Here is a 119831-nt window from a genome sequence, read left to right on the forward strand (position 1 = left end):
TTTGTGTGTGTATAATTGTACTGAACATTTTAACGTTGTGCTTAAGCTACCAAATATATGCGTGTGTTGTGCTGTAATTGCGGTATATTACGAGATCCAAGCTTTGCCTAGCTAGTAACATATATTATTCCCTATCTCTACTAGCTGAATATAGTATAATTGTTATTGAGTGATAACTTAGACATTCCATAAAATATGAAATATGTGGCATGTTCAGTAATCATTTCATTCGGATACGTGAAGATGCATTAGGGCTGGCAAGTTAAGCCACTGTGCAAAGATCTTTTTAATTTGTCTATATACTAGAAATGGACCTTTTTGGATGAAACTTAACCTAAGCAGAATACTAGCTTCTGGTGTTATGAAGAAAACGACCCTGCAGATACATGGTAGCATATGTTTAACTTAATTTAAACTAATTTGAAGCTAGTGGCCTTTTGACGGGTGAGGAAATCGAGTAGGTGGTCAACAGATTTTTACTTGGGGGAACAAACAAAACCCTTCAAATTATATTTCTTAATTGCTGCTCAATTGAATCACGTTAATTAAATAATATTAATATGCAATACAGCTTGGTCTCATTTTGAACAAAAAGTAATTCTTACTCTTTCATTCAGTACTTTTAATTTTTAATATGTCGGATTTTCACCATATAATATTGCATGACCGTACTCATGCATCTTTAACACATGCACGACTCGGGAATCCATAGATTGGTTTTTCTTTCTTAATTTATATACCAAATTCGAGAGTTTCTCTACAATGGACTTGATCTTCTACCTGATGTTTAAATATCCGATTTCAGATCTTTATTTTAGTTTCCTTCATTGTATATGCATTTATGTGGCTTGTATACAGAAGGAGAGAGAGAGGTCGGTAGTCTAACTTTACGTAGAGTCGTTGATTTTGAGACCGAGAGATGATTTGTAGTGTGTGGGAATGCTGGGCTTTTGGGAGTCATTGTTTTCACAGAACGAGGACGAGAGTTCCAATAAACCAAGTGGGTGGAGAGAGGGAGAGAGAGGAGTATTTTTGCAGTTAGAATGGTGGTATTGTCCCTGGTCAAAGACTGAAGGATTTGAAGGATAATAGTTTAATAACACACTCGTGTCCCTGATAATATCTTATTGCATAGATATTAATTATTTAATAATCATTGTAGCCAGATTTTAACTTTGTTTGCTAGTGTTGGAAACTGGTGGAAAAGAGTCAGAGTCTACAAAATCGACCTTAGCTAAGGGTGATTTTAACTATTAGTTTTAAACTAGTTTAGTAATACCTGGTAGGACAGAGAACGGGGAAGAAGGGAAGAGCTTTAAATATTGTTAAAATGTTCCTTTCTTAGCCCTTTCTCCTCTTCCATTGTCTTAAGCTTGGAAGTTGAAGGGCTGGGAGAGATACAAAGCGTTCATTGATTTAAACCCCTTGCTAGAACCCTTGGTAAACCTATATATGTTTCTTTGCTCTCTCTTATTTTTCCCACATCTATCTTTGGTTTCCCTTTTCCAAATATATCTTTCTCCTTATTTAATGTGTTAGATACAGGTGTTTTTGATTTGTTGAAAGGTAAAGCAAGCAAATAAGGGCTCAATGAACAACAACTGGCTTTCCTTCCCTCTTTCTCCTACTCATTCTTCCTTACCATCCCATGATCTTCAAGCAACTCAATACCATCAATTTTCCCTTGGGCTGGTGAACGAGAGCATGGAAAACCCTTTCCAAAATCATGGTAACCTTCTCTCTCTTCTCCTTTCTCTCATTCTATATTATTTGGCTTGCTAATCTTTCTTTTCCGCTATTTAATTAATTCGACAGATTGGAATATGATTAACACTCATAGCAGCAACGAAGTTCCAAAAGTGGCTGATTTTCTTGGAGTGAGCAAGTCTGAAAATCAGTCAGAGCTTGCTGCTTTAAACGAAATTCAGTCCAATGATTCAGATTATCTCTTCACAAACAACAGTCTCGTGCCTTTGCAAAACCCTGTGGTTGACACACCTAGCAATGAGTATCAAGAAAATGCTAATAGTAATTTGCAATCGTTGACATTATCCATGGGAAGTGGTAAGGATTCTACATGTGAGACCAGTGGTGAAAACAGTACAAACACTGTTGAAGCTGCACCTAGAAGAACTTTGGATACTTTCGGGCAGAGAACATCCATATATCGTGGAGTAACGCGGTTGGATAGTCATTCTGTTCTTCACTAAATCAATTTATTTTTTTGTTTACAGTTTTTATTTTATTGTGCTAATTAAATGAATATATTAACAGACATAGATGGACTGGAAGGTATGAAGCTCACCTTTGGGATAATAGCTGTAGAAGGGAAGGACAATCAAGAAAAGGACGCCAAGGTGATTAAAGTTCAAATCAATTTAGTTTTATTTTTGAAGTTTTTTAGGTGATATTAGTAATTGAGAGTTCTATTAACTCATTTCTCTTGATGTTTTGCTTTTGTTCATACTTCTCATCAACTTTCCTTCAGTTTATTTGGGTAAGTGATTCCATTTCAGTCTATTTTCCAACCCCTTTTCATTTATTTAAGTTCCTGGATGTAGAAAATCAAACTACTAAATGTATTGTTTTGCTTTTGCTATATTTAATGGCAGGTGGATATGATAAAGAAGAGAAAGCAGCTAGGGCTTATGATTTAGCTGCACTGAAGTACTGGGGAACATCCACCACTACCAACTTTCCAGTAAGTTAATGGTACTTTCTCAATGATTCTCAGACTCTGGTTCAAAGGAAATCTTGTTGATTTTACTTAATTTCTTACAGATTAGCAACTACGAGAAGGAATTGGATGAAATGAAACACATGACCAGACAAGAATTTGTTGCCGCTATTAGAAGGTGACTAATTCAAAGACAACATGCATAAAACATGTGCAAAACAAGTCTACAGTAGTGCAATAACGGCGACAAGTGAAATCAATTTTTAAATCTAGACCATTTTGTTACAGTGTGTGCAATTATTTAGATTCCATTTGCATAAACACACTAGTATAGTTTAATTAGAGTCACTTTCTTTTTGATAAATTGAGAACGCAATTAAATTATGAACTTGATTATGACAGTAATAGAAATATACAATGGCTTGGTTTGATGACTTTCTACCTGATAGTGATCGAAATAGGTTGAAAACTTTATAACACACTTTCATAATATCCTTATAACTCTTTCAAGTGCTTATTATTTGACATGTTGTGGTGGTGATTTGCAGGAAAAGTAGTGGTTTCTCCAGGGGTGCATCAATGTATCGCGGAGTTACAAGGTGTCAAATGGAGGAACAATGCTTTCTTCTTCTTCTTCTCATCCCATGCATTCGATCCTTTTCTTTCTACTCTTTTCTTAGCAGAATATTATTATTCTTTGATTAGGCATCACCAACACGGAAGATGGCAAGCAAGGATTGGGAGAGTTGCAGGAAACAAAGATCTTTACTTGGGAACTTTCAGTAAGTCACCCATATAAATCCATACAAAGAAAGTTACACTAAGCAGAAATTCAAATTAACCTACGTGAAATTTATTAGGAAAAAAACTTTACCCCATATGCTCGAACTATTATAGTGTTTGATTCTTGAACTGGGATATCTTATTAGATTCATGAAAGAAAAATAATTGTATATGCGAATATATACATAACTTGTCGTTGCAGGTACTGAGGAAGAGGCTGCAGAAGCTTACGACATAGCAGCGATAAAGTTCAGAGGTCTGAATGCTGTGACAAACTTTGACATGAGCCGTTACGATGTGAAAGCCATTCTGGAAAGCAACACTCTCCCCATAGGAGGAGGCGCTGCAAAACGTCTGAAAGAAGCTCAAGCTCTAGAATCCTCTAGAAAACGTGAAGAGATGATTGCACTAGGCTCCTCCACCTTCCAATATGGAACCTCAAGCTCTTCTAGGCTACACGCTTACCCTCTAATGCAGCACCACCAGTTCGAGCAACCTCAACCTCTGCTAACCTTGCAAAACCATGACATAAGTTCTCACTTCTCTCACCAAGACCCTTTACACCCGGGTTACATCCAAACGCAGCTTCAGTTGCACCAGCAGAGTGGTGTTTCTTCTTACCTGCAGAATAATCCTCAGTTCTACGGCGGTTACCTTCAGAACCCTCCAATGCTTCAGGGAATGGTGAACATGGGGTCCTCTTCTTCATCTTCATCTGTGTTGGAGAATAATAACAACAATAATAGTAATGTTGGTGGGTTTTTAGGGAGTGGGTTTGGTATGGCTTCGAATGCATCGTCGGGTAATGCGGTGGGCACGGCGGAGGAACTTGGATTGGTGAAAGTTGACTATGACATGCCGGCCGGAGGTTACGGTGGTTGGTCGGCGGCGGCGGCGGAATCCATGCAGACGTCAAATGGTGGGGTGTTCACAATGTGGAATGAGTGAGGGAAGGGAAGCTAGTTCTAAGTGTTGTATGGGACAAGACAACGTACGAGTCGCCATACAATTTTGTTATGCTTTTTTAATTTTTTTTTAATTTGGGTTTTTATTATTCTCGCAATTGGAAAACAAAAATAGGTGCTGATTTTCTGAGACATTTGACCACTAAGGAAGTGAGCAAAGACCATATATATCTATTATTTATGTCTCTTATTATGTTTAATATTTATGAAACTTTTGCTTGATTAAGGTAAATTACTCAAGCACTGACTAATCTTCTATTTGCTTAGCATTGGTGCTACCCTTTCTACTGCCTTTTCACACCAAAATGTTTCTCAATTTGCTTAATTAATCCTTGTCTGCCATGATTATTAGAGTTAGTTAATCGTTTTATTATAAAAATATTGATATTTAAGCATAATAAATACTCAGTTAATATTATACTACTTTGACTAATATATGTAGACTTTATATCTATTGGTAGAGTAGAACATTAATTATTTAATAACTGTTGAGACAAAACGTCAACAGTTTTCTTATAATTATAATAACATTATATTTACTAAATTACAAACTAATTTTAGAAACTAAAATAATTAGTTATTATTTTGACTAAATTAAATCTTATTTTATAGATTAAAAATAATTATTAATTTCTAAATTAATTTTTATTATTTTATTTTTTTTAGCAAAAAATAAAATTAAAAAAATGGGAATACTTTATGGTTAACCCTTTTACAAACTAACCATTGATAGTTTCTAAATGCAATATTAATTAGATATATCAATTAGTTTTTATTATTGATAAATAGTTTTTAAATTGATATCTAATTAGCTACTAAGGTTTAACTATCAATTATTTAGATTATAAATTTGATAACTAATTAAATATAAATTTAGAAATTATTTATCAATAATAAAAATTAATTTAAAAATTAATAAATTTTTAGTCTTTAAAATTAAATAGTATCTAATTTAGTATATATAACAAGTAATTTTTTTGTTTTTTAAATTATTTTCTATTTAATAATTTTATTGTATGATGATTATTTTTCATTATCGGGTATAGAAAAGGATCAGAAAAAATTAAGATGAAAAACAAGTTATGTTTATTTTTTTTAATTAGATAAATATGACTGTTATCATGTTAAAAAATAGTAGTTTGAAATGTTGGAATAATAGCGTATCTAAGTTTCAGTTTACTATTATCTTTTATGCATAATAATAAGAAAAAATGGATGTTTTATTTTACTCGTAGAAAATGGGACATATAATATACCACGAGATTTAAGTTTTAGGTGAGTTTTGGGTTTTAGTTGTTATAGTAACTGTCAATTATTTAGTTTTTAAATTTGGCAGTAAAAACTTTGGTTGTTAATTAAATATTAATTTAGAAATCATTTAATAATAATAGAAATTAAGTTAAATTTAATAAAATTTTTAGTTTTTAAAATAATTTTTAATTTAGTCATTATAGTAACTGATTATTTTTTATCTATAAAATTAGTTTTTATTTTATGATTGTCTTGTAGTGATAGGTTATTAAAAAATGATGTAGGAGAAGAATACATATCTTTATGCGAACAAATTTTAGAGTATTAATGTTTTACCTCCGACTTTCAAAGTACTAAAAGATAGATTAGCGAGGAGACTCAATCTGAAAAGCAGCGAGGAATTTATTTGGAAAGTAAGTTGTGTGTTATTATATAAAATAGTTAAGCAATGCAGCAAGTTATGATCTTACTGCAGTACAAGGCTGTAAAGGTTTTGGTTTTGCAGATTTAAAGTTAATAAAGGTACTACAATACTTTTCCTAAATAACTAAACATAGTATATACTTTATTTTTTATATGTACCGCCCGTTTTAATAAAGTTATTATACAACACTACTTTCAGTAAATTATAGTTAATCTATTTAATTATTATTAGTTTATTAAGTTGATAAAGATGAAAAAAAATCTTAAAACATTTACTTGGTCGACTTTTGAAATCATTTAAAGTGTCGAGAGAATTTTATATAAAGAACGATGATGGTATGTATCAAATGCATTATATATAAATATATGTATGTGTTAGAAAAAGAATTAAACAACTTATTTTGATGAAAAAAATGTAAAGTAAACATATTTTAAAGCAGAAACATTATTTAAAGTCCTAATGGTAATTGATGAATCTTATATCTAAATATTATATTATATGTTATACTTGCTGATAAAAATAAATAAATTATATGTTATACCAAATAGTGGCGGCAAAGGACATATATCTCTTATACCTTTAAATAGTATATTGCTATGTTTAACAATAAAGTTATAAATAAAACTAAATATTCTTATGATCACAAATATATATATATATATTATAAATTATTTAAGGAACAAGATAATAAAAAATTGTTAATTTTTTTATTAAATATTTTAACGATCACCACATATAAAATATAATTAAAATAAATAATATATAATAATTTAAAAAATATTAATCAATGCGATTTTTGTAATTGACGATTGGTTGAGATTTTCTTTCAATGAAAATTGATTTTGTTTAGAAAATATTAATAAGAGTTTTTCTTAATTGATTTAGTTAATGTTATTACAAGTATTTCTATTTACATAAAGTTCTTTTCTTTTACATTGGTGGGAGTTATTTTTTAGTTGAATTTTTTTATCAGCGTCATCTAAAAAATCCTTAAAACTACCATTACTTAAAAAATAAGATTGGTTGAAAATTTTACAAACCAATATTAGAAAATCTTACATGAATTTGAACGGAAGATAATACTAATGGTATAGATTGAAATTTTGGTCTGTATTAATGTAAAAATAATTTAAAAAATAATGATTGAAAAAATAAATCTTATCGATATCAATTGAAAAATCTTTACTCGCATGAATAAAAAATACATTATTAATATCAATAAAAAAAATTATGGCTTGTATAATAGCTCTAAAATGTTATATGAAAAAACCGATATTAAACTCCATTGATAAATAATCTTTATCTATGTTAACAAAATCAATCATAAAATAATTCCAATCAACATTAATTAAAAATATCGTAAACAAAAGAGATGTTTGATATTAACTTTAAAATATTATTAATAATGAAAAAAATACTTAATAATACTGGTTGATAAATACCAATAAACATTTTAAATTATTTTTTGAAATGAAATAAAAAATATTACAACTTTAAGTAATTAAATTATTTTTATAATTTCAACTTTTGAAAAAATTCATATTCAAATAATATTTCATTATAAAATCATTTTAGATTACTTATAAAAATAAATTATTCCTTAAGAACTTCTATTAAGCATATGATAAGATTTTGAGTGCTATCATTTTTTTTTGAAAAAATTCTCAAATTATTTTCATCTTAAGTCTTCTAAAATCTTTTTCTTGGTTTTGTTACTTCAAACAACTTAGTGCCCCGGACCAAGACACAAAATTCCCTGAATTATTGGTTAGGTTGTGGCCTTGGGAAATGTATAGTATATGAGTGTGGTGCGCTCTGTGAAAGCAAAGTTTACCCACATTGCACAGATACATTTAACTAGCCATGTTTTGATACATTGACTGTGAAACTGAACCGAGTTTCATGAAGGCAAAAATTTGTTGATGTCGTTCAATGAGCTGTAAAATGTCCATTTTGTCTTGATGCAACTTGGAAAAGACTCCTCCTATTCATCTATATAATTTGGAAAATGATAGTTTGACAAAGAATTGATAATAGGGATATATTGATAATTTCAAATTTTTATATAACAATATTATAATTTCTAATATTATTATTTTTAATATTTTTTATATCATTTATTTATTATATATATTTATTTCTAAACTTATTTATAAGGATTATATATAATTTCAAGAATTATTAAACTATAATAATATTTGGATAAATTGTACCTGCAACTCCGTACCTTTTATTCCGTCACTTCCTTATTTTTTTAAGTTCTAACAAATCCATTTTAAGTATGGAGAGTGTAATGTAGTGTATTTTTCTTTATTTTTAAATTGTGATGATTGTTTGTGTTGGCTGATCTTGAATGTTGGTGTTTGAAATTTTGTGGTAGTATTTTTATGGATGATGGTTGTATTTTTATTAATTTATTTTTTTATTCTTTTAGAAAAAAAAATAGCAAAAGTTGAAAAATAAAAGATAAAATTCAAAAAAAATATTATCTTTGTATATGAGAATGTCGAAATAATGAAATTATTACGAAGTGGACTTTAAGCCTAACTCAACTCCATAAAACCGGGCTCATAAGAGGTCTGCACCCATTTAAAAAAAGATTAAAATTTACTTTTTATAATTAATATAGAGAAAGTATGGAGGTTGATAGAGAATTTCTCCCTTATCAGCGTGAACTTTGGTAACGGGATTTTGATATAGGCGAAGTTACTGGTCCCAATCTTGCCAATATTTCTCTCCCGAATTTGGGCAAAGTTCCCCTTTTGTTTTTAACAATATATTTTTTTAGAAAGATGGATATGATACGATTTAGCTGCACCATCAGTTGGTCTGGATGGAAACATAGAGGACAAATTTACAAGCTCAGAGACAGCTAATGGAACCACTGCATGTTAGAATACCCTTTGAGTGGGATTGAACAATTTTATTTTTCTCTTAATCTAGATAAATTTGTTAAACATTTTGACAAAATATTCAAAACTCAAAGTTAGTTCAAGGTTTCCTTCACTCCCAATGTTAATCTTTCCGAGTTCGGATTCAGTCGGTGCCAAATTCGCATATATTAACCCAACTTGATCATTTATTTTTTCTTTTATTTGGTACTTACTTACTATAAGTGATCAAGTAGAACAAATTATGAAAATTCTTACACATGAAAAGGGGCCCAAAGTTTTATCGAAAATAAATTCATAGAAAGCCCACCACAATTACAATCTATCACATGTGTACGAATGCTCTTCATACCATCTTCAAATTGCACATACCATTCTGATACAGGATAGAAGCATTACAAAGCTAACAACACCAACTTTCATCAAACCAGCAAATTTTAAAAACTTAAACACTGCGGCCGACATATATATTTTCGCCAATCACATGAAAGAGTCCTTCAAATTGCAGAGATGTCCTATAACTCCAAGTCACATACCACATATAACAATATAATAAGAACACCAATAAAATGTGAAGGAAACTCGGGGTCATCTCATGATGAAATTGTGCATAACTTCATCTCAGGTATGAAACTTAGACTTCAAATCTTAGATCTTATCAAGCTTCTCAGCCTTGACAACTGGGTTTGCTTTAGCTATGGCATCCCGAGCAGCAGTGCGGTAATCAAACGGGCAATTATGCTTGTCTGAATAGCGATGTACAGCACAAAAAAGATTGCCACATCGACAATTAAACCCTGTCAGACCAACTCGCTTATTGCAGCTGAGGCAACGTTTTGGACCATCCTTCGGCTTTGCCTCCTCACTCCCCTCTGAAACTGAACCAAATAAAGGTTGCACAGAGAAAGTTTTTGGCTCTACTGAAATAACTGGGATTTCAACATTAGCAGCAGCAGCAACAACAGGTTCATTTTCAGTGCTGCTAGATGACCCATTCATAATATTCCCAATGGACGATGCTGCAAGCTTTGCCTGCTCCTGTTTAAGTAACATGTCTTTGTGGCATTTAGAACACATATTCATGGTAGCTGCACTTCCAAAAAAACCACAGTTGTTGATGCACAGTATAGGACCTTCGGGAGGAGCTTGGCACCCAGTCTTGTCATGGTCCATCTTTTCCAACTTTCCTGCACCATAGATATTCAAAACACAGAACACCTAAGATTAAGTCATCATAAATTTCGTTATAAACAAAAAAACCACATCAGAGAAAACACATAACGCAACTATGATCCAACTTATGTAATGCTAAATAGCACCCTTTTCCCAATGCAAAATATTGACGAAACAAGCTTTTGAGCATATCCATGTACTTAAACAAGAAATAACAGAGAGATGTTGCATTGTTCCTCTTTAAGCATGAATATGCCAGGTTGCATAAATAGACAAATCCCATAGTTTCAATATAAAAAATGGCAAAAAATCATGTGAAGACCCATGACCTTGTCAACTTCTCAAGCACAAACTGAAAATAAATCACAAACCCGCCAGCAATGTTATCAAACATTATTTGACAATGAACTTTCAAAATCTTGCACAAAATGCCTTCCTAAACATATAAAAAGAGCAATTTATAATAACCCAACCACCCTATCCCTAGCCCTCAAAGAAAAAGTTACAGCACTGATTCAATTTTAACCAATTAGAGATTACACATTGACATAACATGCATATCCATTTCAATTAAAATAAACCATATAAAATGTAAAAGATATCAAGCCGTACTATCAGATATATTCACAACATAAATTCATTTCACACGTTAAAAGATTAAGATAGTTGACGATGCCCATGTTATAATGCCATAGCAGTGAGAAGTAGAGAGATCCGTTTTAGCAGCTAGCCCTGTTTTCAGCATTATTAGATAGATTTTTTTAAACATGCATAGATGATTCATCAGTTCAACTAGTGTCCTATACATGCTTAGTCGATGCATCACACCACAATCTTCCCAGAAATTAATACACAATTAAAGTGATCACATTTATATATGTATATACACACACAGATACCAAAATAAAAAACGAATTCTATTGACCAACATGAAAACATTTTACCTCATAACTAACCATCACAACAAGAAATCGAAACACCAAATAAGAATTAAGAAAATATTGAAAACATTGAACCTCACATCATCTAAACCAGAACTTCATAAACATAAAACAGAGAAATACAAAAAAAAAAAAAAAAACATAAGCATTCAAACCTCTATAATTAGGAACAAAAGCCAAAGCCGGAACAGTTTAACACACGAATCATATGATACAGGCAGAATTCAAACATCATACTATTGACACTCATCACTGAAATTTCTAAAAATTGAATGAAAATTCAACAAAAACATCGCCATGGGATGTGAGGAAAAAGAACATTCGCTGTACATATCTGCAAAATACAACTAACTATTTCCACCACCGAACTATAACTCAAATTCTTTCACACGATGAAAAAAAAAAAAAACAATTAAAAAGAAACGAAATCGTCAAGAACTAATGGACACGACACCTCGAAGAAGTGAAATTTGCAAGAGAAATATATAAACGTTAATCTAACCTGATGGCCAGAGGAATAATTTTTTACAAAAGAATCTGGGAAACGAAACCTTGTCGTGGATCTAACAAGCTCAGAATCGCATCGGAAATGAATCCTGGATTCACCGAATGAAAAAAAAAAACAACGAAAAAGAATGGTTAATAATCGAATAGAACAGCGGTTTAAAGAAGAAAACTAGTCTTGAGAAGGAGATAAGGGTAATGGAACCCTAACCCTAGTGGAATTGGGATCGTGAATGAGGAGAGAGAAATCAAAGCCGAAGGAGGAAGAGAGAGAGAGGGAGAGAAAGAGAGAGAGAGAGAGAGGAAGAGAGAGAGAGAGAGAGGAAGAGAAAGGGAGAGAGAGTGAGAGGAAGAGAAAGGGAGAGAGAGAGAGGGAGAGAGAGAGAGAGAGAGAAAGAGATAGAGAGAGAGATATGCGTCGTTTGTGTGTGTCAGTGTTTGGTTTTTAAAAGGGGCTTTTGTTGCTTCTCTCTCTGTGTGTACCAACGAACTCCGTTTACTGAGAATTGAGGCGACGTGGGAAGTTACTATTGGCTGCGCGTGTTACTCTGACATTCCCTATTTTGTCCCTTTCTCATTTACTATTAACATTTTTGCCAGCTTCCCAATTTTTATTTCATTTTTTTTTATTTTATGTTTTATTTTAACCTCTCCTTGTGTTTCAGGGAGCACGCTCACAGCCACGCCACGCTCCAATAGGGGGAGACATACACTACTATTACCTTAATTAATCAACTCTGCAACTATGAAAATAATAATATTTTCAATGAATATTTATTTTTATAATACCAAAACAAAAAGATATTAAATATATTTAATATTTTCTTTATTATTGAACTCATAAATAGACTGGGATGAATGTCTTCTGATTTTTTTTCCAGTAATATCTCTTTAACAGATCAAGTACTTTGTACAATACCTTTCTAATTGAAATTTTTAAGGAAAGTATTTTATAGAAATATCTTAAGTTGATTTTCTTTAACGAAAATATCCTTAAATATTTTTTTTAATATCTTCTTTTTTTCTGCCTATTATTTTTAATGTTTTAGTTTTAACTTAGGTTTTAATGTTTTTGAAAAAGAAATTATAATAACTAAAAATATATTGTATTGTAGTATAAATTAGTTATCATAAATATAAACTAAAATTATATATTGAAGATTATTTCTTGCAAATTAAAACCATGATATCATTTAATATTGAAATTATTTTCACTAAAAATTGAATTATATAAATATATTTTTTTCAATGCAAAGTGTTATTCTCTAGAAGATATATACAGAGTCTAAAATATAAATTTGAATACTCGATATGAAACTATTTAGTCCCCACTAAAATAATTTATTATTTTTAGTAAAATAATAGTAGGATTTAAAATTGTAAAAAATATAGCATTACTTTTTTTTTATTAAAACTAACAGAAACACATCACTAGTGTACTATGTATCTTCTTTTGAACTATACACAAATTGAGTTTGAATGTTTGTTAATATAATATGGTGCATTGAGTTTTAAGATAACTCACCATCATACATAAATAAAATAGAGTATGTAATTAGTTTCTAAAAAATGAGAGAGAGAAAAAAACTAAAAGTATGGTAATTTTGTGGATCTTATTTGAGAGCTGAAAATTAGCATTTATAATATTAATATTCACTGAAAATGTAAATAAATATACTAAATTAATATATTTTATTATATAATATCATTACTAAAAAATTATTAAATAAAAATTAATTTAGAGACAAAAATAATTAGTTGTTATATTGAGAAAATTATATACTATTTTAGAGAAAAAAATATTATTGTTATTTAAATTAGTTTCTATTATTGATAATAATTTTTAAAATGATATCTAATTTGCTATTAAGATTTTAACTACCAAATTTTGTCTCTAAAATTTGTGTTTATTTAATAATTTTCTAGTAATGTATTATAGATTAAAGATAAAATTTATTTGTATTCCACCACAAGAAAATATCAAATTAGTTTCCAAATATTAATGTTAGTCTAATTGAGATGGTATTAAAGTAGCCTAAATTGACTCGAACGCGATGCAAAAGGAGTAATTTAAAAAAAAAAATTAAAAATCATGAAAATATTTTTAATTTTTTTACTAAATAAATATTTGTTAAATTTAGATTAATATCGATTTAGTTGAAATTAATAGAGTCCCTTGGACATTAATAGAGTTAGTTAAGTTGACTATAATGCGACGCAAAATATTATTTTTTTAAATATATATATATATATAATAGTAATAAATATTTGTGTTAGTGTCAGATTAAACGTTGGTTAGAATATGTTAAATTTTTGACACTACAAAAGTTGAGTCAACTCTCTGGCGACCCTACCTATTTTTAACTTGTTTTTTAATAAGTAACTATTATTTATGTTAGTATCGAACTATACTAGTGTTAATTTAAGTTGGCACTAACTAAAATAAATAAGGGTGTTGATCTAATGATACTAATTTTATTTGTTTTTAGTTTATTTTAATTTATATTATGAATCTATGTGCCTTCATGACAATGAATTGGAATCGTAGATTATTTTTAATCTAAAGATCTAGATTTAAAGATGATAAATATTTTCACTCAATCTTTTTCTCTCACTTTCTATATAAATATATTTACACTTATTTCATTCATTTACACTCATAAATCTCTCCACATTATTTTTTTAATTCACGTTCATCTCCTTTATCCACATTTATCTCATTCATCCATATTCATCTCCTTCACTCACATTCATCTCATTCATCCACATTCATCTTCTTCATAAACACTCATCTTCTTCGTTTGTTTGTTTATAATTTATTTTGTTGAAGATGGAAGTGTTTACCAATAAACGTTATTCTTAAAATTATTGTCATTAATGTTGGTCAAACCAATGTAACTTAAATTAATATGAAAATATATTTTATTTAATTGGATCAATCAACACTAAATTAAGTAAATTTTAAAATAAATAAAAAATCAATAAATTACTTTAAAAAAAATCAATTTAAAAATTAATAATAAATTAGGGTTGACTTAATCAATATTACTTATAATCAATCGCTAATGAATTAACATTAACGATTATGAAATCGTACACATGTTCAATACAAATCCAATATTACTAGTTAATTAGCATCAATTTTTACTAGTATCATCTTTTAGTCGATTCTAAATATTTATTTTTCGATAATGTCCCGATTATTTATGTGTTTTAAATTTTATCAATATATTTTGAAGAAAGATTTTCTCATCAATTTTAAAAAATAAAATTCCTAACCTTTAATTTATATTGCACATTTTTTATGTCTGTTGAATATTAATATTTTTTTCATTATAAAGGTCCACATCTTTTTTAGTCCACAATCAACGTTTATACAAGTTGTTTTTGTCTTATCTTTTTCACGCAGTTGTGTTTTTTTTAAATCATTCATTTGGGCAATTGGTTTTAAAACTTATTATGAATATTTAACTTGATGTTTACTTATTCGTTTGATTTTTGAACGTATCAATTTCATTAGGTTTGGATTTACTTTATTAGATTATGATTATGTTTATCTTGATAATTACATTAATTTATTTATCTTCTGAAGACCAGATTAAAAACAAAATGTGAAATAAAATCATATGCTAAATTAAACTAAATTTGAACAACTTATCCAGAAATCCTTTTTTTTTCTCGTGTTTGTTAATAAGATAATGATGATGATGTATTTTTTTTGTATGTATGGTGGAAATGTGGCACATTATGCATAGCGTAAGTGTGCACATTCACATTATTTCATAAAAGAAATTCATGAAGAAAGAGTTTTTATTCATGGATCTCTCTGATTGGACAGATTTGATATCATAGGAATAAAGTTATCTTCAAAGACGATATGATGTATCATTATGAAATTTTCACTTTGATCCAGTTGAAAGTTTTGTTTTGGATAACTTCTAAAATTCTCACTGCTTTGGAGGGGTGGTGTGTTGGTTGTTGATGAAGTTGGGTAAGGTTTTTTGTTTTGGTTATCCTTGTTTTGTTTGTGTGAAGTGTGAACCTGCTGGTCTTGATTTAGTGCGTTGATTTCTTTTAGTGCTTTGGCCTCTTTTGTTAGGTGTTGGATTTCCTCCCTTTGATGGAGTGGAGTGATAAAGGAGATGTGCTTTAATTTCATGATTTGTATCAGGATTGGACTACTCCCGAAGTGGTTCTATTTATTAATTTTTGATTGCTGATAAAAAAAATTAAAATTGTAAATTGTAATCCCTCCTAAGCCTTCACATTGAAAAACTTAAGCACTAATAAATGGGTATAAATGCTATTTTGAATGTTAAGAAAGCACATAAGTTTGTAGGAAGTTTTTTGATTGGCCACAAACGGAAATATCAATGAGGTAGGAGGACGTCATTTTCAAGAACAAAAAGTTACATGTATCGTTTTATTTTATTTTATTCTTCAAAATAGGCTTTGAAAACAAAGGAAGCCACTTGCTCATTGGTTTTTTCTTATCATACATACATCGAATAGGAGGAAACACTTTATTCGGATCTCTTATGTTATTCATTTTTTTGTTGACCAATAATATAATGGAAACATATTTGTTTGTCCCCATTCAACTTATTATGTAAACTTTACAATCACATTATATTTACAACCGACTTAAATTCCCCATCTATAAAACTTAGCCAACTTCATTTCATACAACAGGTTAATGTTGAATTCATTTAACTTTATATAATTTTAGATTAATTTTTATATTGCAACATAATATTAATAGTGGAAACTAATGTCATGTCATATTAAATTATATAGTATCAATATCAGAATATAAATAATTAGAAGAAAAAAAATCCTAATTTATTTGATTTTTCTACATCATTTATAATATCATTTGCTCTCATGTCAAGTGTGATCATAACAATCTCACAATATACATAAAGATGAGTTAACAATTTTAAAATAACATAAATAATATGATATTTGATATCATCAAATATATTTATATCATTCACATCATACTTCACTCATAAATTCATCTCAACAACTTCAAAGAAATTTGTCAAACTTAACACCTTTTAAGAAAACTCTTATTAAGCATCTCTGATGATTTTTGTTTAGCAGGTAAATTAAAATGATTTCAGTGAAAATTGTTTAACATAGTGTTAAACCGTCTAACATCAAAGAGATGATAATATAGATAAGGTTATATGACCTCAAGTTATCTCCCAACGAATTCAATAGTAAATTCATTTAACTAGTGTTCAAAAGTTATTTGCAAGAAAGAAGAGTTAGAAATAACAGTACATACAATAGGGGGATAGAGATTGTTATGCAAAAAATTAACTTAGACGATTACATAACAGAAAAGAAAATAGGTTCACTCTCAAGTTCATTCAACAGTAAATTCATCATTGATTATCTAAATATTTTCACCCTTTCAATTCTCACACAGATGTTGAACTTAATCAAACAAGTGTTAATAAAAATCAATAAAATCTTATCAACAGAACAAGCAAGTGGTTATTGACATATTATTATCTCACCCGTCTTCAAGCATCTACTCATGATATGTTTATCCTCTAAAGATAAGAGATATCTTAAATATTAGATTTTTTTTTCGTTTTTTTTTTTTGCTTTACTAAATAAATAAAAACTAATAGGAAGAAAACACATGTTAAATATGCAAAAAATAAAATTAGGAAAATAAAAAAAAATTATGCAGATAAAAAGAAAAACCTGATAACCAAAATCAAATTGGATTCCCCGGCAACTGCGCCAAATTTGATAGCTGTCGTTCTGCTGTCAAATTAATATGATTCTAGTGTAGACTTGTATAACACTAGAGAGATGATAGTGTAATTGTGGTCAGATGACCCCAAGTCGTCTCCCAACGAATCCAATAGTGATTCAGTTAACCGAATTCAAGGATCTCGAAATATATATTTTGTCTCAAATTTTGTTCACAGTTTCTTAATTCCCAACTTTCCAAAAAATTTAGATTTTGTTTCCAGTTTTATCGTCATTTTGTTTCTTCATATTTTTATAGACGGTTTGTTTTTCCATTATGTTGCTGAGGTATTGTAGATTTTATTCTTTAGTTCTTTAACTTGGATTTTGTTTCCCGTTTCAATTCAGAGAAACAACTTGGACTTTCACTTTATCATACCCACGCAATGGTAGATGTTTCCTTCGAATCGTGTATCAGACGCTTCCTTTAGACTGTCTATTAGACGCTTTTATCAGATTGTCTAGTCTACATTATTCGCATAAGAGTCTTTCTATACCTTCGTCTACATTACACTTTATGTTTCTAAGGTGTTTTCTTCAATGGAGTCTTGGCATATGGTCGTTGGACCGTCTACTCCATGTAACCACTAAATTGTATAGTCAAATCGTCTACTACGATTAAAAATATAATATTAGCATATAATAGTTAAGACAAAAATAAACCCAATTAGATGAATCCTCATTAAAACAATAGATTTATTCATGATTACAATCTAAAAAATCTATGATTAAAGTTATTAAGTGTGAGTAAAACTATGCTCATCAATTTCCTAGTAGATATTGGCCTTTAACGCATTAGAAACATATTGAAAGATGTATCCTCAACTTTGTATGTCATGGTGGTTCATTGTACGTGCTTTGTAATAACTTGATGCACTTGTTCACCATATGATTTCATATGTGAACTAGGCCATAATTAAAACTAAGATATATCCTTTTTGTAATGAGTTTCATGTTTAATACCACACAATATAATACTAAGTATCCCTCTTCATACATTCATAAAAGGGTCAAATATCAAACTAAGTATTAACATACACAATCATACTAGGTCATAATATCATATAGATATCCCATAGAATATACATCAACAAGTTTATCATATAAGTGCATATCATACACATATCAAATCACACATGCAACTCTTTCATTAAACACAATATCATTAAATTCATATCACTTAAGCAAACTCATTTCTTCTAAAAAAACCTTGTTTCCTCAAATAAAGAAATACATTCTTGCTTGAATAATTTTTCATGGCTTGAGCAACACCAACTCTATAAGAGATAATTGATGAGGCATTTTTCTTGCTTGAGTGCCCCTACGTCACTTAAGTGAGTGTCCACCTTTTAAATTGCTCAAGTGTAATATTACTACTTCAGCGAGAAGAGTTGTAATAAATTTAACAAGTTTCAAAAAAATATCTTCCACATCTTCACCTATACCCTTGAGTCGCCATATTGTCACTTGAGCGATGATGCTTGTTGTATAATCCAACAAGTTCTTGAAACACTATGCACCACACCATGCACATCTTCACCTTAATGCTTAAGTAAATACTTCTCCGCTAGAGCATTCAATGTCTCAAAGGTGAGAAGATTATCTCAACATTTATTTTACTTAAGTCATAAGTCATAACTTGAGTGTCCATGATGGTGTTTGAACGAAATTAAGCAGTGTATGTAATGACTACTAATTGTTTTAGTGATAATTCACCACTTGAGTAATATTAGTCCAACTTATTAGATTTTGAATGATTTATCAATTCTTTGAAGTTTTTTAACCATACAATTCAAGAATGTTCATGGAAAAGTTTCGTGATGGTTTCAACCAAACTCTCTAATAAGTGTCATATGTGTGTGTCTTTATCTTAAATTTGAAAATTATTTTAGGTATTTTATTATTTTTTTAGGATACTTTTATTAGTTTTTGGTCTAATTTTGTTTTAATTCATTTTATTACGATTTGACTCTTTTTCCTTTAGTTTTATTTTATTTTAGCTTTAAGGAGAAGAATTTTGAGTCAAGCAAGAAAAGGAGTTACTTGAGCAAAACAAGTCAGAAAGCTCATGTCATACAATACACTCACTCCTGCGAAACTTCAACTAGCTTGAGCAAGGACTACTTGTCCAAGCTAGCCTGAGAGAAGGAAGCTTGCTTGATCAAACCTTGGAGTGCTTGAGCGAGAGACACGTTACATGAGACAATAAGTCAGGATCATTAGGATGCATATGCAATTTTAATGTTATATTTGACCTAGAAACACTTTTAAAGTGGGTTGCAAAGAAGAAAAAAAAAATCAACTTAAAATGTTATAAACTTAGGTTAGATATCACATAAAACACACCTAGGAGTTACAACACATAATTAAATCATCACTCTTAATTAGTATTTTAGTGTTTGGTGTAAGTGTTAATTCATAAGTGATTAAACATCTTATTGTTAGATATTGATGTAGATGTCTGACTCGTGTAATTCTTCCTCTCATTTCCAATAAGATTGATTAATTGAATTTATTATTTTTACCTTGCTCTTAATCTTTGTTTGATATGATCCATCGAATCATGATTAAAATTAATAACTTTAATTGTGGGTGGAAAACCTTATTCTAATTAAAATATTGGTGAAAATATCATTAATACTTATCCTTATGAAAGAGGGTAAGTCCTATATTTTTAAGTCATTAATCTTAATGTTGATTGTTTAACAGATTTCACGAATGAATTGAAATCTTCCTTAAGAAATTTAGAATTTATTCACTAAGGGATTAGGGTTAAATTAAATTCATGAATTGTTGAATTTACTGAGTAATTAAAATTGTTAGATGAGCACTGTGATGAATTAAATGGGAAAGGTTAGTGGAATCAACTTCCAATGTCTTTTATATCTTAATTACTCTTATCTTTATTAATAAATTTATTCACGTTTTTTAAATTATTTTCTTAATTTATATTTCCAAATCCTAAAATTTATAATTTATTTCCTTATAATTAAATAATTTTATTGCAAATCTCTATTGATTTAGTAGTTGGAATTTTGTCCATTTACTATTTGACAATTTGGTACACTTATCAAAGCATATTGTCACTCTCAAACAAGGAACAAGAGGTGAAAAGAAAAGTAAAATGGACAAGGAAAGAAGTGAGAAAGAACATCTCACCTTTGAAGACCCAAAGAATAAATATATTGTTTTTCACTACTTAAAAAAAATATTTCAAGATAAGAACTTAAGCTTGCATTATCAAACTCTCAACACTTAATTTTACTCAAAATCAACCATTTTCATATATCTCAATAGTGTCTTATACAAGGTGATATACATATATTTATAGAATTATAGAAATGTGTTTTCGAAAAATTAATGACATAAAGGAGTTAAAGAAGTTACAACTTCATGACAAAGTAGTAATAGTGAAGAGTAATCAACAAGTTATTTGTGTGACATTTAACTTATTTAAATTCCAAATTAGATAGAATTAGTAGGTGACATTGAATTATATTGCTCTTGAACATGCTAAAAACTTATAGAATGAATATTTTTTTTAATAAAATTATTTAAAATATTTAAGGAATATTTTGAGAGTAACCTTTTAGAATATTCTAGAAAAAATTTAATCAAGAATATTTAAGTTCTTCATATATTATTTTCCGTTTAACTCTTCTACTACGTTGTAGTTCTTTTGAAACTTCTATGGAGGTCATTTTCTATTTTACTCCAATATATTTTCTTTGATTTTCATTCTATTTTTGTTTGTCTTTTTCCTCTAAATTTTATTGGTTTTTTATCCTTTTTTTCTAGTTGTTTATTTGACAATATTCTTCTCTCTTAAGAAAATTGTGTAAGTAATATTGTAAATGATATTGTAAATAGCATGTTATTTTCATGTTCCGTGGTAATCAATGTATGAATGGTTAACTCATGCAACAAATGTTTGTATCATTTAGTATATCTCATCATTTAGAGGATATCAAGGGGTTGAAATTTGACTTCCAAGTGCCTCACTATTATTAATCTAGATATTTTACATTGTTTATTTTGGACATTCAAGAGCACTTAAATCAATGTAAAATGTAATGTTTTCAAATATGATAAGTGAAAATCGATATCCAAATATGTAAGAATGATAAAAATAATCAAACTTTCTATATTTGCAAGAAAGGTAAGGGTGATAAAGTTGGTCTTGACTCATTAGTTGCATTGGTGTTTTCATTTCAACTTGTTTTGCCCTATCTCGCCTAACCCACCATATTGACGAACCAAATAAGGGGTGGGGGTGGACAAGATAAATAACCCGTATTTTTTAAATTAAAATAAATAAAAAAAATTAGTTTAAAAGATTAACTTTTTTATATTATTATGACGATTTGATTTTTAAAAGATAGAAGAAAAGAGTTATCAATCAATAGAAAAGAGAAAAAAATTTACACAAAAGAGAGGAGTCATAGAACATTGATATTATAACTAAATAGTAAAAGTACAACATTCAAATTTTTGTTAGCATATGCATGTTTATAGTTGTTTATAGTGCAAGAATCATTTCTGATAATTATACAACATAATAAGGAAGCAATGTGCCTTTGTATAATATTAAACAAGTGAACTAGCGACAAAGATTTCATAAGATTAATTTTTTTTTTCTACTCTTTAAATAATCTAAATATATTTAGTTATAATCTATTAACATGTTTAGATGATTACTATTATGTTTTCAATTTCTTATACAATCAATACATAACTTCTTTTCTATATTGATTACAATGTTAACCAATAAAAAATATAGATTTAACATTTAAAATTATTACCATCTTTATTTTTTTTATATTTGTTTGTTCATAAACATATTAACCACTATAATCACGAGCTGATTTACTCTTTTTGTGCAATTTTGTATGTAATTTATTGTAATGGATAAATTTTCAAATTTTTATAAGAATTATCTGAAAGCACTATTTTGAAATGTAGAAAACGTGCTTTCAAGCATGATTTTCATTGTCAAATTTTCCAAGTTTTAATTATATTTTATAATTTGTTTTTATTTAACGTAATTTTTGAAGTTAAATATTTTTCTGAAAATTTTAAAATAAATATTTTAACTTTAATTTCAAATTAAAAGTTGAACTTAACATATTCCGTGAAAATAAAAATAATAAATTATATAAAATAAATAAAAATAATTAACACGTCAAAGAAAATTGATTAACGTAATAATTAATTTTAAATAATTTATTTATGTTTATAAAAAAATTATAAAAAAAATCCCAAAGTGAAGCCGGACCATACTAATGACTTCACAAAAAAAATCATAAAAATTAAAATAAAACAAATCTTGCTTCATTAAATAAAATATAATAAATTTAAACTCAAAAAATATTCCGTATCATAATTTTACCAAAAAAAAAAAAATCAATAAGTTGAAGTCGTATATCAAATAATAATTAGAAAAAAAAATTATTTTTATATGAAATGAGGTTTAAGAATTTTTATTAAAATAAAAATAATATAATTAAAAGTTTAGAATTTGACAAAATTAAATTAGTTTTTGGAAGTACGATATCCGTAAATTAGCCTAGAATCACGTTTTCACCTTGCGTTTGTTTATCATCACTTACATATTCTAATTATTACACTATATAAGAAATTAATTTTAGGGAATTTTATCATTTCTTTTTTTAAAATGTGCTATATTTAAATTGAATGTTATAATTCTAAGAAACTTGTTTAATTTACTCTCAGTTTTAATTAGGATGCATGAAATATTAACATAAATATTAAAAAAAACTTTGTCTACGAAATGGTTTTTCTCATCCATAAATTTAAATGGAATAACAGTAAGTTTATTATATAGGTGGCCATAGATTGAGAAAAGGTGATGGCTAGTAAAAATATCTTCCCCACAAATAGAATCGTGGCAATGGATATGTAACAAAATACTTTCATGATAAAAAAATAATAATAGTTATTTAAATTCATATCAGTAAGATATTTTCAATAAGCTTATTTTATCTCTTAGACTCTTCAAAATTAGAGAGGTTAATGTGATTTTTCTGAAAAAAATGTGAACTGTTTTTTTTAACTTTTTCATACAATGTATTTATATGTTGTTTGCTTTCCTATTTATATTTAAAACAAACAGTTTGATATTTCAGATAATATCAATTTATAATATACAAGTGAATAATGTAAATTTTATATATTTTTAAGAATAATTTAAAATTAAACTTATTTATATATTAATATAGTATAATTTATTATATTAGACTAGAGGACTTTTTTGACCAAATAAATATATGTCGTTGTTGTTATTAGACCATCTACAAATCTACTTATAAAATATTCATACATTGAGGAAGTTGTGTTGGAAAGTTCACATCAATTAAAAAAAATTATAGCATATAAATAAAGAAAAAAATCACTTTACAAATATTTTTTCTGAGAATGAGTTGAGTAAAAACTCACTTCTCAATAGAGACAAAATTTGTTTAAATTTATATTATTTGAATTAAATTAAATAGTTTATATTTAAATTATGTTTCCATAGGATATATTCTTGAAATTATTATAAGAGATATTATTTTAATTTCTTTTAACATTTTTTTATCAAAAAATATATTTTACATAAAACATTTCAAATATTCTATAAAAATAAATTTTCTAATTGAAATTTCCTATTCAAACACACTATTTAGTCATAAAACCATAACATTTATTTCTGTGGAATTTGATCCTTCAACCTACCCAACAATTAAGTGGTAGCAAACACTATAAGACCTTAATTTATTGATAAGCATTATGCTCAGGAAGATCTTTTGCTACGTTGTTGTCTTTAATGGCTTCTTAAACTACTAAATAGAACACTTAGATTCAACTAACGTTGGAGAGAATATGTATGAATGGAATTAATTGTTGAAGGTGTAAAAGCATGTCAATAAAACAACGTAATCGTAAAGAAAGTTGATAAATTAGAAGAGTAAAAGAAAAGAAAAATAGGCTTTTTTCTTCATCTGATTTTTCGGGGTACTTTTTTATTACATTAGTTTTTACAAAGACGAATATTGCATACATTAAAAAAAATATCGACTTAACCATCTAATAAATAAATATTTTAATTATATTTAATTTAAAATATTATTATAATAAGTTTTCAAATAAATGGGTTTTATTTTTTTTTGGGTATAAAAGTAATTTTTTTCACGAATGTAATACCATCAACCAGCTTCAACAGAAAGTGACTGTTTATTTTAATTGCGAGTTTTAACAATTTTTATACGCAAGATAAAGGTTAAAGGAACATAATATATATATATATATATATATATATATATATAATATGATTTTTTTCCTTTCACTTAATTATATTCATAAAAACAGGATTTATGTTTTCTCTAATACAACTCATTTGAAAAATCAGTATCTTAAATTTGAAAATAAATATTTATTAGATGATATAATTAATTAACAAACATAATTAATATAGAATTTGATACCTTTTAAAATTAAAATTTAACTTAACTTAAAAAATTATAAAATAAGATTTATCTTCATTTATATTTTAAATTTAAGAGAGATTTATTAATTGGTATAATTTTTCTTCAATTTTACTAAAATGAACATTTTATACAAAAATTATCAATATCGACACGTCGTACGTATATAAAATGACTTATTTTTAAAGAAGTCGTGTTATCTATGACTTCCACTAAATATCACTTTAGAGTGAAATTATGTTTCTGACAAAATTATATTTGTGTCATATGACTTTGTCATAAACATATAAGTCATTTAACCCATATAAGTCATTTTAGCCCTATGTCTAGTTGATAAGAGATTTCAACATGTATATGAACAAAATACATGTCGCAGAAAGAACAAAATGTAACTTGCCTTCTGAATGTTTGCGTAATTAGCTGGAGCCACAGTGAAAGGAACATATGCAATAATGTTCAATGGGAATATCTGGCTTAATTGATTTAGCAATTTGCTGCAACTCTGCATATAATAGGCGAAGAAAGACAAGAATGAAGTTTCAACAATTTGATCGTTGTGCTTGAGGTATTCATCATTTCCATAAATACTCAGAAAGTAGTTGATATAGACACCAGAACTTGACTTTGGTAGAGGATGAAATTTGTGGCCTCAATATAAGGGAAACGATGTTCCATGGATTATATAGAAAGAGTTTAGAGGATTAAACCAAACATGACTTAATGGAATGACTGGCTTGAGAGGTGCACATTCATTTCCAGCATTTTTCCAGCTGTTTTAGAATATTCACTGGGCCAATCAGAGCCTAATCATTTGATTTTATGTTGAATAGAATATGTTTTAAATTTTTAATGAAATCAATTTTAAATAATTGAATATGGTTGCGATTTATTTCATTAATTAACTTGAACCATGTTTTTTTCGTTATTATATTTTTTTTATTGAAAAGTATGGATATCAACTTTTTATAACTATAAAACAAACAACATCAAGTTATACTTATCAGTAACAAAAATATTGTTTTAAATGAACTATAAATAAAATAACATTTACATCATCAATTAAACTAAAAGTAATTATTTCTTTGATATGTCGAGATCTTATTTAAAAATGAAAAATCTCATCCAAGGAAAGATAAATTTTTTTCCCAGCTTCTTCCAATGATCATCATTTCGTTTACAGGAGAGTACAAATATATCTTTACATGGAATAAATTTACACCAATTAGATAAAACTATTATGAAAATTAAAATTTCCATGCATTTGAGGTATTTATGAACATTATTTTTTCTTACATATTTTACGCATTTTCTGAAATTTTGTTAGAAAAATATTCTCTAATATATCTTTTGGACACACTCCTTTTTAGTACTAAAAAATTTATTAAAAATGAAAAATAAGGATTAAAAAAAATCAATAATATGCCTAAAATAATATATTAAAAAAATGTAATTCTATGTTCCACTTAAATTTTCACCGAAACATATCAGAATTTGCAAAATGTCTGTTCATTTGTCTTTAGTCTTTATTCTTTCTCCTTTGTTTGAAAGTAAAGAGTCAAATTAAAAGGAAAACCTAAGTTTTATATTGTGCAATTATTCGTATACAATGAAACAGTGATAAGATCTGTCAGCTTGCTAACTTTAAAGCCTTGCCCTACCTGGACATGCAGAACCTTTTAAGAGTAATAATATTTACACACTAATATTCTATTAATTGTATTGATTTTATTGTAATTGTTTATCGTATTATATCTGTCTTTTTGCTTATATTTTATTTAATTTTTCTTTCGCAGATTCCAACAATCATTTTTGTTCAGCCTTAATCATAATTTGAAATTGGGAAAGAGAACAAAAGGGGGCAGTGGCACACCGCTGGATGTTGGCGACACTTGTCCTGATAGCCGTTTGATTTTTCACCAAACATAAAAGCATGGCATAGCCGTTTGAAGGCTGCAGCATGAAGGGACCACAACATGATCTGTCTAGTGTGTGCGCGGGACCTACACCAACCACAAATGATTCAAAGCACATAGACGTTGCCATAAACTCAAATTAACCTAATCATTCACTGACTTTAAATATTAATTCTTTTATCAAATGGAGCCTATAAATTTGTGATCTTGTTTCTCTCTAACACCACAAGATACCAAAGCAATTTTACCTACCCCTACCGCCACCCCTCTAGCTCAAGCTATCTACAAAGTTAGTATTATTTTTTTGTGTCTGAGAAAAATGGCATGCATTAGCAAGAGCAGAACAATGTTCTTCTTCATGTCTTTCTTGGTGGGGCTTGTGTTTGCTGCTGGGGTGAGGGCACAAACCAGTGAGTTTCCTCAAGCACCAGCGCCAGCACCAACCATGGACGCTGGAGCTGGATTTTTGGTGACTTACTCTGGAGCATTTGTTTGCTACTCACTGCTTCTATCTCTCATTGCCCTTCTATGCCACTAATTCTTCATACTGCAAGGACTGAAGCATATCCGCTGTATTCAATTTATTTTTTTTCCCCAGATTCTGTTCACATTTATCCTCATTCTGCATGTGAGTGTTTTTGTTGATGGCATTGCTATTGTTGTATTATCTTATTCTTCTTCCCTAATGACCGGTTAGGGTGTGATTTATTACTCGAGCTTATCTACTAAGAAATTGAGACAACTATAGAGCATTTGAGTTTTGATTTTCTATCGTCATGTATTCCTTATCTTCCGGACTTAGATGGTGTTCTTTCAAAGTGATAATGTGTAACGAACCAAATAAATCTTTAGAAGAGAAAAAGAAAAGGGTCAAAGTTATGTTAACTAAGATAGGAAATACACATCAGAGCATTGAGAATGACTTCAATGGCCAGAAACGATTTCTTGTCTCTGTAAAGAGACATGAAATTTTAAACAAATGGACAATTTGCTAACTTAGTTTAACTGCATAATGCTCACTGACTATTTAAACAACAACTTGTTGGGCTAGTCCCAAAAAAATTACATCTGACCCATATTTTCAGATGTTACATTAACTAGCATTTATCAGCGGATAATTATGATGGTAAAACATGTCATAGTGATAATTAGTAGATCTAAACAACACAAGTATTGTCCTGCGATCTCTAATCCAAAAGACCAAAAAAAACATTTCAGAAATTTAGTGCTGCAAACAGAAAAGGAATGGGGAAGCTTACCGATAATGGGACTGTTATAGCTACTATTGCTGCATTTGTTCCCACGTCTGGTTAACCAGAACTTGCATACTAATATTCAGAGCCTAAACTAAGTTAAGATTATAAAATTAGAAATTCTATACTCAAACTCAAGCTTCTGGTTGCAAATTGTTATAAGTTTTTAAAGGAAATCACTCCAGCTGAACATGTGTGCTTTCAGAACACAAATCTGGCCAATGAACATTAATCTTGCAATCGAAATAACGGATGAAATAAGAAATAAGGATATCTCCTACCTTCCAATCATGTTCCGAAAGAACTTACCATCCTTTTTTTTATTTGTTTAGAGGTTCTCATCTCTCTAATCTTCAATAAACAAATCTAAAAAGGTTTAACACATTTTAAATTTTCAGAGTACAATTATAAAAAAAGAATTCAAATTCTGCAATTTACAAAATTACGAGTAAATAAAAGATAAATTATGTTAACTAACAAATTTATAGATAAACAGAAATAGAAAAGATATGTACCTTCAAATATTTTCTAACTGTTTCAATTTCTCTTGATTTAGTTCATTTGCTTCATGATACAAAAACAATACTCAAGAAGCTAAATAAATTGGATATTCTTCAAAGTAACAAAATTATTAGAAAAAACAATACAAATTGCTAGTTACAGAATTATGAGTAAATAAGTTATAAATTATTTCAAGTAACAAACTTATTAAAAAATATTGCACCTTCAAAAATTTCCTAGTTATTGTCAATTTCCTTAATTTAATTCATTTGTTTGAGCCCATGATACAAAAAAAAATATCACAAAAAGTTAGAAAAATCCTAAAAGGAATAAAAATATGATCAAAACAACAACAAAATTCTAAGTTACAAAACTAAGAGTAAATAAATTATAAATTATTACAAATAACAAATTTATAGATAAAAGGATGTCAGAGATCCCATAACAACTGGATATAAGAATATTTCATAAGACATAAGTGCACTTTATGAGCCAAATTTGTAATATTGAGTTAGACTTAAAATCCACTTATTACTCTTAATTTGTTTATTGAAGGTAACTTATCATTCATAGCTATAGTTTGTTGGGCTTAACTTGGACCATCACTTATAAATATGTAGCCTCCAGCTCGAATTGGAAGGGAACATTATATAGACTGATGGTAAAAAAGTTAAATAAATTGAAAACTTTTTAATGTAACACATGCACACTTATGGTTGTCTAGATACCTATGTTGTCCCATTGCATAGAATGAAAGGCCACGCAAATGATACGCTCTGGCAAACCTAACATCAAAACACAAGTAATCTACCACAGATAAAGAGCAAACAGGCATAAAGTACTTCAAGCTTTATAAACCAGTTACCAGCTAAAATAATTGTAATGACAAGTGATACCATTTGAATATTTCATTAACAAAATTACCTTCCATCAATTTGAAGCATCTGATTTAGACATTCTTGAGCTTTTGTTGGCATACCGTAGATCTTTACAGAACTTCCAAAAGCCTCATGTTCAGAATAAATCTAGCAGTCAAAATTATTTAAAATAGAAGCTTGGCTTATAACAGAAAACAAAAGGCCAAAATCTGTGTTCCATACTTAATAGACAATTAACTATAAACCAAAGACTGATAAATCCTAATTAACTACCAACATCACACATTCAGAACAGGGCTAGCAACCAAAGTCATAAAAAGAACAGCTATAAACCTATAGTTTGAAATAAAAAGGCATCAAAGATGTAAGCTACTTCGCAGAGTTAGATCAGAGTTACTAAAACCAAGTTACTTAACTGATATGAAATCGAAACTTAAATGAAAGTTGAACGACTTAGTATACAGACAGACAGAAATGGTACGGATGAAAGTAGTTATGAAAACAGTATTCAAACCATAAAGTAATATGCACACAGCTGATAAGGATTTTCATAATAAAGCTTCCAGCTAAGTTAACAACCACATGTTTCAAATCTATCAGTAAGTATAATAAAGTTGATAGATACCCGAGTCGTGTGCCCATGCTTCAAGGAAATTTCTATCAATTTGAAGTGATTCCACAGGTGCTTCCTCAGCTTTCTTATACTCACAAGTTGAAGCTAATGTAAACCCTTTAAAAGACAATTTTGATCAGCTAAAGAGTAAAGATATATTTTCATATGAAAAATGAGAAAACCAACACAACGGGTTCATAAAAATCAATAAGGATTAAAATGTTAAGATTCGAGACCCACCAAATATTTGTAGGCAGACTTATTATCCCTGTCCATTTGCAACACAGCCGGAAAGGTCTTTAACTGCAGCATCAAACTCTTTAAATTTGATATTTACAATTACTACATCGATTTTCTTGAAAAACATAGATTAGATAAGGCATATATATAAGTAGCATTATTCTTCGAAAAGAAAATAATGAGATCAACACTATCACAGCAATAATTTATAATCAAACTTTTGAAATTAAACAGTGAGATTATAACTTGTAAACAAAAATACAGGACACAGGACGAAATTATTAAAAAAGACTATAAATTCATTTCACATAAAACTAATAAAGTCTCTCAAACTAGAGTCGTAATCGCAAAGCGGCGTCGTCAAAACCTTAAGCGAACGGCTTCTCTGTTGTACAACCACAGAAAGCTGCAAAATCAAGAAGCGCGTTAGAACAAGTCAATTGAATTGAATTGAAAGAGAGAAAAACTTGGTGCACAATAAACGGAATGATCATAATGAAATGAGGATGGAAAAAGAAGAAAGCGGAACGAGAAACGAAACGAAACCTTTCTTTTATTCGTGTCAGGGAAGAAAGGGGAAAGAGCCGAAGGAGGAAGAAAATTCTGCCCACATCAAAAGTTTTTTTTATATTTTCTTTTAAATATACAATTTTTAATTCAAAAATACATAATTATGTTAATTAAGATAATAATAAACATTGCAGTTTCCATAATTTAACCATTTAAAAGTCTTAATATTTTAATCATTAGAGTTCATAGAAATTTTATGTTTTGATTCCAATTAATATCTCTGTTAATGAAAAAAAAAGTTACTTTAAAGAAATGTATTATATTATTTATTATCAATTTCTCCTAAATTTTTTATCTCTCTCCTCATCTTTCTTATATCTCTCTCTATTCTCATTTTATTTTTCATTTATCTGTTCTAATAATTTCTACAATTTATTATATTAAATTAACATAATTCAAATTATATATCACTAGCGGACACAGCGCTCTCGAGTGTATCCACATTTTTTATGTTTTTATTTTTATATAATTAAATATAAAATTTAATCAAATTAAATAATATATTATTATTTGTATTGATTTTTTATTACTTATATTTATATTTATTTTTAATTAAATATATTTAAAATAAGATAAATAAAAGAGATTAAATATGAAGAAAATTAGCCATACACAATTTCAGAATCTCAACACTCCACTCTCCTACCAGTTAGGTGATAAAAAAAATAATTAACGTACCAATCTCTCTATTAAGTGAGAACAAATAAAATATTTTTTTTATTTATGACATCAAAATATATTAATTTTTCAAAATAATATTAATTATTTATTTTAAAATATTAATAATCAACACCCTTTTTAACACTACCTTAATAATCAACATCCTTTTTCTATAAAATCCCAAACTAACACCGAATAAAAAAAAATTAAAAAACAAATAATAAACTTGTATCTAAATATTTTATTTTATTTTGTTAAATTCTTTTTGTTTTAAAAAAAATAAAATCTATTGACCGTTATTACACAACAATTAAATATACACATTTTTATATTATAGAAATATTGAACAAAAACAATTTAAAAAATGAATGATTCATTAGAACTCAAATCAACTCAAAGATAATGGTATTTTTTAAAAAGAATGAACAAAAAAAGATAAAAAGGGAAGAGGAGAGAGAGACTAAATAATAAATTATTATAGAAGAACCAACAAAAAGAAAAAAAAAGATAGAAAAGGAAAAGAAGAGAGAGACGTAAATAATAAATTATTATAGAAGAACATTGTTATATAAGAACGAACCGGAAAAAAAAGATAAAAAGGGAAGAGGAGACAAAGATGTAAATAAATAGAAAGGGAAGTTGTTATGACATTAGTAAGCGACACTAGCGTGCACCGATTGGAGAGGAGTAGCGTGCACCAATGATCGAGTCACGGAGTTGCGCCCGTCTCCCTTTCAATTAGGTGTTTGACTCAGTGATGGTACATCTGAATTGCATATGTTAAGCCTTCTTTCCAATAAGGTCATCAGAACCATTCTTCGTCTTCGTCACTCTCCGTTAGGAGGAAACATACTAACAAAAAGAAGGAACATATAGAAGAACACTTCTCTTTCTTTCGTCTTCTTATTATCCAAAAGTACAAGTAATAATTTATTTTGAGAAGGTTGGGTGTTAGTGACTTAAAATAAGGAGTTAAAGGGGAGCACTATTAAAGGATTTAAAATAAGGAGTTCACAGTTAAAAGGGAATTGTGGAGGTTAACTCAAAAGTGAGGAGTTAAAATATTTATGAAATAAGTTAAAAAGAAGATGTTACATTTTAAAATTATTATCACTACTTTGGCTACTACTCACGTTTCCTAATATTTGTTTCTCTCTCATAATTTTAAAATAAATCATATCTTTCCATTCAAAATTGATAATCTATTTCAAATATTTTTTAAAAGTAGAAAATGACGCAATAACCAAAATAATGAAATAAAACCAAATATTAATTTAAGGATAAAATAAGAAAAAATTTGAGAGCAGTTAAGGAAGGAATCCCCTTTATTTATTTGTATATGATGATATAGATTCTATTAATTATATTAATTTATGTACGGTGAAATCAAATAGATTATTTCTTCTTTATTCATTTTTCTTGTCCAATATCAAAATATAAAAATTAATTAATGTGTACTTATCATAATATATCAAAAAAAAAATGATGTTAGGTAATTCAGAATGTTTAAATTATATACTTCATAATATAATATAATTTCTTAATTTAAAATATAGTTCTAAGTTATATGATTTGGAACAATATTTTAAAATACATAATTTAAAATAATATTTAAAATAAAATTATACAATCTAAATTAAATAATATAGAACAATACTATAAATTATGTGATTCAAAATAAAATTACCTAATATAAAATAAAGTAATTTTGATTATATAATTTAAAATATATTAAAAAAAAAATTAAATTATATAATCTAAAAATATCTAATATTATATATTTTACAACATAGTTTCATATTAGTTATAAGGTGTTATGATGGAGGAAAAAACTTAATCAAATTAGGAAAATTGTTTATGGGCACCTGATATTTTTTAATTTCTACCGATGTCTAATGTGAAATGATAAAGCTAGGATCAAAATACATTTTCGATTTGTTTTTTTCAAAAGTATTTCTAGATTTTAATTTTTTGAAATACTTTTCTGAATTTCAGAATCTTTTTCTGTGATTTTTCGAATTTTTTTTCATAATTCTTGTTTAAAAATGAATATTTTGTATTTAGCTTTTTTGAAATGGGATTTTGGTTTTCCAAATATATTCTATAACTTTATTTCTAGAACACAAAAATCTATTTCGATTAATTTTTTCAAAATATATTTTTAGTTTCAATTTTTCAATTACTGAATGAAAGACAATTTTAAAAATTCAAAAGTTGGTTGGATCCAGCTAAAAAATAATCAGGTGTAGGAAGTTTAGGCCTCAAATTAGTCTCGTACAACATAATTTTGGCCCATCTATAATTTTACCATGAGTGGTTGCATTTGCATCTCATCTTTTAAACCTACTTCAATGTAAATAAAATTTCAATTGTACCCTTTTTTGAAATTTGTATTTTAGAATGTACAACAAATTGGATTATATATTCTAAATATAATTTTTATTTCGCATCATAAAAAAATACATTTCTTGAAATTTTCAATTTTTATTTTATTGTTTTAAGGCGCTTAATACAAATTTTTTATTTTTTCATACAAAAATTAGTATTATTTAATAGTAACAATATTCACATCAAAGTTATCGTATAATATATTTTTTTTAATTTAAAATGTAAAACCTAATTATCCAAAAATAATTATTTAAGAATTAGGTTTATGTCACCTTCAGCATACAACACATGAATGCGGTGTAAACCACTCCTTCTTATATGACCTGCAAGCTAACTAAATGCATTTTGGATTTTGTTCTATGATGAAGTACCTTTTTACACATGTCCACAATCAATCATGCGTTGCATGATGCAGTGATCCTCCTTAATATACCCTGCATTTATTGAGATGACATTAGACATCTAAAATATGAAAATAAATAATCATGGTAAAATAAAATAAAATACAAAACAAGATCAATTACTCAATGAACAAGCATGGTCATGTCGTGACATCGGTCCTGTTTCGTCATCATCTGAACTATGCAACTGATAATGTGGCAATACAAACAGTTGATTTTTGTCTATCCTATAAAGCATGTGCAGGTGTGACACTGATCTAAAATAGTGCATGTATCTAACTACACATGTTGAGGGATGTGAAGTCAATGTCACATCGATAATAAGGTGGTCGACAAAGTAGAACCATTAGTCATGAATAATAGTCACTACACCTTCAAATTGTGGGGTAGGTAGACAAATCGTCTGCTTGTACACGAACTATCATATAACACACTTTGGAAAATGGTAACGTGAGCACATCTTGAGCTAAATGTATCTTGAGAACATGAATATTATCTCAAATAACCTATTAGGATAATGGTCATCATAAGGAGTCCAAATCACCCTAACATGGGTAAAACCATTTGATTGACACACATATTTCCAACTGTGCATATATATGGTGTATGGTCACATAATGTGACACTTGAGGGAGAACCTCCTGATATGTGGAATTCATATCCCTCATTCCCATGGAAAATAAGCCTGAGATGTAGACTCTAGTTTATGATGGATGATGCACTCCTGGTACACCTTACGTAACTAACTCAGTTTGACGTGTGCTGAGACACTACCTCAACTCTGTCGTGACATTATCAAACTCACCCCAAGTAGCTAAACCAACATGTTAATGTTGATGTCAAATCCAACATCATATTTGAATAAAATTGTTCCACTATAGGGATAAGCAACAACATATACATGCCATCCGACATGATGATCATCTCACCAACAGAGAGGTGAAAAGTGTTGGTGTCATGATGCAACTTTTCCATAAAGGTTGAAATGCAACCCTTATTAATAGTCTTATAGCTAAACCCTAAACCCTAAACCCTAAACCCTAAACCCTAAACCCTTACACAATGACAACAACTCAATATTAAGCACCACAATCTCAATTGGAGGTGAGGAATCCAAAATTTACTTAACTTACATTTGTGGGAGACCAATTTCAATTTCCCTCGATCCTGAACCTCCCACAGTCCTAAAGCCATATGGTCAGCTTAACTCACAAGTAAGGACATATTAGAAGGTTCTCTAAAAAATCCTTATTGCTCATGACGTACTCGTGTAGATGATGACAACATATTTGCATCAATTTTAGTGGCAGTTTGTTCCTGATCTTTTTTATGGATCATTAATCTTTGTCTAGCTTCGATTTGAGATGTTTCACCTCTAGTCCTAGTTATATTTCTACCAAATGTCAAATGATTCCATTAGGAGTACTTTTTAAAAAAAAATATATATATATATATATATACATTTTTCAATACACAATCTAGAATGTCTAAAAACCTTCAAATACATTTTGAATTATACAATCTGAAAACGTCTCAAATCAACCATTCCAAAGTACACTACCAACATTGATAACAAAGCAAAATATAAAAAAAAAATGAACCTCTTTAAGTGATACGATAGGATAATAGAGGGACAACAAAGTCATAAACGATTCATAATAGGTTAATAATATTATTATAAGATCTTTCACACAAACACAAAGCAACACACAATAAATGGGGTGTGGAGGAGAACAATAAATGGGGTGTGGAGGAGAAGAAGCAGATGAAGTGGAGGAAAAAAGAAAAGTAATATTATTTTATAAATTGAAGCAAAATATTTTTGCTATTTTACCATCCCATGAGGGGCAGGTTTAAAAGATGGAGAGGTACATAATACAAAAAACCTTGAACATGTCAAGCATATAACAAGTAACTTAAGAACCACGTAATGTCCAAATCTTTTTTATTTATATAATAGCGAGAACACATGTGCTTTCGCGCCTGTGTATCCGCAATTGTTATTTTTATCATATATATATATATATATGTTTAATATTAAAATTTGAATAAATAATGTTATTATTTGCATACTTATATTAAAAATATAATTTTTTTAGTACATTTTAATAAATATGAATATACATAAAAAAAAATACATAAATTATCTAAGTGCACCTGATTGTGAAGGAAACATAACCAACATAGTAGTTATATATGATAAATTTACAAATATATTTAATTTTAAAAATAGAGAAGAAAATAAGTTTAAAACAAAAACATACTTTATAAAACAAACGAGTCAAAAATCAAAATCAATCTGTTTCGTGACTAATTTGAAAATTAAAAAGTAGTAAGAATTGTATAATAAAAATTGAAAAAAAAAAATGAGTCTAAAAGAATATTATACCAATTTCTCCACTCTCTCATCCACATCTAGCAACCGTTAAGTGACAATAAATAAATAAAATTTAAAAACAAAAAAACTACTTGTTAACTATTGAAATTACCAATTCCTTCACTCTCTAAATAAAGTGGTCTACATCTAGCAACCGTTAAATGATAATAAATAAAATAAATTTCTTAAACTAAAAACTATAAAATTGTTTTGTTAACTGTTTAACTTACAATATATCAAATAATCAAAATAAAATATTAATAAAAAAAATTATATTAAAAAAAATAGTTATAATGAAACATACCACTGTTTATTTGAAGAAGAAAATGTGAAAACGTTTCAGAATTTTCCTTCTGAAACGTGAGAGTTTATCTTTGTGGAAATTGTGAACCCTTTTTTCTGAAGAATTTGAAAATTCATTGGTCTAATTATCAAAAGTTGCCTTCATACACGGTAGTTAAGCCGAGAAGACAAATTCGCAGGACATTTGCTAATTGACAAATATACATTGCATAAAAGATAAAAATATTCTCTAATAATTACAAGCTGTTTGCCACAAGAGGTTATTGGGGGAAACCACCTACTCTTGTAAAGTTATTAAGATGTTGAATTTTTGTAAGTTCATAGCATGTTTTGAACTATTCTCTCATTTTTCTTAAAGTTATCTTCATTAACGTGGCATTATGAGATAAACACGCTTTGAACTATTCTTGCTTCAGTTAGGAGTGTTAAAATATTCTCCATTGCCAACCTTGATGATGAAATTCCATGGCTAATTCAGAGCTTTGAATGTTGATTAAAGTGAGAGAAAAGTTTGAAATTATACAAGTTCATAACCTTTCGTTTAAATTAAGAAAATGAAGTGGCAAATACAGAGACATCCCTTCCAATTTAGTAGTAATATATCTCTATCTGTCGATAAACAAACGTTTTGATATTGACACGTTGTGTCCTTTCACTTTTGCTGAATGTTCCAGGGAATGCTGTTTCACTTTTGAATTTTTTTGTTTATTTACGTAGTAATTCAGATTGTTATACACCTAATCTAATATCTAATATTATATATATAGTAAAATAAAAAAAAATACATGCGTGTCGTGATTTAGTTCTTGAACTGTGTATGTAAACAACTTCTATGTTCCACGCAATTGTTTTTTTGTTCATGGAATGTTCCACGCAATTTTAATGCATTTTATTCATCAACCACAATCCTTATCCATCAGGTTTTTCTTAACGAGTGCATTTGATGTTTGACGTTGATATTTTCAAATCATTGACTGTTAATTAATGGTATTTACTATCTCAAAATAAAGTGTATTTATATTGTTTTATAAAATAATTAGTAATGTATGTATGAATATTATGGACTGCGCAACGTCTATACACAATGATTACTCTGTTCTTAGCTGTCCTATTCTTCAAGTTTTTCTTCTTCTTTGTGTGTTTCGGCCGGTTCGTGGAGTACTTGCGATTACACTTCGACGCTTAAGTTAGCGATGGTGCTCAATGAGAATTCTCTGATATTATGAAAAACGTACATTTTCCCCCTTTCAGAAATTCCTTTAGTAGGTTGACTTGGACCTTGGCTGTGCGGGCCAAGTAACCGATTGCGAGAGACATGCTTAATGGTCTCTGGGTTGTACCTAGTGGTTTCCTAATATCAAGAGAGTGCTATACAAAATGTATTTAACTTATTCAACGAAAGTTATATCTATTTGTTTTACGTGTAATCATGTTTACTATTTGTTTAAGTTATTTAATGTGCACGACTCACTCGTGCGTACAACTAGTAAAACAATAATTGTATAAGCTTCGTTCACTTTTCATTTTTTTAATTCTATCCTGTTAATTTTCACCTAACCAAATAAATTTGTTTATTTTAAATAAAGTAAAATTAATCTATATATTAATTCCTTTTATTTTAAGTTAGATCTTGTTTATAGATTATGGAATTTGTGGCCAGTTTAACACGTGAAATTATTTTTAAAAAGGAAAATTTAGTAGGATTTTGGTAATATTTAAAGAACTTAACACGATGTAACATTATAGTATAAAAATTAAAATCTAATATATTTTTATTTTAAATTAAATTTGATATTTTCAGATCAAAGTTTAAAATAATTAAATTGATTAACTGTTGAATATTGTAAGTGAAGGATATAATTTAACGTTTTTAAGTAAAAGAGAGTTTACAAGGGATGTCGTTTTATTAACTTTATAAAATTGAGAGACTATAATCATTTAAAAAGTGAAAAAAAATAATTCAACATTTATTTGAAGTAATGATACATAATTAAAAATTACCTTATATTTTAATTTAAAAATATTATGAATATAAAACAATTTGTTATATAGAGTTATCTTGTGTATATTATATAAATATATTATTTATTATAAATTTTAATTATAATACATTTTTATAAAATATTGGAAATATCGTATTAACTAGAAATAATATAAAATTACGTGACTGCAAACTTCACTTAACAAATTAATTTTGTAAGATTAATGTATATTTAGATACACTTGGATACTATCATTTAAAATTTAAAGTCTATCCCACAACAACTTTAATCTTTTTACATTAGATTTAACTTCTTCCTACTAATATAAAATATTTAATATCTCAGGCAAATGTATCATTAAAATTGAAGTTATTGATTTTTTTTACGGTTGCGGTATAAATTTTACATAATTGGTCAAGTAAATTTTATTTTTAAGTATGATTTGTTCAACAATTATTATAAAATTAAATAAACGTACCATACATAAATGCACAATAATTTATAACTTGAAGATAAAACAATAAATTTTTGTCAATGTATTTTAATTATATTATATTCTCTAATTCAAATACCATGCGACTGAAATAAAAATAATTTTTTAATCACGTCAAAATAGAAGATGTCACCAATATTGTTAATAATCTTTCTTTTTTTATTGAGTATGTAACAAGTCAGCAATTGTATAATAGAAGGGAGAGAGGTTGAAGCAGTTTTATTGTAAATATTTTATATTTGAACTTTAATATTATAAATTAAAAATGTTTGAACCAGCTATCTTATAAAGTTTTACTCATTCAATTATTTATCTCTCACTCATTGATTATTATTAACTACTACAGATTGGGTCAGAGAAGGCAACGTCAAAATAAATTATAATTGTTTGATGAATAAAATTGAAAGAAAAAAAAAACTAAAAATTAACAGATTTTGTTAATATATTTTATTTTATTTTTTACTTGTTTTTTTTACCTAATTTTAGAAAAGAAAATTCTTTTATCAGTGTTTAAAACAGAAGAAAAAGCAGTAAAATAAAAAAAAAAATGATAATAGAATAGTGAAATAGAGTGTAGTATACCTAATCAGTTCTTTAGTTTTCCGCCCTCACCTTCTCTACCCAATTCTCTGTCCTTTAATTGATGTAAGAACTTTCCTCTTCTCTGCAAAAAGAAGTTTCTCTGCTGAAAAACTTTTTCAAACGCCAAGACCAGAATGAAGGTAACAAAAAGTTCTATGCCTAGTTCGCTGTGTTACATTTATAATCACATTAAATATTCACATTATTGCTACATTTTTTTTTTCTGAATCCTTTCAATTTCCCACATTAATCCTTCCCTGGGTGTATCGAAAAACCATATGACGGTTCATTTTCTGCAGAGGCTACACAACAGCATTCGCATCCGTGATTTACGACCGCAGCTTGTGCTAATCGCTTTCTGTCTGTTCACCTGTTCGTCCGGCTCCAAGGTCGTTTTCTAATAAATGCTGAATTCCTAAAACAATTATACTAGATTTATTTTTTATGTTGTTGTGACTGAGTCCGAGGTAGCAGATCGGAGAAACTTGCGGGTCGGACAACAAATGCGAGACGGGACTCAGCTGTCAGACATGTCCCGCGAACGGAAATACCCGACCGAGATGTTCGCGGATACAACCTTTGAGCCCCAGTTCTAAGGTTAGATCCTTCTCCCAGTTATTCTCTTTCAGAGTTCGAATCATGTTTTTATGGTTTTGGATTTTGGATTTTGGATTCTGTTCAGGTGAATGGATTACCGTTTAACCGGTATTCATGGCTCACAACTCATAATTCTTATGCCCTGGCCGGAGCTAGATCGGCCACCGGGTCCATCATTTTAGCTCCGATGAACCAAGATGACACTGTTGTTGAACAACTCAAAGTAAGATTCTCTTTCCATTTATTTTAGTCATAATAATCTGGAAATGGAATAGGGAATAGTAATGTCAGCCATGGATTAAACAAAGCAGAGAATAGCGATTGAGTGAAACTTAGATTCTACTTAACAGGTATTAATTTATTGTTTAATTAGTAAATTTGGAATATGGCGTAGGACAACCAAGAAAAGGATTATGCTCGCAATTTTCAATGAGTATCTTTTTTGTGTTTCGCAATTCTCAAAGGGTAATTGCTTATACATAAGTTTAGGCCCGCGACCCGAGAAAAAAATGCGGGTGGGTTGTGTATTCGAACCCATTGATCTGGTTCTGGTTATGTTTATCCCGCATAATCTATTATCCACTTGGGTTAAGAATAGGATGAAATGAGCTGAGTTGTATAACTTGTATAATTAAAAAATCTTAATTTGTTTTTGCACCTTCATATTTTTTTTTCCTTTTTTTTTTCTACAGTTATTTTATATTCTAAAATTTTCACTCACATCTTATTTTTTATTATGGTGAGAATAATACCGTAAAATCATTTATCTAATATATTTAAATAAAAAAAATATTCAAAAATTTATTTAAAATTTTAATTTTTATTAATTTAACCAATCTGCATTGCCATTTCTCAGTTACTATAAATATTTATTGAAAAATTATGAATAATTATCTCAATTTTACATTTTATCAATAGACTATCATCACTTTTGGGATTTTATTATTTATGTTTTCTTATTCATATTTTACCCATACATTAACAAATTTGTTTTGTAAAAATTGATGCCAAAATTACGTTGTTTTAGTTTTTTTTTTTAATTCTTTTGGGATACATCATTAATATGCTGGAAATTTAACGGGTTTATAAAAGTTTAAAAAATTAAAAATGAAGATACATAAAAAAAAATCTAAGTGGTAAAGCTCAGAAAATAATAATAACAATACTATTATGGAGAAGTAAAATGTATAATTAATTTTAAATATTTTAAAGATTTTATTTAAAGATATTTTGGAGGATCGTAATGAAGAAATATATTTAATTTCTCTATTAAAAACACACCAAAAAGTTGACACAAATTATATTGTTAACACTTTTCTTGGAAAAAGCAATTCATAAAAAATGTTTTAAATTATTTTAAGAGGCTTATTTCTAAAAGTTATATTAACATTTTTTTTTCTAAACGAACAAAATTTGGTTTGAAAGGAATTGATGCCTTTTGCAAGAACTATTCAATTAGTAGATATATCGACATGCATTGGGCGGGTTCCATCACTTTTTTGCTTTTGTCTTTGTTTGCGTTTGTTTCACATGTGAATAAGCATTTTTTTTTAATTGGTATAGCAGAGAATCTAAACGCGCTAGTAGTTCTTGGATGAAGTTATCAGCTTGTATTCTACAAATTATGAAGTTGTGTTGTATAAATTATAATTTAAACATCGAACATCTTGATCATTGTTTTATTAAATCGTGTAGAAATAATTTTGTAACTTGCCACATGCATAATAACTCAATCATACAATAGCTGTCTTGTCTTTTTGACTTTTTCTTAAAAGAAAAAGAGAGAAAAAAAAGTCTTGGAGGGGTAGGCAATTTTTTATCAAACAAGTAGTACCTTTTAAGTTTAGTTGCTGATGTGATGAATGAATTAATCACATTAACAACGTAATATAATCCATTTTGAATTATTCGACCATTTAAATTATAAAGATCTTGATGAATTAAAGAAAACAACATGTGAATCTGAAATTCGTAAAATCCAACTCTAATTTTGTTCCTTTAACATTATAAAAATGTGGTAGAACATATACATGTGTATAAATTATTAGAATAGTTTAATGTTGATGTTTTACCATATGATTATTAATACTTTATAATTTGATTAACAATATCTTTGCTTCTTGATTTTTTTTATCGGATCCACGACAGAACGGCGTTAGAGGATTTATGTTAGATATGTATGATTTCCTAAACGACGTTTGGTTATGTCACTCCGCCCAAGGCACATGTTACAACCTCACCGCATTTGTAAGTGCGTGGAAAGTGACCCTGCTTTGTTTAATTTATAATATTTATGATGTGGGACATAGAAGTTTGGCCGAAAACATTGAAATGTTTATATGAATGTGCAGCAACCTGCCGTAAACGTGCTTAAAGACATGCGGTCATTTCTAGATTCAAATCCATCTGAAATCATCACCATCTTCATTGAGGACTACGTCAAATCCTCACAGGGCCTAACCAATGTGTTCAAATCTTCGGGGCTGAACAAGTACATGTTCCCAGTGTCTCGCATGCCCAAGAGTGGTGAAGATTGGCCAACTGTGGATGACATGGTTCAGAAGAATCAGCGCCTAGTGGTCTTCACCTCCAAATCAGCCAAGGAAGCTTCGGAGGGCATTGCTTATCAGTGGAAATACGTTGTAGAAAATCAATGTTAGTTCCCTACATGCCTCTGCATTTTCGTTGGAAACATGTTTTACTTCTCTACTTTAACTCAGAAGTATTAATTAATCATGGTTATGCGTGGGAATTACAGATGGAGATGATGGGATGAAAGCAGGTTCTTGTCCAAGCCGTGCAGAATCACCTGCAATGAACACAAAATCTAGATCGTTAGTGTTGGTAAACTATTTTCATTCTGCTCCTAATCGATCTCAAGCCTGTGCTGACAATTCGGCTCCACTACTTGGCATGATGAAGACTTGTCATGATGCATCCGGCAATCGTTGGCCAAATTTCATTGCTGTTGATTACTACCAGGTACTTCCTTGTCTAACATTTTATCAAATAACTCATAAGTCTAATCATTAATTACTCTCCACTTAGCCTAAAAAACCCTTCGTAATCTATTGATTATAATAATAATGTTTTAAAGAGGAGTGATGGTGGAGGAGCACCAGAAGCAGTTGATGAAGCAAACGGCCATCTCACTTGTGGGTGTGACAACATTGCCTATTGCAAGGTTTGGTTTCGACTTTCTTTCAACTCGTGTAGTTATACTACTTAGTACTGCGTTTGTAGAGAGATTAAAGTATTAAAGTCTAGTAATGTTTATTGGAAACCTTAACCCTAAACCCTAAAGGTAGAGATCTCAACTAACCTAGTATTTAACTGTGTATCAATGACATGCAGGCAAACGCTACGTTTGGCACTTGTGATGTTCCTCCCATTTCTCCACCTCCACCTGCGAGAGAAACACCCTCCGACAACCAGCACTCTGAAAATAATAATCATGCAAACAGTGCTTATATTGGTAGAACAACCAAGTTGATGCAAACGGTTGTGGTGATTTTGGCTACCATAACTTTCTTGGCATGGTTATAGAATGTTATTAGTTTTGAGTAGTTTCTTATCATTGAAGATATGCATGCTTGTATGTTGTAAACGTAGAGTTGAAATGGTTCGGCCAATTTGATTCCTATCTGAGTCATTTTTCATCACACGACACATTTATATGGTTGTCTTGTGACTCGGTTGTTTAACGATTAACATCCTAAATTTAGTACAGTTGAAGTCTTAATATGAATGTACGACTGAAAGTGTCATACTCATACAGGACTTTAACTATATTGAATTGTTCTGTTTTCTTTTTCTATATAAAATAATTAATTGAATTGTTAAAATTTGATAAATTTTATAAAATTAAGAAAATATTTAGTTAAAACCCTAGAATGGTGGTAAAATCTTAAACCATATACAGTAAAATATAATCTCTGACTGAAAACGTCAAAACTAAACACTATCTCTAAACTTAAGTAAAAGCTCTACCTAAACCTTAAACTATAAAACACAAAATGTAAACCTAAACCCTTAACTTAAAACGCAAGCTTGAATTATACAAAATTGTCTCAAAAATACCAAAACCATAAAAAAATCATTTGTCAAGCTTATGATAATTTGAAACTTTTTCCCACAAAAATTTATAAAATATAATTTTTTAATATTTTATTCTATTTTTCTAAAACAAAAAACAAACTTTTAGTTTAAATCGTGCTCAATTGTAAATTTCATACATATCTTAAAATAAATTCCACAAAAATCATATTATGTATACACGACTTCTTTATATATATATATATATATATATATATATATATATATATATTTATTTTTATTTATTTTTTTATTTTTTTAAATTGTGTCTCTACCACACAACTTGTACATTTTCATAATAAAAAGAATTTCTGGTCATTTTGGTAATGTTAGGAAAAAATTGCACCATTTTGGTGCTTTTGCCAATTTCAGAAGAACATTTTTTGGGGGTTTAATTATTTGTGCAAGGAAGTGACTTTTATTGTTCCCTAAATTGTCCATACTATAACTTAAACTCCATTATACCTTTTTCAACAAAAAAAATCTTATATTCCATCCAACTTGCATTTTACAGCGACTGCTACATCTAAAAACAAGCTAAAAAAGTTATGCAGGCTTGCAGAGTAGCGAGCTGCATGTGGTATAAACTAGACCGTCTCAACTGATCCACAATGCCTAATATATATATAAAGGAATTGAAGTCAAATTCAAAGAAATGCAAATTGCCATCCAAAGGATCCATCTTCATCTTTTGTTGGAGTGTCTGGCAGGCACTTACCACGAGAGCTGGAAACTTTAATTCTACAGGTATCACAAGCTAATGATCCTCTAAATTGGAGAAAAAAATGAAGACTGGACACAGATAACCTTCGTTTTTGTTTCTTTTTACTTTACCTCCATCCGACTTTTTGTTAGCAGAGGAAGGGGAGAAAAGAAAGACTGCTCGTCACATTTTGCGAAGCAGAGTGAAATGAACTGATCACTGATGTAGGCCTAAGTAGTGGAGAATATAAGGGTGTAACAGGGACTGTAGTACGATGGTGGCTCCATTAGACTATAACACATCGAGGAAGCAAAGATACTGGACACGACTAGACACCATAACAAGTCACCTCTACATTACATGAAAATTGATATACTACTAACAAAAAAAACTCATGCTAAATTAAAATACAGATGTCAGTGTTTGCAAGTTAGCATTACTCAGTATAGATACAGTTAGTGCCATTATTTATCTAATCGTTGAGGCATCCCATTTTGTATTTGTATGGAAGTTTAGAAATGATTGAAAGATAAACGATAGAAGCATCCAAAGCTATAGGAAAAATATCAGTGAAATATCAATGCTTCTTAGATACATACACTGCATATGGTCCATTGCAGAAATATTCAAAGCCAAATGCGTTGCTATGAGGTTTCCCAGTTGCCAACGTTCATTCATGACCTATTCTTTTGGGGCCCTGATTCTCTTTTTATCATTGTAGACATTCAGAGGACAAGATGGAAAAATTAAAATAACAAGGCAGTACATATCAATGGATGTTTTGAAAATTGAATACTTAACCACGGTTACATCTTTTAACATTGCACACCCTCCCTCTTATCTCTTTTCCAGCTTAAGGTTATTTACCCAACTAGGATGCCTTGTACTACTCTACACTATATATACTCCAGAAACAACCTGGATCCTACAAAGTAAAAGCTCTTACATGCTAAGACCTGCAAAACTGAAGTCAGGCCTCTGTCCATAAACAAACTATGTCAGAACACATATTTACTAAGGTTAAGCACTTGAGCCCCAAAAGGAATTCAAATTTCTAAATTGCAAAAGGTTAAAATCACCACATTAAGTTCAAGATCCCCACAATCTTGGCTTATGTAAGTAGATGCTCTGAAATTTTGCATTTTAAACACCATTGCCAACCATTCACATCATGATCTAAAACACTGCACAAACTTAAGTTTAGCAGAATCAGATGCACTTCTGAGACAACTCTCTAACAGGAGGGGCTAGAAAGCACAAATCCATTACCAGTGTTAAACCATATCAATCCAAGGGCACAACTTTAAACCCCATTCCGGACCAAACATGTTACCCAAATTATACAACCATCAGTAACTTAGACCATTTTCAGATCAAAGTTTAAAAAGAGCTACATTATCATTGGGTTATACATTTATTAAGAAACAAATCGCACAATAATGCATTACAACAACAGGAAACAATTGCCTCATGTAATAAACAATCAAAATTCCTCTGCTTTATCCGTATTCCATCCTAATTATTACTCTATAAAAATTCTCATCCTGTAGTTAAATAATCCATCCACATCCCTAAAAAATGACAACACTATCTGTAATTTTAAAAAAAATTGATCAATACCGTGAATATCCAACTAAGTTGTCTTGGGTGCCTCCGCCGCTACGCTGGCAGCGGCAGCTTCTTCAATAATCTTCTTATTCTTCTCAATAGCAGCGGCAACTTCTTTCGGCATGTACTTCTCATCGTGCTTAGCCAGAACCTCCGCAGCACAAAAATAACACTCTAATCTCCTCGCTTTCTCTGACACTTTATTCGTCGACACCTCCTTCTTGATCTCCTCCGTGAACGGTTTCACGATCCCTTCCACCACCACGGAATGCCCTTCCCTGAACAAATCCGGCAAGGACCCCTCGTACCGGACCACGATGTCAGTGATGAGATCGGTGATGATGAACTCCACCTCCGGCTTCGACGCTGGGTAAACCACGCTGCCTTCGAGGACCAAACCTCCCAACCGGAACCGCGCCTTGGTGGGATTGGTCGCGTACTTTTCAAGCGCGTCGGTGGGAGTGATGTAGAACACCAATTGGTCTTGGAAGTTGTTGAGCACGATCACCACAAACCCTGCGAGGCCGCTGAAAGTCAGAGCGTAGGTCCAGAGGCGCCGCGTTTGGAGTTGCCGGGCGCGCGCGCCGATGTCGACGGACTTCCGCGGGCGTGGCGCCACGCGGCGCGCCGTGGAGAGGAGGCGGTGGGCGGATAGGAGGGGCGGCGAGGGTTGGAATGGAGGGCGGCGGAGGGAAGAGGGGAGGAGTGAGGCAGTGCGAAGGAAATGGGATCTGAATCGGAGGGCGAGTGACGAAGCCATTTGCATTGATAAAGTGAAAGAGAGTAGAAAAATGTTTGTTGGGTTTAGGATTTTGAATTAGACCAAGCCGCCATGGCTGAACCTGAAACTGAACCTGAACAATGCGATGTAGCCGAGAAGTTTCTCGTGCTATTGAACATGAAAAGAAAAGAAAAGAAAGAGGAAAATAAACACCAAATAGAATAATACCAGCGGAAATAGTCCCTCACTCACCCAACTTAATTTAATTATTATTTGGTTTAATTATCTTTTTCGTCTCTATATTTATAACCAATAGTCGATTTGGTACAGTGGTTTTTAAAAAATTCAATTTGGTTTCTAAGTTTTTTAAAATGTATTCAAAATGGTTTTTCTGTTAAATATTACCGGCGTTAAGTGGTACTTATGTGGCAAACACGTGTAAGTTACGTGGATTGTGCTTACATTACTTTGGTGAATACTGGATTAGGGTTTAGGTTATTCAAATTGGGAATTTCGAATTTCTGATTTAGAGTTTCTAAACCTATGTATTTTGAAAAACAATTATTATAAGACCAAACTGTGGTAGCTCTTATGGATTCATTAGTGAAGAAAATCTGCTTGTGCTCTATGTTCTAATGTATTACATATAAGATTGACCTCTGCTTGCTCTGAATTTTCTTGTGTGTTGTCCAAATCAAAGTTCTTAATTGTTCATAATACTGTTTGCACCATCCACCGTGTCTACCACATAAGCACCACTTGATATTTAACCGAAATGACCATTTTGAATACATCTTAAAAAACTTAGGAACCAAATTGAATTTTTTAAAAACCATTGTACCAAATTGACTATTGGCTATAAATATAGGGACGAAAAAGGTAATTAAACCTTATTATTTTAATAAATCACTTTCGTAATTTTATAGATACTTTTAAAATTTTGATTTTTTTTATTATAAATTTATAATACTTACAATTTTTTTAATTAATATATGAAATAATTTTATAAAATATTATTACAATTTATAACAAATATTTTTTTATATATCTTAAAAAGAGTACTAATTTACATTTTGATGATTTTGTAACAATAAATATCTCTTTAGGTGAAAGACCAATTATTTGAGCTTTTATGTAGTACATAGTTTATAATAAAAAAAATTAAATAAATAATAAGAATCTTATAAATATAGATATTTTTGTTACATAAAATTTGTTATTATAATGATTATAGTTTGATATGGAATATAATATATGTATTATATAAAATTAAATAATTAACAAATTTAGAAAGTACATATATGGATATATATTGTCAACTGGTTTAACCACTGCGTGATTTATTATCATTTAACTGTTTTACAAATTCAGTTTCTTATATAAAAAGAAGGTTAATTATTAAAAATTATAAAATAACAAAAAAAAAATTAATATGATTTCAATTTTTTTTAAACAATTCAATATAATTTCATCGGTTAGATTTCCCTTATTAAAACATATTACCTCAACATGTAAATGCACATTAAATTAAATTATATGTGTTGCTATCATATTAAAATATTTTAAAAATTGGGACAAGGACATAGAGTAGTTTTAGTAAAATTGGGACCATATTGATCTTTTAAAAAAGTTGGATCAAATTTAACTTTTTATAAGAATTTTGTAAGGACATTAAACTTTTTAAAATTTGAGAAAAATAATTTATTTATAAAGACTAAAAAATAATTAAACAAATAAACAAAAATATGCATATATTGACAATTACAAAACAAATGTTTAGATGTTTTCTTTCTATATATTATATTCATTAAACTGCATTTTACTTTCCTTTTAATATAATAAATAAACTTTACTTTTAATATAATAAATAAGTATGGTGAAATTTACTAATTGTTTTGTAATATAATGTATAATGTTTATATCTCACAAGTAAATAAAAAGTATGATACCAAAATACCTCATTTTGAGATAACAATTTTTTTTTATAAACAATATTTTTGACAAAAAATATTTATTAACAACATTAACTTTGGGAATTTATTTATTGTAATTGCAAGACTTAGTTTCATGAGAGGTTGTTTCCAAAGAAGCACACAAGGGAGATCGATACTTTCTAATACTGTTTTATGTTTATTGCAAGTAAGAATTTTTTTTTTTTTCAATATGATGACCTGTCAAGATTTCAACATCCAACATGTTTATGTAGAACCCACAATGTCTCCTTCAAACTCATCAAATTACAACAAATTATGTTGTTTATATAAAAAAAATATCGATAATCATGTTATTAAATTTTTGAACATCTTCATATTTTGGAGTCAATATGACTCACTATGTGAACTACATAAGATGCATCACATTTATGAAATTCTAATTGGGGTGATGTTTGTTATATAAATTTTAGTACTGAACAATTTTTTTCCCATGATATTGGTCATGGGATATTTTTACATCAAGATTTGTAGGTTCAATCTCATATCCAAGACCCATGACATATTATGCAAAACTGTGATATTATAATGACGACATGTTTTGTTTTGAATACAATACTTTTGTGTTACTCCATAAAAGAGACTTAACAATACATACAAAGATCATTTATGTCTTTATACCTTTTTTGAACAACATGATAAAAAATTTCTCTTAGTATCATCACTTTTTCCCTCAAATGAAGCACATTATAATCTAGAATCTTCTTTAATTGTCTATCTAATGCCTCCAAAACATATTTGTTAATATTGGGTACTTCATCCCAAATAACTACTCTAAAACCTAAATTTATGTCAACCATACATTTTTATCATTAAAATTTAGTTTATGGTATTTTAATAATTAATTTGTGCTTCTCCTTCAATTTTTCTAAGTATTGAAATATCTGGAGAGAAACACACCAACCTGTATCCTTTATAAATAAAATAATTTTAAATAGAATATAATTTAATAAGAGTAAATATTTGAAAACTCAACTGTAGAAAGAAAAGGAGAGTCACCTAAAAAATAATTACAGTAAATAATTATCATATTAATAAAATAAAATTAAATTCATTATTGTAAACTCACTTTTAGAACGTCTACGAATAGAAGTATTACTCTTTCTTTTCATTGTGTTTTTCAAACTCTCCCTTGGTTTTCCTCTTTCTATCACCTCTTTTTTACTTTTTTTTTAGTGAGATTCTTACTTTATTATTTTGGTACTAGTACTTCTCATCAAACTTTTGGTGGCTTCTTCTCATGATACGTTGAGTTAACATTTTGATTCTACATTTTAATGACTTTTGTGATAACATCAAAGCGATAAATATTTCATAAATATTAGACCTTTCATATTTTTTTTATATGTAATTATATGACTATATATTGTCTTTGATTTATTTATCTGCCAAAAATTTACTTAAACTTTCACAACCAATAAAATTAGGTTGTTACAATGTATGCTGATAAAAGAAGTTTTTACAATCCTCCAAATAACAAAACCCATACCACTAACAACTCAGATTTAATAATTCAGATCAATGCAAAATTTCGATAAGAACAAAATATATTATATATATATATATATATATATATATATATATATATTACAAATTATATATTAAACATCATTGTATCTAAAACTTGAAATTAATTTCATTTGTGATTTTAATTCAAAAAATATATATTTAATTGTTGGCTCAATTTCCTATCTAGCACCATTTACATCTTTATTTCCCTAGCACCCTTTTGTTTTTATTTCTCTATCTAGCACTCTTTTATTTTTTATTTCCCTATCTAGCACCATTTTAAAAATAAATAAATAAATAATATTTTTTTTTATAATTTTAATTTTGAATGCATTAAAAAATAAATATTTTTAATGTTTAAAATAATTAGAAATATAATTAATGAATAAATAAATGAGTTTTTACAAAATAAAAATAAAAAAGTAATAAATTAAAAATGTTTAGTTTAAAATTATTTTTTTTTAAAATAAAGAAAATAAAAAATTAAACTATACAACAACATAAAAGTTGAATCTATAAACATAAATTAGCATTTATTTTTATTATTATTGATGATATAATCATGTTAATTTCAAGTAAAAAAATACAGGACATAATTATAAAAAAACCAAAGTCAATTAGTATTAATTAATAGTGAACACATAAATAATATTGAAGTGTCTACCCTAAATGCAAAATTCTAAAAAAAAGCTAATGCAAATGCTACACTTAATGCTTAAAAATGAGACCAAAAAAAATGCAAAACTAAATAAGTATAGAAAATAAAAACAACAACAATAAAATAAAAACAAAAAATAGATATAAATAAAGAATGACAGAAAAAAAAATAACAACTAAAAACATAAAAGATATAAAATAAAGGCAAAACAAAATAAGATAAAGATAAAAGATATAAAAAAATTCAAACAAGATAAAAATAAGAGATATAAGGCGATATTAAATAAGTATATGTTGATCATAAAAAGAAAAATAAATAAAAGATGATCATTCATTTGATATTTTCTTCAGTGGTACATTAAATAGTTTGTGCAAAAAATGAAACATAATTAATGACGAGAATTGCACAATCCAGTAATTTTTTTTTATAATTTTAATTTTGAATGCATTAAAAAAATATATTTTTAGTATTTAAAATAATTAGAAATATAATTAATGAATAAAAACATAAATAGAAATAAATAAAGAATGGCAGAAAAAATAATAATATTGTCAAACATCAAGATACACAAAAAGAACGTGTCCCAACATTACTAGACCGTCTACTTTTCGTCATTAATTATGTTTCATTTCGCACAAACTATTTAATGTACCATTGAAGAACATATTAAATGAATGATCATTTCTCATTTATTTTCCTTTTTATGATCAACATATACTTATTTAGTATCTTTTATCTTTATCTTATTTTGTTTTTCCTTTATTTTATACCTTTTATGTTTTTAGTTATTATTATTTTTTCTGTCAATCTTTATTTATTTATTTATGGTTTTTGTTTTCATTTTATTGTTGTTGTTTTTATTTTCTAGACTTATTTATTTTTGCATTTTTTTCTTCTCATTTTTAAGCATTAAGTGTAACGTTTGTATTAGTTTTTTTTAGAATTTTGCATTTAGGTAAACACTTCAATATTATTTATGTGTCCACTATTAATTAATACTAATTGACTTTGGTTTTTTTTATAAATATGTCCTGTATTTTTTACTTGAAATTAACATGATTACATAATCAATAATAATAAAAATAAATACTAATTTATGTTTATAGATTCAACTTTTATGTTGTTGTAGAGTTTAATTTTTTATTTTCTTCATTTAAAAAAAAAAAATTAAACTAAACATTTTTAATTTATTACTTTTTTATTTTTATTTTGTAAAAAATCATTTATTTATTCATTAATTATATTTCTAATTATTTTAAACATTAAAAATATTTATTTTTTAATGCATTCAAAATTAAAATTATAAAAAAATAATAATTTATTTTTAAAATGGTGCTAGATAGGGAAATAAAAAATAAAAGAGTGCTAGATAGGGAAAGAAAAAATAAAAAAGTGCTAGATAGGGAAATAAAAACAAAAGGGTGCTAAATAGGGAAATAAAAACAAAAGGGTGCTGGATAGGGAAATAAAGATGTAAATGGTGCTAGATAGGGAATTGAGCCTTAATTGTTTTATATTTATAATTTTATTTTAAGTTTGATTAATTCCAATGGCTCGAGATATAGGATAGAACTAATTTATCTTTTTTAGGTTCATTTCTAATATTGGTTGACACTGTTTTTACTTAACTTGTTATGTTGGATTATTTATTTTATCAGTCCTATATATTTTCACATACGTTATTACTCATCTTAATTTTCGTCTTATATATACATCTTTATATTAAGTTCATTATTTAAAATTTGAATACTTACACTATTAAAACATATTGAATCATATTCTTAAGGTTCGATGTTGAGATTAACAAGGTAAAAATAAACCAATTTTCACTTTAAACTAGCTTATTAGATTCATCACTCTAATTTATAATATTTTTAATATTTAGTTATGAAAGCAAATTAAATTAAAATTACAATTTATTTTGTATTATATAGGCAAAAGATTGTGTCGAAAGGTCAACCGAAAGATCAGGCCGAAAAGTTAAATTAAAAAAAAATAAAATTTAAATTAGTTACTCTAGCAAAGCTTATAAAACAGACCCAAATATATAAGTGTGTTTAAAAAATGTTAAGTGCAAAAAGAAAAGACCCAAGCAGCTTCTAAGCTCAATAAGATAGTCTTATAAATAAATGTTTAACCCAAGAGGTAAGATAAGTGAATTTATCTGATAATTATACAAAACTGATTTTAACTTTGTCATTGGAGTGCCATGCAGGTACATACTCACCCATGAGGAGAGAGCAGAATGAAAAAGAGACCAAAATGAAAAGGCAAAAGATCTATCAAGCCCAGTTAAATAAGTTTGTCAGTCATCTAAGTCTCATATAAAGTCAAAGAAAAAGTGAACCGAAAGTATAATTGGAGAGAAAAACCGAAATCCCAATAATAGAAAGGAGTTTTGTTTATTATTATGGAACTTTTGTGAATAAGTAACATACACAATACCCAAGCTAGGTGATATGTGGGAGGTGTAATGTAGGATGAAGAAAGGGCTTGGATACTTTGAAGAGAGAGAAAAAGTGCTTTTCTTGGACCAATGACGCAATTCATCTCTTTCTTAATTATTTTGAGTTATAGTTTCTTCCACTATTGGAGTACTCAAACTTTATGGGCTTTCCCTCCACCAACACCTTTCATCCAAATAAAAATAATATAATAACAACTACCATGATTGTATAAATATTGGTCTCTCTCCCTCCATTTCAAATATATTTTCTGCGATTTCACCATCAATCAATCTTCCTTATTATTATGGTCATGGATTCTCAAGTGCTGCTGGGTGTTGCACTCTCATCTGTGGGTGGTTTCAGCACTTCCATCGGTGCTGCCTCTTCTCTCAACTTCCATTCATAATTTTAGTTTCATTTACTCTTTCTTTCATTTTGAAGCATGGACCTTTAGAAATAATTATTTAGATTAACCTGTTTTCTTCTAAAATCTGTGATTCAAATTCATCATATAGCAAAGTACGAGGAGTTTATCATGTTTAATCCAAAGTATTCCAAAACCACATCTTTCTCTAAAAGAAAAGAAAAGATTAAGAAAACAAATTAGAAACATGATAGGTGATGTAATAGAAAAGATAAGTTATATGTATTCGTTTTTACACACTCAGTGTTAGTTAAATATTGCTTATTAACATGTGTTTGCTATTAAAGAAACCATTTGTGTGGAAATGTGATATAAATCTATCATTGCTAGAACTTTTCATTTTTCTAAGACTTTTCCAGCAAATATTTAAAAAAATACTAAATATTATAGCAGATACATCTTTACAAAAAATGTAATCATGTTTTTAATTTATAAAAGCATTCATTTATACACCTGATTTTTAATGGCTCTTCATTTAGGAAACTTAGAACACATATATAGGATATTGATATATAATATCCATATCTTATATTTTAGATAATATACATCTGTCTTGTTAGGTTTCATTATCTATGTTTCATATATAGAAAAAATATTTGTAACTTAGGCATTGTAGATTCAGTGTTGACAAAATTAGGTTGGTTACACTATGTGTTTAAACACTTACGTAAAATGCCCAAAATTACATTCATTATTATTGTAAATTCTTATATATGGAGCAAGCTGGACTAACGTTTCTGAAATGGAACAGGTGCCCTTTTCGTAATCCTTAGTAAAGCTCCAAGTTTGAAGGTGCTTGGACTGTTACAGGTGATTTTTGTCGTTCCAACTCGAAGACTCTGTTTTATCTGTTTTGAGATTCTATGTGCTTTGAAGGATAAAACATAGATGAAGTTATTTAGATATATTGTGCTATTTTTTTAGTTGAAATTGTCATTTCTTCTCGACAACATAGGCACTAAATATCTGATTTCTGAGGTGAAACTTCGATTGTGATTGAAAAATAACACCAAATTCGAAGTTGTCATTTATAAAATGCATCATCAAGTCTATAACTCAATTCCTTGATTTGCATGCTTAAGCACATAACTAAAAGCTTTTCATTCCATGAAGGGTTTTGCTGCTGGTTTGATGCTGAGTATATCATTCTTTGATCTCACTCATAATGCCTTGAACTCACTTGGCTTCCTTAAGGGCAACCTTTGGGTATGATGTGCTCTTCTCTTTATCACAATTCAATTAATCTACCATGTTCCTTCAAACTTGTTCTCACCATAAATTTTGACCTCTTTTTCTCTAGTTCTTTGCTGGTGTCATATTCTTTGCTGTTGTTGCCAAATTCATACCAGAGCCAACACCTGTTCCTCCCATTTCAAATGAGAAGAGTAGGAAGGTTTGAATGAACTTTTACCCGCCTAATCACTGCTTTCTCTATTTTTCTGCATTTTCAAAATGGCATTGCAGATGCTTAGTTATTTTCTACAGATAAAAAAAACACTAATAATGTGTAACACTCTTGAAAACAGAAAGTTGGGAATGAAGGAAACAAAGACATTATGAAAAGGCGTCGCCGTCAAGTTTTACTCAGTGGTGTTATCACAGCCATAGGTATAGTTAATTGCATGATCACTTTCCAATAGAGAGTAGAGAAAATTTGATTTCTAACTTTTCATTTTGATTTTATCACACAGGTATAAGTCTGCATAATTTTCCAGAAGGAATGGCAGTGTACCTTGGATCCATGAAGGTAACCCTTCTGTAAAAAAATTTAGGTGGTAAAAATGTCTGAAATTTTTGTTGGGAATTCATTAATATCGATATCGACAATGACATGCATATGAATCCAGGGCTTTCATGGTTAATTGGTGAAGTTTTACTTGTACACTAGTATCTGATATGTTTGTTAATTTCACTTCGATTTTGATGATTGAGTCACACTTCTTTTAATAGGGAGTTCGTGTTGGTCTTAACCTTGCCCTGGCCATTGCACTGCACAACATCCCAGAGGTATGAACTTTTGTCAATATTATAGTTTATTTTGCCTTTTCTCTCAATGTTATAGTTTGTTTTTGTAGTATCATTTGCGTTTCACATAAACAATTATAACAGTCGTGTGCTTTACAGGGTGTTGCTGTTGCACTTCCTGTCTATTTTGCGACAGAAAGGTAAGAACCTTCGTGGATTCTTTATACTCTAGCGTAACAGTTTTTGTTGATTTGTAAGAACAGAGGCTTAAGACGTTCCATATGGATGAAGCGTATATGGCGAAGTTAACATAATGTTATTCTTTCTTTTGTTACACAATTACATCTGGAACAATTTATTGATCATAAGATCTATGAGGATGTTGTTTGCTATGTTTATATTTCACCAATAACTGGAAATTTGAGTTATAACTTTCCTTTTTCAATTGTGAATGTGTCGTAGTAAATGGGAGGCATTCAAATTGGCATCACTTTCCGGCTTTGCTGAGCCCCTGGGTGTTATAATTGTAGGTAAATGATCTGCTTTCCCATGATAATACAACCTTGCAAATTGGATCCCTTTCTCTCTCAATTCCAGAGTTGTTTAGTAGTTTTCATGCACATAGATATATTTTTAACACTCTCGAGTTATGGATATGTGTGAACTTATTGAGATGATTTTTCTTCCTTTTCTGTAGCCTGTTTATTCCCTACCAGTCTAAATCCTGAGATTCTTGAAGGTATCCTTGGATCAGGTCAGCACAAATACAAATTGTAAAAGTCACAATTTGATTGTGGGCACTTTGTTATGTATATTTTCTGATGGTTCATTTTGATTGACAGTTGGTGGAGTTATGGCGTTTCTAACCCTTCACGAAATGCTACCACTGGCTTTTGAGTATGCAGGACAAAAACAATCTGTTAAGGCCGTTTTTTGTGGGATGGCTTTCATGTCTGCAAGGTACTTAAAAAACATCTCAAAACCATTCTACATTTAGTTTAGTAAATTGTTTCATAGTACAACTCTTGCAATGTGGACTAATGTGAAAAGATAAAGAAATTTTGAAAAATTATAAACTGGTGTTTTCACTGTGTATACGTTAAAGTACAAAAATTTCTTTAGTTTTTGTTATTACTTTGGTAGCTTTTTTAATGCACACTAAGGTGACAAAAGTAAGTGTGGACTGACATAGATGGTTAAAAACCTGGTAACAATTCTTACCTTTATCTGAGTTTCAATTTCACAACACCTCTTTTCTGATTTAGTGGACAACCTACTTAGGAAGATTCTCCAACATTAAAGAACTAGTTAAACAGTTACAACTAGGTAGAGTATTTTTGGTTCTAATCTACAGTTCTAACATATTATAAGCGTTCTGCATAATAGTGTTATAGTACCACACCATTTTATCACATTTTATGTAAAAAAGAGTTGATAGCATATAGTATTGCTGGCTGTGCAGCTTGTATTTTCTACGTAGGAGCTTACCAGAGGACATGTAGCTGGGAACAGTCTCTTTCTTTTCTGAATGAGATGCATTTCAAAGTACCATTATGCACTGTCTTCTTGCTGCTGTCATCTGCAAGATGTCTTCAGAGGTGAAACTCGAAAATTTCCAATAACATTAATGTACAGCAGGAAGATAGCAGTTGAACATGAAGCAGATAAGATCCATTCATCTGCAATCATGGTTCCCCTGTATACATAAGTACAAACAAAAGCAACTTGCAATTAATGTTCTTCTGTTATCTTAAATTTCATGATTTGTGTTCTTTATTTACTACTAGTTCTTGGACTTGTACAACACACCACGCAATTTCGTTGGAAAAAAAGTCACTTTGCATCCTCTACTTTCACATGAATCTGTCTCTTGACTACATTTCAATTTAGCTGCAACGATTATGATAGAAAAATCCACAACGTTATGCACCAAAGTTCGAATTCTTATTAAGAGAGATATTCCTATGTAGTATGCATAAGGTGTTTCCAACAAGTTTGTTTGAAAGAGGAAAAAAAAAAGAAAAATCTTTCCTATTTCATGTCATGCAGAAAAAAAAATCTCTATTCCTTCATCCAAACCCGAAATTAGGTACTAGATTAAAATAAAAATGGCAAATACATTACTTACAGTGACCAACATTTATAACTCTAAGGGGAGTTTGACAAACATGTTACAATCCAAAGCAGGTTTTATTGATATTAAAAGAAAAAACCTAAGAATAAGGAAAGCAGTGATATTTTTTATTAGTAGTTTTGTTGGACAATTAAAAGCATAATTAACCATAGAAGTTACATTTACCTCTAATGATATTATACTACATTTTCCTCTTTTACTTCATTTTTGCGATGATAGAAATGTAATATACATATAAAAATAATTTTGCATGAGTCGAAATTGAAAAACAAAAAATAAAGTGCAGAGAGGGATTAGAAGTGAAAGTTATTTTATTTTATATGTGAGATTTGATGTGGAAATGTATGAGAATATGCTCTTTTTGTTGTCTTAAAATAAGAAACTAAGGGAAGAGTGAGAGAGTCATATAAAAATTGTACATTAATATTAATTTAAAAAATTTAAAAATAATTTTATTTTTTAAATAATTCATATGAAATGACAAAATACTCCATTGTATTAATAAAATGAGATATATTAAATAAGGGTAGAATCGGAAAAAAATTGTGTACACAAAAATGCGATTATAATGGGAAATCCCTTTATATATAGAGGTATAGATAATTAGTTATTCTTTTAATTTCCATTTATATTCTTTATAATTATTAAATAAACATTCGCTTTCTATTTTTAATAAATAACACTTCTCTTTTATATTTTTGATAAAATAATACTTTTTTCTTTATGATTTTTAACTTTATATTTAAAAAAATTTGATTTTAGTTTTTATAAACTTTTATTTAACTTCTAGTTAATATGATATTTTAGATAACACAAGAAAATCAACTCTCAAAAGATAAGTTTCATTTATTAAAAATATAAAAACGTTTATTTAAATTTATTTAAAAATATAAATATATTTGTACTAAAAGCATAAAATATAATATTATTTTAAAATTAAATTAAATGTGGATGTTATTTAACATAAATTTAGAAAAAAAATAAGTCTAATTTTTCCTTGTTAATATGATTATTATCAAAGATGCAATTACACATTTAACCAAATCATCACTTAAAAAATATAAAATAAATATTTATTTTAAAATTAAAGGAAATGTGAATGATATTTAATTTAAAATTTAGAAAAATAAGTATAATTTCTTTGTATTAATATAATTATTATCAATTACACATTTTACCAATGCATCACTTTAAAAAATCAGAAAGGTACACCAGTTTTGAAACTGAACACTTAAATAAATAAATCTACTTATATAGCAACTTGTTTTTCGAATTTAATTCATATAAGATCAATCTGTTTAAGTTTAATCCAAACACCAGTAGCAGCAGGCTACGTCATTGAGCCATTTAAGTTTCCTAAGGATATATTATCTCAATTATTTGTATTTTTTATATAGTAAATATTTTCTCTTTTTAATAACTTTTTTATATATGTTTTCCTTCTTTCACCAATGTATTTATTAATAAGATACAATTATTTTTAATAATTCATTACTCTTTATATTTCTTATATTATTTTGATTTAAAGTTTCTTTTAAGTTATATTTGTTTTACAATATTAACTTTTATATATATACACTCTCAGCTAGTATAAATTAGGACAAAATATAAAAAACATATTTTATTTAATGCATTTTTACGGTTAGACACTATCATTCAAAATGTGATGATATTTTTGAAATTTACTTCATTTAAGAATGCGGTTATGTGTAATAGTTACATTCTTAAATAAAGCGCTTTAATTTAAGAATGTGACTATTATAAATAGTCACATTCTTAAATAAAATGCTTTATTTAAGAACACCGCTTTACCTAATAGTTGCATTCTTAAATAAAAGAGTTTTGTTTAAGAATGTGGCTTTTCCTAATAGTTGTATTCTAAAAACATTTTTTACTCTAATACTGAAGTGCGTCACTTACGCTTTCTCTAGTCATCTGTGAGCTTTTATTATCTTTTTCGTGTCTTTGTAAGTTCGTTTCGAGCTCTCTTTCTTCTTCATTATTGGTTTATATATATTTTTTGTTTATCTTATTTATTTGTTTTCTTGCATTGATGAAGGTCACTACGGCTTCATTGCCTGATGTTTAGGTTTTTACTGTGTCGTATTTGCTCCGTCGCTGCTGCCCATTGTTGCATTCACGCACAAGGTTGATGGTGTTTTAAATTTTTTATTTTTTTTAATGTTTAGATTTAAGATTTAGGGTTTAGAGTTTTAATTTTTGTTTAAATAAAAATACAGCTATTTACCGCCCTTGTAAATCTACATTTAAGAATGTCACTAAATAGTTGTTGTCTTTGTGTGTTGTGTTTTTGTGTGTTGAAGATAAAACTATGTGTATATAATTATGATTAAAAATCATCATTTTAAAGTGAAAATAACCGTAATCTTTTAACTTTTTTTCTTTTCTGCACCAATAATAATAATATGTTTTTTAATGATTACAATATCTTAAAATAGAAGAAGGAGGAAATGAAAAGATGGAGATAGAGAATGTGTGACCTACTCCTTGGCTTCTTGGTAATACCAACCCTTGTATCCAAATTGCTTCACCTGCATAGAGCTTTGGTAGTTGACCTTATTAATGGGGAATAACGCTATTAGAATATTGGCTTCATCATTAGCCTGTTTCAGCAACACGATGTAAAGGAAATTCTCAAAATTTTCTCTTTTGTTTAGAGATGAGTAAAAATGTTATTATGTGGAAACTTCTCAAGGATGTTGTTTTTTTCCATGAAATTTGCCTACCACAATTAAAGCGTAGAAGATTTTATAAGTATATAGAAGATTTATAATAAATAACTTAGATCTTATAAATTAATTTGGTCTTGTCAAATGAATCAATGATTTTCATTATTAAAAATAATATAAAGTTTTGATTTTAATCATATATTTTAATTTAGTGTTAAGTTCAACACGTCACTTTAACGATTTTTTCTCCATTAAGAATGTGTATGTCACTTGAGTTGATTGATCATTCAAGTGATCCTTTTGCTTAACTCTATAACTTTCTTCATGTCTTAACTATAACTTGGGTAAAGAAAGTTTTTTTTTTGTCAACAAAGAATAAATAAAATATATAAATAATGAGTACTTAAGAGGTACTCATGCCCTTATACAAAAAAGACAGTCTATCTAGACTTCCTTCCTTTATTCTCCTTAACAAAGATAAGCAAATAGTCTACTTAATTTTTGCTCTATGAAAGTGAAACAAAAACCAAAACCACAAATAATAAATAACAAAAGGAAAATATTGGTATGAGTTGTGTACTCCACCATCAGAACAGAACAACCACATCTACACAGTTTAATTTTTCATAATCCCTTGCTCAACAACATTACATAATCCTTCCCTAGTCTTATATATACCATAGAAAATTTAGTTCTAGATCTTTGTGTTATATGCATCTCTTAATGCATAGAATAAGATTCAAAAATCAATTGAAAATAAGAAAAATTAAAAGCATGCGTCTTATACTATAATTTGAACTGATTTTTGACTCTTCACTTAAAAAGTGATCATTTGTCTATTTCATAATTGTCATTTATCGTTAAAGCTTTATTTGATCTTGAGCAAACTTTTCCTTGTGAGTCAATTGTAATGTGTTACTTGAGTGAAGTGGGAATGCTCAAACAACACTTCTTTACACTTTTTTCTATTTTTATTTATTTATCATTGTGTAACAAAACTATATTTAAAATAAAAAGACAATAATAATATTCTTTTAGCATTTTGAGAAAAATAAATATATTAAATATGAATAAGTGTCATGATTTTGGTAATAATTTTAATAGTTAAATTTAGTTATAATTTCCACGTATTACTATATATTATGTAATTTCTCTTACCTTTAACTAACCTTTATAAACATTAAGTAGTTGCAGTTGTTAATATTCAATTTGCCTCAAATAACAAGTACAGAATAAAATATTAAGATAATGTAAAGTAGGATTGAATTTTTTGTAAAGTAGGATTGAAATAACAGTGATAACAAATGGGATTGAATTTTACCTATATCTTGTTCCCATACAAACCTTAGATTTGCTACAGATCATTTCTATTACCTCCAAATTAATCCCTTAATAATGAAACTTCTAAAGCCTATAATTTAATAATCAATATATTAATATTCAAATTATATTTTTTGTATTAAGAACATGAAATTAACCAACTAATAGTCCTAAATCTATTTATATCACTTAGAATAATTAGATATGTTGATTTGGATTTGATTTAATACTAAAAAAATTATTGAATAAAAATTAACTTTAAAAACAAAAAATAATTAATTACTATACTAACTAAACTATATCTTGAAAATAAGATAATTTTTATTATCAATAAAATTTATAAACTCGTTTTTAAATTGATATCTAATTAACTAATTATTATCTATTTTTTTTAGATTTTTTTATAATAGTATATATTTTATTAATATAATAATAATAATTATTATTTATTTTTAAAAATAATTTCTATTATTTAATTATTATTTTTAATGAGATAGTATTTTTCCATTAATATCTAAATATTAAATATAAGATGAGTTATCAAATAATCTCAAGCATTAATTGTATATCAATCCACTACAAGTTACATGTTGAGAGTAATTCTCATTTACAGCAAAGACATAAAAAATAAGAAATACAACTTATATCCCCATATGAAATATATTTTATTTGCACGTGTTGCGAACTAATGCTCCATAGGCGTTGCTATATTTGTATTAATAAGTGTTTTTTAATGATTAAGAAACAATGTTATATTCTTTTATACTATTTTTAATATTTTATAGAAAGTTCTAAATGGAAAGATAAATAAATTCAGCGTATTAAAAGCGTGGAAAACATTACAAAATCATTCTTATTATTAATTTTAATATAGTAAATATTTTATTCTTAGTAAAAAAAATATTTAAGTTTGTCCTAATTTAGATGTTTAGGCTTCTTCAACCATAATGACAATCTTAGGCATCAAACTTCATTCAGTAAGTATTGTTTTTGCAATTAATGATCCTCTTTGTGTCATATTCTAAATCGGTTTGAGTTGATAATTTCACCATGTATAAGTAAGAAATAGTTTTTTTCTAAACTTCTTGAGTCTGTCTCTAATTTCCGATAGGCAAAAAAAAGTGAGGGAAATCGAAATGTGAAAGCGCAGACGCGTGATTATGAGCATTAGGTATGAGGAGTGTGGATTCATGCGCATATCCATCCAAATTGATACAAAAGTTGGAAGAAAAGAGAAAAGAAAAAAAGAAGAAACCTGTTATTAAAGTCTACAATGTTCCATCACATCTCTTGTTGACAGGTTGGGGATGTTGTGACAGATTGACGTTACACTGGATTCCATTGATACCAAGCAAAGAATCACATAATTAGCCATCGTTTTCATCACCTGTTTTACTGTTACGTTAAATCTACAAGTATAGTGGCCATCTAGAAAGAAACCCTGTTAACAGTCATACACTGCCATTATTTAACACGTTCAAGTCCAGGGGGAAAGGTTCAAAGAGACTTTACCCGAAACAAAAAATATATATAAATAAACAGATAAAGCAGAAGAAGTGGGGACAGTGAACGTGGAGTCCCGATTTTGTTGGCTGAGGGGAATGGACTGAAGAGAGTGAAGTTACGCCATGATTCAAACTCTGCATGTGTAAGGTACTTTGAAATGACATCTCAAGCACCTCTGGTTGTCTTTCTCTGTGGACTTCAGCTACACCGCATTCCCCAATCTTCATTTTAGATACGAATTTGGTGCCTTCTGCTACGAATCTTATCATTGCATTAATGCACTTTTTTAATGGTTCTGCGTGATTAAAAAACCCTTGGTAGAAATCATTAGGGTCAGTCTAAACATAGTATTTGATCTGTCCATCATGAAGGACACAACAAAAGTGGGATAGCAGCATCATGCGAGTCATAAAGCTGAACCGTGACAGGTTCTAAAGCTTTCCCCAACCTAAATTTTCACTTCCAACATATATTATTACCCTATCATCTCACTAATTTCAGCTCTTTTGAGTTTCTGTTTGGATAAATCAAACACCTTATATATTGTTACATGAGATAAAATGTTACTGGGTAAAAGGTAGCTGTTCGTGTAGCGTTGCATGCCCTTAGGTATAAAACTATGAAGCTTATAACGTGGATATATATAAGAAGTTCTGTAAGTATGATTGGAGTCTCTCAGCAATTTGTACGAGTGGAAGGGAAAGGGTATATAAATTATATAAAATTCATCAATATATATCTGTCACTTCACACTAATCTTTTGTTGCTGGAACTTCGTACCTACCCATCATACATGTGCCTTAATGTATCTATGAACTGCCTTATGATATGGTAGTTATTAGTGTGCTGTTACAAAAGATGTTTATTTCTTTTATACATTTCCTTTTTACCTTTTTTATATTAATTTAATGAAAATACCAACCATCCCTAATGGGAAAAACAATGTTTTCCTCAATGTTTAGAAAATAAAAATAAATGGAATGTAACTAGGCATTTCATTATAAAACACTTCACTAACACCTTATATCTCTTTTGTACTTATATTTTTATGTTTAATCTGAGTAGTTATGTTTTACATTTTTATATGCTACCTCTCGTTCCCTCTTCAGGTATCATTTAGAAGAGGTTTTCTCTTAACTTTTTTGAAAATATATAAATGTACTTACTTTTTCTTCCATCATCTTTTTTATTGTGTTATGTGTTTTTCATATTTGTCGTTTTTTTTATCTTCTATCCCATTTTTGAGTGTACATTTATCTATCTCTCACGAAGATGAGTTTGAAAGTTACAATTATAATTAAGGTTATTTAACGACTAGATTAGAACATATATGTTGGAACTTGGAAAAATCTCCTCGTACGCCTGTCTTAAATGAACATTCTGTCTGGTATAAGGTAAATCAATGACGTACAATCCTGGTGGCAGACGATGGATATTGAATCATGTAATACAAATTACTTCTCGTTTATGTTAACAGAGAGATAGAAATTTAAGCCAAAACAAAAAAAAAAATGACACCACAGGAGCATTTGTTACCATCTGATATGAAATACCAAGAGGCAATGAGAGAATTAATAAAGGTGATGAGTTATGAGAAGCCGTCAATAATAGTTACATAGATTGACATCATATAAACTGCGAACTGGAAAAGTTGCATTAATTTTCTTGTTCGATTTCAGAGCCTGCTTGATCATCATCTTGGTCAAGGTTCATGCAGTCATTTCCATGAGCCGTGTGTTCATATCCAAATGCCTTGATATGATCTTTAAGAGATCTTTTGTGCTTGAAATCAGACCCACAAGAGCAATACCAGCGTTTCCCACAGTTCTTCTCATGAGTTCTCCAATCACCCCTCACAGCAAATGTTTTGCAACATTTTCTGCACACGAAAGGCTTTGTCCCATGCTTTCTCTTGTAATGTGTTTGAAGGGTTCTAAAGTCTTTGAGTGGTTTTGCTCTCGGATGGTCGATGTTGTTCTTGCATCCTGGAGCACAGCAATAGCAAGGGAGCCTTAGCATAGCTGTTGGTTGTGTTCCCCTTAGAGATTCTGGTCCCTTTCTATATTGAGATCCATGCCCCCACATATGCATCTGAATATTTTTGCACCAATATTATTATCATGTAAATGGTAATTAGATTGAAAGGAAATGAAGAATATGTTATGACCAAAGAAACTATTCACACACACTCATGCATACAGAAATAAACTATAAAATACCAGTTTTGACCAATTGAGAAAAAAAAACTTGAAACTAGGTCTTTAATTTGTTTCGTGTAGTTGAGTACAAATTTAGAATTTGAATTTGAATTACTTTACCATATGTCGGCCAGGTCTTTCAGTGAGAAAGGAGGTTTGTACAATTATATAAAATAAATAAATGACATGCTAAGTTTATAACGTTCATTTCTATAATTTATTTTATTTTATTTAGAAAACATTAAATTTGGAAATATTTATCGAAAAAGAAAATTTTGTACTCTCTTCTCTCTTTACAAATCTTAACACCCAAACATGCTAACTAGGAGCTGCTTCTTTTGAACAAGTTCTAAGACTTGTTCATCAACCACGCTCTCTGTGATTAAAGAAATAGGTGCCAGTGTAGGGCATCCTGTTAAAGAAAAAGTTCGGGAGCCCAGCAAGAGAATATTTGTACTGTTAATTATATTTATATTCATTTTTGTGATACTCAATTGATGTCGTTTCAATTTATGTCTCCCTTGTCGGTGTGTTTTTTATGGTACAAACTAATTACACTTGATAAACTATTTTGATTGTAAAAGGGTTGGGTAACAAGTACTCCCATAATTTATATATTCGTAAAAAAAACACTTATGCTAGAGAGAGAGAGAGAAAAAAAACTTGGTAGTGCAAAAAGGGATATCATGAACCATATATTTGGATACTTATCTTCCCAGAAGAAGTGAGAGATCTCATTTTTATCTTCTTAACAGAGAAAGGGTGATAGATCAAGTAGTTTGGAGCTCAAATAAAAGGAAAAGAAATGTAATAAGTTAGCTGGAAAACCCTAAATTATAATGCACACACTCTGGGATAAATTTTCCTCCTTTGACAAATATTTGAGGTGAAAACTTGAAGTCATACTATACATAGAATTTAAGAAGAATTCATTCTTTTGGGACAACTTTCTGAAAACGAGATCTGTGAAAGTAGGGGTATAGGAGAGTATGAAAGACAGGAAAAAGCTGGGAAAAGGAAATATATTCTCTTTCTTTCTATAATTCTATTCATCCTTAATTATACTGTCTTGATTATTTTATTATTCTCCTCTATCGAGGGAATTGATCATCAAAATGACCAAAGGTGACAAACCTGCATGTTGTTGTATCTGTTGAACGTCTTGAAACAAAGAGGGCACGCGAACTGTGTTGGACCAATCAGAATCTGAGCAGAAGTAGGGATCCAATATTGTCCTTTGTTAATTCTATCTGACAGTAGCCCCGAAGCATCACTGATTTTTTCTTCTTTGTCTGAAACCTCTGCTGAGTATAGGCTTGAAGCTGAATCAGCAGATGCACTAGTGCTTGGAAGCCCTAAGTGTAAAGCCACTGTGACAGCATCCTCTTCATCCAAGCACTTGGATGTACTTAGGTCTTCCTTTTTCTTGTCCACTTCCATGGCACTGAATGAAGATTGAAGATATTGTGCTTCTTCTTCTTGATGTCTGAGATGAAGGAAAGGAAGGGCTTCTGTTTGAGGAGGAGAGGATTGGAACTGAGTAGAAGATATGACAGTGGTGTAGGTATGATAATTGGAAGGAAAATAGAATGACGGATTGATGGGAGGAGTTGATGCAGAAGGAGAAGAGAGAAGACATGGTGAATTGAGGTCCAACCAAAAGTTAAGGTCATTGGATCTGTAGGAATTTGTCATGATGAGGGGTGAAAAGAAAAAGGTATATGATCAGCTATAGAAAGGGTTGGGATATTAATTATAGACATCTGAGTGCACAGAAGGTAGTGGAGGGAGGGTAGAGATTTGCAGAAGATAGTTTTAGATTTTAACAAGCAAAATAGTCACAATGAAAGAGTTAGGTGAAGGGCTCAAGATGTGAACAAATTAATTCAATGTTGCTAAAGCAAGACCAATAAAGTTATACAAAACTATTTTCTACTTTATAATCTTAAAATATAATTATATTTGCTGACATTATATTGTCATTTTCGAATTAGAAGTTGAAGTCCAAGTATTGTTGGCTACCATGTGACCACACAGTCTCCTTCCACACTGTCTTCTTGTTACACTACTTGAAAATAGTCATGGTTTTAAATTTATCAAGGACAATTGCAATAAAAAGTTATTGTGTTGTCGTTAATAATTAAATAAGTTTGAGAATGGAACCATGTGTGTGATATAACCATATTAACCAAATGAAAAAAGTGTTGGTAATTATATTTTCTAGGAAATTTGTTTGTCATACTAATTTGAAAGAAGTGTTGATAATTAGTATTTTGGAAGAAATTTGTTTGTTTTACTAATTATATTTATGTCTAACTTAATCCCACTGTTAAACCCTAAATATTATACTTCATTTGTATAATTTGAACTGAACACGGAATCTTGTTTCACATATTAGAATTGTGATTTTATGTCTTAAAAAAAAAACATGAATGGATTTGAAGCAGCATGTGCTTTGGCTTGTTTGCTATGGTCGACTTGGCTCCTCAAAGCACACAGGTTTTGTTTGTGTCTCCAATACTCTTGCATGCAAATGTTGGATCTACTATGTCTGTCTCCTTGTTCACAACACTCAAACAAGTTACTACTGTATATTTTTCAAATTAGTATCACTATATTAAAAATTAATTAGAGGGCCAATAATGTTTTTTCTTTCATTTTTCTATACTTATAGGTAGATTGAATTTATTTCGTATCATTATATAGTAATCTCAAAGAAATAATTTATTCAAGTGAAAGATATTTAGCTTCTCTTAATAGGTTATTTGACTCCTTTAACTAAGCAATTGAGTTTGAATTTTATGCATAAACAAGAAAATTATGTGGGAAGAGTCACTTTTAGATGTTGTTGTAGTTTGGGTTAGAATTTTATTTGGATAACTTGTTCAACAAAAGACAACATCAGTGATTGACATGACACGTTACTGTTACTGGTGAAAATTCAATTTTAATCCTAATCAAACATTAAAAACATATAGCATTATATCTTAATATTTTCTAAAATTGCACAACTATCTCAAATGACATATAGGTATTTCTACAGCACCTACTTTTTCACCCTGAAATTTTTTATATATTTAAAATCTAACAAATCAAGTTTTAAATTATAAAATAATCTTAGAAAAATATATATTACTATTTTAAAAGGAGGAATATAAACTATGGTGGTGATACTTGAAATTATTTTCATCCACTATTACAAGGGAGGGCCCAAGGGTATTTTATGGACTTCAAGGCTCGGCCCATTAAACAACTATAAGCGTATTGGGGTCATTGCAGTATCCCATTGTTTGGGATTAGAATGAATTTTTTGAATTTCCTGCTGCTTTGGGAACTAGCTTTTTTCCCTCAAATTCCCAAACCAGGAAATTCAAAAACCCGATTCCCAAACCAAGAAAATCAAGAACCCGAGAACCCCAAAACCGAAACAAGGAAAATCAAGAGCGCAAGAATCCTGATTCCCAAACGACGAAATTCAAGAACGCACTCTCTAACATTCCATCCCGGTCACACTCCACCCTGGTTTGCAATCGATTCCTTCCAGCACTCCATTCGCAACCTTAAATTTTACCATCACCGTCTCATTGTCGGAAGCTGAAAGCTGTGGCAAACAAAGTTTTAGCGAGATTGGAGGTGAAGGAGTGCGGAACATCAAATTCAGGTATCTCCCAACACTTATTTTGAGGGTTTTCACAATGAAAATGGGATAGAAAACAATTTTAGGTTTTAACGGGTGACGATCGAAAGGTGATTTTCAGATGTGTTTAGGTGTTTTGTTGAATGCGTTGTTCCATTCAACATGCTGGAATAATCAAGATGCACTTTACACATACCCTTTCTTTTCTGCACTAAGTTTAACATGTTTTTCAACTATTCCCTGATACTCAGAATCTGGTTTTGTTTTGATAATATGTTCTCTGCATCCAAATTTCATTTCTCAAGCTTGTACAGTTTCAAAATCAATTGTTTCTTATGGATGCTTTTTCGGTAAATGTGATCTTATTTACTTTAAGTTTTACCCATTGTGAATTATAAATGTTTAATTTTATTAATTTGTATCTGATGGATATATCAATTAGAGTTTCGAAATCAATTTACAGTTTCAAAATCAATTTGTATCTGATGCATGTATCAATTAGACTTTCCAAATTAATTTACAGTTTCAAAATCAATTTGTATTTGATGGATGTATCAATTAGACTTTCACTTTGGTAATTATCATTATAAAAGTTTGGTTTAAAGGTCAACATAGATTTTTTAAGTGAAGCTTCAATTCTGATTGTAGAACTGCAAGAAACCCTCTAATGGAACTGTACGTAAGTTTTGTCCTTAGATTAAGGTCTCAACTCACTTTTTTTCATTTGTGTGTCATTTGCTATTCTGTTTTTTTGTTGAGTTGTGTATTGTGTCTCTGGTGGTGCTGCAGTGTGTCTATTAGGAGAATATGAAGTTGAAGAACGTTTCTATTGAGAATGCAGACAATAAAGAATATGCTTCTATATCTGCTAAAAGTACATCAGAAGATAACATAGGAGGTACATCTGTTTTTTATGGTTTACATGGAAATAAATTTCTACCATTCTCGCAGTCATCTTTTTGGTGATAATGGCAATGGAAATTAGGGTTCTTTGCATACTGTTCATAATTTTATTTAAAACACATACATGTGTCTTAATAATTGGTTTCTTCTTTCAGCTGAGGATAATGTTTCATCAGTGCCAGCAAGCATAGAGCAGTTAAATATACAGAGAGATGATCATGGGAAAAAACAAGATGATGACTATCCTTTTGTACAAATTCCAAATCATCTACAACTCCATACATCAGAATGCATGAATCTGAGCTTTAGAAGTTTTGGCTCTGATAACCCCCTTTCTGGACCTGGGTCATTTACGTCTAGGCCATTGAAAAGTAAGTTAGAGGATGCATATGGTGCAACATATGTTTCTACAATTGAAAACTCAGACACTAGGTACGTTGGCTATACAATAGGATACTTTAAGAAATATTGAAATCCAAATTACAAAATCCAATCCATAATTATCCAAATCCATATTAGTTTTAATCCATTTAAATGAATTTATCTCAAATCCAAATCCATATTTTTGGATTTTAAATCCAATCCATTTAATTGGATATGGATTAGATATAGATTCGATATACTTTTGGATTATCCAAATTGCATTTTGGGTTGGATTTTGACTTGGCTCGATCCAAGTTGAGCCAAGACAATCCGGGCTCAGGTTGAGCAAAGTCGGCCCAAGCCCATGTCAAGCCTAGTCATCCGGCCCAAGTCGAATCGAGTTGGTATGGGCCAAAGTCGACCAAGTTGTTTCACGCCAAAGTCGAGCCAAGTAAACCCTGGGCCAATTCGAGCTGAGTGGCTGATATTGAGTTGACTTGAGTCGGTTGGGGCTAATATTGAGCCGAGTTGGCCCAGGCCAATGTCTACTCGAGTCGGTCCATGCCCATGTCGAGTTGAGTCTTTCGGGTCCGATATGTAGTCGAGCAGGCTCAGGTCGATGTCGAGCCGTCCAGGCCCGAGCTAATATCGAGCGGAGTGGGCCAAGGTTGATATTGAGAGGAGCGAGTCTAGGTTGATGTCGAGCCGAGCATGCCCGGGGTGATGTCAAGCTGAGCAGGCTTGGGCCGATGTTGAGCAGAGTAAGCTCGGATCGATGTCGATTTGTCTGGGCCTAGGTCGATGTTGAGTCGTTCGGGCCAAGGCCAATTTCGAGCTAAGTGGGTCTAAGGCTGATATAGAGCCGAGCGGGATCGGGTCAATGTCGAGCCAAGCGGGTCTGGGCCAATGTCAATCCGAGCGATCTTGGGCCAATGTCGATCCGGGCGGTCCTGAGCCGATGTCGATCTGAGCGTGCCCTATCTGATGTTGAGCGGTCCTAGGCTGATGTCGATTCGAGCGGTCCTAGGCCAATGTCGAGTCGTCCAGGCCCGTGCCAATGTTGAGTCGCCCGGGACCGGGCTGATGTCGAGCTCAACGGTCACAGACTGAGTGGTCCCGGGCCGATGTTGAGTCGTTTGAGCTCAGGATGTTGAGTGGTCCGGGCCCAAGCCGATGTTGAGTCGAGTTGGTCTGCGTCCAAGTTGAGTCGGGTTAGGTCCAGTTCGAGCTGAATATTGAGTTGACTCGAGTCGGTTGGGGTGGATATCGAGCCGAGTTGGGCCAGGTCGATGTCTACTCAAGCCGGTCCATGCCCATGCCGAGCTGAGTCTTTCGGGTCTGATATGGAGTCGAGCACGCCCAGGTCGATGTCAAGCCGTCCAGGCTCGGGCCAATATTGAGCGGAGCGGGCCAAGGTTGATATTGAGAGGAGCGGGCCCAGGTTGATGTCGATTCGTCCGGGCCCAAGCCAATGTTGAGTCGTTCGGGCCAAGGCTGATTTCGAACTGAGCGGGCTAAAGCTAATAAAGAGCCGAGCGGGCTCGGGTCGATGTCGAGCCAAGCGGGTCTAGGCTGTTGTCGAGCCGAGCAAGCCTGGGATGATGTCGAGCCGAGCGGGCCCGGGACAATGTTGATCCAAGCAGTCTTGAGCTGATGTCGATTTGAGCGGGCCCTGTCCGATGTTGATTCGAGCAGTCCCAGGCCAATATCGATCCAAGCGGACTCAGGCCAATGTCGAGCCGTCCGGGCCCGGGCCGATGTCGAGTCGAGCGGTCCCGGACCGATGTTGAGTCGTTTGAGCTCAGGATGTTGAGTGGTCTGCGTCCAAGTTTAGTCGAGTTTGGTCCAGTTCGAGCTGAGTGGCTGATATTGAGTTGACTCGAGTCGGCTGGGGCTATTATCGAGCCGAGTTGGCCCAGGCCAATGTCTACTCGAGTCAGTCCATGCCCATGTCGAGCTGAGTCTTTCGGGTCTGATATGGAATCGAGCGGGCCTAGGTCGATGTCGATACGTCCAGGCCCGGGCCAGTATCGAGCGGAGCGGGTCAAGGTTGATATTGAGAGGAGTGGGCCCATGTTGATGTCGAGCGGAGCATGACCGGGGTGATGTCGAGCCGAGCAGGCTCAGATCGATGTCGATTCGTCTGGTCCCAGGCCAATGTTGAGTCGCTCGGGCCAAGGCCGATTTTGAGCTGAGCGGGCTAAGGCTCATATAGAGCCGAGCGGTCTCGAGCCAATGTCGATCCGAGCGGTCCCGAGCTGATGTCGATCTGAGCGGGCCCTGTTCGATGTTGAGCGAGCGGATGTCGATTTGAGCGGTCCCAAGCCGATGTCGATCCGAGCGGACTCGAGCCATTGCTCGGGCAACGTGGAGACTTGATATTTTTTGTCTCTATCTTTTTGCATGATGGAGTTGAAGATCATTTGGAGAAGAGAATTCACAAAATATAGAAATAGATTACATATTTTTGTTAGATATTAGTTGTAATTTCTTTTAATTTTTAAAGTTTACTAGGCAGCATTAAACTATAGTTTTTAATATTTTGAGTTGTACAATTACGTTTTCAAATATACATACATTGCACATTTAATTATATTTCTAATGTTACAAGTTTCATATATGTTGTTAACTTCAATTACAACAATTTATTAATATTGATTTAATTGTCTTTAATAGATTTATGTATTTATTTCGTAAAAAATCAATAAATAGTCTTATAATAATTTATATGGCTTACTAAATTTTTAAGTTACAATAATAATGTTTAAAATAAATTAATGACTTAATGCATTAATAATTTGTTTACAAATATTAGAAATGTGGTGTAGAGGAATAAGCTACATTTCAAAATTATAAGTGTTGTTTAAGATTCAAAAGAATAAACTATATTTGTAAATGTTGATAAGTGTTGCATAGAGTGTTCAGTGTTCGATGATTTAATAAGTTTAAAAAAAAATGTTAGGATAAATTTTAAATAGTCTTATACCATATCAATAATAAAAACTGAAGTTTAACTTAAATTTATAAAATCAACAAATCTAACTTAAATTTATATAACTTAAATTTATAAAATCAATTATAAGATGATATTTGCATTCATATATATTATTAAATGTTTTTTATCTTTAACCAATTTAGTTTAAATTTTTTAATTTGATTGTGAAGATGTTAATCATCCAATAAAATTCAAATTATCGTCCAATAAAATTTTAGAATTTTTGATCTCTAACAAGTTTAGTTTAAAAATTTTAATTTGATTGTGAAGATGTTAATCATCCAGTAAGATTCAAATTATCGATAAAATTTTAGAATGTGAAGGACTAGGACTTCTGAATGGTCATATTTCATATTTAGTTTTATTAATTTTAGACTTGAATCAGACTATTTGATTGGAGTATGTAAACATTATATAAAATTTAAATTCATGATCTTCTTACTCAAGACTTGAGGTCATGTGAATAAAAAATAATTTTTTGATTTAAAATAAACTATTCTCCAAAAATGTTTAAAGAAAATTATTATTAGAGTAAAAAACTTACAACACTCTAGAATTGGAGCGCACAAAAAATGATATATGATAAAATGAGACCCAGAGAAGATAAATTAAATAGTCTCATTATAACCTTGGAATTGAAATGATCTAAAGAATTATCTTACATATTTATTAGAAAATATATTTACTTATCTTTTGGTTACACTTTTTTTTTTGTTAATGCAAAATTACTGAATTGTGAAACTTATTATATAAATGTATGAGATTTGTATAAAAGTTCTAAAATAACTAAATTTTATAATATATTCTCATCCTAATACACCATTCCTCCTTATCACTATTATTGAATTAGCCCTAATATACCTGTCAGAAGTCTAATAATGTTTCTTCTAACTTTAGTTGATTAAAGCAATAAATTAACTTCACACAAGTAAGTATATACTCTAATTTATCTTATTTTAGTTTATTTATAATTTATAATTTTCTTTTAAAATAAAATTATTATACTGATTGCGTGCAAATAAATAGAAGGGTGTCTTTTTAGTCCACTTAAAAATAATCTGTGTTATATAAATTTACATAAAATTTGTATTTTTATATGTATACATACTAAAGTATTTACATATAATTAAATATATATATATATTTATATTGTATTATAAATAAGATTTTCACTTTTGGTACCTATGATTATGTAATTTTTGTCTTTTATATTATTATTATTATTATTATTATTATTTGTATTTTAGTCTAGTTTGTCTGTTATCAATCTTTTAATAAATTTTATTAATACGGCATGGTAATGATGATAAGTGACACAGATATGGTGATTGATACGTCACTTTAACACATATTATTAGCATAATACTGGAGGATTCAAATTATACAAATGGTATTTCAAGAAACCCAAATTTTAGGTTCTGCATCAAGTTATTATTATTATTATTTATTTTATATAACTTTTTAATAATTTTTAGATTGGAAATTTAAATATTATTCATCAATAAATAATAGAAAAAAAAAACTAAACCTCATCACATCTCATGACTACCTCACTTAAACTAGCACATATGAGTTCAAAATTAACATGTGGTACCATTACTTAAATGAAACACCACATTCATTATTTTTCTTTATATAAAATAATAGCTGCATATAAACAACGTCTCGCATTTAACAAAGAGCCCTATAATACCTGTATATATCAGTATTTTCCCCTCCTTTTAGGTGTTTTGTTGTCTTTTTCTAAATGAGAATAAAAGGAAACAACAGACTAAATTTATGAGTTTTTATTATTATCTAAAAGTAACTGTAAATATCCTTTTTAGGTAAATATTGAAATGATAATTGTGATTGACTAACAACAATACTCATTCTAAACGATGAAAAGGAAAATGTTTACAATTCTCATCTAAGTTAATGAGTGCTAACATAGGTTTAGTTAGCAAATCAGTTAACTAATGTAATTTGAGAGTTTTATCATTCATTTTTATATAACTATGATATTTATCTTATGTTTGGCTCTTTCACAAAATATTGGATTCACAAGAGTGCAATTATAGTGTATATTAGACTTACTTAGAAGACAAAAAGTAAAATAATTTCACTAATCTCAATAATTACAATAATTAGTGAAATTGTTTTTAGTTGTAGAGCTAACAAATATAAGATAGAGAAGCATTAAAAAAAAAAGTCCATTAGGAAGAAGTAATGTGAATGTTTAGAGTTTAGTAATGAGTATTGTGTTGCAGAGAAAAAGGGGTGTGAAGCGCTTAAATTATAATGATACCTTTTTCTTTCCTCACTTCTCCTGCACGCCGGGTTTTTGTATCATTCGCTTCTCAATTATGTTCTGCGTGATTCCCTCACATGCGTCACACTCTTTCTCCATTTTATCACTTTCACAATTATTAATTCTAATAATTAATATACAAATATTTTTTATATTTTAATTCAGGTTTAAGCTTATTTAAGCATGTCTCGTTTTTAAATCTTACTATATATCTTTTTAACTTTCTTTCAGTTCATATTATTATTATACTTGTTTTTCTAGTCGGGTTGTGTTTCACAGGGCAATTCAATTGTTTTTAATTTTTTATTAATTAAAACCTTTTGTCTAATTTTATAAAAAATTCTATAATTTATAATATTATTTTAAGTAATTTTTTTTTATCAACAAATAATTAATTGAATTAAAAAGGATCACTTTAGGGTGTTCAAACCCGCATACAAAAACAAGATTAAAAACTCATAAAAACTACAAGAACACTCCTAGTGTAAGAGTCGTAAAAAAAAAAGAGAAAGAGAAAGAGCGTTTCCTCCCACTCCACACAATCATTTTCTTCTTCTTTCTTCCAAATCACTTTCTCTCCCTACCAACTTCTCTCCTCTCCCTTCTCTCTCAATTTCTTACTCCATACCTCATCTATTTTAGAATCTGATCATACCACGGTGTAGATGAGGAGTTAAGAAACATTTCTACCTGATCAGATTTTCAAACAGAGTAAGTTCATTTTTGTTCTAAAGTTTCTTTGTTCTCTATTTTTCCTTAAGATTTAGTCACCAATCTTGGTGGGGTCAGTTGAGAAGTTTAATCCTCTCAACTTATTCTACTATATACTGAATTTTTGTTTTGTTTAGATAACTTGCATTAGGCCCGTAAATCTTGAAGCTTATCCAGACTGTGGGTAATAAAATTCTAGAAGTTGCTTGAAAAGCAAGCAATTAAGGTAAGAGAAGCTAAAGTTCATTTTTAATAGCATCCTAAGATAGAATATCTGAATGCGGAAGGGACGTGGTCCCAATATTGAATTTCTCTTGCAGGGGTATTATTTGTTTATATATTGTGTGTTTGTTTATATATTATTTAAACTTTATAAATATTATATTTTGATAGTTTGAGAGTTAAATATTGTTTTTGACGTTGAAAAATTTCTGGAATGATATGAATTTTTAAATGTTATGTGATTGAATGATATGTATTATATACGAATGATGTAAATTGTATGAAATTGATGTCATACATTTGAGATAATGTGTGAGTTGTTGTTTGATGGTACGTTAAGTATGAAAAGCCTATGTTTAACGGAGATCCTCTGGCTTCACTAATGATCTAAGTCATGTAGACTAAGAATATTAGGTGGTGAGAAGCTGAGAGGGAGTTCATACATACTGGGTCCCACTGTAGACACTCGGTATTAGATGTTTGAACTTACCCTGATCCTTTCTATTGGATTCGCTGGTAATCTTTGGATCAGGTGTTAGTCTCTGGTAGGGCATACTTAATGAGTCTTCTAGAAGACGAAGTGGGATTGAAATGAAATCCAATGATTATGATTGAAAATAGATCCATGTGTGGTCTATATGAATGATGAAATTGGTATTGAAATTTTACATGAAATCATTTAAAGAAATGTTTATAAATTATTAGTCTAAATTGGTTATATTTCCATGAATTATGTTATGGATTTTCTTTGCACTAGCTTACCCTTACTTTTCGTATTGTGTTTGAACTGCGATGACGGTACTATGTACACGAGCAGATGAACATACAGGTGCATGAGAGCCTTAAAGGTTTCAGAGTTTTATTTTGAGATATGGATATGTAAATATTTGTATTTCTATAAATCCTAATCAGGTATTAGGAATGTTTTGAAAAACTCCAAGTTTATATAAAAACTGATAGAACTTTTATTGTAATAGTTATATGTAAATTACGGGATGTTACACTTACATTCCTAACAACACAACAGAAAATAGACCAACCAAGCCCAACACTAGGTATACACAGTTATTATAACGTTAGTTTCTAGCTTTTATTTTTAATATTTATTTTCCTTTTCCCTAATAATATTTATTAAAGTTTTTTTATCTTTTGAAAAAAAGTACTTTTGATTATATTTTAAGATGTTTTAATATTGAAAATATGATATTTATTTAAGTGAGTTACTTTTATTTTAAATTTGATTGAAAGTGTTTAAAGATATTGCGTAAAATCAATAATAGAATATACAATATAAAAATATGTTTTTTTGAAACTAAAAAAATTAGAACATTTTAAATTAATTAAAATGAATAAGTTTAAATATTTCAAAATATATTTCATTAATTAATTTAAATAATTAAATTAAATTACAAATAAAGAGAAATGAATCTAAATTTAATATAAAAATACTATTTAAACGTAGCCATTTATTAAATACGTATAACTTTATAAACGAGTTTAAAAATTTTCATGCTATCAATTTATAATTCAATAAATTAGTTAAAAAAATTCAAGTTATCAATTTCCAACTTTTAGTAATCTTTGGAGCTACCATATAAATTTTAAGCTATTTTTTGTCAAACATAAAATGCAGTATAAAATATCATAATCTACACGAGTAATTAATATTTTGTTACATACATTTATAGCCAAATATAATATTTTCCGATAAATTATAAAATTTCAAATTATTGTTGGTTTTATTTGATAAACTTTATATATTTTTTTATGATTCAAGATTATGGATTAAGTTGTTTTAAACGGGATAGTTAATTATTTATATCGAAATTCTCTATCAATAGGAATCTAGTGGGTTTAAAGAATATAGAAATTCTAATAAATTAATATACGAGAAGCAAAGTGGTTTTGGATTCTTAATATATAACATAATAATACCCATGAAGAATTTTGGTTGAGAAAAACCTAAATCCTGAAGTATATCACTAGTAAGTACTTTTTTGCAAATTTTGTTTTAATCATATTTTTGAATACTTAGAATGATAATCCAAACATAGTTAGCAGCTGAAGGTGTCTTATGCACTTAATTTATCATAATATCTTAGTTAAGGACCCCATGTTTAAGTTTTTTTTTTTTCAATATTCATCCATTTTTTTAAAATAATAATAGTTTTTATGTGTTTGTTTTAACTTTTTAAATAATTAGAAGTTGAAAAATAATAAAAATAATATGATGATAATACAAAAACTACTCCTTGATTTGATACAACTAATCATAAATCAATTACTATTTTAAAAATAACAACTAAATTACTATCACTTCTATTTTAGTCTTCAACAAACTAAATCTAGAACAACGTTTGAAAAGAATGATCATCTTCATCTTCCTGGAAAAGAAAAACTGTATCATAACACGTGCTAACTCCCTCTGAGCTTCCATTCTTTATGTTTCCTAGTTTTTCCCTTTTTTTTCTTTCATTTTCCAAAACAGTGAAAGATAATTGCTCTTGTTAAAGTTATGTATTTTGTGAAAAATGAAAAAAAGGCCTATATAATTTATTTTAGATTGATAGGTTTTTAAATATTTTAGAAAGTAATTTTGCAAAAATGATTGATGTTGATAAATTGTGTTTTGAAATCTATGTAGCACAGAAATTGACACAAACACGGATACGACACAGATACCGACACAGAAATACGTAAATTTTTTAAAATGTATGACACAGGGATACGAATATATATATATATATATATATATTATAATTATGAATTATATAAATTGACAATAAAGATTTATGTGCACAAGTTCCCATATTATTTTTTGGAACAGAAAGATGTTTTTCATTACTGGTTCACAAGGATTTGTTTATTATTTTTATAATCATAATAATAATTTATATAATAAAATTTGAATTTTTAGAAAATTAATATATTTTTCATTTTTAAAATTGTGTAAAATCGTACTAAAATTGTCATAAATCTAACAAATACTTTTTGAATTAGACACTTCACGGATACGTATCTTACAGGTCATACGAGTGTCGGTGTCCGATACCAGTATCTATCAGACACCGACACACCATTTAAGAGGAGTGTTCGATCTTCATAATTTGAAATACTACATCATTTAATACTTTTTTTAAAATAATAAAAATTATATTTCACGTCTATATAAAATATCTTAAATATTAAATATATCTCTAAATAATTTTTTCCTATTTTCGTCCTGTAAAAATTTAAACACGTTCTTTTAAAGGCTTGGTAATAATAATAATGGTCGAAAGAAAATTTACATAAATAACTGTCTTAACATTATTTGACTAAAATTATAATTGTTAAATTCAATGTTAAAATTGTTATATTCACATTAATTTATGTTAATGGTCACTGTTAATACCTAAAAAATATTTCTAAATATTTTTTTTTATGTTTGAAATGGTACTTCATTAAGAAAAGGTGATATAGTTTTTTATTTATTTTTAACATGGTAAAGAAATATAGTTGATTGCTAACTAACCATAACTGATACCAACTTAATCGGATGAGTTTTGTTTGGCCACCTCTCTTCAACCATTTTTATGTTTCACATGATTCAATTTCTAAACATTGGCCAACAACTAAGGTTGTCCCTATCAAACAACCTCAAGGATTTCGTACTCTCCTCTTTAATATTAAAATAATCAAAACAAAAACCTCTTTCTATCCATTTCTCTTTGATGCTTCTCTTATTCACCAAGCAAGAATTACACTAATTCCACTTAATTTACTTTATTTCATAAAACAAATAACTAATTATATATGCTAATCACGTTTAGAACACGTTAAATTACACTAAGAGAAATAAAAACAATATTATTTGATTTTCGAGAAATTTTTATATAAAATAGAATGTGATAGAGTAATAAAAAAGCCCCCACTCGATGCTGTACTTCTTTATTAGGATAATTGAAAACGAAATATCAAAGACGTCTTTTATTTGTTTTATATCAAAAGATAAAAATTATATTATTACATTTTATTTAATCTTTTTTACAATTCACTTAAATGTAATGATTTTTTCATATATAATTCCACTAAAGAAAGCCTTAAAACTTCAATAATACCTAAAATATATGAGAGTGTCAGTTGTGAAAAATACTGTTTTGCTTCATCTACCTACCTAATCGTTTTGTCCAGTTATCAGGGATAGGAAAAATAAAATGAAAATAAAAATAAAAATAAAAAATGCGTAACGTTTGGTGAAAAGGTGCGATGCAGCTGATCATGGTCTATCTAACGGAGTTTGCGTGTAGGTGAAACCAGCTCCAGAGCAGTGCCTAAAAGGCAGAGAGAGAGAGAGAGACAGAGAGAGAGAGGAGTGAGTTACAAAATGAAGAGTGAAGAAGCCATTTCGCCATTATCACTCATCTCGCAAAAAGCGAAGAAGCTCTAGGTCAGTCTCTTCCTTCAATTTCACCTTTCGAATCCAATCCTTCTCTCTCTCTCTGTTCCTTCTTCTCATACCATTTTTTTAAATCGATTTTCATCTCTCATCTTTCTACTCCTAGTTTTTGTTGTTTTCGTCCGTACATTTCCCTCTGGGCTTGCGATCTCCGAAGCTGCGAGATTCTTCTGTCTCGATTGCGCACTTCATGTGATTCTGCTTCTCTCTAACCAACTGTTCTACTCCTTTGGGTTTTTGTGCCTTGTTTGGATTCTAACCAAATTAAAATAAATAGAACTAAAGGATTGCTAGTTTGTTTAGGAATACACCCTCATTGCGATGTTTGAATTTTTATTGGCTAAGGCTAAATCATAGGTTCAGATGCGAGGACAAATTTCCTCTCCCTCTCTCTCTTGCTTCTTATCCTCGTCATTGAATCTTCTTTTCTTCCCGAGATCTCTGGCATACTTTGTTTTTTTACTTTTTATTTGATCTTAGGCTGCATTATTCTGATCATCTCATAAGAAACAGTGAATCTCAGTTGGGTATAATTACATTATTGTTATGGCTGATTACTGGCTAATTTTTTTTTGTAAACTTTGGTATTAATGCCTTTTCAAATTTTTACTCATTTTTTGACTGCATTTGTTATTTCTGAAAATTCTTTATTCCTGATATAAAATTCTAGATTAGGCATTCTGGATTACTCTTTCTTTTTGACTGAATGGATTTAAGCAATTACTAAAAAAACATAATTGGTGGAATTACTGGAATTGCCCTCACAACATCTGTGTGATTTGCTTTTTTGCAGGTTTGCATTTTAGGAGTAGCTGAATCATATGAGGCGGATGGTCTTGTGTTCATTATTTCAACTTTTGTTGACAAATCTGCCTTGGTGAATCTGTTAAGATTGAGGAATAGATTTGTATATATACATTGAAGTTAGTGCTGAAGCTTTTTTTTTTTTGTTGCGTTCTTGTGCTTCATTGTCTTTGCACTGATTGTTGTAACTTAATTTTCTCTTAATTCACTTTGCAGACTGCAGATTACTTGTCTGGCAGAAAGGATTCAAAATGAGTTGGAACCCACACATGGATGTCCATTACAATAGCATTAGCTATCCCTATAATACAGCAGGAAGCTTTATCGAATATTTTGAAGGTCTTACCTATGAACATGTCAACTTCATTTTTTCTGGTGCATCACATGCTCAGGTGCCAGCAAAAATTGTCATTTATATCCTGTTTAAGTATTCTATGTAAGCCTCATTTTGATGGAAGTTGTTCTTAGTTTTGTTAACGTAGATCTGCTTCTGCAGCTGTTTTTCACTATTTTATCCGAAACTTTGTTGTTCTTTAAATATCAATGTTGAGAAATTCATAACATTCCATAAAGTTATAACATTCCGTCACATATGCAGGAGAGTTCATACCCTTCAAATTCAAGCTTTTACAAGTTTGGACTATCTGAACCTGATAATTCATCGTACTATCGTTACAGTCATGGTTATGAGGTAAATCATCACGAACCACTGGTGGATGAGTATAGGAGACCTTCAGAGAACTCATTGACAATGAATGAACAGACAGCAGCAGTAAGCACAGAATGGGTTGAAGGCGGAAACACTGACACACGAGACAATTCTATTGAATGTACGTTTGTGATTTTCTTCTGAAAATATTTTGTAAATAACTTGGTGATGAACGGCAGTTTTTGGGCATATATGTAAGTTCCTAAAAGTGCATTGCTGCTCACTTCATACTGCTACATCTTGATTCTTTTTGTGAGCATCATAATACCTTGATTCTTTTTGTGAGCATCATAATGTTTAAGAAACTTCACTGATTGTTAAAGTACAGTAATTAATTCAGTCATCTCAATGCCATAATCATAAGCACTTTATACGATCCTTAGGATTAACCATAATTTAGCTGATTTTTTCCAGAACTAGACTGTGGATATCTGTCAATTGTAGACTACTAATTTAATTTTCACATTTCCTCTACTACTCTTTATTAATCTTCATCCTGTCTTTTTTGCTTAGAAGGAAAATGCTGAAACTTTTAACTATTGTTGCAAGGAAAATATGAACTTGGGTCCTCTATGGGGACACATGTATAGAACATCTAAGGGGGTACCTGGACACATGTAGAAGTAACACTATAACGAGTCTAAAATTTGATGTGATAAAAGTGTGACACTGAGTATTAGAGACAAAAGTCTGATAAACATTAGTTACACAACATACAAATTTTAAATAAACAATTGAGACTCGCCTCCTTGGATCTGTCTCTGGTCCTTTATCAATGCTTTGCTAAACTTCTTAAAGACAGAAACAAATCAGTTAAATGAGCAGTCCTGTGCTGTTAGCCATCCAGACATGGTAGGTCTTGCCCTTCAATAATATGGTAGGACTTTTTTAAAGCCTAACTCCAAAGATAAGGCAGCAGATTCTGTTAATTGCCTCTTGATTTATATCCATGCAAATCCCCTTTTGCAGATCTGTCATTTGATAGTTGTGTCCTTTCATCCTGCATATAAAATCTTTGCTCACAATTTAACCAATTGTCTCATTTTGTTCAGGTCCTCGAAGACATCATAGTAATTCAAGCGATTATCAGGTATTTTCCGTCAAAATTCCTGGTGCCTGAAATGGTTTAATACGAACATCTAAGAAGTTTATACAGTTACCTTTAGCCATTCATCAATTTGAAGCACAATAAATGGTTATCTGACTAGGCATTTTGTGAAATTTTGCAGGTCATTTGGCAAGACAATATTGATCCCGACAACATGACCTATGAGGTTGGATTGAAAGTCCCAGATTCCTTCTATTTCTAGGCATTATATAGTGTTTCCTAAGTACAGCTACTATATATTTGATTACTTTGGAGTCAATCTTCAAGATATATACAAAGTCAATATTGTAATTATTTGACTAAGGAATCGTACCTTGGTTACTCATTTGTTTTATGTCTTCGGTTATTTTATGCTTCACGGTACACATTATTTTACATGGAGATTGATTGTTACTCTTGGAAAGTACTGGTTGGTCAAATCATTTCATAAAATTCTCAAGTTAATTATGTGTCCTTATGAGCTGATTGCATTGCATATTATAATTGCAATTCGTAAAAGCTAAACAAGGTAACATTTATGATAGAAAATTGTCTCAGATCATTATAGTATGTGAACATCTGTATAGATAGCAATTAGAAAAATGGTGGAAGTAATACACTCCTTATATTTGAGTTTATTATTTTCAACATCATTTTGTATATCATTTATTGCAGGAACTACTTGAATTAGGTGAAGCTGTTGGAACTCAGAGCCGCGGTCTCACCCATGAACAGATCTCCTCACTCCCAGTGTCGAAGTTCAAATGTGGGTTCTTCTTGAGGAAGAAGTCACGGGGTGAGAGGTAATATTTGGTTTATGGACACTGTTTTAATGCAATTGTCGTTTTTCTTCTACTATGATTTATTATATAATTTTTTGTCAAGTTAGCTTTCAAAATCCTTGTTTCTGCTTATTATTCTTCAACTCCACTTGTTCTTGATTGAGTAATTATCATCAAACATTTGTATTTCTTGGTCCATTTTGATCTTCAGGAATTTTAGATTGTTGCTACTAAGCTTATCAAAGAATTTTGTCTGGCATGATATGTAAATGAGAACGAAGTCTGTGTAAAATAAAGTGAATAAATGGTGGACTATCGTATAGCAATCTATCATCCGGCAATATAATTTGGAAATGGAAACACGTCCAGACGGGACTTGACTTAAAACCTACGTGTATCATGTCTATTGTGTGTTTTAAAGTTATAATATGCGTTCTTCTAGCTAATTGATCTGACTCGATATTCTTGTTTAGATGTGTGATTTGCCAGATGGAATATAAAAGAGGGGACAAGCGTATCACCTTGCCATGTAAACATCTTTATCATGCTAGTTGTGGTAACAGGTGGCTTAGCATCAATAAGGTAAGATGTTTACCAATTTATAATGAACTCATTAAGTGCTTTTAGTGCTAATTTTCACCTGCTGATATCCTTTTACTTTTCCTTTTGGGCTTATTTTTTCAGGCATGCCCAATATGTTACACAGAAGTGTTTGCCGACAAGTCAAAGCACAAATAATCTGGCAGCGGATAAGTGACCTGCTTATGTTTCTGTTTTTCCTTTAATGTGGAGAGGTCTTTCATAGAAATGCATTTTTATTTGTTTTTCCCTTTTCTTAGTGAGGTAACTAAGCCCTGGGTTTTAGTAAAATTATTACAGCGAGAATCCCAAAATTTTATAAAAAAATATGAATGAACATGTATCAATTATCATGGTTGTACTGAAGAGGTTGGATTACGGTATGTTTTCATAATGTTTAATACAGTGTGCTATGATTTCACCTAATTATTACCTGGTGCTGTTGATACAGTGTTGTTGGAAAGGCATTCACTGTTTTTATGAAAGCTTCTTTAGAGAATTACCAAGTCCGTCTGGTCATTGGACTTTGCGGCACCTGACAATTATAATAGTTATGAATTAGATTGCTGTATGATAGTCCACCATTTATTTGGATCAGAAGAAAAAATTATCTCGTAGACAAATGGTATTCTGGCACGATTAGTCATTTAATCCTGATGTTTTTAAGTGGTGCCATACTACAAATGTGACGGAAATAATCAGTGCTGTCTGCTCAGACAAACTTTAACTTAAGATTACACAACCTAGCCAGTAATGAATATCCATTCAAGCAGCAACTCTTGACCTTTTAACATTATGGCAAATATTTGTTACCAGAAAATTAATTTTGTTTGTATACAAAAATTAATGAAACACTCGATAGGGGAAGAAATAAAAAAAAAACAGAATAATTTTGACTTTGATGTACTAAAATTAAATTATGTAACTTAATGTTTGAAGAAACTACATCTTTGGAATGAATTCAATGAGAATGGAATAAATGTTGTGAAAATTTGTTCATTAAAATTTTATTGATGTTTCTAGATCATTTAGAATGTCTAGTTTTTACTGAGATTAATATTATTTGAAATAGTTTTTAGTTTTCTAGTTTTTCAAGAACGAGGAATGTTGTTCATATGTTTCTTCAATAGTTAAGGTGCATTTCATGGAAGTCAGTTATGTTGTATAGATAGTAACTTATGACAATTGAGATCAACTAAGGGTTTTGTGTTTAATTGTAAAAACAGGAAATTATGAAGGTTGAGCAAGAGTTTAGTCAGAGAGAAACTGAGTTGTAATATTTATGCAAAGTGACTTCTCTTTTTTGTTTAACTTCTATCGATTATATTTGTCAATTCTCTGTTATTGGATTATTGTTAACATAGTAAAAGCTTTTGGTGTGATGAAAGTGATATTCAATCATCATGACATTCACAAAGTATGAGGATGAGAAATTCACTAATTTGAATGATTTTGGATTGTGGTGGTTGAAGATGCGTGCTTTTGGTTTAGCAAGACCTCCTTAAAGCTCTAGAAGGTGAATCTAAACTTGATGTTGTAATGGCAAAAAAGGATAAGAAAAAAGTTGTTAACAAAGGTTCACAACATGATTGTTCTTAGCTTTAGTGACAAGGTGTTGAGACCAGTATCATAGAAGAAGACCACAAAGAGACTATGGATGAAACTTGAAGGCCGATATATGACAAAGTCTTTGTAGTCATACAAGATGAGTAGTGAAAAGACAATTACCTAACAATGTGATGAATTCAATAATTTAATTCTTGATTTGAAGAATATTAACATTTAAATTGATGATTTAGACGTTGTTATTCCTATGTTCATTGACTAAGATATATGATCATTTCAAGGAAACCTTGTTGTATGTAAGAGAGACTCTCTCTTGAGGAGGTTTAGACAACTCTGAGTCTGAAGGAGTTAAATGAAATGTTTGATGTTAAGGCATTTAGTTTTGGAGATGACCTTGAATTGTAGTAAGAGGAAGAACATATATTAGTGATATCAAAGGAGGTAGAAGGAGATCAAAGTTTAGGTCACTTAATGGTGGAGTGCATCGTCTATTAGATGTTTCCATTGCAAGAAGGAGATTCAAACTAGAAAGTTCTATCTAAGGAGACATAAGAAGATTAACAATTTGGATAAATTGTCTAGATTTGATAGACAATCTAACATCTGGTGAAGCAAATCTAGTATAAAATGGTTATGAATCATCATAAGTCTTTATGGTGTTGAGCAATACTAATGATTGTTAAATGCTCATTCCACATGACACCTAACCGTATATGAATCTAGGAGTTTCCAGAACTTGAAGGATGTTCATTTTTTCTTGGTAATAACAAGTTCTATAAATAACAGGAGTTTGAACCATTAAGTTTTATTTATATGATGGGACCGAGAAATTGTTGGAAAAAGTTAGGTTTGTGCGTAACTTGAAACATAACCTTATATCTTTTAATGAGCTTGAAAACAAGAAATTTGTGTTGAAGGTAAGTGACAATGTTAGTTTTCACCATTATTATTAGTCATTCTCACATTAACAAAATTATTTATAATTTTAGCTTTTAACTTAGTCCTCCTTTTGATACTTTTTTTTGTAAGTAATTGAGTATTGATCACTCTCATTTAATACCTCTAATTCTTATTATTTTTTTCTAACAATTGAACATAAAACACTTATGTCAAGTCAAACAAGAATTTTACTAAAACAAGATAACTTATTTATAGAACTCGACTTAAATATTTATAAAAGATAACTTATTTTGGGTGTCATTTGAATCAAGCCCAATACTATGAAGGAAAATGGGAACCCTTGTCACTAGAGACAAGTGCCATAGGTCGGACAACACCTCCCAGTGGTACTATGTGTTGAGCATTACATGACTCGCATTTAGCTTCACTTCTTGGATATACATTTCTTAATTTTTCCTGCATGTGCCTAATGTGGAATATTTAGTGTTCGACGTCACTTTTGCTGACATGACACTTTGATTATTTTTCCTAACTCTTTGACATAAGAGAATTCTTTGTTGGTTCGAGTGGGAGACTTGATTTTGGAGACTTGTGGGTTGCTAGAGCTTTCTTGAAGACTTTCATTCTCCTCCTTGGTTCTTCAAGTGTATCTAGGAATGGAGTTTAAATTTGAATGAAATTTTGTGTATTAAATGCTCAAAGAGTTGACTCATAAACTTAAGCTCATTCTACTAAGAAATTACTTGTATTTGCACGATTTTAGTAATTTTAAATATTAACACAATTTATGAAAAATATATTTTTTTGTCTAAATTAGTTATCAATTGTAGTTATTGTTGTGTATTGTCAAGTCATTTAGGAGAACAATAATTACTTACTACTTCCTAGATATGCGATTAGTACACTTGCCATTAAACAAATTGTCTTAATAGTAAACTAGGAGTGTTGAAGGTAGCAAGGGGATCCATGTTAGGAAGAATGACATGTATACCTATGAAGGTGTTGTAGTATATGGCTCAACATATGATGCATAGAAGAACTTCTTGTCAAGACTCAAATATGACATAGAATGTTAATGATTTAAGTGAAAAATTCTTAGTTGAGTTGAAGAAACAAAACTTGTTTAATAGGAAAAAATTGAACAATTGAAATTTTGTAAACACTATTGTTATTGCTGGCTTGAGGTTGGTCAGATTCTGGATGATCTTTAGTCAGTCTCCCTTCAGACGATGGTGATTCAACATCCAAAGGATGAGGGAGCCTCACTTGTAGAAAATACTCTGACGCTCAAGTCAATAAGAGCACAAAATACCGTGTATGTAATGAATATAGTGTAAAGATGCGAGTTGAGGGTACTTCAAAATATGAATATCATGTACACAAATTGAAGTATTATTCTGTCATATAATCTGAAATATTGTGCAAGTAATTATAGCATTTATGCGATATAATCAGGGATATTACGCGGGCCATTTATATGATGTTGAAATTTTGTGCGTAAAAAACGTCTTGATTATGTTGTGGCGAGATTGCTTGTTTCCCACATCATTTCAAGATGTGGGCCGAAATGGGTATGAGCCCATTCTGCTACGTTTTTGGCCTGTTCGGTCGGCCTAATTGCTAGCATGTCTTGGACAGTACAACTGTATTTAAGGTAAAACTTGCAAAATGCGATTTAATGCAGGATAATAGAAAACAAAGAGAACCTTGACTATATTCGTGCTGACTTGTGAAAAATATGTTTAACTTCATCACACTCTAAAACTAAATATTTCTTTTTTATCAATAATAAATTATTACTCTGAAAAATTATGGATCTATTATCATAAAATATTTGAGATTTTCAAGAGTTAAAAGCGTAAGTTGAAACCAATAAACCATAATGAGGTTCATAACTAATAAAAAAAAAAACTCGAAAGAGGAGAGGAGGTGCCAAATAAAGACGAAAGACGTATGAAAATAAGATTATTTATTTATTTTAATTAAGGATAAAATGGTCTTTTCATCACCCCATGTGCAGGTGGAAACCAAGAGGGTGCAATAAGAATTTGCCTTGGTGATGCCTATTAGAGTTACATCGGAGCTCATTGCATGGCCAGAAAGGGATGCTTCAACTCGACTTAAATTTATTTTCTTAATATTATTTTATAGATGAATTATTTTTTAATGTTATTTTATAGATGAATATCATTCATAATTTTTTTTACTAAATGAACTAAATTAAACGTTTTATTAAATGAATAAAAGTAGATCAAATTTCTAATTACATTTTTAATAGTTAAAAATAAACAGTAATTTTTTAGTAAATTCATTATAATTCAAAATAAAATTTATCCAACCCATAAGTTTGTACCCTTGCGAATCACTCACCAACTCGTTTGCAAACTGTATGATACAAATACTTGTACCAACCTTAATAAACTCAAAATGTAATTATACATTAAAAAATATTTCAGTTAAAATCTAGTTTAAAAACTGAAAAAAATTAGTCTTGTCTTTATTGGTTTGAAACCAATTTAGTCAAAAACAAATTTGGTAATTTAAAAATGGATTACAAATTTTAGCACGCATCTTAAAAACGGTTCAACTAATTGTCACTTTTTTTAATTAAAGTACTGAATAATAAATGACATAATGAGTAACTCTGAAAACTCATACTAATGATGGTATACTTTTCTTTTTATTTGATAATTGATGTTTAAAAAAAATTTAATTTTCTGTAAATTATGTCCTTATTTTATACCTATTGGCAAGAAACTAAAATCAAGGATTAAGATATATAAATTTAAATACACTTTAATATGTTTTAAAATATTTTCAACCTATGAAACTCGGACACTCCTCTTGAATGGTGTGTCGATGTCCGATACGAGTATTTGTGAAGTGTCCAATTCAAAAAATATTTATTAGATTTTTGACAATTCTAGTATGATTTTAACACAATTTTATAAAGGAAAAATACATTAATTTTATCAAAATTCAAACTTTATTGTATAAATTGTTATTATGATTATAAAAATAAGAAACAAATCATTGTGAACCAGTAATGAAAAACATCTTTCTGCTCCAAAAAATAATCTAGAACATACTTTTGCACATAAATCTTTATTGTCAATTTATATAATTCATAATTATATAATATATAGATTCATGCCCATGTATCCTACATTTGTATCCGTGTTTGTGTCGTATCATGTCCGTGTTAGTATCTATGCTACATAGTTTTCAACCAATTCACACCCTTTAAAAAAATAGTTAAATTAATCAATAATTTGTATTGTTGTTGCAAAATCACCCTTATATATTTAATACTAAAGTAATTGAGAAAGATTTCGATATATATATATATATATATATATATATATATATATATATAATATGCTTTACCTCGCATGAAATAACAATTTTAACATCGGTCACCTAATATATGACGAATTATAAATGAATTGATGAAATAAACTGATCACAAGAGGTTCTAACTGCAGAATTTGCAATCTGGTTGACAGAAGAAAAAGAAGAAGCTGCATAATGTACTAGGAATTAATCACAAGAGTTTTGACTAATATAGATAATTTACTAAAACTGAGATAAACAATAAGAGAATGAGAGTGATAGAGATGTGGTAGTTAGAAAGGCTAATCAGATAAGGAAAGAAACACAAGTTAAGCAAGCAATAGGTTATTTTAAGTGATGAACTAGTTGCCTTAGTCTTAATGGATCATTATATATGTTACAAGTAAACTAATTAAACAAGTTAATAAGTAATATAACTTTACATAAATTTACTCAGTCAATCTAAATTTCTAGACTCGGCAATTTTGTATTACAATAACCCTGCCTGAGCTTTCAGTCCACCATTTACTCTAATGGCTTTAAAATAAGATCACTTGGTTGGGAATATCCATTAAAGCTCATACTTTGCTATAATGTTTTTGATCATATAACCTTAAATAGAAAAAAAATACTTTACATTTTAAGTGTCCCCATATAACTGCAGAGTTGTAACCCGTTATTTTATTTATTTATTTATAACCAGTGATTATACTCACCCTATACATAATAATAATAATATTGCTATAATTAGTTGTTTTATTATCAACAATTAAAAAATGAAATAAGTAGTAGAGTTACTTCATCCAGTACAATCTAGCGAAAAACACAATAAGAACAGAGTAAAAATAAATCCCAGCAACATTGCAAATTTTATGGATCCTTACAACTTGAATAAATTCTTTGAGAAATTATCTCACAAAATACAAAAAAGTTGTTAAGTCCATGACAGCACATTTATTTAAAATCTCTTTCATTTTCCTTCATTACAAATGTTTCGTCTTACACTACACTTAAAAAATAACACTAGTTTTAGATACCAGAATAATTAGTCACTATTGTACTACTTGATAGTCAAAAGGCCGACTAGACGACTAAGCTGACTAGACGACAAGACACAAAGCTAAATACACAATTAGGGATAAACAAGCCAACTTAAGTGATAAGCACGGTTAAAGCACAATTGGACCTTCGCTTGGACCCTAAAGCAGGCCCATAACAGCCATAGTCCATCTAGAGCAGTATAAATAGCAGAAGAAGCACAACACCCAAGGTAACTATTCACTCCCCACTCTTCTGGTACTTAGCTCTCGGTCTGACTTGATCGTCGGAGTGTCTTCGCAGGTACTCCCCCATCGTGTCCAGGCCGAAGACCTAGCTAAAAGAAGACTAACCGAAAGGTCGGAAAGACGAGAAGAACATCACAAGAGGAAGTGTTCTGCGGGGTTTAGATCTTGTAGGAACAACTATATTATTAAATTATAAACTATTTTATAAATTAAAGAATTATTGATATTCAAAATAATTTTTATTATTAATAAAAATTTATAAAATATAACCTTTAGCTACCAAGATTTTAGCTATTAACTACTTAAGTTTTATGTTCTAAATTAGTGTCTATTAGTTTTTTAAAAACTAATTTAAAATCTAAAATATTAGTATCTAAAATTTTAATAACTAATTTAGATATCAATTTAGAAATTATTTTATAATATTTTATTAATAATACAAAACAAATTTTAATACCACTAATTTTATTTAATATATTTTTAGTGATAGTGTGAACATACTATTATTAGTTGTTTCACTAGTGTTGCATTATTTTGATGGATAATGTCATATCAAGTGGTAGAGAAAGTTGCAAATGTTTCTCATTCAACATAGAAAGTAATTATATTGTAAGGAAAAGAAATAGATTATATAATTAATCTGGGCAGGTTTAGCAATCTCACTTCATAATCTGTTTCACACAAAGACTTTTTGCCCATTAACCTAGTCCAATGTTTGATCAAATCTTGGGAGTACTTGTTCAGACATGACATCACCAACTTCCTTAAGCTTATTGACTTTGTTGAGTTCAAGTTGAAATAAAAAAGAATGAAAAGAAATGGTAGGGTGCATCAAGCTACAAAAATCTGGTTTATTATATTGTAAAACAATGAAGCCATAATAATTAAGAAATGATCCAAGTTATGATGGAAGTTGCCATGACTAGTATATAAGGGTTTACCATCCTTACTTGCCTTCCAATCAAGTAAAGCTCAAATTCATAAGCATGGAAAACTCAGGTGAGAAGAGGCACTTGCCTCCACTTATCTATGCTCTGTTGTTTTGCATAGTTTCTACCATCGCTGCTGCTGACAACTATCCTTACTATGGAGGCCAACCATACTACAATCCTTATCAACCCAAATACCCTCCATATGAATACAAGCCACCACCATATGAATACAAGCCACCACCATATAACTACAAACCTCCTCCATATGAATACAAGCCACCATCATATAACTACAAACCTCCTCCATATGAATACAAGCCACCACCATATAACTACAAACCTCCTCCATATGAATACAAGCCACCACCATATGAATACAAGCCTCCTCCATATGAATACAAGCCACCACCATATAACTACAAACCTCCTCCATATGAATACAAGCCACCATCATATGGTTATAAACCTCCATACAACAGCTATTCACCTCCTCCGTACGAGTACAAGCCACCATCATATGGTTATAAACCTCCATACAACAGCTATTCCCCTCCTCCCTACGAATACAAGCCACCATCATATGGCTATAAACCTCCTTCATATGGATACAAGCCACCACTATCTCCTCCATATAAGTAGAAATCTCCTCCATCTCTCTCGCCTCCTACACCGTTACTGCAAGTCTTCACCTCCGCCACCTCTTCCATGCATTACTGCGAGTCTTCACCTCTACAACCATATTATTTCGTGTATACCTCACCCCTGTCACTCGAGTATTATTAAGTAAGGGTTTTAAGATATTTGAAGTTTTCAATTAAATAAGATTCAACATTGTCGCAGTTTGTTGGCCAACCTTCGTTAATAACACATGGTCTGCGCTATAGCAAGAGCCATGCATGTTATGGATGTACCCATGTTTCACTGTTATATACGTATCAATGATCAGTGTAATTTTATAATTAGGTTTGTTTTAATTTCTGTTATCGAATTCCAATAGTTTCATATTTTGTCATTGGTTGGTGTTTCCATTTCCTTCTCTGTATAACTTGGTTTTATCAAAATCTGTGTAACCAAAAGAAGTGAAATTGCTCTTTCTCTTCTCTTTATGCATATTATGCGAAATACAAACACGTATGCCCTTTGAAATATTGCCGTATGTACACCTATCTCATGTACCATCCACTTGAATGACATTTTAGATTTTTTTAAAGTGTGTAATTAAAAAAATAAAACAATTAAAATATTAATTTATTAGATGTTGGGTGTATATTTGTATTGTGGATGAATGATTTTTTTTATTAGCAATGAGTTAATATAATAAAAAAAAATATTTTAGGGTATCCTAACCTTATACATAAGTCGCTTCTAATTTAAACAATCATGAATACAAAATAAACTAAGTAATACACCACTTATAACTCAAGATTCTATGTAAGCATAAAACGAATCCACTTTGCTGTGGCTATAAATTAACAATTGAAAATAGCTATAAATTTAAAGGAGTGATTGGATTTTTTTATTGATTAGGTGTATTTGAATTTTTTCCATTGAGTATTGGATTGAGATTTAGAAAGATTACATAGTTTTATAGATTTCAACATGTTATGACTTATTAAATATATTGTTTTAAAATAAGTGAAAATATTTTATGCACTATTTATTAGAAAGAAGACTGTAAACTTTTAGAAAATATTTAAAATTATAAGAGCTAATAGAAAGATAGTAGAAATGATGGTTGAATAAAGAAAACCAGAGCAATTTTTTTTAATCTATTAAGAGTTTATATATAGATTGTAGTTTCATATTTTCGTGTAATATTAGTATCTTGTTTTTTTTCTTAAGTTTAACCAACAACAAAATTCAACAGAACAACATTACTTATTCATGAAAAAAGAGTTATGAACTATATATGAATGTCTATATTGCCTCTAAAAAGACAAATATTTCATTAAGTATTTTATATCTTACTAAAAAGTGACATAAAATTGATGTTAAAAATTAATTCATCAAATTTATAAACTTTTAATATCAATATTATTTTTATAAGTTGTAATATATTTTAATTAAATAATATCGAAATTTGTTGTTATTATTAAAAACTCTTGATAATATCAAATAGTATTATTGAGAATTGTTGATTAAATAATATACTATTTTTTATGTAAAAAATGGTTTCAAAATCCATCTTTAAAATTCTAATCAAATACTCTCTCTCAACTCTTAAACTATATAATATAAAAATAGATGTTAATCTGTTTCAAGTGCGCATATATACAAATATTACTAAAAAATATTTATATTTCAATTTGAGAAAAAGTGAAATTAAAATATTATACAGTATTAAAAAGAACATTTCACACCAGGTTTATTTCCATACAAAATAAAATAATATTTTAAAAATAAAATAATTTCTAAAATAGTATAACTTTTATTTTCTTTTTGAAATATTTTATGAAGAAAATAACCTTTTTTTTAAATAATTTTTTTTTATGTTAGGCATCATTATGTAACTTGAGATCTCAACTAGGCTGACACATTAAGTAACAACAATCATTTGTCATCACATAACAAAATATTATTAAAAAAAAAAATACAAAAATATGGGGAGACTAGACCAAAATTCATATGTTAACAAAAACGATACATAGGTAGACTATACCTATTCATAACAAAATTATAAGAACAAACTAGATGGAAGTCTATCTTACTAATAAAAAGATTCTTTATGAATAAATCCTAAATTAACCAACTTATCTGCAGACGCATTCGCTTCACGAAAAATATGAGTAATCCTAAACCTAATTTTCGCACAGTAATTAAGACAAGTATTCCATCGATTACGAATCATCCAAAAAACATTTGTAATAACAGTAAACGCAACAAAAACAAAAACAGAAAAAAAAGTACTTCTTTTAATGTAAAAATAGTTTCTTATATTATATTTTTTTTTGGTGAAATTAAGTAAGAAAAATATATAGAAAATATAAAAGGATATATAAACATTTTTTAATAAGAAAATGAATATTGTTGAGAAAGAAGGTTAAATTCACATAGCACAATATGTCCTTTTCCAACATAAAAAGTCAGATACAAAAAGTTTTTAAAAAAGAAGATGAAGTATAAAAGACTAAGTAGCCAAACAACTTTAGAAACAAATACTTCTCCCTCATGTGATAGATAAGGAGAAGAAAAAAAAAAATCTAAGTAAAAAAACCAGCAGACATTTTTTAAATATTTTATTAATCTAAGTGAAAAAGAACAAGCAAACATTGATACTCAATTTAAATATTTTATTATGTCATTCATACTTCATTAGAGTTTTTCTGCCTTGCAATACGTGTGTATCTTGGTATCCAATTGGTTATATTTTAAACAGAAATAAATTATGTTAGAGTGTTGCCGCCGCCGTGTCTACTGTGTCAAAGGCTATGTTTACACACATAAATTATTTTTTCAAGTTTGACCAGTTAGAAAGTGAAAATGAAAAGAAACAGAAAAATATGAAATTAATATATAGAAAGACGTTACTTTTAAAATACACCGATTTATAATATTTTAAACTTTTTCAATATTTAAAGTTTATAGTTTAAGAGTTGTAATCTCGAACAATTCATAATTCTAATATATAAACTTTTTAAAATCTTAGCTTCACAACATTATCTCGAGTGACAAGTACTTGGAGATACGTAATGAGTTTCTAAGTTGACATTTTTTGCATTTATTTACCATCCAAACATAAATTATATACTACTCAAATCAAACATGATTAAATAAGTAATTTAGAAGGTAAAAAACATGCATGTAAATAAACTATTCTTTTGCAATTTTTTTATAATTTTTATTTTATTGTATTACCTTACTTATATTGTTTTTATTTCTATTTTAGATTAGTCTAATACTTCTATTTATATTATTTTTTATTGTTTTTTATTTATTTATTTATAAATAACTAATAAATTAAATGAACATAAACAATGTCCATACACATTAAACGTGTGTTAAATGTGTGATTTACTGTTTAAGTGTCAAAATAAAGTTTTCCTAAACATTATCATGCACACACACAAAATTGCTCAACCATGGTCTATTGGCCTGCTGCAGCTTGAACAAAACACACACCTATGTGGTCTAAGCATCTGCACCCAACTACCAGCAGAATGCTGCATACCAGAGAGCAACCACTTTTGTTGCTCTGCTACATTTAAAAACTCTGTTGCTCTTCTCCTCTGCTAAGGAATTTGTACTTGTTCTTCCTTTGGCCCATCGAATTTCTGCTTAGCTTTACACAACCTTCCATGCCTGCATATTTGCTGCCATTTCGCCTGCATCTACAAGACACCTTCCCCAACAGATTAAACCAGCACAAGTACATGTTGCATACACAAAAATGGCACACATAACGATAAAATCCTTTGTATACAAAGCATATTATCATCCAATCTAAAGCTTTCCTTTACATCTCCCACAAAACATACCTTTCCCAACCATCAAAAGCAATGATTGGATTAACATATAAATGAATACATGCTACAAATAAAACAAAATTCCAGCTGCCATAAAACATCTGGAAGTAACTAACTGCTAACACTGAATGTAGGAGTTGTTGTACAACTTTCTAGACAACATTAATCCTCCCAAGCATATGGAGAGCCTTAACTCTGTTCTTACAACTTAATGCCTAGTAAAAGTTGACTCATCCAAGTGCTTGTGAGTTTGAACTTTATCCACCCCATCATAGTTGTGTATGGCATTCACCAAGAAGTGCCACTTGTATATTGAATCCAGCAAAAACACATTGTGTTGTCATGGATTTCTGCCATTGGTATATTGAATTCAGCAAATACACATTATGCTGTCATGGATTTCCCCCTGCAAAAACAAATTCCTTATCTGCGCCTATGTTTTGGCCTTCACTCCCTTTACACAAATAATTTCCTCTTTTCAACACTACATACCTACCAAAGCAGCACAAATACCTTCCCTATTCCTTTATGATTACACTTCCTCTACCTTATACATATAAGAAACATTCTTATATGTTTACAAAAGTCCCCCCTTATGCTTACTTACACTATCCTACGATTAAAAGATTAATGCATCAAACTTCGTTTTTATATCTTTTGAACGTTAAATCTTTTGGGCTTTATTTATTTACCTTTCTCAGGCCTAATAAGCTCAGTTGTATGTAATAACTTTGTATATCAATTGTGCATGACAATGTATATGCATACAAGGAAAATAATAACAAAATTCTTCTCTCTTATCACGAGTGTACTATGTATTTGTCTTGTTTGTTGGGACACTCCAAGAAATGCCTAAACTCAAGATGGTATCAGATCGGGTCAAGTCTGTTATACTCCGTTGCCATGATTGTCGGTTACTTTGAATCTTTTCTTTCCTTCTTTTGCTTTTCTTGTGTTTTATCTCATGGTTGGACAACAAGATTCCAATAATGAATTCAAGAATGATCAACAAAATCCATCTATTGCTTACTACCTACATCCACAAGAAAACCTAACCATGATCATAGTCACGCCACATCTCGATTTTATCTCTTGGAGTAGAGTGATGGAGCGTGCATTAGTTTCGAAAAACAAGTTTAAATTCGTTATTGGAGAGGTACCGCGGAACCATTACGATACAAAAATCAGTAATGTGATGATATATATATATATATATATATATATATATATATATATATATATTCTTATATTTTGAAATGAGATGAAAACCATAAACTTTTTTAATTTATTTAAAATATTTAACCAAGAATATTTGAGAGAAAAAAATTAATACATGATTCAAATAACATGAATTTTATAAATTGTTTTATATTTTTAATATACATGTATTACCCTTAAGGTAGTAGTCATTAGATTAGATGCTAGGAGAGATTTGAGTAGCATTGGTAAGTGAAATATAGAATCATAAGAACAAATGTATCTTTAAGAATGGGAGAGTAGTTTTTTGGAGGTTTTTACTTTACTTCAAATGAATTCCTAGTCTTAGGTTATGGCTAAGGAAAGATTGACAGATTTCTCTTATTTAGATTGGTGTTTGGATCCTCTGTGTTGTATGAAATATTAAGAATTGACGTTTTGTAGAATTTTTTTAATTATATGTCTAAGATTCTTATATTATTTTGTGCATGTTATTGTCTTTACAATTAATGAGGCTATGAAAAGAGATTGTGACTCTTAGATAAGTTAGTAGGGTTTAGGGTTTACATGTTTGAAGAAAGTGTACTCTCTTGTTGAATAGGCTTCATTGGGACTTGTTTTTGGGTGAGGGAAGTTGACTAGTAAATGTTATTGAGATTTTTTAGTTATTTTTAGTTGACTCGTAGTTATTTTTAGTTGATCATAACCATTTTCTATATAAAGGTTGGGACACATCCTTGAAGTGTCTCATTTTATTTTATTTATTTATTGTTATTAAGAAAAAACCTTAAAATAGTAGCATTATTAATTGTTTATACACTCAACCCTAAAACTTAACTTGAACTTCTATGTTATGGACAAACCTCCGTCGTTACATTCCTCTTTTCTTCTGGTAACTGGTGTTTCCCATTCTTGCACAAGTTCCCCTTATCATTATACCACTGTTTGCTCCAAAAGTTCTGCTAAAGACACAGCCTTGCAATATCGAAAATTCCCTAGCTACGAGTATTTTTATTTTTTTTCATCCATGAATAAAATTAAAATGATCATTTAAGGGATATCCAACAAACCGTATACAAAAGGAGTACAAACTATGGTGAAAAATACATTAAAACACTTAAAAAATACTACACCCTAACTGCAAAAAACCTCTAGCAGAGAAACCTCTGCTGTACCTTGGAAGAACCAAACCCGTCACCATACATTATGTACCCTTAACATTTAAACATTACAAGCTACATTACACACGAGCCAACAGTATTCTGCATAAGCCCATCCCCACCCCACCCAAGATACATCAGCTTTGTTTAACCAACAACAGAACAATAAACCCCTAACAACACTACATACCCCTGAAGAGGTAAGTTACAAAACTCCATCATGCAGAAAAACATACCCAATACAAAGGAAAACACAACAACAGCCTTATGCAGGCAACACCATTATACATTGTTCTGTTGCCTACTAAGCTCTCATACTCAGATTCGGTACCTGCACAGAGAAGCTCCCAAGTTCTTGGACACATTGCTGCATATAAAATTATAGGATAAGATTACCTCCCTGCACATTTCCATGACTATACCTCCATTCACCACCCAGCACCTCACCTTTCATGTATACAACTTTGCATCAGTTTACCAAAGACATAATGCACCCTTTCCATTCCTTTTCCAGAAGCTATTTCACCCTACACGCCTTCTCTCCTCCATCCCACAACTATATAAACCCCCCTACTATAATATTTTCTTTACAAGTGATTTAAGACACACCTTAGGTTTTATACACCACTATGAGAAACTGAAGTATGCTAACCTTATAACCAAACCTTTAATTGTGGTGAAAATCTATTTCTAGTCTACTCTTCCATTTTTAAATAACCTTATTTCTTTGTTTACAAATCTCTTCAACTAGTACACTTTACACACTGCCCCATATTCTATTCACATAAGCTGATTCCTTATGTAGTCTAAAAGACAAAATGTGGTTTTGCCAAACTATGACCAACCGAGACCACTCAAATTCACTGAAAGCATGGACACCAAACATGCCAAACTTCCTACACTTAAAAAATAAGTGACTATTTACGAGTATGGCTACCCTAAATAGTTAGTTTTTACATGCAATTTAATATCCATAAAATAGATCTACCGTTTAACGATTTCAGCAAGACCATGTTCATTTTTCTTTTTAAAATTTGTTTAGGAATTGTAAATCATTTTCGTGTTCAAACATAATGGCTCAATACTGTTTCTTCCACAGAAGCAGTAGTGATAAAATAACTTCTCATAAAATCCCTAGTTCTTCAATGATCTCATATTTAACAGTAATTTGTTTTCGACAATTATGTATCTTTAAATACTAATATGAGATCAATGAAATTCCTTTAGTTGTCGGCAAATTAATGGTTGAAAGTCTAACTAAAGGACTTTGTCAACCATTATGTTCGTTCGTCTGCAATGGTGCATACAGCATTGATATCCAAAATCACACGACTTTGATAATATAAGAAAATGCTTTGCCTTGCCCTATTATGAAGTAACAATTTTAACATCGGCCACCTAATATCAATAACATATGATAATTACTGCATATGACTAATTATAAATGAATTGATCAAATAAACTGATCACAAGAGGTTCTAACTGCAGAATTTGCAATCTGGTTGACAGAATGTAATAGGAATTAATCACAAGAGTTTTGACTAATATAGCTAATTTACTTAAACTGAGAAAAACAATAAGGAGAATGAGAGTGATAGAGATCTGGTAGTTAGAAAGGCTAATCAGATTAACACAAGTCAAGCAAGCAATATGTTATTTTAAGTAATGAACTAGTTGCCTTAATCCTAATGGATCATTAACAAAATAGGATTTATGTTACAAGTAAACTAATTAAACAAGTAAATAAGTAATATAACATTACAGAAATTTACTCAGTCAATCTAAATTTCTAGACTCGGCAATTTTTTGTTACAATAACCATGCTTGAGCTTTTAGTCCTGACTCCATTTACTATAATGGCTTTAAATAAGATCAGTCTTGGTTGGAAATATCCATTAAAGCTAATGATACTTAGTTGTTCTGTTGCATTATTTTGATGGATAATATAATATCAAGTGGTATAGAAAGTTGCAAAAGTTTCACATTGATCATAGAAAGTAGTTATATTAAGATATATATTATATAATTAATTGGGCAGGTTTCACTTCATAATCTGTTTGACACAGTTTTGGCAGCCTATTCCAATGTTTGATCAAATCTTGGGAGTACTTGTTCAGATATGACATCACCAACTTCCTTTAGTTTATTGACTTTGTTGAGTTCAAGTTGAAATAAAAAAGGATAATAATTAAGAAATGATCCGAGTTATGATGGAAGCTGGTATGACTAGTATATAAGGGATTACAATACTTACTTGCCTACCAACCAACTAAAGCAGAAATTCATAAGTGTATCTTCTTGCAAGGCACAGACCAAGGAAGTAAGTATGGAAAGCTCAGGTGAGGCGAGGCACTTGCCTCCACTCATCTATGCTCTGCTGTTCTGCATAATTTCTAGCATTGCTGCTGCTGATAACCATCCTTACTATGGAGGCCAACCATACTCTAATCCATATCAAACATCACCTCCCTACTATTACAAACCACCTCCTTATCAACCCAAATACCCTCCATATGAGTACAAATCTCCACCTCCTTATCAACCCAAATACCCTCCATATGAATACAAATCTCCACCTCCTTATGAACCCAAATACCCTCCATATTATGAACCAAAATACCCTCCTTACAAATCACCTCCTTATGAACCCAAATATGTCTACAAATCACCTCCACCACCTCCTTATGTCTACAAATCACCCCCACCACCTCCTTATGTCTACAAATCGCCTCCACCACCTCCTTATGTCTACAAATCGCCTCCACCACCTCCTTATGTCTACAAATCACCTCCACCACCACCATACATTTATAAGTCTCCTCCATATTACTACAAACCTCCTCCATATGAATACAAGCCACCACCATATAACTACAAACCTCCTCCATATGAATACAAGCCACCACCATATAACTACAAACCTCCTCCATATGAATACAAGCCACCACCATATAACTACAAACCTCCATACAACAACTACTCCCCTCCTCCATATGAATACAAGCCACCACCATATGTTTATAAACCTCCATACAACAACTATTCACCTCCTCCGTACGAGTACAAGCCACCACCATATGTTTACAAACCTCCATACAACAACTATTCCCCTCCTCCGTACGAATACAAGCCACCACCATATGTTTACAAACCTCCATACAACAACTATTCCCCTCCTCCGTACGAATACAAGCCACCACCATATGTTTATAAACCTCCATACAACAACTATTCACCTCCTCCATATGGATACAAGCCACCATCATCTCCTCCATATAAGTAAAAATTTCCACCGTCTCTCTCGCCTACTACACCGTTACGTCTGTAATCCAACTCCTTCTCTATCACCTTCACCACCTCTTCCATGTACATTACTGCGAGTCTTCACCTCCACCAACATATTATTTCGTCTATACCTCACCCCTGTCACTCGAGTATTAAGTTAGGGGTTTAAGCTATTTGAAGCAATTAAATAAGATTCAACATTGTCGCAGTTTGTTGGCCAAGCTTTGTTAATAATATATGGTCTGCGCTATAGCAAGAGCCATACATGGTCTGCACCAGTTTATCATTTTTCAAAAAAAATTCATATCGTTACATGTATCCCTATTTCAATAAAAGATTATTTGTCCTTCTATTTTTAACTTCTATAATACAACAATTGAACAAGATATACGACTCTGATATATAAACTTATTTCTAAAATCAACTTCTGAATATCTGGAGTGACAACTAGTTGAAGAGAGAAAATGAGTTCCTGATTTGATCTTTTCCGCATTTATTTACCATCCAAACATAAATTATATACTACTCAAATCAAACTTTTTTTTTCACCGAATAATAAATAAAATTAAAAGAAACACGTGTCCTAACCTTTATACAAAAATGACAAAAATATTTATATGATCCTAACTAATTTAAGTAGAAATGCAAAACATATTATCTATGAAGTTCAGACACACCTTTTAAATGGCGTGTCGGTATCCGATACGAGTATCGAACACAAACACTCGTATGACATCTGTAGGACATGTATCCGTGAAGTGTCCAATTTAAAAAGTATTTGTTAGATTTCTGACAATTCTAGTATAATTCTAACACAATTTTAAAAAAGAAAAATACATTAATTTTCTAAAAATTCAAATTTTATTATATAAGTTGTTATTATGATTATAAAAATAAGAAACAAATCCTCGTGAACCAGTCATGAAAAACATCTTTCTGTTCCAAAAAATAATCTGGAACATACTTGTGCACATAAATCTATATTGTCAATTTATATAATTCATAATTATATAATATATAGATTCGTATCCCCGTGTCCTACATTTTAGAGATTTTATGTATCTTCGTGTCCGTGTTATATCAGTATCCGTGTCAGTGTCTTTGCTACATAACATATTAGACATATTAATTTTACTGTTATGAAAGTCATCCCAGCCAGATACATGCTTACAAACTAGATCTAACAAACATAATAAGCAAAATTCAACGGCTCAAAAATCCAGATAGGTGTGCTTACTCCTTTTATATGTAAAATTAGGTGACCCATCTCTGATCATTTGCTCAACAATAACAACACTTCTCAGTAAACATGCAACATGCTCTTTAACATTCCTTCATTCTACACAGCTAAAAGAGAAAAACAAGATCGTTTCTATAATAATATGCAATAAGATAACTTCTCCATCTTTACCTACAGTTCCTCTCACCCCAATTTTGCACCATTATTGAGAGCATATTGAGGCTGTTTTATAGTTTTATTTTAAACTAACCTACATTGCTACCACTTTTTCACAACTAAACAACTATTTACCATCCAAATTGAACATTCGGTGCCTCTCTATCTTCTTCTATAGCAAGTCTTGTAATCATCATGCACCTCTCAACCTCACATTTCCATAATCAAACATGATTAAATAAGTAGGTAATTTAGAATGTAAAAAGTATGCATGCATATAAACTATTTGTTCTTACAACAAGGACCAAGAACACTTGAAACGGGTTAATCAAGACTAATCCTTCAATCTTGGGCTGAATACTGTCTTGGGCCGGGTACTTCTCTCCTTGATGGTGCTCTCGGCTTCTCCTCTCGGGTGGTGCTCTCGGCTGCTGCTCTCGGCTTCTCCTCTCGGCTTCTCCTCACAACAGGTGGGGGGTACCTGCAAGTCGCTCCGATGCCAAAGTCAGAAAAGGTTTAATGTTCATGAGATAAAATCACTCTTACCTTTTTCTTGTGTTGACCTCCTATTTATAGGGTTTCGTTGATGGGCCTTCAACAGTATTTTTGGACTTTCTTCTCACACCTCTTTATTACTTTTACACCCCCTTGTGCAAGTTCCTTATTTAAATTGGGCTTTATTATGATTTTTATTATCCTTTCAGGTTTCGGTTTAAACCTCTCAGTTTCAACCTTTTTCCCTTGTTTATTCAATGTTGTTCTCGGCCTAAACCTCTCGGTTTTAGCCTACCAGTACACTAGCCCCCGAGACAAAAATATTTTTATTTCAAGTTTTTAAAGAAATATTTGTGTCTTAATATAATATAATAATTTTTGACGTTTGATTTGATTTGATATGGAACGCTTTGATTTCTGCGCTTTATTTTGCTGAGTTTTTCATGACTTGACAGGAACTTGCTATTTTGACCGTTAGATGACATATGTTTGAATGGTGCCACATTGTTTATATCGTTTGAAATTCTAGGGTTTTGCCTGGGCTATAAATAGGTTTGCCATTGGGTTTTTTATAATTGTGTGAGCTTTGCTGCTGTTTAGAAGGAAGCATATTGTCAATCTTCGTTCAATTCTTGCGAAGGTAATGTCTCTTTCAAGTTCTTCTACTACTGATGAATTTTCAAGCGCGGGTGGTGAATCAACTGGCCGAGTGGTTCGAGAAGAAGTTCCTCCTGAGTCAAAATCTTCTTCTGCTACTCCATCTTGTATGAATGATTCAAGTGGGGCTCCTGCTGTTGATGTTCCACAAGAATTTGGATTTGTCGTACCCCAGAAAAACCTTCGTCCTGGTTATCAATGGGTCAATCCTAAAGTCCGAGAGTATTTCTCGAAGTATCGTTCTGCTAACGAACTTCGGAGTTTTCTTTCCCGTTCTCAAATTTATTATTCTGATATTGAAAATGATATCATTTCATTTCGGCGTGTTGGTGATGTTGATAATGTGTGTCATGGCCGAGAGGATGATAGCTATGAATTTTTTTATTTTTATGCTTGCTTTTTCAGAGATCTTCATATTCGATTGCCTTTGAACAATTTTCAAATGGGCGTTCTTAATTTTCTTAATGTTGCTCCTACTCAGCTTCATCCTAATGGTTGGGCTGCGATGCAAGCATTCAGTATTTTGTGTAAATTATTGTCACTTTCTCCTAGTCCTTCTGCATTTCTATACTATTATAGCTCTCGGCCTGGTAAACGGCCATGGTGGCTATCCCTTATTAGCAAGTCCAATGTGTGTTTTCTTAAGCCTTTTACGTCGTCGTATAAGGATTTTAAAGGAAGTTTTTTCAAAATTCTAATAGAGCCACTAGGAAGAGAATATTTCTTTAATGGAAATTCTCCAAAATTTCCTCTGTATTGGACGAAAGATCCTGTGAAGTTTAACTCAATATCCTTTCATTCGATGGGTGTGGCCGATCGTCACGTTATTGAAGTTTTTAGTCGTTTCTCGTATCAAGTTCCCACTCGTGCTTTGCTTCAGTTGTATACTTCATCACATCCCCGAGAAGATCTTACTGGTATGTGGTTATTCCGCATTTTCTTGCTTTTTAGGATAAGTTTTTTAACTTTGCTAAATTTTTTATTGATTTCCAGCTCTGATGGCAAGTACTAATCCGAAAGCTCGATCTTACTTTTCGAAACTGCTTAACAAAGTGGGTGATGTTACTCCCCGACGCGAAAATGTGGTAAATCCTGTTGTGGAGGTAGAAAACGTGGAGCCAGTTGCTAATGTTGACGTGGTGGAACCGACAAGCAATGTTGATGTTGCTGGTCCTTCGAAGAAATCAAAGAAACGAGATAGGAGCAGCAAGAAGTCACACTCATCTTCTCGGCGCCATCGCCATAGTGGAAATGTTTCATGTGAACCTCTTCCCGAGACGATTTTTAGTGCTACGAATAAATATGCAAAATTCGTTCAAACATCTTTTAGTGAATCAACTTACAATATGCTGAAGAATATGGATGCTGCTTCATTAGCGGATTCTGTTATTGAATTATCAAGTAGAAATCTTTTGATTGGAAAAATGATGAAAGAGAAGAATGGAAACTGCGTGTCGTTGTCCGAATTTGAGAAGCTGAAGAATGATGTTGCTGAGTATAAGGATAGGATGAACTCTTTATCATTGGAATTAGAGAAGGTGACGAGACAGAAAGAACAACAAGAAATCGAAAATGAAGGTTTTGGAAAAGAAATTTTTGATTTGAAGAATGAAAACCTGAAATTTATAACGGAGAATGCTCAATTGTGCAAGGAGAATCAACTTTTGACCGAGAAGGTATCGGCGCTATCTTCTGCTAATGAATCTGACAAGAACACCATCAAACTTATGGATGAGGAGATTAATCAGCTAAAGACCAATGTTTTTGAAGCCGAAAGTTTTATATTTGAACAACACAAACTTGGCTTTGAGAAGGCTCTTCAACAAGCAAAATACTTTTATAAAATTCCTATTGATGAAGGTAATTTTGATGTTAAGAAGGACTTTTATAATGGTGAGCTAGTTCCTGCTAATGAGATTCCAGATAATGATGCTGAAGATATTAATATTGAAAATTAGGTATAGGGTTTTAAGGTTTAGTTTGTCGGATACTTCTCGGTTACTTGTGAAGAAGTATAATTGTTTTGGAATGCTAAGCTTGTTGGATATTTGCATTCGTGATGTAATTCCTTTTTTTGGGAACTTTTGTTAATATAAATGTTTAAGCTTTTGTGGTTATCATCGTAATTTTATCTTTTGTTATGTTCTGATAATTCTGTTATAATCGTTGAGGCTTGCTAGTTTTTGGGTTCTTTTGTTGAAAGCGTTAGAAATGCTAGAATTATTTGAGTTTACCTCTCGGTTTTAATGATTATTAATTTAAAGATGACATTTTGTTGGAGCATGAAGATATTGACTGTTATGACTTGGACCTTTCGGTTTTTTTTTTTTTTATTTAGTCAAAATTGTGAAGTATAAAATTATTAATAAAAAACCTTTAATTTATTAAGGTTGATTCATAATTGATATATTATTGACTGGAATATGCAACTGTCGGTTTAGTAATGTAAGTTGTACAAGTGACTTTCGATTTTTGGAATTGTGTTTTAGCTCTGATCTTTCGGTTTTCATGTGATTTGAAGATTTTCAAGAATGAGAATTATATTTATGTTTGTTCGGGAGGGATTTCACCTGTAATGAAAGCATCCAAGCCCGAAAAAATTATGTAAATCGATTCTCGGGTGGGATTTCACCTGGAATGAAAGCATCCAAACCCAAGAAAACTATGTAAATCTATTCTCGGGTGGGATTTCACCTGAAGTGAAAGCATCCAAAGCCGAGAGTTTATGTAGTTTTATTCTCGGGTGGGATTTCACCTGAAGTGAAAGCATCCAAGGCCGAGAGACGAAAAATGTATATGTACATAATGGAAGATAACAAAACGGATTGTTTCTTGAGAATTCCTCTTCATTATATGATAAGTAATTTACATCCATTCTAACTAAAATAAAATTTTAGATGACTTGCATTCCAGGTTCTCGGTATCATTTTCTCTTCCAAAGTTTCTAACCTATAAGCTCCATTTTGTAAGTTTTCTAGCACTCTAAAAGGTCCTTCCCAATTGGATGCCAATTTTCCATGTCGTGGATCCTTTCGAGCATCAGTTCGCATTCTCCACACCAGATCCCCTTCTTTAAAAGCCCTAAATCTGACTTTTGCATTAAATCTCTTCATTGCTCTTCGTTTGACTGCAGTCTCTTTTATTTTTGCTTTTTCTCTAAGTTCTTCAATAAGATCAAGATCGGTTCTCAAACACTCATTGTTGATATTCCAGTCTTCCATTTGTCTTCTTAATGTGGGTTCATTAACTTCTACTGGTAACATTGCGTCTGTTCCGTAAGTGAGATTGAACGGCGTTTCTCCAGTTGATGTTTGCGGTGTGCAACGATACGCCCATAAAATCTCCGGTAATTTCTCTGCCCATAATCCTTTAGCAGTCCCCAACCTCTTTTTTAATTGTCCAAGAATAACCTTGTTTGCGGCTTCAGCTTGTCCATTCGTTTGTGGATGTTCGACCTAAGTGGTTGTGGGCTTGATTCCCAAATCTGCATAAAATTCCATAAGTTTTTTGTCAATGAATTGTCGGCCATTGTCACTTACAATAGTATGTGGGATGCCGAATCGACATATTATATTTTTCCATATAAACGTTTGGACTTGCTGTGTCGTTATCTTTGTCAATGCTTCTGCTTCTATCCATTTTGTAAAGTAGTCTACAGCTACTATCATGAATTTTGTTTGGCCTCGTCCAAGTGGGAATGGGCCAAGTATATCAATTCCCCATTTTGCAAATGGCCATGGAGATATGATTTCTTGCAACTCCTGCGCTGGGGTATGATTTAAGCTCCCAAACTCTTGGCATTTTCTACATGTTTTGACATAAACTTCACAGTCCTCTCGGATTGTTGGCCAATAATAACCAGCTCGACAAACCTTTGTTGCCATTGTTCGAGCTCCACAATGCAGTCCACAAATTCCTTCATGAAGTTCTTTGACCACATACTCTGCTTGTTCTTTGGTCAAACATTTTAACAAGGGCACAGAGTATCCCCTTTTATATAGCTCATCACCAATTAAAATGAAATTGGCGACTTTCTTTGCTATTTTGACATCCGGCTGAACACCTTGCTCCTGGGTCTTTATGATTTCGATGTATGCGTTTATCTAGTCATCTTTGGCTGTTACAATATTGAAGCATTCGTCGAGACTAACTGTCAGATGACTGAGGGTTTGTTGTATGATGGAATTGTGTTGCACTTGTCTTTGTTGGCTTGCTAACTTAGACAATGAATCTGCTTTCATATTTAATTCTCTTGGAATGTATTTCATCTCGGCCTTGTTAAAACATTGCATAATATTTAAGACTTTATGATAATATTTCATTAACAAAGGGTCTTTTACCTGATACTCCCCGTGCACTTGTCCCACCGACAACTGTGAATCCGTTTTGCAAAGGACATTTTCCACTCCCATGTCTCTGGCTAATAACAATCCTGCAACAAGAGCTTCATATTCGGCCTGATTGTTGGATGTTTTGAACTCGAATTTGAGCGCCATTTCGACTTGGAAGTTATCGGGTCCTTCAAGTACTATTCCTGCTCCGCTTCCTCTTTTGCTTGACGCGCCATCTACATACAAAGTCCACTGGTCCTGTTGTGCTGATGTTGGCATCTGAATGATAAAATCTGATGATTCTGAAAGTATGGTCGAAGGCGTCTTGCAGCATACACTAATGTTAGGGCAACTCTCTCAACTTTGGGATATCTGGTTTCGGCATTTTGTAGGGTTCTACTCACAAAATATATCGGTTTCTGCTCTGGATTTTCTTGGATTAAAGCGGCTCCTATTGCTGCATTTGAAGTAGCTAAGTAGACTATGATGGGTTGATTGGGTATAGGTTTTACTAAAACTGGAGGTTCAGCCACCATGCTCTTTATTTGAGATAAAGCTTGCTCACATTGTTCACTCCACACAAAATTTTCAGATTTTTTCAACAAGTTTATAATCGGTTTAGTTTTCTCAGCCAATATTGGCAGAAATCTTGATAGTGAATTCAACTTCCCTACTAGCCTTTGTACTTCTTTTAGATTTTTTGGTCTTCCCATCTGCATGATTGCCTCACATTTGTCAGGATTAGCTTCAATTCCTCTGTTTGTCAACATAAATCCCAAAAATTTTCCTCCTCTGACGCCGAAAACGCATTTTTCTGGATTAAGTCGAATATTGTATTTCCTTATTTGAGCAAACACTTCTTCAAGGTCTTCTAGGTGTTTCTGTATCTCATTTGATTTAACAACCATGTCATCAACATACACTTCTAGGTTCTTTCCAATCTGTTCTTTAAACACTTTATCCATCAATCTTTGGTATGTTGCCCCAGCATTCTTCAAGCCGAAAGGCATGACTTTATAACAACAATTTGCAACATCAGTGGTGAAAGCTGTTTTCGGGATATCAGGTGCATACATCTGTATTTGATTATACCCCGAATAAGCATCAAGGAAACTCATCATCTCTTGGCCAGATGCCCCATCAACTAGTCGGTCTATGTTAGGCAATGGATATGTGTCTTTCGGACAAGCTTTGTTCAAATCGGTGTAATCTGTACACATTCTCCATTGTCCACTTGGTATACTTAGCTTCTCGGATAAAACACGTGGTATACTTAGCTTCTCGGATAAAACCAGCTTGTATTAACTTTTGAGTTTCTTCAATTGCTGCCTGTCGTCGTTCTTCTCCTAACTTTCTTCGCTTTTGAGATACTGGCTTTGCTTCCCGGCAAACAGATAATTTGTGACACATTACCTCTGGATCAATTCCAGGGATATCAGACGGCCGCCAGGCAAATAAATCCTTATTACTACGCAACAGTGTGATAAGTTTGCTAAGCAATTCATCAGGCATACTTCCACTGACATAAGTGCATTGTCTGTCGTCCTGGCCTAACAGTACTGCTGTCGTTTCTTCTTTTGGTTCCAGTCTTTCCTCATTCAATCTGGGATCCAAGTCCACCATGGCTACTATTTTTTCAGCCTCTTTATCCATCTTCAAATTCATTTTTAAACCTGCTGCATAACATTCGCGAGCATCTCTTTGATTGACATACACTGTAGCTATTTCTCCTTTTTCTGTTGGGAATTTCATGGCCAAATGTGGTGTTGACACGATTGCTCCTAACTTATTTAAGAAAGATCGTCCTAGCAACACATTGTATGATGTGGATGCGTCCACTACCAGATATCGGATTTTAATTTTTCTAACTTTGCTACCTCTTCCAAATGTTGTCATCAAATCAACATATCCCTTTGTGTTAACTCTTTCGCCTGAAAAGCCAATGATTTGTTCTCGAAAAGGCACTATGTCTTCTTCTCTCAAATGTAACCTTTTGAACGTATCCCAAAACAAGATATCGACCGAACTTCCTTGATCAACCAGGGTCTTCATGACAGCATATTCGGCTATTTCAACCGTGATTACCATAGGATCATCATGATCTGGATCAATTTCTTGGAAGTCTTCGTCTGTGAAAAACATTGGTGGTAAAGTTCTTCTTTTGAAAACATGATTAACAGACCTGATATTTCTCCAATGTTGCTTTCGTGCAGATGAGGATTCCTTCCCAGAAAAACCTCCTGAGATCGTATTTATAAACCCCCTAACCGGTCTTCCCAAACTTCGCTCTCTGCTTCGTCTTACTGATTGAGTGTTTTGATAGATTCTATCTCTTCTTTCGTCTAGCCTTCCAACCTTTCTTTCGTCTCTTTTTTCCACTTGTTTTTCTCTCCTTTCCAACCTTTCAAACCTTCTTTCACCCAGCTCTCGCCCCCTCGTATCTCTCTCTGGACTTAACCACACTCTTGGATTTCCCCTTTGAACAAAACGTTTTAACTGTCCGGCATGAATCAACTCTTCTATTTTATCTTTCAACCCAATACATTCTTCTGTATGATGACCATGATTTTTATGATATTCACAATGTTTGGTGCGGTCTGCCCTTTCTGGTGTTCTCGCTTTTCTTGGTGATGGTATTATTTCGGTTGCCATGGCTTCCTGTAAAATTCTTGTTCTGTTCGTATTTAGAGGTGTGTATTGCTGGAACTTTCGAGCTCTGAATTCTTCTCGGGCTCTTCTTGCAACAGGCGGATGTTCTCTTTCTGTCACCCTCTTCTCACCTCCATCAACCCTTACTTGGTTTCGAAACTCCCTTAATTCTTCCATTTGCATAAATTTTGATGCCCGTTGCCTTAGTTCATCCAGATTGATCGCAGGTTTCTTGCAAAGACTATCGGCAAATGGTCCCGGTTTTAATGCCGTTATCATATGATGCATGGTGACCTCTGGACTAAGATTTCGGATTCCCAAAGCAACCTTTCCAAAACGTTCCATGAACATTCTTAAAGACTCTCCTTTCTCTTGTCTTATGTTCACTAAGGCGATTGACGTTAAATGATGAGGGCGACTAGTCGCAAATTGAGCACCGAACTTTTCTATCAACGTATCAAAACAATCTATACTCAAAGGTGGGAGGCGTGTAAACCAGCTCAATGCTGCCCCTTTCAGAGTTGTAGGAAATACTCTGCACATAACAACATCATTCCATGTATACAAGCTGATTTGAGTAGTATATATTGCAATATGCTCATCAGGATCCGTACTTCCATCATATTTGTCAATGGTTAAGTTCTTCCAATTGTCAGGCAACGGAGTATCGACTATAACATCATAAAACAGATGTTTTCTGGAAGATGTTCCTGCACAAACCCCAGAGTTTTCAAGCCATCTTCTTCTGGTTTGAGAGTTTTCATTATACATCCTCTCGTTCACTTGTATCCCTGGTTGGACAGTTTCGAAAGATGAATTCAAAACCGTTTCCTCTTGTAACTTTCTCCTCATGTGTGCGTTTTCGGCTCTTAACATACTCAATTCTTCTTCATTATTCTTTTTTAACATCTCGAATTCTTTTTGTAATTGGACCAACATTGCCATTGGCATGTTAACATTGTCTTCCCAATCTCCACCTTGTTCTCCTCCTTGACTCATCTTGTCTTTAACCCTTCTCAACTGACCCTGGGCCCCACGGTGGGCGCCAAAATGTTCTTACAACAAGGACCAAGAACACTTGAAACGGGTTAATCAAGACTAATCCTTCAATCTTGGGCTGAATATTGTCTTGGGCCGGGTACTTCTCTCCTTGATGGTGCTCTCGGCTTCTCCTCTCGGGTGGTGCTCTCGGCTGCTGCTCTCGGCTGGTGCTCTCGGCTTCTCCTCTCGGCTTCTCCTCACAACAGGTGGGGGGTACCTGCAAGTCGCTCCGATGCCAAAGTCAGAAAAGGTTTAATGTTCATCAGATAAAATCACTCTTACCTTTTTCTTGTGTTGACCTCCTATTTATAGGGTTTCGTTGATGGGCCTTCAACAGTATTTTTGGACTTTCTTCTCACACCTCTTTATTACTTTTACACCCCCTTGTGCAAGTTCCTTATTTAAATTGGGCTTTATTATGATTTTTATTATCCTTTCAGGTTTCGGTTTAAACCTCTCGGTTTCAACCTTTTTCCCTTGTTTATTCAATGTTGTTCTCGGCCTAAACCTCTCGGTTTTAGCCTACTAGTACACTATTCATTTACTATTTTTTTATAATTTTTATTTTATTGTGTTCTCTTACTTTATATTGATTTTATTTCTATTTACTATTCTAAATTAAACCTGTTTAAGGTATTATTAATATTTTAAACCTCATGTTCTAAGAGCTCATTTGGGTAATATAGGATGAACCAAACCCATAACGTTTCCTTGGCTGAATTTTAAAACCAGACTCGAACGTAATACATCCGGCTCTATTTTTTTTTTTTTTTATATATGAATTTAAATCCAAATCGAATAAATAGATTACATTAGAAGTTTAGATCTATTAAATTGGATAAACTGATTTAGATTTTTAATCTAGTTTAAATTTAAATTTAGATTACGTTAAATTTATATCCATTTAATTGATTTAATATAGATAAAATTAGTATTAAAATTGAGACTATTATATATAATAAATTCATTTTTTATTTAAATTAATTAAGTTGATATATTTTTTAAGACTAATGGTTAATTTTGAGAGAATGGGGGATCATATAGAGTACCTATACAAATTGATTCAAATGGAAAATACAATTATTGAATAATCTAATTGTAAATAAATATAAATCCTTATCTCTTTCAAGTATTTAGGGTTATTCATATAGGTGCTAATACTAGAAAGAGTGAGTTGTGGGAGTCTCTCTTGACTAAAATAAAATCAAAACAAAATTGTCTAAATGAAAAGGTAAACACCTAACTTTGGCTCTATGGTAAAATCGGTGTTCAGTGCACTACCTATTTATTATTTGTCCTTCTATAAGGCTCCTTGTATCTGTTTGTCAAGCAATCACAAAAATTTAAAGAAAATTCTTATTGGATTGGGGAAAGAGAGTACTAAAATAACATGGATTAGATGGAAAACCTATATAAATTCGTTGTATTTGACGTTCCCTAATGTGAAGATTTTTCTTTTTTGAGTTTTGTAATTCATTTTTTCATCTTCCTGATTTTTTTATGGGTTATGTGGCTTCCAAAAAAAAATGAAAAAAAAAAACACAATCACTACCAGTAAAAAAAACTTACATCAACCACCAACTTTCACCACCAGTCATCACAATCAACCACGACAAGCAACTACCACAACTTGAAAATGAAAAAGACACACACTCTACAAAATTATATCAAGAAGTATAATTTTATCACACAACTACAAACAATGAGAATATATTTTTTATCACCAAAAGAATATAATAAATTTATATATATTAGATAAGAATGTTTAAAATTTTGGCTCTTAAAAGCACGTATTCTTTTGCCTTTCCAACACAAAATACAATTCCTGGTTTGTACATAGGAAAATGATATCCTTTATAAGAAGCATTCTTATATGTTTACAAAAGTATATCCTTTATTTTATTTTATCAAAATAAAATAAAATAAGACATTCTAAGAATGTCCGAAACTTTATACTTAGTCTCAAAGTTCTACCAATCTATTATGAGTCAAAATCCACCCAATACCATCAACCAACTACCGTGCTAATAACATACATTATTCCTATTATTGCCACCCAAGTACCCCTCTTATGCTTACTTACAGTGTCCTACTATTAAAAGATTAATGCATCGAACTTCTTTTTTATATCTCAAGCAAATTGCACCCCTCATATAGTGCCTTCTATAAAAGTGGATTTGTCTAATCACCCAATTTAGCACATTTCCTCATGTCTTAGCTCCTTCTCATCATTTACTGCTAATTTATTCCTTCAATACCTACGCCACACTTACATATCTTCATATATTTCATCCACTTTTCAAGCATTCAGAAAATATTAAATTACCAATATAAATGCAAGATAACAATAATTTATACTCATTTATAATCTAGAAGAAATAATGCATTTAATTCTAACTGGATTCAGTCTCACATCACAGTGATATCAATATGACAACCAAATAGCTTATTGGAAGTATGTGTATATAGTCTGTCTATCTAACAGTAAGGGCAAGTCTTCATTAGTCTCGAATGGTAAATAGGTTTGAGAGAGCTAACTGGAATAGCAGTGGCGTTGAGAAAAGCAGAGTATGACAGCTGGAAAAAGGATTTGGTACAAGATGGAGATGATAAGGAGCAAGGCAAAGCTTATTCAATTGGAAAGCAAGTCAAGAATGTTGAGTGATGAGTTGCAAGTTTTATGCAGATTATGAAGAAAATGAAAAGTGAGTCATATACCACATACACGAACCTAGGCAACCTGTGTTGGAAAACTTCAAACGGGCAGTGGACGTTACTTCCAAAATTGTATATGCAGTATCCACATACACTTTTAGGATGGAAGGTGCCCTGTTTTTATCTGTTCTTTTTTCTGTTCTTGGTTCAAATTGATGATCTTTTATTTTTGGAAACTTTCATGTATGAAGGTACCTCATGACATAAGCGAGAAGATTTTAGACTGTTTTTTCCGACACTTTCATATCTTCTTCTACCACCTCCATACACAACATGAAAATATATTTTTATTTTTCTTATGTTACTCCATAGAGTAGTTTTTCGGAATATGTAATCCGAAAACTTATTTAAAAAAAGACTTCTGAATTACATAATCTGGAAGCTAAATAAGACTTTCAGAAGATTATGTAATGTGGAAAGTAATCATGCATATGAAAAAATAATTTTGAATTATGTAATCCGGAACTTAATTACAAATTTGAAAAATGACTTTCTAATTATGTAATCCGGAATATTATAGAAGGGCATTTTTGGAAATTCAAAATTTTATGGAGGTGAGAGAAGAAGGTATGGAGTTGCAAGAAGAAACAATCAAGATTTTATTATATTTTGAACTGATTTTAGCTCCTCGCTTGAGTCCATTTGGCCAAGTAATTAGCTCTCGTTCACACTTGACATTTGTGGTTCAAACTTTGATTGGTCACTTGAAAAATCAGTTCTAACCAGGTGACCTATGATGCTTTAGCGAGACACTTAAGTAGTGACTTCTTTTAACTTTTTCTTACTCCTTTCTTCACTTTCCTTTCAAAAAAATTATATTTAGAATAAGAATATAGTAATATTGAAAAATATATTTATTTTTTATTTTTTAAAAAACTAATCTATTAAATATTAATGAAGTACATTGATTTGATAATGGAATTTACTTAGAATTAAAATTATCAAATTCTTTTCTAAATTTTTTTATAAAAGAAAATAAAATTAATAAAATAAAACATTTAAAAAGATGTTCGAACCGTATCTTTTATATAAAAGATGAGGATTAATAAACTCTCTCAATTCCAACAAGTCTCATTCATGTCCAAACAATCACAAGTGCTCTAGAGTTTCATCCTACAATTCGCATATTATAGAGAACCTATTTTTTTTTTTATATCTCTCCTACTCATAGATAAAACACTTTTGAGAGAGATGAAGTTTGCAATGTGTGAAGGACTTATACTAAGAGAGAGACTCTGAGAAATTCAAGTATAAAATTGAGAGTCGCATGTGAGTGAAATGAACAAAAGAAATCGTATATAAGAAGAAAATCTCAAAATTCCATTTCTTTAACTGTTTGTATTAAAGATGACCTAAAATCTTTTATAAGAGTTTACTCGTGACTTATTACTCATCACATCCAAATCTCCCCTCCCTAAATAAATTTGGAGTATAAACACACCACAGCATTTTCTCACTGTAAAATAATGTCTTTTAAATGAGCTTGTCAATGGAGAGAGTAAACAAATATTATTTTAAATTTAGAATGATCTGTAGTCTAATACTACAGATCATGCCCTACATGTCTATTTTGGAGAATGAGAAAAAAGACCTTGTGTAAACACAAAGACATTCCAACATGCACTGCAGGTAGGAAGCAAATTGTATATGTATAGACTCATTTTTTGGGGTATGTTCAGGTAATGAAAAAAAATGAGTATTATGAAATGACTTTTTAGTCGTATAGAGAGAATATTAGAGAATTTCTTTTTCTATAGTTTTCCTTGTTTGTCTCGGAAAAAATATTTCAAGATATCTTTTGACATTCTCAACCTGTATAGCTATTTTACAAATTATATAAAGTCTGATTGAATTATGCCTCTTTCTCCTTTCTGTTGCATACTGATTCTTCCATTTATATGCATATACTTTTGTAAGTTTTACAGCAAGAAGCTTGCCCTATAAGTATAAAAATATAGAATAACTCTCCAAAAAGGTTCTTTGGCTATGATGACTTTCCTCTTATAATGCAATAAATGGATCAAATAGAAATCTGCAGTTAAACACATTTGAAGTTTTTTCTTTTTATCAACAAAATATATGTATGAAACACCCTTATACAGACACCCTAACGTGATTTTGTTCTTCAATAATGCCTCTTAGCTTCACATGGAAAATAATAATTCGATATTATATGTTTCTAACCACACTTCTATGCAGAAACAATTGTAGTTAACATCCACACCTATAATAATAAATTTTTTGCACTGCAATAATGCGAGATTCTCGAATTAAATAGGTTAAAGATTAATAAGAGGGTATAGATTAAATAAACTGCACA

The 119831-nt window shown here is 30.5% G+C and overlaps 11 protein-coding genes and 1 long non-coding RNA gene across 22 annotated transcripts; 7 read left to right on the plus strand and 5 right to left on the minus strand.

The window, feature by feature from the left end:
* The first annotated feature begins 1314 nt into the window (after window positions 1–1314).
* On the plus strand, window positions 1315–4625 carry LOC137832203 (AP2-like ethylene-responsive transcription factor PLT2). The gene is made up of 10 exons (XM_068640247.2): window positions 1315–1440; window positions 1546–1729; window positions 1816–2182; window positions 2275–2357; window positions 2489–2497; window positions 2613–2701; window positions 2782–2855; window positions 3226–3276; window positions 3383–3459; window positions 3663–4625. The coding sequence occupies exons 2-10, from the start codon at window positions 1591–1593 to the stop codon at window positions 4406–4408; spliced, it is 1635 nt and encodes a 544-aa protein (XP_068496348.1). The 5' UTR covers window positions 1315–1440; window positions 1546–1590; the 3' UTR covers window positions 4409–4625.
* A 4644-nt stretch (window positions 4626–9269) lies between these two features.
* LOC137831848 (A20/AN1-like zinc finger family protein) lies at window positions 9270–12086 on the minus strand. Its single transcript, XM_068639700.1, has 3 exons — window positions 11821–12086; window positions 11608–11701; window positions 9270–10178 (listed from the first exon to the last, which is right to left on the minus strand). The coding sequence occupies exon 3, from the start codon at window positions 10162–10164 to the stop codon at window positions 9640–9642; it is 525 nt and encodes a 174-aa protein (XP_068495801.1). The 5' UTR covers window positions 10165–10178; window positions 11608–11701; window positions 11821–12086; the 3' UTR covers window positions 9270–9639.
* A 14339-nt stretch (window positions 12087–26425) lies between these two features.
* On the minus strand, window positions 26426–30871 carry LOC137824427 (uncharacterized). Of its 10 annotated transcripts, XR_011083257.2 has the most exons (6): window positions 30810–30871; window positions 30631–30669; window positions 30264–30326; window positions 30036–30140; window positions 29457–29557; window positions 29012–29317 (listed from the first exon to the last, which is right to left on the minus strand). It is a non-coding gene; the product is annotated as an uncharacterized LOC137824427 (long non-coding RNA). The 10 variants fall into 10 exon arrangements; XR_011083254.2 differs by lacking the exons at window positions 29012–29317; window positions 30810–30871 and adding an exon at window positions 26426–26865 and having other exon boundaries at window positions 30631–30788; XR_016517587.1 differs by lacking the exons at window positions 29012–29317; window positions 30810–30871 and adding an exon at window positions 26426–26865 and having other exon boundaries at window positions 30264–30378; window positions 30631–30787.
* LOC150023008 (uncharacterized) lies at window positions 26862–27547 on the plus strand. Its single transcript, XM_090297545.1, has one exon. The coding sequence runs from the start codon at window positions 27098–27100 to the stop codon at window positions 27314–27316; it is 219 nt and encodes a 72-aa protein (XP_090153671.1). The 5' UTR covers window positions 26862–27097; the 3' UTR covers window positions 27317–27547.
* Window positions 30872–39986: 9115 nt separating the features above from the next.
* LOC137826685 (PI-PLC X domain-containing protein At5g67130) lies at window positions 39987–44257 on the plus strand. The gene is made up of 9 exons (XM_068632760.1): window positions 39987–40159; window positions 40319–40408; window positions 40494–40616; window positions 40702–40839; window positions 42765–42863; window positions 42968–43271; window positions 43375–43598; window positions 43714–43800; window positions 43971–44257. Exons 1-9 carry the CDS (start codon window positions 40154–40156, stop codon window positions 44160–44162), a joined length of 1263 nt encoding a protein of 420 aa, XP_068488861.1. The 5' UTR covers window positions 39987–40153; the 3' UTR covers window positions 44163–44257.
* A 2522-nt stretch (window positions 44258–46779) lies between these two features.
* On the minus strand, window positions 46780–47938 carry G1 (transmembrane protein G1P-related 1). Its single transcript, XM_068633238.2, has one exon. The coding sequence runs from the start codon at window positions 47786–47788 to the stop codon at window positions 47048–47050; it is 741 nt and encodes a 246-aa protein (XP_068489339.1). The 5' UTR covers window positions 47789–47938; the 3' UTR covers window positions 46780–47047.
* A 6635-nt stretch (window positions 47939–54573) lies between these two features.
* On the plus strand, window positions 54574–58593 carry LOC137831760 (zinc transporter ZTP29). The gene is made up of 12 exons (XM_068639570.2): window positions 54574–54722; window positions 55524–55582; window positions 55886–55978; window positions 56073–56165; window positions 56299–56380; window positions 56464–56519; window positions 56723–56779; window positions 56897–56937; window positions 57200–57267; window positions 57435–57491; window positions 57580–57697; window positions 58200–58593. The coding sequence occupies exons 1-12, from the start codon at window positions 54653–54655 to the stop codon at window positions 58237–58239; spliced, it is 834 nt and encodes a 277-aa protein (XP_068495671.1). The 5' UTR covers window positions 54574–54652; the 3' UTR covers window positions 58240–58593.
* Window positions 58594–65906: 7313 nt separating this feature from the next.
* Window positions 65907–68463, minus strand: LOC137833329 (zinc finger protein WIP5). The gene is made up of 2 exons (XM_068641687.2): window positions 67720–68463; window positions 65907–66478 (listed from the first exon to the last, which is right to left on the minus strand). The coding sequence occupies exons 1-2, from the start codon at window positions 68278–68280 to the stop codon at window positions 66044–66046; spliced, it is 996 nt and encodes a 331-aa protein (XP_068497788.1). The 5' UTR covers window positions 68281–68463; the 3' UTR covers window positions 65907–66043.
* Window positions 68464–69869: 1406 nt separating this feature from the next.
* LOC137825626 (uncharacterized) lies at window positions 69870–74121 on the plus strand. The gene is made up of 3 exons (XM_068631347.2): window positions 69870–70246; window positions 71012–71120; window positions 71281–74121. Exons 2-3 carry the CDS (start codon window positions 71030–71032, stop codon window positions 71595–71597), a joined length of 408 nt encoding a protein of 135 aa, XP_068487448.1. The 5' UTR covers window positions 69870–70246; window positions 71012–71029; the 3' UTR covers window positions 71598–74121.
* Window positions 74122–81842: 7721 nt separating this feature from the next.
* On the plus strand, window positions 81843–86531 carry LOC137825664 (E3 ubiquitin-protein ligase BIG BROTHER). 2 transcript variants are annotated; one of them, XM_068631393.2, is made up of 9 exons: window positions 81843–82135; window positions 82938–83067; window positions 83165–83340; window positions 83547–83778; window positions 84710–84747; window positions 84887–84931; window positions 85420–85547; window positions 86000–86108; window positions 86211–86531. In XM_068631393.2, exons 3-9 carry the CDS (start codon window positions 83200–83202, stop codon window positions 86262–86264), a joined length of 747 nt encoding a protein of 248 aa, XP_068487494.1. In that variant the 5' UTR covers window positions 81843–82135; window positions 82938–83067; window positions 83165–83199; the 3' UTR covers window positions 86265–86531. The 2 variants fall into 2 exon arrangements, with proteins under 2 accessions (XP_068487494.1, XP_068487503.1); XM_068631402.1 differs by having other exon boundaries at window positions 81974–82336.
* Window positions 86532–103208: 16677 nt separating this feature from the next.
* Window positions 103209–104579, plus strand: LOC137810412 (uncharacterized). Its single transcript, XM_068611656.2, has one exon. It carries the CDS (start codon window positions 103269–103271, stop codon window positions 104223–104225), a length of 957 nt encoding a protein of 318 aa, XP_068467757.2. The 5' UTR covers window positions 103209–103268; the 3' UTR covers window positions 104226–104579.
* Window positions 104580–111342: 6763 nt separating this feature from the next.
* Window positions 111343–114754, minus strand: LOC150023009 (uncharacterized). Its single transcript, XM_090297263.1, has 2 exons — window positions 112399–114754; window positions 111343–112316 (listed from the first exon to the last, which is right to left on the minus strand). The coding sequence occupies exons 1-2, from the start codon at window positions 114752–114754 to the stop codon at window positions 111343–111345; spliced, it is 3330 nt and encodes a 1109-aa protein (XP_090153389.1).
* Between the last annotated feature and the right edge of the window lie 5077 nt (window positions 114755–119831).

This window comes from Phaseolus vulgaris, chromosome 11, assembly GCF_051622355.1.
Source record: "Phaseolus vulgaris cultivar YP4 chromosome 11, ASM5162235v1, whole genome shotgun sequence".
Lineage (NCBI taxonomy): Eukaryota > Viridiplantae > Streptophyta > Magnoliopsida > Fabales > Fabaceae > Phaseolus > Phaseolus vulgaris.

Coding starts and splice junctions, on each gene's coding strand:
- LOC137826685 (XM_068632760.1), top strand. Junction 42,864..42,967: donor GTTACAACCTCACCGCATTT/GTAAGTGCGTGG, acceptor ATGAATGTGCAG/CAACCTGCCGTAAACGTGCT. Junction 43,599..43,713: donor TTGCTGTTGATTACTACCAG/GTACTTCCTTGT, acceptor AATGTTTTAAAG/AGGAGTGATGGTGGAGGAGC.
- G1 (XM_068633238.2), bottom strand. CDS start 47,788: ATGCAAATGGCTTCGTCACTCGCCCTCCGATTCAGATCCCATTTCCTT.
- LOC137833329 (XM_068641687.2), bottom strand. CDS start 68,280: ATGACAAATTCCTACAGATCCAATGACCTTAACTTTTGGTTGGACCTC. Junction 66,479..67,719: donor ACAGATACAACAACATGCAG/GTTTGTCACCTT, acceptor AAAAATATTCAG/ATGCATATGTGGGGGCATGG.
- LOC137825664 (XM_068631393.2), top strand. CDS start 83,200: ATGAGTTGGAACCCACACATGGATGTCCATTACAATAGCATTAGCTAT. Junction 85,548..85,999: donor AAGAAGTCACGGGGTGAGAG/GTAATATTTGGT, acceptor ATTCTTGTTTAG/ATGTGTGATTTGCCAGATGG. Junction 86,109..86,210: donor GGTGGCTTAGCATCAATAAG/GTAAGATGTTTA, acceptor TTATTTTTTCAG/GCATGCCCAATATGTTACAC.
- LOC137810412 (XM_068611656.2), top strand. CDS start 103,269: ATGGAAAGCTCAGGTGAGGCGAGGCACTTGCCTCCACTCATCTATGCT.
- LOC137831848 (XM_068639700.1), bottom strand. CDS start 10,164: ATGGACCATGACAAGACTGGGTGCCAAGCTCCTCCCGAAGGTCCTATA.
- LOC137831760 (XM_068639570.2), top strand. CDS start 54,653: ATGGTCATGGATTCTCAAGTGCTGCTGGGTGTTGCACTCTCATCTGTG. Junction 54,723..55,523: donor TGGTTTCAGCACTTCCATCG/GTGCTGCCTCTT, acceptor GAAATGGAACAG/GTGCCCTTTTCGTAATCCTT. Junction 56,938..57,199: donor GTCTATTTTGCGACAGAAAG/GTAAGAACCTTC, acceptor AATGTGTCGTAG/TAAATGGGAGGCATTCAAAT.
- LOC150023008 (XM_090297545.1), top strand. CDS start 27,098: ATGGCATGCATTAGCAAGAGCAGAACAATGTTCTTCTTCATGTCTTTC.
- LOC137832203 (XM_068640247.2), top strand. CDS start 1,591: ATGAACAACAACTGGCTTTCCTTCCCTCTTTCTCCTACTCATTCTTCC. Junction 1,730..1,815: donor AAACCCTTTCCAAAATCATG/GTAACCTTCTCT, acceptor TTAATTCGACAG/ATTGGAATATGATTAACACT. Junction 2,183..2,274: donor ATATATCGTGGAGTAACGCG/GTTGGATAGTCA, acceptor ATATATTAACAG/ACATAGATGGACTGGAAGGT.
- LOC137825626 (XM_068631347.2), top strand. CDS start 71,030: ATGAAGTTGAAGAACGTTTCTATTGAGAATGCAGACAATAAAGAATAT. Junction 71,121..71,280: donor ATCAGAAGATAACATAGGAG/GTACATCTGTTT, acceptor TTCTTCTTTCAG/CTGAGGATAATGTTTCATCA.
- LOC150023009 (XM_090297263.1), bottom strand. CDS start 114,754: ATGAGTCAAGGAGGAGAACAAGGTGGAGATTGGGAAGACAATGTTAAC. Junction 112,317..112,398: donor TCAAAAGTTAATACAAGCTG/GTTTTATCCGAG, acceptor GAATGTGTACAG/ATTACACCGATTTGAACAAA.